The sequence below is a fragment of the Ammospiza nelsoni genome, chromosome 5 (assembly GCF_027579445.1).
Source record: "Ammospiza nelsoni isolate bAmmNel1 chromosome 5, bAmmNel1.pri, whole genome shotgun sequence".
Classification (NCBI taxonomy): Eukaryota; Metazoa; Chordata; class Aves; order Passeriformes; family Passerellidae; genus Ammospiza; species Ammospiza nelsoni.
The window spans coordinates 34,881,863-34,998,060 of record NC_080637.1 but is presented as its reverse complement, the minus strand read 5'-3'; the positions used below and the strand labels follow the sequence as shown (position 1 = coordinate 34,998,060).

The 116,198-nt window shown below is 39.9% G+C and overlaps 5 protein-coding genes across 7 annotated transcripts; 2 read left to right on the top strand and 3 right to left on the bottom strand.

The window, feature by feature from the left end:
• Positions 1–9,732: 9,732 nt before the first annotated feature.
• Positions 9,733–34,301, top strand: BEST3 (bestrophin 3). 2 transcript variants are annotated; one of them, XM_059473213.1, is made up of 10 exons: positions 9,733–9,955; positions 13,632–13,801; positions 15,462–15,556; positions 16,097–16,330; positions 21,497–21,651; positions 22,347–22,424; positions 22,842–22,994; positions 26,284–26,364; positions 27,660–27,811; positions 30,179–34,301. In XM_059473213.1, exons 2-10 carry the CDS (start codon positions 13,650–13,652, stop codon positions 31,083–31,085), a joined length of 2,007 nt encoding a protein of 668 aa, XP_059329196.1. In that variant the 5' UTR covers positions 9,733–9,955; positions 13,632–13,649; the 3' UTR covers positions 31,086–34,301. The 2 variants fall into 2 exon arrangements, with proteins under 2 accessions (XP_059329196.1, XP_059329197.1); XM_059473214.1 differs by lacking the exons at positions 13,632–13,801; positions 15,462–15,556 and having other exon boundaries at positions 9,843–9,955.
• A 982-nt stretch (positions 34,302–35,283) lies between these two features.
• LOC132073398 (cathepsin E-like) lies at positions 35,284–45,683 on the bottom strand. Its single transcript, XM_059472435.1, has 9 exons — positions 45,616–45,683; positions 45,261–45,438; positions 42,540–42,657; positions 41,920–42,038; positions 41,264–41,463; positions 40,485–40,607; positions 39,383–39,527; positions 36,869–36,967; positions 35,284–36,784 (listed from the first exon to the last, which is right to left on the bottom strand). The coding sequence occupies exons 1-9, from the start codon at positions 45,669–45,671 to the stop codon at positions 36,605–36,607; spliced, it is 1,218 nt and encodes a 405-aa protein (XP_059328418.1). The 5' UTR covers positions 45,672–45,683; the 3' UTR covers positions 35,284–36,604.
• A 4,579-nt stretch (positions 45,684–50,262) lies between these two features.
• LRRC10 (leucine rich repeat containing 10) lies at positions 50,263–51,658 on the top strand. Its single transcript, XM_059472796.1, has one exon. The coding sequence runs from the start codon at positions 50,263–50,265 to the stop codon at positions 51,097–51,099; it is 837 nt and encodes a 278-aa protein (XP_059328779.1). The 3' UTR covers positions 51,100–51,658.
• Positions 51,659–53,542: 1,884 nt separating this feature from the next.
• CCT2 (chaperonin containing TCP1 subunit 2) lies at positions 53,543–64,126 on the bottom strand. Its single transcript, XM_059471970.1, has 16 exons — positions 64,016–64,126; positions 63,190–63,264; positions 62,674–62,739; positions 62,469–62,580; positions 61,573–61,649; positions 60,749–60,861; positions 60,004–60,206; positions 59,707–59,807; positions 59,499–59,626; positions 58,979–59,082; positions 57,303–57,422; positions 56,623–56,751; positions 56,435–56,538; positions 55,329–55,428; positions 54,492–54,633; positions 53,543–53,852 (listed from the first exon to the last, which is right to left on the bottom strand). Exons 1-16 carry the CDS (start codon positions 64,016–64,018, stop codon positions 53,822–53,824), a joined length of 1,608 nt encoding a protein of 535 aa, XP_059327953.1. The 5' UTR covers positions 64,019–64,126; the 3' UTR covers positions 53,543–53,821.
• Positions 64,127–65,776: 1,650 nt separating this feature from the next.
• On the bottom strand, positions 65,777–115,945 carry FRS2 (fibroblast growth factor receptor substrate 2). Of its 2 annotated transcripts, XM_059471764.1 has the most exons (7): positions 115,849–115,945; positions 84,370–84,475; positions 81,907–81,998; positions 79,907–80,093; positions 76,718–76,876; positions 75,754–75,917; positions 65,777–73,436 (listed from the first exon to the last, which is right to left on the bottom strand). In XM_059471764.1, the coding sequence occupies exons 3-7, from the start codon at positions 81,970–81,972 to the stop codon at positions 72,486–72,488; spliced, it is 1,527 nt and encodes a 508-aa protein (XP_059327747.1). In that variant the 5' UTR covers positions 81,973–81,998; positions 84,370–84,475; positions 115,849–115,945; the 3' UTR covers positions 65,777–72,485. The 2 variants fall into 2 exon arrangements, with proteins under 2 accessions (XP_059327747.1, XP_059327746.1); XM_059471763.1 differs by lacking the exon at positions 115,849–115,945 and having other exon boundaries at positions 84,370–84,526.
• Positions 115,946–116,198: the final 253 nt, after the last annotated feature.

Here is a 116,198-nt window from a genome sequence, read left to right as displayed (position 1 = left end):
CATAGCCACAGACAAATAATGTTCTCTGTGGCACATTCCTCATGGCATCCACCAAGAAAAAAGTTCATTGAGAACAAAAGATTATGACAAAGGTGATGTCCAAAAGCAAATGTATCAATGCCATTCCTCATAAAGTAAAAATACAGCACCTATAAATACTCATATCTTCTAAATTATTTTCCAGTATGTAAATCTACATGGACTACAATGTGGCTCAGGCAGAAAAATGGCTACAGAAAGTCTTCATCTATACCTTTTCTGGAAGTAATCTGAAAACCAAGAAACCAAAGTGCCAGAAGTGGAATATTCAAACAGCAGTATAACTTAAAGTTTGTTATAAAACCCCAGAAGAGCGGAGCTGTTCAGTATAAGGACCTTGAACTTTAAATTATTTAATTTGCTAATATTGACATGAGATAGAATCCAGGCAGTGCTGTCAGAATACAGGTTTGACAAATTAGAAGATGCCTCAGAAATTTATTAAAAACATGATTGCAAAAGAGAGACAAGTGGAATCATAAGTTGAAAACAACCTATTAAGACATAATAAACCAACAAGAGTCTATAATTAGGATCTGTAATCCTATAGTTCTTAATCCTGTACAATGACTGTGCTTGGCATGACAGTCTGCTGTCTTAACCAGATTAGACAACTTGCATTTCAAGAAATAAAAACAATACAGTTCCAAAGACATTTAACTGCTAAAATTAATCACCAACACATTTATTTTGTCAAAGTACTCCTGAATTTTGCTGTAATACTTTAAAGAGTCAGGCAGCAACAAACCACAGAAAGCATAATTTACATGGTTAAAATTAAAAGCTAAAATAAATTGAATAAATAAATTGAATTAAATCCAGAGTCATAAATAAGAGAAGGAGTCTTTTGTGTGGGGCTGGGGGAAGAGAAAAAGATATTTTAAAAGAGTATTTTTATGCAGGAGCCCTTTGCTCCTTCCTGAGCTGCACATCAGTGTCAGGGCAGAGCTGCTCCTCCAGGCATCATGAACTGAGAGCCAAGGTCACCAATGAGGGCACAGCCAAGGGCAGAGCCAGGTGGCTTTGCCATACACCAGTGACCATCACCCAAGGTGAGATGTCAAATCAAGTCCAGGATGCATTCAGGAAGTCTTGTCAGGAAAAGCAGGAGGCAGTACTGCAGACATGTGTGACCTGTGTGCAGACCTCCACCTGTAATGTAGGTCCGGGGCTCATCCAAGGAAGAATCATCCAAGACAGACTCACACAAGACAGTATGGTTTGGCTGTTTGTTTTGAGCTCCATAGTGTGGTCAAATGCCCCAGATCAGAAATTCCCATTCTCCAGCTAGATAGAACACTGAATAGGTACCTTGGCACAGGCTTGGCTGGAGCAATGTATATACTAAAAACTGAGTCTTGACTGAGTCTTGTGTAGATTCTCTCCAGTCATACTAATGGAAGGTGTGATAAAAATCACTGCAAACCGTTCCTGCACTGCACAGAGTCCTCCTGAGCTGCAGTTCTGTCTGTCAATGTCTTCTGTCACATTGAACCATCTGAGAGACTCTATCTTCAAATGTGGTTGTTTCCTTTCCTAACAGTTACAGTCCACTCATCCTAAGAAATCTGTTTCAGGGAGGAGAAAACAGAAGAGACAGGGCTTTCTGTTGAAGGCAAGGATTGCTGCAGGACTTCAGAAAAAAGTGTGCAGTTTTTCTTTGATCTGAATTTAGTTAAAGTTTCTCATCTCCACACAGAAGCGCAAATGCCAGCTAATGTAAGTTTTCCCCCTACAGGTTGGGAAGTGTTAAAGAGATAGTTGTTCTCTTTGTAGAAGATGTTTAAGTGTCTAGTAGGGGAGGATGTCCCAGCAATGTCATGGATAAATAAAACAAATAAAATTTGAAATTTCACTTTCTACTTACCTATGGTACTTCTTACTTGTTTATTTTATTACTTTTTAAATATTGAATGAACTGTACTTATTAAACTGTACTCCCTTTCTGTCAAGATGTTACAAAACAATAAACTCAAGAAAGCCAAAGGATAAATCTATTAATAGCAGTCACACATGCATTGAAACCCCATAGTACAATGAAAAAAAAAAACCAAAGAATGGTCCACTATATACAAAAAAAGGTACAGAGACTGTAAGCCTTACCTATTTTAGAAATTCTCCCCCCATTTCTACTAGCTCAGCTGAACCAGTGCTACAGTACTGGAAACTGTAGTTCCTCACTCAGGCACATTTCTTCAGTGTTTAGCTAACCATTTTGAAAGCAAATCCAAATGGTACATTAGCATAAATAAGGTTCCAGCTTATTGGAGCTCTAAAACTTCTCTTTATGCTGCCCTTCCTGTCCCGCTAGCAGAATGTTAAAACTGGTGAGATCTGTGTTATTTTTCAAATCTACCCACTTAAAAAAGGCCCAGAATGACAGAAAATAAGGAGGATTGATATTAACTGCTCCTGAAGCTCTTTCTCAAAACTTCCAATGGTGAAAGACAGAACAGCCTCCCTAAGCAGTACATTCCAGTGCAGAACAAACCTTGGAGTTACAAGTATCTTCCAAAGTCTAACCTCGTATCCTGTGCTGCAGTATAGAGGAGGTAACGAGCTTATCTCAGTGAATACAGGAAGCAGAATTCAGGGCATTTGGTAGTATCATTTATACCCTCAGTTTCACCAAAGAATAAACAATTATTTTAATCTTTCCTCGAAGGTGATGTTTTTTAGACCTCCAATTGTTTTTATTGCTCTTGCTGGGTATCTTCCTGTGGGTCTTTATCAGAACAGTGCTCAATTCCAGGCACAGCACTCCAGCTGGGGTCTGATGAGCACTGACTTCAAGATATCACACATCTACTTATACATCCCACCAAAGATCCTTTGTTTTTTCTCTTCTGGCAGGAGAACACTGCTTAACCAGATCTTCTCCAGCTTGTGTATAACCTCACTTGTGAATTTTCTTCCATGTCCATTGATTCTTACTGAATTCTAATCTTGTTCTGAAAAAAGTTTAAGATCTTTCATGTCTTGCAGATTTGATGATAAGTGCACTATCTATTCCATTAGCCAAGTCATTAAATAAAATACTGCATGTTATCAGATCCAGAATGATCCTCTGAGCTGAGATGCTCCTCTTGAAAAATTGACCTTCTAAAAACATGGTTTGAGCAGTGTTTTCATACCCATCTTGTATTTTCTTTACAGTAGTTTATGCTGGACAGCATGCCTCTCCCTTTCTTATGAGATGTCACAGGAGGGAATTTCAAAAGCCTTAGCAAACTCTGTCTGTATCACATATATTGATTCTTTCCTATTTGTCTTCAAATGATGTGCTCAAATCATGCAAGAAATATGTTGCAGCATCAAAACCTCAAACTGCTTTATAGTCTTCACCTCTGTTACCAATGTTATCAACTCTGCTGTCCATGCACTAAATTAATGTAGAAACAAGAACTTAAAATGATGTATAAAAACGAAATAGTCATTAAAGCTCTGTATTCATTAATTGAAAGTCAAGGCTTGAATACTAAAAAATATTAGCTTGGCAAATAAATTCTTTTATACACAGCATATATCTATACACAACTGGCAGAACTCACTGACAAATAATAAAACAATGGCACATTCTTTACTGATTAAAAAAAAAAAATATTAAGGGAATACACAGAAAACAGCCTAACCAAGGAATGTAGAAATTAATAAAAATATACATTCTTCATTAACTATTAAAATGGCAAGGATTAAAAAGAAATTTCTCCTTCAGGCATGTTAGATTACAATTGCCCACTTTGACTGTAAGACTGATTCTGCAAACAAGCTGCCAAACTGGACAGATTCTACCGTTGAATATGAAATAATAATGCCTCTAAATTTTTTTGAAGATGCTTATAAACTTAGCAATACTAAATAGAAGAAACATAACAACTGAAATGGGCTTACCATCTTATGTAAGAACTGACATGTGGCTTCGTTTATCTTTAGAAGCAAGCCAGGGACGGATCCAAAGTGTGATTAAAAATAGTACAACGTGTTCATCCCTGGTTGGAAGACAGCAGACATAGCAAACCTGAACTCAAAAATCAGAAAATAAAAATACAAAATAGATTTTCACATGAAAGTTACCTTTCCAAAAATCCAAACAAACTTTTAGCCCCAACAAACCTGTTGTTAAAACTCAAGAATTCTTTTACTTGATGAGACTCCAGAAACAGCTCCACAAATACTGAAAATAGAAGCAGTGAAAGGCACCAGGGAAGAACTCAGGAATCCTGTGTTTTCTTCACAAGCCTGCTTTGGACCTTGGTACCTTCCCTGTGCTTTATTTTTTCCATCTTCAAATGAAATTCATGAAACTTCTTCCTCCTTCCCCATAACATGTACGTGATAAATTTTAAATACTTTTTCAAAGGTCTTCATTCTTTCATACTGAAGTTACTGTGAAAATGGAATATGTGGCTTTAATGAGCTGGTTTTTCTTTATTTTGCTCAACAGCACAGAGATTCAAAATCAGGCTTCAGTCAAGCCTGACAGTTATTGCTGAGTTGTGCTCTATGAGCCCTATGAGGTGAAGCTGATCTTATGGAGAAGTTTCTACAGGTACCAACCATTTACCTGTGTGATAGAAGTACCATTTTATTCACCTTCTGTTTAGAGTTACCTAGTTGGTACAGGCATCACTCCACTGGGCATAGGAATGCGTCCCAGTTTAGAGTGGCCTTTTCTTCTCCTTGTCTTCTCTCTTCTCAAGCTCAACACACTCATGATGCCAAGGCTCTGCAAGTTCAGTGCAGGAGAGAGGCATTTCTGAAAAGTAATCTGAGTTCTTCACTCAGTAGATGGTAAAAAATGCTTAAGTAGTATTGAAACTAGAGCAGTTTCAGTTGCACAAAATAAAGGGATTACTGTTACACTTCCCAAAGTGACCTTAAAAGTGCTAGGCCTCCCGGGAGTTTAGTCTCCAGTATCATATACATCTCTGTTACCTTGATTGGAAATGTTCTCTCACACTCACTGTGATAGGAAACATTTTCTGTCACCTCATTAAAATAGTCAAAGCATGGATTTACCCAGAGGAGAGTGAAGGATAAATTCCCCAGCTAGCACCATTCAATGCCTGTGCATGTTCTGGGCCAGGCACTGGCTCAGCAGCAGCACAGCAAGCAGAGGGTTTGTTTCATCTGCTCTTGGCAAATTGATTGAACCTCATGTCTGGGGAAACAACAAGGCTTTAGGTGCTGTTCAGGCAGTTTTTCTGAGTGAAAAGGTGCAGAGAGCAGAGAATGAGAGGATTTGTTGAAATTCAGGTGGAAATGAGCAGACTTGCTGTCCATAGAAAAAGGTTAGTTGTTTATCTCTGTTGGTTCACTAAACATGCTATTCTTTTTCCTGCATGCTACGTGATCTTTTTACACTCTTTCTGGTTTACTCCCTCTTAAGCAATATCTTAAAAGTGAACAAATGAAGTTCTGAGGGAAATGTGTGGCATTGAACTATGTGAGGGAGGAAAGCCAGAGTTTGCTTTAATACAGGACTGGCAGGACAGGCTGATGAAGGAAAGTCCTCAGCTTCATCCTTTTCATGTGTGTATTACTGCTGCTTTGAACACCAGAATATATTATTAGGGTTCTATGAAATAAAACTAATTAAATAAGATAAAACTCATGTGAGTTGTTCCCTTTACAGAAAGAAATTGATGATGGTTAGCCATCTCAATGTAATAATTTTTTATCACAAACACCAATAATCCTATTCTCACAAATACAGCAACAACAATTCCAAATTCTTTCCAGGCAATAAGTAACAAAAAAGAACTCACCTTTTCTAGACACATTTCCCTGGAAATGCTTTTCTGTTTTTAGTTGCTTTCTTGTTGTTGGAATCTCTTCTGTCTTATCTTTCCCTTTGTCTCTCATACAAGCAGATACTCTGACAAATCTATCTGCCCAACAGACAACTCAAGAAAATCCTCCATCCTTACAAATACCATTTGCATTTGCCGGTACCATGACTCTAAATTTTGGGTTGAGGTCCTCTTTAATTTGAACAGAGGAAATGAAGGGTGTACTTTCTCCAATCAGCTGCCCCACGGTTTAACCACACCTCTAGCAGTGTTATATAGGGTGAATTGCTCCACAGTTTTGTATCGCTCATCACTGCATGGTGTTGTTATCTTAAATAGTGCACTAATCTGGATCATCATTCTTGTAGGTGGATTTTCATAAACACAAACCGAAATATCATCCTATGAAGAATTTCTCCAAATAAGCAAGGCTGTCCTTGTCAAATGGTAGAAGCAGAATGGCTCAGTTGTACTGTTATGTGTATTGCCCATTTTTACATACTATTTTTATTGTTGTTTTGTTGTTGTTATTATCTTTCTATGCAGGGCACATGGGTCATCATTTGCTATTCTGAGATGTAACATCTCTCACTGAAAACCTAGGCCATTAAGCCATAAAGAGCATGAGTTTTTGTGGCTTCCAGTGATACCTCAAAAATCTTGACTAAGAGCGCAGAAATGCCTATTGAGCAAACAACGATGCATTATAAACTCTAATATTAATATATTAGGTGAATATTTGTTGTGCAAAATAAACATTTAAATGGAAGAAAATATTTGTCTTTCTCTAATTTAACTTCCTTAGAAATGCAAGAGATATAAGTATTAAGTACATATTATGAAGCACAGACTATCAACTATCAGCACTCTTCAATGTCCAGAACAATACAAAATTTTGTTAACATAAATTCTTCATTAAAAAGAAATTACAGTTTTGCAGCATCAGCATGTTAAAAAAAGAATGATTACGCAAATGGCTGTGCAATCAGCTGCATTTTTAGGTAAGTAAAGAAATTGTCTAATATCTAACATTTGATAACGTGCAAGAAGTTTTAAAACCCTGGTTACATTGCAAAGTACACTGACACTTCAGAAAAGCCAGAGCAAGATCAAGCACCTCTCCTTCTGTGATTGCCTTTTAACCATTTAGCTTTCACTTAAACTGTGCTAGCGTGTATTAAATAACCTACCCAGATTGTTTCAGATGAACATCATATGGAGCACTTTGGAGACATAAGTCTTAAGTCATGAGAAAGCTCTCCCAGTCAGTCCAGGCACTGGCTTCTGAATCCAGTTTCTGGACACCTTATTCCTGGGTGCCTTGTTGATCTCATCTTCTGTCTGATGAGTCCCATGGTGACATCGTGTGTCTGTGCCTTTTGCCAATAAAAGGATTGTTGAGGCTGATAAGAGTCACAGTAATAATATTTCTAATAGCAAACTCAGCACTGCTGCATAACAAATGATGTTTATTTCATTACAAGGAAGTTGCAAAGCATAGTATTTTTGATTGCAGTTTTACAGTACTCAGAGAATTAATCTGTCAGGACAGCAGGCTTTATCCTGCAGACAAATTCATTTGTAATCCTCTCAAGTATTCTACCATGTGACTTCAGGAGATAAAAGAGCCTCCTTTAAAGTATATTTCCATAACCCACATTGAGTGATGCTAAGTACGGTGGTATCTCTCCCACTAGATTAACTTCTAATTATTGCAATTTTTCTCATGAAAGAGACTGTTAGATAGCACAGCAAGTCTCTACACAGTCATTCTATGGGCAGAGGACATTTTATGTTAATTTACTGATTTATTTAAGACAGGAATTCCAGCAGCAAGTGACAGTAAGTAGAAAAGTATAGCAAAACTCAATATATTCTCATTTGAGAAAATCTGACGGCGGATTCTTTAATGCTGCTCTCTTCCCAACACTTAAATTATTCACTTCCTTTCAATAAGAAAATTCTTTCATGTTGTTCAGATCATATTTTAGCCTATTTTTTATGGCATTTCTTTGGATATTGGCATTATGTGATGTTACAGATACTGAAGTGCTTGCTTGAAGCTTCACTAGCACATGATATGTATTAATGTCTCTTCCAGAAGTCTTCCAGTATAAATGGGCTGAAAACTCAAGAGAAAAGAGAAGTCAAAATCATAAATATATTAAATAAGTTTTATTTGCTAGATTTCTATCTGTTACACTCAGCTGTCTTGTTAAACATCCATGGATGATACTAGCAGAAACCTGTCTAGTTACACAGTGCTAAAATGTTTTTTTTCTCTTGTGTGTGTTCAAAGTACATCAAGAGAAAATGAATGCAAAATACACCATTATCAGTGATCATTAGTAGAACTGCATGTAGAAAGGGACTTCTGAAAACTTATTTTTGTAGATGAATGTGGATGAAACTACATTTCCCTAGAGGGAAACAGAGGAAGAGAGGTAAAAACATTGCCTATCTTTGGAAATATCCGACAAGGAAATAGGGACACCTTAGATAAAAAAAGAAGTACTTCCTACAGAACCAGTCCCGATGGAGCTACACAGATGGAAACCTGTATTTATTTCTGCCTCTGAAAACACAGGAGCTGTAAATCTCATGTCTTCTGCAAAACAGCTCAGAGCCAGTAGAGCAATCTCAGCCACCTCCAATCTGCAGGAATACTGAAGAGCCGCCAGGAAAACCACCTGATACCCCCTGACACATAGAGGTGCTATTATTTACTGCTCAGTAAGACCAGCAAACTATTATGCTCAGCAAAGAAAAATGTTTTAGGTCTAAGTAATAATTTTCCCAGTGACCTTAAAATATCCCTGTTGTTAAGAATTTTCCTTGCACAGGGCAGTCTCTGTAATAGGATCAGGCAGTATGTTTCTCCATGCCAAGTCACTGAATGCTAAAATGATTTGTCATCTTTCGCCACAGGCCACTGCCTGACACACACATGCCATAGTCTAATATCTCGCCTGCTTTGACATCAAAGTGTCTTTCTTCGGCCATTAACAACAAGAGGAAAGGTAAACAATGGCAGAAACTTCCATTCTTTCTGGGAGAGTTTTAATTAAATAAAAGGCGTCAAATGGATTAATGTGACTAAGGCAGGGGGTAAAACTTTTCATCATAAAATGAATTAAATCCATAAATCTCGCTTATTCTCTTCCCCTGCATTTTTTAAAATTTATTTCACAGTCACATTATTTCATTCTCTGCTGAAGTTTATGACATTATATGATATCTCCTGGGCTTTCACAGTCTATCACCTTTTACAGCTCACGCTTAATGCCATAGGTCATAAAAGACAGAGTTCATCTCATTTTACAAAGGGGAAAAGGGAAAGTCCTATGTAAAACCTCCAGTTGCAGAAGGATTTTCACGTGCTGAAATATACAGTTGTGAATAGGTCCACTGAGGCTTTTCCTAGCAGCAACTCTGCCTGTTTTGAGGGATGAGTGATTTCTACAGCATGCCCCAGAGACCTGATTTCCCAAATCAAATCAGCAAAGCAGAAATGCAGCAAATGCTGTGGTCCAGGGTGGGACCAAGGTGCAGCTGGGGAGCATTTTCAGGTTTGGTGGGGTTGTCTCTGGTCTTCCTATTTAGATGTAGTTAATCAGTGCTATTCATTGATGTGTCTTCACAGGACCGTGTTAGAGACATATCACTTTTCAAGACAAGTCTCAGAGCAAAAAGCTCCCTTCTTGTCCATCCCATTTTGGAGGAAATAAAATGCAAAAAAACTGTATGTGCCAGCCAAAACCATTGCAAGATTCTTCATTCAAATGAAAGAGGTCCTTCCGATGGCAAGTGGCGTTATAATTATAGACTAGAAAAGAGCAAGATCAGCAGCTGCTGCTGCTGCTGCTGCTTGCGTTTGTTCCCTGTGTAACTGACAGGACAGAGTACTTGGCAAAAACAGACTTCCAGAAGTGGAAAGACATTTTAACCCCTGTTCTTGTCAGTCCACTCCTCTCAGGGCTCGGCAGCAGCAACCCCTTGCTTCAGGTTAAGGGAAGAGCAAGGTGATTTTTGCAGATCTGAAGGGGACTTGGTTAAGGACGTCTGAGAAAGAGGAAGGGTCCAGGATTTGCCTTCGGGCTTGGATTGCTGAATCAAAATAGCAGGTCAGTGGATACAGCGTAAGCTTAATATGTTTTTATACTTGGCTTAACTCAAATCTCACTTTCTCTTCTATGCCGTAAACTAAAACATAAGGTGAACAACGACAAGGGGTAAATCTGCATAGAGGTACTATTTATTTATATATTCTGTAAAGAGCCTTTCATGGTCAGTTAGGAAACATTGATGGCTGTTATTTTGTATTGTGGTTTCTCTCTGAATCCTAATGCATCCAGAAATTCTCAGCCAGGCAAAAATCCCATTTACAATTGGGTTCAGTATTGACAGAGAGGACACACTTATATTTTTAGCTGTTTTTCTCAACGTCTTCTAATGATCTTTGCAAAAGTGGAATAATATATAACTCTCATTTCAGTTTGTGCTTGATAAAGTTTCAGAAAGGAAATAAATACTGAGTAAAAAAAAAAAAGCGGCATCATAGATATGAGTCAAGATCTCTACAGGCATCAAATGGGCATAACTTGTGTTATGTCCTCAAAACTCACAAATCCATACCAGCAAAAAGCCTAACCCTATATCTGCTAATGAATTTAAGGGCAGCATGATAATTAGGAATGTTTTTCATTACCCTGGTGCCTGTGGTATCTGATCTAATGTACTCTGTCCTTCTTCAGCCCTGGCCAAAAGAGTGCTTAGGAAGGAATGTGCTGGGGGGCATCGTAATGCTTTGCTCTTCCTGTCCATCTCAGTTTTAGCTTTTTAATTTCCTGTGGCCATAAGTAATGTAGGAAGGACTCTCTGCCAACATGCTGCCCATGAACCAAGGGCTTGGGACCACTCTGCAAGAGCCAGAGTCAGCCCAAGGCTTTACTCCAAAACTTCCTGTTGCAAGGGGAGGCCATACCTAAATGGTTGTTGTTGTTGTCAGAAAAAAAAATAAACCACAAATGCAGATTTAAATTTGTGTTTGCTGTGTTGAGAAATCTAACCAGACAAATGCAGAGCTGTCTTTCATAGCTTTGTATAGTCAAAACTGTTCTGTAATCACCTAATCTGACCTAATGTACATTTTAAGTCATTGAATTATATTATCCTGAATTATCCCTATATGAACCCAATGATAAATGTTTAGGAATGCATTTGCTTAGCAAGAGGATAAAACAGAGCACGCAATAGGCAAGGAAAGGAAACCAAGGCACCAAATTTCTGTAACAGTCTTTGCCCCATTTCAGAGGCAGAAAGAATAAGAAGGGGCATTCAGTGTCTTCCAAGAATTTCTGTTCAGAGTCAAGGGCATTGAGTAAGGTGCTAAGAGATGGCTGGACTGTGATTAAATGAAATATAGTTGCTGCAAGCAGACAAATTGCATTTGGTGGATAAAAATCTTCTCCCAGTCTAATGCATGTGGAAATATTCTTAATCTTGATTCCTGTTATTACTACAGCACTGCATTTGTGGCCAAAACCAATCTACTAGGCCTTGCAAGACAGGATTTGCTTCAGGTCTGTAGAGAAGGTAGACCCACTTTGTCTAGCTTAGCTACTGACCAGTTTTTGGCACTTTCCACTTTCCGATAGCTGGGAGACGGAATCCTTCCTGAACCTCCAATGCAGAAACTGAGAGTCATGTTTTTGACACTAATGGCTGCTTGTCTTCAGAGCTGCAGAAGCTCCAAGGGTGTTGCAAGCAATCTTTTTTCCTCTGTGGCCCACTACAGATGCCCAGACACCAGGAGAGACTAGCAGAACCCCTCAGCCCCTGCCTGTCTCAGTTATGTGAATTCTTCCCAAAAGTCATCTTCTGTACTACAATTTGCCCTCAGCTTAAAGATCCTAAACAAGAGGGTGACTGTCTAGTCCCCTGTTCTGATATTTGGCTGCCCCTACAGTTAGCAGTTCATGTTTTGTTTCATCCTGCATTTGTCTAACTTCATCCTCTGATTGTAGCCCTGTGTTGTGCTGAGGGTCTGGGTTCCTGCCAAGCTACAAGGCCTCCCACTATCAGACATCTTTCCTAGATCCAAGTCCCTGCTGGAGATTTCCCACTGGCGATTTCCATTACAAAGTGGATACTAATGGGGAGATAGAGGCACACTTGTTGGTGGCATGGCTTAGGCACATACTCCACACATCAATGGGCAAGATCTAAAAGCTCCCACAATAGTTCCAGGAAACGCAGTATATTTTTAAGCATATTATTTTACCCCATTCCTCCCAGCCACAGATTTCTTTCATTGTTCATAAAGTCCCACTTTTGCTGGAGAATGGACATCTTTGCCTCCATTTTCTCAAGTATTGCATCCTAACCACAAGATTTTTAGCAGACAGGACTGCATTTCCAGGCATGCCTGTCAGACAAGTTGGCTCTTGCATTGAACTTCTTAGAGTACAACAATGACAACAAAAAATTTAAATGTCTGTGCCAAGGCTCAGGAAAAGAAAAAGTACCATCTGGATTCTAAAGACTAATACCCATGCTTTTTTTTTTTTTTTAAGAAAGAAAAAAACCAACACAAAAAATAATCTTCAGCCCCATGCTGTCAAATATCAAGCAATCATTCTGCAGAGGAAAAGAGGCAGCCTGTCAGCAATACAAGGCTTATAGTGTCTTTTCCCTGCTGAGTCCCTTGGTGACTAAAATAAAAACTGGCACATTTACAGGTGAATTTTAATGGCTTACATTATGCTCTGCATCAGAGACACAGCCAAGATGCACAAAATATTTGTCATCTATTAACTAGGAGTTCAGGTTTTTCTCCCCCATCCCCCCAATAAATTTGCTACAGTGGCATCACAAAAATATAGACAAGAATAATATTTGTGATACACAGTAACTTTCTTGAGATTTTGTGATTGTCTTAATTACTCTCTTTCTTGCATGCTGTATAAAACTGTTTTCATTCGCATTTGGAGCTAGGATTTGTTTTGTAAGCATGTGAAAGTTCCTGCAGCATCTCCCTGCACTGGGTAAGCAAGTACCAAACCCAGCATAAAGTATTTACCTGTGTATTTTCAGTTGTACTTTAATTACACCGTGTCTCACACTACCTACCTGAGCAGCCTTAGGGCTTGTTTTGCATGGCCATGCAATGCTGAAGTATTGAGGAGCAGTCTAGCTGCCAAGGGGAGAAATAACAGCATTCCCCAGCCAATTTCAGCTGCTGTCATAAATGTTAATGAAAGAAGCAGTCCCCAAATCTCATTTGTTTTTTCAATGATTATAATTTCCACAACGAATTAAAAATACTGGCTGGGGATGTACCTGCATTTGTGGAATTTAGCTTCACTGCTGTAACCAAGAAATAGAAAATTTTGAAAAAAATGTCAAGCAAATTTGTTTCCTATTCTTTGCTCACACTAGAGTGGAGCAAACTGAGCATAAGCAGAGACTGCAGAGGTGTAATATGTCCCAGCCACTGCCACCCAGAAAGGTGGCCACATTCAGTGCTAACTGCTGGGTTTGGGTGGTCATAGACATAGAGCCCAAATACAGCCTTGCACCAGTCAATCTGCAGGTCTCAACAGGGCTTGTAACTGCATGATTTTTATTTTTCCCTCTCTATAGATATATGAATACAAACACCACGTATTTATGTACACATATTTTATATGTTTAAATTTACATGTATATCCATGTATCTATCTATACAAGGGTGCATTCAGGTTAGGATACACTGTCTAAAATGCTGTTGGTGTCCTGCTTCTCTTCTACTGTTTCTAGGCCCAGCCTACCACGACGATGACAGTCACTTATTCCAGCAAAGTAGCAAATGCCACTTTCTTTGGATTTCACAGATTACTCCTAAGGTGGAAAGGCAGCATCTACAAATTGCTGTACAGAGAATTTATTGTTTTTGCTACTCTTTACACAGCGATAAGTGTATTATACAGGTACACTCTTTCCAATTCACATCTCATTAAATGTTATGCTGAAGTTTCAGACTTCCTAGAGTTAGGCTGATGAATGATGGGGGGAGGTTACTCTTTACTTATTATCTTTTCCTTGGACATTTTCCAGTGTGTTTACCTTTCCATGTTTGCTTTAAGGTTCCAGAGGAAATATGTAGAGTGTCAATACCGTTTATCATATTCAGCTGATTGTACTTTTAGCCTAGCATTGAGCAACCATCCTACTGAAGCTAGAATAAATAAAAATTAAGAGCAAGCTTAGGTTATACAGCTTTTGTCATTCTGACATTGAGCTGTCAGTTGTGAGAGTGCCTCCCTGCCTTAGATCAAAGGTATAGACCTTTTGTTCTCCCTGCAGAGCTCTGTCTTTGGTTGCTCAGTGGGAATTTAACAACACTCAGAGGTAATCATTTTGGAGTGAAGTTATATAGCCAAGAAAAGCAAATTTTGCTTCAAGCTAGGAAGGCATGCAAACTTGATTTTTAACCTTCCAAAGAACCAAGTAAAACTGCATGGAAGCCAGACACGGTTATTATCTGTGTGTCACCCAGCACCTGGCACGAACATATTACGAGAAGAATTGCTTTTTTCACCAAGGTGTGAATTAAACACCATATGACAGATGCAATGCATCAATTAGTACAGTGAAACTTTTAATTGATGAAGTACATTACACAGAAGTATCAAAATTATGGTTCAGTTCTTACTGTGATCTCTAATTATATCTCTGGTTTTTATTGGAAGCAAGGAGAAAATGAGCTTCAGTTTTTCTCTGATTAATCGCTATTTTTTGTTCAGTAATCTATACCTGTAAACAAAGAAAGAAAATTATAGCATTAATATGTAAAGGAACACCAAAGTCTCACAGTTATTTAAATTAATCTAGTTTAATTGAAATGTCAGGCAATTGAAGACCATGGTAAATACACCACAGAAAGCTTTCTATATGTGCTCCAGTTTATTGCACAATTGTAAGCAAAACCTACCAAATATTTGTTATATTTGTTCCATTTATAAGAAGTCAAAAAATAACTGTAATACTCACCTATACAAATAAAAAAAATTATACTGAAGCTTGTTGTATTTCATTAGACACCTTTTCCTGTGGGCAGAAGCTACTACCGTGGCCCACTTGGTATCATTTGGTGAATATTTTCCTGATTGCAAAATACAGTTGAATTTTAATCTTGTGGAAAAGAAAAATTTCATAGGAGTAAGAATTTAAAAACTGTTGCAACAATGTAACATTTTCAAATCAGAGGAATTTGATTGGTAATCTTTTGCAATTCAAGCAGACCTAAGCATTTCCATTAAGGAGACTAAGGTCTACTTGCAGACTTAGAGCTTGCTGTCATCTTTGGTCTGTATGGGACAGCAAAATTTTCCAGACATATTGATCTAATTAGTAGTACCATTCAGATTAGTCCTGAGAAAAAACTACAAAAACCAGGGAATAATACTGTTCCTCCAGCTTCTTTAATACTTGCCAAAAGTGTTCGGACCTTTCCCTTTAAGAATTTGCTTGAAGGCATTAGCCAAGGTTGCTCCCCAGTGTACATATCTGATTATTTATACATGCTTGCACTTAGTAGCTAGCGCCAGAATATTATGGAAGGACAGATACATTTTATTTTTGCTGCAGATTTTTTCTTACAGGTAGCCAAAAACGGTTCTTTGAAAAATTATCAATTTACTGTGACAAATATGCTGAACAAATCCCAGTAACTTTTGTGCTTGGTAAGTACCAGATAAATGTGAAATTATTCTTCAACTATGTCTCTGTTCAGGCATTTTGCGAATGTTGGTGCATGGAAGCATTTCAGAGCTGAGAGGCATGTGGGAGGTTAGAGGTTCACAATGGTCATCTGCTTCCAACACCAACAGGACTTCTCAAGTTCAAGTTGTTTTTGTCACATCAACGTTTAAGCTCATGTTTTTAATATACTAACAAAAAAGGTTTCCATATATTTAGATCATGCCCACTTACACTGATACCTTGTACGTGATCTCCCAATGAAATAAATTTTCCCTGAGTTTCACTACACAAGAGGAAATTTGGAAATTCATGGGTATGAGATACTCAGCTGGAATGTACTGTTACATTGCAAGGTCCATTAAATAATTAGTATTTATTGCATCCTGGGTTTTGACATGGCTTACTGCATTTATTCTGGGAAATATAGCAGCTTAGTGATATGAACAACACTCTGCAAACTAAAATTAAAGTACCTGAAATCCTGATAGGCACTGGACTTTTTTTTCCCTTCTAACCCTCAGGGTTCTATGTAACTTTGGTGGTGAATCGCTGGTGGAACCAGTTTGTGAACTTGCCTTGGCCGGATCGTCTGATGCTGCTCATCTCCAGCTGCGTGCAGGGCAGAGATGAGTACGGGCGCTTGCTGAGGAGGACTCTCATGCGTTATGTGAATTTAACATCCCTGCTGATCTTTCGCTCTGTCAGCACAGCTGTGTACAAAAGGTTCCCCACCATGGACCATGTGGTTGGAGCAGGTACTGCCCTTTGCCTCCCCAAAATTGCTTTCCTTTCTCTCAGACGTGGGGGCTCAGGGAGGGAAAAAGCCAGTCTCATTTTTTCGTTCCTGTGGCCCCATGTGTGCATCATACTAACCCACCTCAAAGCAGTCATCTTTTTGTTAGTGATTTAGATGGTATAACCCTAAGAGTGCATCTTTAATGTTCTTAAAGTCTTTAGCAACACTATAGAAATCAAACTAGTTTGACAGTCTTATGTGAGTCTGCTTTCAGACCCCATGGAGGGGCCTGCCTCAAACACTCAGGCATATGGAACATCCTCTAAAGTACAAAAAACTCAAAGTTGCAATATAGTATGATGTAGTACAACAAATGGTGACTTGTTATATGGCATTGCCCCAATGTCCGGGATATAACTTGGTCTGGTGTATCAGAGGCTGATCTCTGTAGGCACTTCACAAGTACAGCTTTATCCCAATTTTTATTCAAGTAGACTGCATTTTTAAGAGATTGCACATTTTAAGTGTTGTGATTTACTTAAAAAACTCCTCAGCCCCGAGGGTTTTTTCTTTGTATTGAAAAACTTACTTTAAACTTAGTTTTTTCAGTGATAACTAAACTAAGAATTAAACATGTCTTTGCTTTCTGTTTCTTTCAATAACACAGTGAGTGTAATGATGGTGAAGAGAGCTCAGTCATGTAACACTTTAATTGTCTCTCAAGAACTGACTGCTCAGTATTTAAAGGCAAGGTGTGGCACTGTGCCTTCTGACTGGCATGGTCAGTGGCAGAGGCAGAACAGCAATGCAAAGACGTGGGGATCTGTTCCAAAGGGAAGTCATGTTTTCTACTGAATGTCTTGAATTTCTTAAAATTATTCCTTTGGCAGGGATTAGTAAGCAAAGTTTTAGCAAGTTAAAATATGCAGTGTAATATACATATACACATTTAAAATATGTGAGAGAAGCTATAGATATTAAAAAAAATGCCAGGCAGAATGCACCAATCTTACTTAAAAAAAACCCCAAACCATTTAGTAGAATTCATTGAATTTTAAAGCTCTCTTCCTTGTGTTGTGCAACAAAACTGTTTACCTGAGCCAGTGAGAGGTCAAGGAAGCTTCTGTCACTGTCCCCAGCAATCTGCTTCTATTATGCACTGGAAAATTACAACATTTCCAGGCAGCTAATCCAGCTCTGCCTCCCTATTGCTAAAGACAATCTGTTCCAAAGAGACAGAATGTCACAGCATTGTACCAAAATTGTAGACTGGAAAGCAAGTTTTGATTGTTGTTTTTTTTAACAGTGAAAAATCTTCTACTATAAACTGTGTATATAAGTATAGACAGTGTAGTCAGCTCTGCATTCCGGCACTTTTTTTTGGTAGGTTTTAATTCATATTGTGCTGCAGAGGTTTTATTGATGCAGTATTGAGCTTTTCAGGGTACATTTTGCTCCTGTTAATATCCATGACTTAGACAATACTCTGCAATCATCCCCTCCCTAGTTCCCTGTGGCATGGCATATCAGACTGCATGGGAAGGAGACATTTAATATGAATGTGAGCAGCACAAATCTGATACTTACAGCACAGTCATCATTGAAACAACTTATGATGATTTTGCATTTTGCTGTCAAACTGTGAACTGCTGTGACATAACTATTGCTACACACTTCTCTTTTCAGCAAATGAACTGCTTAAATTCATATATTTTAAATTTGAGAACAGTGCCACAATGATCTAGTCTGACTCATCCATAACACAAAGCACAAAAGCAGCATCCTTTATCAGGCTGCAGTTTCTGACTGAGCTAATACCTTCTAGGAATGTAATCAGCCCAGATTTAAAATTTGGATGGGTGTACTGGAGACTACACTGCATCCTAGGTGACCAGACATTCACAACAGTAAACTTGCTGTTGAAGAGCGACAACTTATTCTCAGCCTGAACTTACACAGTGCTATCTTCTATTCACTGGACTTTGTCAAAGTTTGGGTCCTTCTTTATTTTTAATTAGAAGAAAGCATATTGTTTCCCTCAATAGCTACCTGTTAGCAGACTGCATAAAGGCTTGAATGAAACTGAGGAGCTGCACCAACTGCAGGCTCTTTCTATAGGATACAGTCTTGAGTGCTGGACCTTCCTCCTGACTCTTTTTCATGTTTTAACACTCTTTGTGGAGCTGTAGACGGTAGGTCCATGTGGATTCACTCCTTTATGATGCTGACTGCTGGTGCACACATGCTGTAAGTGTCAAATGCCCAGCAGCTGTCCTGAGCACAGCAATCGTGTTGGCTGCAAGGTGCAAGGGGGAAGCTGGAACTGTTAAAAACAGAGTAATGAGTGAGCAGCTGAGCAGAGAACACCCCAAAAGAGCTGATGGGAAACACTGAAGAGAAACATAAGGTGTGAGCTCAGCAACAGGAGTATCTATGAGTGGCTGAAGAGTGCAGTCCCAAATCCTCTACTGGAAGGAAGCACCTAAATTAATCCTTTCCCACATAACACAGAAGCAGAAAATGAAACTTTTATCTACTTGATCATGATCCTTCTTTTCAAACCACTAGTATTAAAAATATTTAATATGAATTACCTGAACCAGTCTTGTCTCAAGCCATTGAGTTTTGACAGGAGAACTGAATACTCTTTGAATCACTCAAGGGAGAGCATGAGTGATTTTGTCCCAGCCAGGCTTGTGTTCTCATCAATAATTTTCCTGTAATATCTCTTTGGCTGACAACGTGATACTGCTCACATTAGTATCCTTTGATGGTTTATTGATTGCTCTCCATGTCACTCTTCTGAAACTTTCACAAGGATTCAGTGCCCTGTCATTCCTTAGGTCATCCTTTTCATGATCCTGACACAATGTTTGACAAATATTTCCCATTTTCTGGAGCTACTTCAGTCTTCCAATGCTTGTCAAAACCAGTATTCTTGTTTATAGAGTTTCTTGGTTAATTCTTTGAATACTTCTAAATAAAAATAGAATGACCATATTTAGAAACCATGTAATTTTAATAACTGAAATTTTATATCCTCCCTTATATTTAATGGAATATAAAGTGTTTCCTTACCACTGCAATAACAGTGAGCTATTCTTAACTGCATGTTGTCTGTGTTGCCAGCAGTAAGAGCAATCCAGAATTAGTATTTTCTGCAATAATAATAGTAGACATTATTAATATTAATCAAAGAGAATATTTAATCAATATTAACACAAAACTTCAATGCCAATTTGAACTTTATAATTTAAAAAATCAGATTTTGTTGAGCTTTCTGAACAGGAGGTGCCCAATTTCAGTGGAAAGCTGAACTGATCCTTGCTGTTCTTTGTGACCCCTTCAGGCTGAGTCTTTCCAGAGCCTCCAAGTGACTTGCATCCAGTGTTTACTCCAGACTCAATTTTTTGTTTTTCTGTCTGTCTGTTTCAGCCTGATAGACACACATGTTTTCCTGTCCTGTAATAAACAGGCTGGCTGGACAAAAATTAAAGGCAGCCTGAAAGACTGACTTTTAGGAGTCAGGAGCCATGACTAGCAGGTTAATTTGTCTGGTTGCCTGATTATTTCTGTGAAGTTAATTATGAGAAATGCAAAATGCCCAGGGAACTTTTAAAGGCTTTATCTAATTCTGTTCTGAAATTCTATGATACTGCATGAGTACTGTCTCTTGCTGCTGAATATTTCCTCTTCCACAGTGTTTTCTGTCCTGTCCTTGCCTTTCTTCTCAGTAGTTGCAGTATTTCATACCTCCTGTGTAGTCTTGTTCCAACTGTACAATAGTGGCATTTTCCTCAAAAAGAGAATGTTTAAGATCACTGTGTTTAGCAAATCTCCTCTAACTTAATTCACATTTCTATGCATCACAACTGAGTTTATGTATATTTATTTGTTTGCTGTGTCATGTGTCATTAACTATGTTAGCCATAGTGGACATATTCTTAGTTCCTCATTGGAGTCTACTGTCAATTCTCTTACTGAATTTTCAGCACTCAAACTTGTAATTGGTTGGCTGGGCCCCCTGTTTTGGGGCTGTCATGTTACTAACTTTGTCTTGTTTCAGAGCTAATGTCAATACAACAAAAGAAGCTTTATACCCACATGATAGATGTCACATACCTGAGCAAAAACTAAGATCCTTCAAACATGACAATTGCCCCGATGCCAGAAAATACAGGATTTGGAGAAAGGAAAATGTGAATTCTCTGAGGTTGTTTTTGTCAAAGCCTGGGTGGAAGGAGGACAGCAGAGCAGAGCTTTCTTCCCCAGAGGGGTAGAGGTGCTGCTCCAAAAGGCAGCTGCTCCCTTGCCAGTCCTAGGCAGAGATTGGCTCTGGTGCAGGATTTGTCACACACAGCCCTGACTCCCTGGTTATGTGACCTTGGACTTGCTTGCAGCAGGGGGAAGCAGAGCTTCACAAGGCAGGAGAGCTCTTCAGGAAACCTAAAACCTTCCCAGCTCCCCAGCAAGGCAAATTGCCAGGCAGAGAGCATCTTCAGCTTGCAGCCCCACAGCATGTCACCTGGCCCAGTGTCCCCTTAGCGGCGGGATTTCTGTGCTTGATTCCCTCTTCATCACTTTGCATGCCTTCATAACCCCAAAGAAAACATCAAACAATCTGTCAGGGAAGTGTTTCACTGGCAGAAGGCACACACTCTGTTGGGCTTTGTTTCATGCATGCACTTGTATCCTCTGTTGCTTGCTCACTGCTTTGCAGATATAACAAAAAATTATCAGAATCAGAAGGTCATGTAACAGCCCTTACAATATGTCCAAATGCTTCTGAAAGCTATCATTGGTGAAAAATGTTTCTTGAATGATATGTCCAGTTTCTTATTTTTCTGAAAGAAGCATATGAAACTAGAGAGTAATTTGTACAATTCTTAGTATTCTATGTATCTACCATCTGTCAGCAGTTAGATATAAGAACACAATAATAATAAATTATTGCCCATATTGGTAGAGAGGAATTTAGCATAGGTAATTAATGCAAAAAGAAGTTCTTTCAAGCAAGATCTGTCCTGAATTTTTTTTAAGAGGAGGTTACTAGTTAGAATTATAAGTTGTGTTTAACAGAGTTCTTAGCAAATAATACATAAACAGATAAAAACATACTCCAAATGTATAGAATCATAGAATAGCATAGAATAAATGAAGGTTGTTTTGTTTTTTTGGTAAATAGGATTTATGACAAAATATGAAAGAAAACTTTTTGATGATCTTAAGTCTCCCCACCTGAAATACTGGGTCCCATTTGTCTGGTTTGGAAATTTGGCATCAAAGGCACGAAAGGAGGGAAGAATTCGAGACAGTGTGGATCTGCAGACACTGATGAATGTAAGTAAAAAAAGGAAATCTAGAAAAAACTAATCTATTGTTTTTGAAATTGCTATGTTGCTTTTCCCTTACATAATTCGTTTTATTTAGTATGCACAGATCTCCTGTGTCATCTAAATTACCTTACTCAGGATTTATCCCACTTTTCTTTGTGTACCAATGCACACTTAAACACACAGCAGCATTCACTGGGATTCTCTTTAATATGACTAAGAAGGTATTGCAAAAAGCAAAAAATTGATAAGTAAAAAATTATTGTAACATCACTCTAAATTTATACTTTTCCCATTGCTTAAAATATGAGAAATGAGAATAATTTGGCATTTTGAAGATTTTATTATCAGCTTCAGAGAAGATAATCTCCCTGAATATTTCATTATGTGGTAAAATATCATTTTTATGATGTAATATAATCTCTTTCATGTATCACTACACTGTGAATAAAACAGAAGCAGAAGATGAATTGTGAAGAAATACGAAGCATACTAAGCACTTTAACTTCATAAAGTCAATATTCAAATGGGGTGCTGGGTACAGTTATAGTATCAGTTTATATATACCTTCTTTTCTCTCTGTCCTTTTATATGTGCAAAAATAAACTGCAACAAAATATTTACAGTTCAGAATTGTATCCCATGCAATTTTATTTTGTTGTGGTTTCTTGTTGGTTGGGTTTTTTTCTTTTTGCCTTTTAGGAGATGAATAAGTACCGGTCTTGGTGTAGCCTTTTATTTGGTTATGACTGGGTTGGAATTCCACTGGTCTATACCCAGGTACTGAGCTATTATCCTGTAGAAAGTTCAAAACACAATTTCCATAAAAGGGGGGTTGGTACAAAACATTCATTATATAAAACATTCATAGTCCCAACCTGAGTCTCTGAGATACTGAGCACTGGTTCACTTGCACAGGATCATGGAGGCCTGGCTAACTATTTAAGGCATATTTAATGCAGAGATGTTTTGAAGATCTTGTGTAATTTGGAAGAGGGGAGGGAAGCACTGAAATGTTCTTCTGTTTCCTGAGTGTTCTTCCTGGCCGTAATTATTCCTGTGGCCTCTGTACTTGCAATACCTCCTACAGATTCATAAATTATATGGCAAAAGGCAGACAAAGGCCTTTGGGTGTGGGTTGCCCTGTGCATAAGATTGTATTGGTTTATTATTTCAATGAAGTTCTGTTCTTTGCAGGTTGTTACTCTTGCAGTCTATACCTTTTTCTTTGCCTGCCTGATAGGGCGTCAATTTTTGGATACTGACCAAGGGTACCAGGGACATGACTTAGATATTTACATTCCAATCTTCACACTGCTGCAGTTCTTCTTCTATGCAGGATGGCTCAAGGTAAGCTGGTTTCCTGGACAGGTGAGGGGGAAACCCTCCCTGGGGGGCAGGTCAAGGTGTCAGATCTGTGACACGTGTAAAATCCCCAATGAATACTGAAGTTACACCAGAGGTGAATTCAGCCTGAAGTGCTCTGTGGTCATAGAGAAATATCATGCAATGCATTTTTAATTCCGCCTGACAGACCATATGGTAAGAAATGGTGGTGAATCTGAAAGAGCCCATTTTAGTAGCACCAATGCCACCATAACTCCAAGGGAGTATTACTCCCACAGGGTCTCAGGACTTGAATTATAAAGTGACAGAAAAGAGAATTAAAAAACATTTTCTCCCACTCCATTCTGCAGTGGGAAACTGTGGTTGCAGACCTGTCATCAGCTGAAAGGGACTGAATGATAATTTCTTCTTATGATCAAAGCTGGAAGTATCTGATGTTAACCTCATCAGATGCAGGCAATTGAAGGTCCCCAGTTCCAGAAGGCTATAAAAGAGTGACAGACAATATTGGCTAGAAACCCGCTGCATAAAAATGTTCATTAAGAAGAAGAGTTGTAGAGGAATTGGATGCTGCCCATCAGCCTGTTGATGACTGCTAGCTAACATACCACAATCAATCTGATTGTTGAGTAATTAAGCCACATACCTCAAGGTGGTTCTCTCCTCTGAAACAGACTTGCTGGAAAAAAATTTTCATTGGGGTCCATGTCCATTAGATTTCCTTCTGTGTTTATCAGTCATGGATAGAAACATAGAGCTAACTTTTCTGTTAGAATATAACTTTTCTGTTAGAATATAACTTTTCTGTTAGAATTTATATTGAACACAGTTGGTCATATACATGCCTTCCCACAGCCAACTCTGAAGGGTAGAGTAGAGAAAACAGCACACCAAGCTGGCAGATTGTGAGGAAAAGTAAAGTGTGTGCAGGACAAGCTACTCTAGTGTTGTGTCCTAGGAAATGAAGGGGAAAGGGATTTTGCTGCATAGGGACCAGCCTGGATGGGAGCAGGACAAAGAGGAAGGGAGGCTGTACAGTGAAGGCAGCAACTTCTGAAGAAAAGTGAGGCTTTATCTGTAGGCAGTGTCTTCCCATTAACCTAGAGGGTTAAAAACTGTAAGCTGTTCCTCTTGACTGCCCTGCTGGTGCCCCTGAAATGGGTTTTCCTTCTTCAGCACCCAAGGATGTTTATAGCATCTCCTCCTATAGTTAGGCTCAGAGCTTCCAGCCAGCTCCTGACTGTGGCAGGTATGAGATGCCATTGTAACTGAAAAATATTCTGCATAAGGAAATGGAAGAGAGAAGAAGAAGTTTTTGAATGTTAATTTAATATCAGCAGAATTTCCTCAGACTGGGGGTTCATCCAAACCCTCAGTGCCCCGAGTCAGGATATTTTTGTCTTGAAGGTTACAGCCAGTTTCCTGCTGAGAGTGTTGGACTTTAGCTGCCAGGCACCAAAAAGGGCCCTGAGGTATTGACTTCCAGTAACTTGGCAATTCCTCAGAAATAATGGGTAAGCTGAGCTCATTCCTTGGCTTCAAGCCTGGTCTGTTATACCTATAATAAAGGGCCAAAGTTTCCCATTACATGAGACACTTCTAAATCCCCATTTTCTTTACAGGGACAGATGAACTGCCCAAATACAGAGTTTAGTTGTCCATCACTACGTTATTTTCTGGAGAATAAAGTCATGTCTCACATGCCAGGACGAAGTCAGCCAAAAAAAAACCACCACCACTATTTGCTCTGTCCCAGTCCTCACTTTTTTAAGCTCATGTGATAGGTTTTATGGTGGACTTTTGGGTGGTGGTCCACTGGCTTACATGAAGCAGATCCATGTCTTCCCTGGAGAGCCACAACACAGACTGCGTTCTGGTTCCTCCCTTTTGCAGCACTTTCATAGCTGTACCCAGAATGTAATGCCATGTGAATGAGTGTGAGCAGAGGTGACCCCTGTCTCCTTTCATTGCTCCCACCTTACAGGTGTTTTTGTAGTGTTAATCTACTCAGCAGTTCTTTTGTTGTGTGCCCATGCTGGCCTGGGAGGAGGTGGCCTCAGAGAGCCAGCAAGTGCTTTTCCACAGGTACAGCCTAGAGGCACACAGGGGAAATATGCAGGGAGCAGCTGCCTTACAGCTATAAGTTATTTAGACATAGCTGTCCATGGTGAGGTTAATGAACAGCACTGTTTACATCATACAGTTGCTTTACCCATATCCACATTAAACCAAGGACCCTTCTGCTGCTCCTGTGCATGGCCCTGGTCATCACAAGGAAGGCTTGCAAGGGTTATCAAGAATGCCATCACCTTCAAAACCAGGGCTTAAAAAGATAAAAAGAAGGAGAAAAGAATGGAGGGGAGAGGATATTTAATGTCAGTGTACCAAGAAACTAGGAAATAGAGAAGCATTTTGAATTTCCTAAATTTTTCTATTTAACCTTTTTTTCCCCCTCCATCAGCAGTATGTGCTTACTCTCCACACAATGTGCTTTAGTAATCATGGAGTGGGGGGCAGTCTCTGTGGGCTTTTTCACTGGATTTGGGGAGCCAGAGAGAGTACCTATCCAGACTAGCTCCCAGACTAAGGTACCTCACCACAAATGTGTCTGAGCTCACTGATTGTGTCCTCCGTGAGATGAGCTTCTGCCCTGCAGTTTAACCACCTCAGGTACACAAACCCAAGCCAGCAGGCTGAATTAAAGACAGGTTCTGTCTCTGGGATTTGGCTAGCATGATCCAGAGTTAACTTGAGTCAAGTTTTTTGTATGCTGCTTTTCCTCAAAAGCCCTGGAAGGTTGCCATTGGGGTTAATGCTGATAAAGAAGTAGGGGCTGAGGGCTGAGGTGGAGAGATGAGCCCTACTCCCTCCAGCAGACTCCAGCTGCAAGGCTTGGGAATACTGACCCTATGGACTGGTGGACTGTTGCAGACAACAGCTCAATAACAGAGCCTCTAGCTGCTAAACCATTCCTTTAAATGAGCCAAAGCCAACAGTAAGGAAAGGTAATGACTATTGGATGTGACAATTACCTTGGCCCAGACATGTCTCAGTTCCCAGCAGGCCAGCACTGACAATTGTGATTGACAGCACCAGCGAGGCACAGAGATATGAATCTATAGTGAAAGCAAGCTGCTCCTTGGCTAGGCTGGCAGAACAATCACACAGGAGCTCAAGCTGTGATTGCAAGTGACAGGCAGGGAGAGAGAGAAAAATCCAATCCTACTTTCTCTGCAGCAGTAGTCCTGACATGGCATGCCAACCTCTCTTCACTGTCTCGTTTTCTTTCCAGGTCGCTGAACAGCTCATTAATCCGTTTGGAGAAGATGATGATGATTTTGAAACTAACTGGTGCATCGATAGAAATTTACAGGTTGCTGTTGTTATTTCTACTTCTAGCTTTACTCTACCATAGGTTATCATTACATCTAATGCTGTCTTAAACTGAGGAATAAATCAGGGCAACAAGTGCTAGCAAAACATATTCTTTCCCTGAAGGACCACCTGTGGCTGTGATCCACAGAGTTTGTTTTCACAACCAAATTCATTGTGATTTTGGTATTTGGCCTTTACAATGCCTGACTAAACATGCAAACAGCTGACTTTAAATTATAAAACCACTCTATGCCTGGAAAAACATGTAATGTAGGTCAATCCTGCAAAATCCAAAATTCATTCCCACATAGATAAGAACAAATTTTGGTAATCTGAATGTCTCGTGATTAAAATATTGTATATGAACCTTCCTTTAAAGAGAAAGGCAGCAAAAATAGTAAAAACACTAAGCAGGGCCCTGAACTAATGAGCAGGGCCAGTAGCATGACTCATGTTGGAATACTGCTGTCACCCACAGCAGTATCTGTGGTCAGCACAGGAGCCAGTGTCCCCAGTCCCAGGGGCTGTGAGATGACAAGGGCGCAGTTTTACCCCTGATTCCCAAAGAGCCCTGGCTGTTTTGCTGTCAAGGAGCTCAGAGACATGAGGAGGTCCCACAGCACCTTGCTGCTCCCCCTGCAAAGAGCCAAGCACAGGGCTGGCTGAGCTGATGTTGGACTCCAGGAAACCACATCCCAGGAGTTAGGGGGAACAAGGGCCACATAAACCACCAAATTAAGCAAAGTAACCAGAGTAAGCCATGCAGGTATGTACAAGAATGCGAAAGGACTTCACATGGACAAAGATGCTCTCTGGCTTAGCACCATGTCAGGATACTCATGCTACTGTGCCTTAGAGCCTGTTGTGTAAAATTTATTAGAAGAGTGTTCACATACTTCATTTGGAATGTCTTAAAATGGCAACGAAGCCTATCAGAAAGATTCTTGACCTCTGGACACTCCAAGGAGCACATGTCACTCTTTACACAGATTTTCCATAGCACATGAAGGATCACATCTAACTCATTATACGTGTGGGAAGGACTTCAATCTGGCACAAATATCTTTGCAGTCCAGAAGATTCAAGTTATGATAAAATTTATTCTCTCAGGAGTATAGGCAGATATAGGGGGTTTATTTTGTAATACTGAGTCTCTTCTAATGGCCAGGCCATCATACACAGCTTATGTTAAAGGGTTTCTGAAAGAAATGTTGACCCAGGGAGTATAAAGTAGACTATTTCATATACTCCACTATGTTGAAAGTGATATGATTTCTGCGAAAAAAATTTAAGGTTTCACTTCTGGCTGTGGACGAGATGCACATGAACTTGCCAAGGATGGAGAAAGATATTTACTGGAATGATACCTCTGCCCGCCCACCCTACACAAAAGCAGCTGCTGATTACTGTATTCCTTCCTTTCTTGGATCAACTATTGAAATGGGGTGAGTGGCACTAAGGGTCCTTAATGCCATCAGAAAGGGCACCACCCCCACAGTCTGCATTGGCTGGCAGACAGCCAGTGCAGGGATGTGGGCTCTGATGATACTTCCAGCGGAGAAGGTGGAAATGAGAAAAGAAATTAGGAGGGAGTGGACAGGCCGGTGATGGTGGGAGGGTGTCTCCAGTGGTCCATGTGTTCATCCAAGCTGTGCATGCATATCTTAAATTGTATAATCAATACATAGAGCATATTTGCAGGGAGGGTTTGTTGATAGTCTCTGAACAGATATGTTGATAGTCTCTGAGCACAGGATGATACCTGAAGACAGTGACTGACTTATCTTAATGATACTTGCTTTTCTACTGCTTCTTCATGCATCCCCAATTAGCAAAGCAGCTATTCCTTTGCTCATTTAGTTAGTAGATGACACTTGAAATCAGTCCAGATTTTTGTGAAGATCAACAACAAATCATCTTAAATGTTTTATGACTTTTTATTGACTAATAATCCTGGCATGGAAGTTGAAATGGCCAGATTTTGTGAAGGTATTTATTTGCAGAGATCAGCAAAGGACAATGGTTACAAAGAATAGAGGGTATGGGATTGCCCCCTGTTGTCAGGATCTATATGAGGAGTCTGTGACAGGCCAGTTAGCTTAGAAGCTGTTAGTTTAAATACTTGTGCCATGCTGTAATACAGACAGATCAATAAGCATAAATACCATCCTGACTGACAAAATATCAGGCAAGTAGATGCTGTCATGTGAAAACCTTTTTAAAAACTTTACAGTAGACATTTTTTAACTTTAAAAAATATCTCAAGATATTTATAATTTTCTCATCATTTCCCACCTTTATAAAAATAAAATGTCTTTAATTTTTTGTTTAATTTGGCTTTAAAATTGTGGTTTTCTCTTTTTTTTTTTCTTCTTATTTTTTCATTTTTGCATGCATTCTACTACAAAGGACAATGGTTTTATCACACACAGCCTTTTCAGAGGTTATTTCCTTCTGGAAAAAATATAAAATGGCAAAGAGAAAGGTAAAGAAGGAAATAAAAAACTAAAGAAGAAAAATTCATAGAATATAATTTATTTTAAGGTAATTTCTAGGGGGAAAGGTGGCAAAGAAGAAACATCATTAAGTCTGCAAACAATTTTTTAATAAAAAGGTACTTCACACAAAAAACTTAAGGAAGGAGAAAATGAGAAATAGCTCCCTGATAGCTTCTGTGGAATGCAAACAGCTCTGATGTGTTAACTTTTTATTAATTATCTTCTCACGGGAACTGTTTCTTTGTTCATATTTCTAAAAATTATGGATAACTCTTATGCAAACTTCAAAAACAAGCTCTAAAAATTCTTCCAAGTCCAAAGCAAATATATAAAACTTGAGCCCAAACCCAAAGTCTTCTCCAGCCACCACAAGCTAACACCTGGAACAAGTTGCCTAAAGAGGTGGCAGGTGTGCCATTCCTGTAAACACTCAAGGTCAGGCTGGATGGGGCCATGAGTGACCTGATCTAGTTGAAGGTGTCCCTGCTCATCACAGGGAGGCTGGATTAGCTGCCTTTAAAGGTCCCTTCCAACACAAACTATTCTATGACCTTCACAAATGCTGGATGAAGTTCCTCTGTCCCTCCAGGTTAGAGCTGCCTGCCTGTACTCCATGCCTCAGATTTGGCCCAAGCCCCTTTGCCATTCTTGTCCTTAGGCCAGGTAACTGGGCCAGTTTGGCTTGCCCAGACTGCACTGTCAGTGACGTGCACTGAATTCACTGGCATGTGCAGCAATAGTTGTTCTCATGAAGCACCAAGGCTGTGGAGGAGAAGAGTACCAGGTACAAGTGAGACCTTCAGAGACACTGTCATGCCCCAGCAGTAAGTGAGATTTGGCCATCTGAGCAATTTCAACCTTTTTTAAAACTGTTGTCCTCTGCTTCCAGCAGTAGCTTTTTCACTGTTGCTATTTTTCTTGAAGGATTCTCCTGAAAAGGTAACTACAGCACTCAGTAGGGTTCCTTTCTCCCCTTTCCCTCACCCTGAGCACAAGCCTAACCATGTTAGAAGGTTAGGCCTAAGAAGGCTGCAGCTCAAATATGAAATGGTGCCAGATGCCTGGCTGGATGCCCTCCCAGCCTGGTCTGTAGGGGAAGAGACATCTGGATGTGGGGAGTTCTTTGGGTGATCTGGCTGATTCAAAGGCACAGACACTCTTTCCTGGCATCCTCATCTTTTTCTTCCTTCTCTTTAGGGACACACTAGGGCCTTGGTTCCTATGTCTTGGGTCCTATGTCTGAGATAGAGGGATAAATGTGTATTGATGCTTCCTATATTTAAGTGACATGTACTACCTGGCTTTACTTGGCAGGCTGGCTGATACCGAGTTTCTCTATGGGGAAGAGTGGCCTTGGGAAGAGGAGAAACACCAGAGACAGTATTCAGTCTTGAGAAGAGTCAAGAGGTTTCTCAGTGTCCATGAGGGTCCTTCATACCCCACTCACCAGCGCTACAGCCGGCAGACGAGTGAGAATTCGGTGTTTTTCCCAGCTGATGAAAAAGGGCACATCAGACGGCTGCAGGAGATGCACACAAGAGGGAGGCACTCCACCTTAAGCTTCAAGAGGAAACATGAAGGAGTTAGCAGAAGTAACAGACTTCATGGTAGCCGAGAGCTAGGACCCATAACAGAAACCTCCAGGAACGAGGCACAGTTTGGTGACAGTGACACCTCATCTGACACAGCCAGGCCAGTTCCTGAGGTCATCGTTTCTGAAGCCCAGGAGATTAAACCTGATGTGCTAGACAAACCAGAGCTCCCAACAGAGCGTTCTGCAAGCATGCCAGAAGAGAAGCTCCAAAGGATCATAGCTGAGGCAAATGTGGCTCTTCTGAACCAACACTTTTTCCCCCCAGAAATGACTCCATACCTCTCAAGTTCAGAGGTGCATCAGTCACTTCCTAGTGTGATAGGAGAGCCCAAACATGAGTCCCAGGTTAGTAACATAGCTGGTCTCATAACAGACCATGAGAGAAACCTTCAGCGATGGAGTTTACCAAGCTTCCATAGTCCTAGTACAGCTTCAAATGCTGATCATGATCCACCTTCAACAGATTCTGGGACAACTTCACCACAAAGGACATTGAGTGATGGAAAAAATGGTACTTCTGCTTGTGCTCCACAAACATTTGAGATGCAGGACTTATGGGAAAACCTGGACAGTAAAGAAACAGCCATAGTAGAATTTTCTAATGAGGAGAGTGAAAGAAAACTTTGACCATTCTTCCTCTGGGTTTGACTGAACTTTTTGTCTTCTCTTGAACGTGGTTCTCACACAAATTTGCTGAAAGTGCAGAAGGGCAGACTCAGTACTCAGACAAGTTATGAACAAAATGCAACAGAGGATTTGGGCACCTAAATAGGAGGCCTTGTGGTGACATATTTTAAGCCACTTGGTCACTGGCTTGAAATCTGTGACCCTGTGGGAAATACATTTACAGAGAGTACTGGGAGCCTCAGGATGTATATGGCAGTGAGCTGTGCAGACATAACTAGAGGAAACACTAAGGTTTTCAGAAGAGTGGGTATGATTCTGTCTACTTGGGATATACACTGGACTCTGATGCCTTTGTCTGCTCCGTCAGCTTAAAGTTCGTGACATCCCAGTAAGATCCACCAACAGTTTTGGTTTCTACTCAGGTGACTCAAAGGCAAGATGTGGGCTCAGTTCCTTTGTCAGCCTGGAGAGATTCAGCCCATCATCTCTCACTGCCTGGAGGAACACTTGAAAAATCAGGCCTCACATTTGTGTAGGACACTATTCTGCCCCATGCCTGATGAAGCTATGCCACTAAAGAGTAGAAAAAATAAAAGGATTAAATGTTTAATTTCATTTTAAGTAATGGAAGGTGCAAAATAGCTGATGGGCATGGTATGTCTGAGCCCTGGAGCACATATGTGGCATACCCAGTGACAGTTTATTGTAAAATGAGGCTCCCAGGCAGCTTCCCTAGGGATGACAGGGCAGCAGCACTCTCTCAAGAGGTGATGGAGCTGAAGGTGCAACTAAGCCTAAGACTTCACTCTTGTGGAGCTCTTCAGCTGGAAGTGCACAGGCTGTAGTCATCCCAGGCAGGCAACAGTGACCCATGACTCCAACCAAAACTGGTCTCCACTTCCGAAACCTCTCCCTCATTCCCATGCTAACCAGATGTACCACACACTTTCTTATTAACCCAAATCTGAGTCAGCATTAGGTGGCTCCTGCTGCTCCAGAGATGACCAAGCCACCTCCCCAAACCTGCTGGTAGTAACCTGGCCTTTCAGCTATCACTCCTGCAAAAGAAGTCTCAAAGAAGGCCAGGAAAGCAGCCACAGATCCTTGGGTTTAGATCTCAGCCATGTTTACAAAAGTGCAGTCTGGAGCATGTTGCCAACGTTCTCCCATCAGTGAGTAGAGGACAGACAAGGGAGAGACAAGGTAGCTCAGGGACTGAAAGGACAGAGAGGGGGTGACCAAAAGTTGTGAGTCTGCAACAACCAGCAAAAGCAGTATGGACTGCATGGACAGCAAGTCCACCAGCTCTCTTGCTCAGAAGGCTGCGCTTCAAAAAACAAACCAGCCTCTCTGCTATAGTAACTGGTAACACCAGTGGCTCCTGGGAGACTTTAGGACTCTCTGGACCTGGGAAGGGAATGAACAGACCTGCGTGCTCCTGCTCCTACAGCCAACAGCTTAGGTGAGGAACCCTTCTAGCTGGTATCACATACAGCAGGACCCTATCTCATCTGGGTAGGCTTTGAACAAAAATCAACTGCCCTCCCCACTTGTACTTCTTCCAGCTTTATTTCAGCCTGGAAATTGGCTCCTGCTGCTGTTTGTTAGGCACAGTCTGAGCAGAGCCATGCTCTCAAACCCTCCAAAGACACTAGACAACAACACATTTGATTGTCCCGTCAGTTCAGGAAGCAGAGGACACCTGGCCCAAGGAAGCACTGTTTAAACTCATATTATGTGAATTCCAGTTATGCAGGAAAGTCATGCACAGATTTGCCAGGCACCTATGGAAGGACTTCTTCACACCATGAGATGAGGTGACACTGGTGTCTGACAGCAGCTTATTGAAATTTGATCACAGTTTGGAGTCAGGCGTTCCGGTGCAACCTCACACTTGCCACTCCACAAGTCTTCAGGCAATTCAGGTTGCTATGTTTAGGTTTGACCAACAAAATAAGAAACTCTGTGGAGTGAAATTATACAGCAACAAACAGCACCTTACCCTAGCAGTCCAATTTTCTGAATGGCCCTTATGCAGCTTGTGGAGGCATTCCCTTTTTCCTCCTGATTCCTTCTTTCTTGTAGCTGAAGCCACACTTTTCAATTCAATGTTTCTCAATCTAATTGCCTCTGCAACTGTCAAGGAACTTAATTTACCAATGTGCTTAAATAATAATAAATGGCTAATTTTAAGTACAAATAATACATTTTAAGGACAGCCAGACAGCTCCAGTCACACAGCTAGAAAAAAAGTAAAAGTAATTGCTGCTTTCCTCTATAGCACTTTTGTCAGAAGAGCAGTACAAGTTTCTGGGGAGTTTGGCCAGACATGTATAAGAAGGGTTTTCAGCAGCTGTGAAGGAAGCCTGGCCCACAATCTAACTCTCTCCTCACAGTACATCAGCTTGAGAAGCTGTGATTCACGCTGTACGGGAACTTAAGCCAGAAATTAGAGATGACTTTCAAGTGTCCACCACAAATCTGCACTGAGAGTCCTGTCCCACCATACCTGCTCCCTCCAATCCTTCACACAGCTTCCACCAGGGCTTAAGGTATTGGACCAAAATGCTCTTTGTCCCCAACCCAGACATCAGCTTGTTTCATCCCAGCACTGCTAAGCGTGAAAAGCCTTCCCAGCTTCTCATCATCGAGCTCTGCTCATCTTCTTCTCAGCCTGGCTGCTGCCCAGGAGGCACACTGCTGCTTTCCACCAGAACATCATCATACCTCTAATCAGCAATGATTTTGCTATCTCTCCCACTCACTCTGCCAGCACTCCCTGGCCCTGCAACAGTGCTCATTATTTGATGGAGGCTGAGGGTGCCACACAGCAGCCATTAGGTAGGTAAGAGCTTAATTAGGAATTACAGCTCTGAAGTCATGCAATGCAATCCATAACACAACACAGTGGGGCAGCTCCAGGTCGGCTACAGCAGTCTGTTCATTGCTTCTAGAGAAGCTAGCGCTGGGATGAGTTACCAGAAAAACTTCCTCTTGTCATTTAGCTTGTTATCTCACTTTGGCAAACATCAGCATACTCTGACTTGTATTAAACTGTCTTTTGGGATTATGTGCTCTCTTACGCACTTCTCTCAGTAAGCTGTTTGCCTTAGCATGGTAAATAGAGTATTTTGGCAAACCCAACAATCTGCAATCCATGTTCACAGGTATTAGCAATCCTGAATTATTGCATGAATAAAGGCACTTTGAGACACACCATCGTCCTGGTTTTACTGAACTCAAGAAGAGTTTGACCTAACATGCAAATCAACTTGATGTCTACCAGGAACAGCAAGGCACAGAAGCTGGCAAAGTTGGACAAGGATAGCACAGGGCCAGGATAGATGAGTAGGTCAGGGCAACAGTTTGCTCCAATCAGATGGTGTTAATCTTGAGCAAGATCAGATATATCAGAACAAAGAGAGGACTAACCCCTGTGCATGCTGCCTGACTTTCCACCTGTTTCTAGGATGTGTTCCCACTCTGTGCTGGAATTCATAGAGCCAAGATGTCAGTGCTGGGAATGACTGGCTGTGGGGACATGTCCCAACACCCTGAAAATCTTCTGCTGTAAATAACAGATCTCTAACTCTGCAAACTCATATTTATGGAACTGTATGATACATACTGTATGTATAATGGAAATGTACCAGAGTGTTAAGTATGCTGCATAGTAGAGAAAACAAAAATACCCTGCTGCTGTTAAATGGGGGATGGGGCTTTATAGATGTTTGTTTGTCTTGGCTCATGACCAAACAAATGACTTTTTCTAGACAAATAAGTTAGCTCATCGTCAATCCACTGTTTAAGAGTGACATGGACAAAGGGGAATCAAGACAAGATTGGCCTGAAATACAGAGTAACTTCACACAGCTCAGTCTCATCTGCAGAAAGAGGCAGCTGGCAGCAGAGTCTCTTTTGCTAGAGGTTGATAGCCTGGATGCCAAATGTGTAACACAATGTGGCTGCAAATAGAGAGTCATGGAAACAGGCACCAGGGAGAAAGATTATTTCATATTGGAAGGCAAGATCAGTATTTAGAGATACCTGCAGGAAAACCGTCCTGTTTTTGTAATCCTTATTGAGTCTTACAACTGAAAACTTAAAATCTAGGGGCTGTGATTCCACCAAGGCCAACAATGGATATTGCCTTTGGTCTGTGCCAGGCACATCCAGACAGACAGACAGCAGCAGAAAGTGCCTGGGGGCCACCAACCTCTGTTCCAGGGCCCACCATGGGGCCAGTCTCCACCTGCCCATGGCTCTGCCCTGCTGGGAAGGTGCCCATGCCCATGGCTGGGACTGCAGACATTTGCAGGCTTTAGGAAGATACAAGCAGCCCCAACATGCCAACACACTTTTTACCCTCCAGGACAGAGAGCAACCTGAATTTTCAATTCTTGTTCCACCCTCAACTCCCCTTCCTCCCAACACTGGAACCACTGTAAAGAAACATTAAATGTAACTGAAACAGCACTAAGGTAAAGCAGATTTTGTTTGGTAAAGTTTTATTCATATGTATGGGGGCAGTATCAGCTTTAGCAATCCAAACAAATAACCCAATCGGTAGAATTTAGGTGACTCTTTTGCCAAATCAGCACAGCTACCTGTGGCTGTTCCATCTGAAACTCCTGCCACTGCTGACAAGAAGTGGCTGAGCAATGGGCAAGTAGATGTGTAGTGCTGGTGAGCAGGTCCCATAACTCATCTGAGGGGGAGGAACACTGGTATCCCTTTGCACGGGCTGCATTCTGGGTTTCTAATGTGAATGGATGCTGCTCCAGCTGCTCACACTGCCCAGGGGGAGAGGAGTCAGGCACTAAATGCAGCATCTGACCTCAGGCACAGACATCAAATGCTGAGACCAAAAAAAGAATTATCAAGGTATTATGAATCCCAGGGAAAAAGCGGGTCTGAGAGGTGGCATAAGGAGCAGGAAATTGTGCAAGGAACAGTAGCTGAAATTAGTGGTGATGCCACACAGGCATCAGTCAAATTCCCTTTTATATAAGCTGGTTGAAGCAAGCTAATTTAAAGAGAATTTCCATGGCACTCAGGAAATAAAGTTGAACAAAACCCAAACCATGGAAAATACTGATGGAAAGGAAAGCTGTAGGAAATTAGGTGGAAACTAGTGCACCAGAAGAAAAAAAAGATAGCCAGACCAGGCATGATTAGGATTAGTTTTCCCCACACACAGCTACTGTCTTTTCAGCCTGGCACAGTTCAGCATTTCTATTCTTCCTGATCTTTTGCAAACCTGAGTGCTGACTGGCTCTGCTGCTTTATCCTGAGGGCTGTAGTGTCCATGAGTTACTCAGGAAAAATTGTTTCACTGATGTAAACATATATAGATATTTAACCAAACTATATCGTCTGGGACAAGGATCACTGCAAAGTCCTTAAAACTTAGAGAGGAACAACACAATGTGCATTTAGGTCCAGAGTTGCAGTAGAAGCTCTTCTTCACACATGTGTTGAAGATCGTTACATTAAGACAGAATAAATGCTATTACAGCTCAGTAGTAATCCTTTCTGTGAATAGCTTTTGCAAATCCCACTCTGTCATTCCCACGGTCAAAAACACAGTAAAATGCAGACATGAAGACATCTCCTAAAATCCAGAGCGAGCCTGTGCGAGTGGGGATGTCGAGAGACTGAAAGCCACTCATGCAGAAGGTTTGGTCATCAATAGACTCCTGGAAGGGAAAGCACATGTGCCTGCAGCAGCCTGCTCCATGCCCAGCTCAGGGAGTGAGGAGTAGGCTGCTGCTGACACTCACCTTTATGATGTAATGCTCTGCTGCCAGCCTGTACTCGCGGTGTCCGATCGTGAAGCTTATGTGTGGCAAGCTCGACAGTCTTCTGCAGTCTACAAGAAACTGGAAACAATGCACTGACTGAGATGGGATTGCTTTCTTTCTTCAAGTATTGCTCTTGGATTCAAGGCTTTTAGAGTAGGTAATAGTGAATTTACTACAGAGAAACAGCATCAGGCTGGCTGACAGCCTAACAGTGCCCTCCCGCTTTCGTGTACTCAGTCAAACCAGCCCAGCAGCCCAGACCAATGCACCCTAGGGACTCTGGGCCGATGAAAATCCTTGCAAGTCCCAAGAGAAAGGAGGTGAAGGGGCTCTGATATCCTCCCTGTGCAACTCAAAGGCAAAACTAAGCATGTGAGCCCCAGCCAGCCTACATCAGCAAGGTCTGCTGAGCAAAAGTTCTCCAATGCCCTGGCCTTGACAGGACAGAGGGAGCTGCTCAAGCCACAGAGGGAGCACCCTATGGCTGCAGTTCACCCCAGGTCCTCCCACATACCATCACTTTAGGGGGAAAAAAAGCTAGTGAGGAACACAGCACTTTGTGCTTATACTTTGCCCTGGAGTGGATTTAAAGAGTAGAAGGACAAAACACTGGCACAATCATTAATGTACATAAATAACATATTCAGTTACAGTAACAGAGAAGATAATTTCCTGGCCTTTCTAGTTATTTCATGAAAAAACTGGTGTCAGAAACAGAACTATAGAATGCTCCAAGTCCCAGAGGAACCTTTGCTGTAAAATGTAGTGTTTTAAGTCATTTTTTAGAGGCTTCCTAGAAGGAAAAACCTGCTTTTTGCTGTTTTTCAATCTATTTTATGAAAACATAACCCTACATCTTGTGCACACTTACCAACTGTTATACCATTAGAACAAAACAAATCATGGGACAAGGGTACAAAAAGCCAGTAAAATGATTTGTAGGATACAAGAAGCAAGACATAATTCTTTTACATAGCTATTACAGAATAGTACATCCAGAACAAATCAATCCTTGCTGAAAAGAGATAGAAGTTCTGGTAAAACCCAGGATGGATACACTCACTTTTACTGGGATAAATTTGAGTAAATATGTGCAGTCTGTCTGCGATTGCTAAAAATCTGTCACAGAAACTCCTATTTTTAGGATGATTTTTGTGAAATCTGAGATACCAGATGAATGTCCTCAGGTCAGCACTGGTGTATATATGAACCTACACAGCAATGACCCATTCCTTGTTTGTATTAGGCCAGTATAAGTACATTGGAAATACATATTTTATCTGTGTTAGCATGAGCCATTATAAAATCAACTTGTTATCACAGCATACTCTTTGGCATGTATCTAAAAAGTTGAACAAAATCAAGATTAAAGGTTTGATTGAGAAAGAAACAGGAGCCTCAGGAGCTACACAGAGGTCACTGCAAGTCCTCCTCTTAAAAATGAAAGTGAATTAAGAGTCCACTTTAGTCTGCCCTTTGTCCAGTGCACTGGGCACTTGCAATACTCTTAATTTTCTTCCAAGAGTGGCTTTGGGTCAGGATCAAGACAAACTGAGATTAGCTCAGTTGGTTTGAACATAGTGCTAATAACATCAAGGCCATGGGTTGCATTCCTGTACAGGCCATTCCTGAGAGATGGACTTGATGATCCTTGTGGGTCTCTTCCAATTCAGAATATTCTGTGAAATGCAAAGTTAACAAAAGCCACACAGGGTTTGTTAACAAAGTTAACAAAAACTCGGTTTTGCTTGAGCACTGGAGCTGTGGCAATGTGCTGGTGATCTGTGGGAGTCAGCCAAGGGCCAGCAATAGGGATGGTAAAATAAACTGGGTGTAAAATAAACTGCTCTTTCCCTGAAGGCAGGACAGGAAGGAGTGAGGAGGAGTGTCAGCAAGGAAGATGCAGGAGGCAGCAGCAGGGAAGAAAGGAAAACCAGGAAAGGGTCAGTGGGGTAAGGTTCAGGAGGAAGAGTAAGATCCAGCAAGCCTTGTCCTGTACCCTGCAAGGAGCCAGCATTGTGAGTGACACTGATGTGCATCCCTCCCAGGAGCTCTGGCATGACACCAACTGCTGACAGTGAGGGGCCCTGTCAGTGAAGCCACTGTGGGGCTGTCATTAAAGTACCATTCCTGACATGGCTGGCCATCAGCACCAAATCCCTCCTGGCTTGGGAGAGCCAACAGCTAGAGCTGGGACCTCAAAAAGACTCCGAGCTTCCAAAAGAAAATCATCTCTCATGCCGAGTACAGATCCATTCCTCAGTTCCCATTATTTCCTTACACACCAGTATAGAAGATAAAGTCAACATTTAGGAAAAGGACTGGGACAAGGCATACAGGTCAAAAGCAGCTTGGCTCAGAGCTCAGTGCTGTCCTGGAAACAAGGCCTTCACTGGCACCTGTCCAAGCCATCATTTCTGTTATTTTTCAACCCTTTGCATCATGTACCAGTTTCTCTTCCTCTCTAGCTGTTTTCTGCTGCACAGTTTTTACCTCTCCAGTATTTGATGGGCTTGCCCCAATATATGCCTGCAATCGCCTGATTTGTGCAGAGGGGCCGGTGATAAGAGAAGTGCCCGAGTCAACGATGGCCTCGCAGCCGTGGGAGCAAAATGCCACCCGGCCCTGGATCTTTATACTGCAAATGAAAAAAGAAAAAAAAGCAGATTCAAGCAAATGACATATACACTGTGACTGAAACACTGTATTATTGCTAGCTAAAGTATCAGAGTATGACTGAAGTTAATCCCAGACAGCAAGTGACAGGACAAGAGGAAATGGCCTCAAGTTGCACCACGGTAGATTTAGATTTGATATTAGGAAAAATTTCTTCACAGAAAGCATTGTGAAGTGTTGGAACTGGCTGCCCAGGGAAGTGGTAGGGTCACCATCCTTGGAAGCTTTCAAAAGATGTGTGAATGTGACTCTGGAGGACATGGTTTAGTGATGCACTTGGTAGTGGTGCTGGATTGACAGTTGTACTCAATGATCCTAAAGATCTTTTCCAATCCTAATGATTCTGTGTTTCTATGATTAAAACTAGCTGCCAAGCTTTGTAAAGACAAGGATGTCTGTGGACCCACTTTTCTCTCTTGAGACTCCTACAACTCTAACCATGTGCTTCCTGCTGATGAATTTGTCCTCACCCCCAGGTATATGTTCTCATCAATTTAGGCAGAGTGCTAGAGGTGGGACAAAGGAACACTGGCTACTTTGACCAAAGTTAGCAGGACAGATGAAAGCAGGACCCAGAGCTGGATTCTATTCCTGGGTGCCTTAACCTCTTAACTGAACAGTCCACCAAGACTCATCTTGACCACTGGTGTATCATATTAAAACATACTAACATGCTCTCCCAGATACCAGCCACCCAGGTCACAGCAGAACTAACAAACCCCAATCTCATCCTGGGGAACCCCTCTTTGAGGGGCTAGAACACTGCAGCTGAGCCCTCCTGCTCCTGTGCCACCAGGTGTTTCTGTCTCTGGGGGTTTAGCTAGGGAGGTGAATTTCACCAGGTTTTTTATACATACATACATACATACATACATACATACATACATACATACATACACATACATACATACACACATACTTGTTCATGTGTATTTGCCAGTAGCTTTTCTCAGTGACTGGGACCCAGTGGATTGAACCTTTGTAGAGAGAATGGTCTATTCCCCCCAGAATCAACTCACCGCCGTTCTCGGTGTCATCTCCTCTGAAAGCAGAAAACAGGTTAACACAGGCGTGGGAGTGTGCCAGTATGCACAATGAGATCACACTTAAAAAGCAAAAGTCAAATCACAGCCCTTTCTTAATTCAGAGAGGGATGGCTGAAAGGGATTACTACTAAATTATCACTGTATGTTTTCCAACTCATACCCTCCAAATCTCTGAGAAGACTTAATGTGTATACCAAGGTAGGCATGGGGAGCAAGCTGAGCCAGTTGCTGCTCTCAGCTCAGAGGAAACACTAAAGAAATAGGTGGAGTTGCAGCTGGGTCCAGATTAGGGAACAGATTTTTCTGAAATGTGGCTATTTGCATGTAGCACAGCACTTCTCCTCATCTGCATGGGCCAGAGGGAAACCTCTGGCAACTGACATGGTGAGTCTGAGCTGGGAACTTTTATTTATGACCCGCTCCAACAAAAATAAATCTCTGTCCAAAAAGTCATGGTCCTCTCCATAACATTTTTTTTCTTTTCATGCTATAATCTTCAATGTCAAATGGAAAACATAGAAACAACACAAAGAATAAAAAAAATGGGGGGAATGTCTTTCTAGGGTTGAAGCTTTATACAGATGCACAGTTGTTTCTATCAACAGTTAAAATAGATTTACTTCATTTTAGCAGTGTTATTTTAAAGACAGACCTTTTCAGATAGAAAGAGAAGACTGGCTCCTCTACCAGCTGCTGGTTCATGATGCTGTCAAATACAGGCAGAGCGTTGCCCACTGCTAAGGAGGGGTAGCCTAAGCCCAGTACACCATCAAAGTGGGCTAGGACAAAAGTTGTTCCTGGCTCGAACACTGACTCGCCAAAGTCCTGTCCCTTGATGGAGATGTTACTTATCTGTTTGGTAAAAAAAAAGAGAAAACCATCAACCAGGCAAAAAACAACCACAACTGACAGTAATGACACCACCAATAACAAGAAATTAGCCATATTTCTGATCTATATCAATGCACTCATTCAGTTTATAAACCCTGGCTATCTTTGTGTGGCTTGCATCAACATAGCACATGCCCATTTGGCAGGTAGGCAGCAATGATTCCTTAGAATGCCTTAATTATGTGGCTGCTTCTTCATTAGCCCAGAAGAGGATCCAAGAAGACAAGTAGAAATGAAAAATAAAATGTGATGCATTTGTGTTGGTAGCCCAAAGCTGAAGCAGAACTCACGTCTCAGCTCGGTGGGACCTCACCCTGCCCTTTCCTAAACCAGGGAAGGTTTTCCAGGGCAAGGAAACTGAAGTGCCCTGCAAACAGCTGATCTGGAGACTGACAGCCATTTTTGGTGGACACTCACCTGCAGTGTGTCTCTGCCAGCAATGCCCAGAAGCTGTCCTGAGCCGTACTGCAGGGAGAAGGCTTCCCCTCCATGCTCATATGAATCTGACTTGAATGACTTAAATTTCTGGTGTACCCCTACACAAAAAAAAAATGACACCTCTACACTGAGGGGAGGTCCTGGCAACCGACCCACTCCCCAATGCAGAACAAGATGAGATGTAGGAGAACGAGATTTTTGCTTCTCTCAAGAGAAAAGTGCTGAAGAAGTACTGCAGGCACCTCAGTTCCCCTGCAGACATACCAGTTTTTCTGTACCTGAGAGATAATTTTGCATTTTAGAGAAAAATTAAAACAGAAATGGGCATTTCCACCTTTGTTGGCAGGTTTCTCAGGTCTATTTTCACACCTTTTACCTCATGGTAGGTGCAGAGGAACTCTGGGCAGTTGCAGCCAGTGCCTGCCCTGGCTGCCGCGAGGGACAGAGCAGCAAACTGGGAAGAGGAGAGCAGCCCTGAGGGATGCTCCAAACCCTCCCCTTGCAGATCCCTGCTGCAGGCAAGCATTTGGGAAAGGAGAACTGGGCAAGGTCTCTGCAGTCAAGCCAAGAGAGGGGCCAGGGAGAGCACCATTTCTTACGGCAGGCCTCGCTGATGCAGTAGGCGGACGGGACCCAGAAGTTGGAGGAGCCGGTGTCGAAGACGACGGTGAAGCTCTGTGGCGGTGTCCCCACGCTCACCACCCCGTAGTACTGAGCCTGCGGGAGGAATGAGGCCCTCAGCCCCCGCAGCCTCCCGCCGGCTGCTCTGGGGAAGAGCCAGGATCGGGAGCATCCCACAGCGCTCCCTCAGGGCCTTCTGTGCAATTCCATTTAAACGGGAAGGCAGCCACACGGAGCGTGTCTGGAGCGTGATGGAGTCATTCTCCTCTTAGCCCTCACAGCAACCACCTTTATAGGATATGTCCCACCCTGATGCCAAATGTCATTCTGAGGAGCTACAGTAATGACAAACCTATTCTCAGCAATCTCCTACATTGGACAAACACTAGTTAAATGAGCCTGAGGTGGATTCTCTGTTGATAACCCCACACTAACTCAATTCTTTGCCCTTTGCTTCCTCCTCCCATTCGTCATCGTAGGCCTCACACTCGTCTATCTCACCTTCCTCCACGAAACAGGATCAAACAACCACTAGGCATCCCCTCAGACTGCGACAAAATCCTGGCAGATCCTAGGGGGTCAAATCCGCATTCGTATGGGGATAGTTTTTCTGAGTCGGGTGTTATTTGGGTGAGTCAAAAGTTTAGTGCAGTTAAGAGGATGCTTAGGGTTAGTGATAGGGCCAGTATGAATAGGATTATGTTTATTACTCTTCTCTGGGTTTAAAGCAGATTCTAAGGACTGGAAGTCAATCATAATTAGTGTACTAGAAGAGTAAGATCCTCATCAGTAGACAGAAATGTAGAGGAATAATCATACGATGTCTACAAAGTGGCTTTGAGCAGCAGGTTTTACTGCAGCTGAATGAAAAATGTGTGGCATTTGTAAAGCCTTTTAAGCAAATATTCAGCTGGGTTCCCTATGGAGTCAGCAAACCCTCTTGCACTGGCTTCAGAGGTGGCAAGGTCACCCTCAAGATGAAACTCTCACATGACCACACAGACTTTCAGGCTGTTCCTTACTGATGTCAATAAGAAAATAGTGTTGCAAATCAGAACGGCCTGCCTCTGCCAGCTTCAGAGGGTTCTGAACAGGGGCACAAACACTGTCTTATGTGGCTGCCCTTTTTCCTTGTAATTAGCAACTACTGTAGCAAGTCAAAAACTATTGTGCTGCACAAACTGTGCCTGATGTACTGGACAAAGTTCAGCCAGCAGATGAAGAAACCACTGACCATCCCTGGATACCAATTGAGACTGAGATAATCTGTGAACACGTGAATGCTGGAGTAAAGTGCTTATCCACATCCCGAATACAAGTGTCTGAGTGCTCCTATCTGGCCCTGGAAGAGCACTTCAGCATTAAGAGACCTATTTTTAGGAAGAGGTATTTCTGGAATTCAACCACAGATAGAAAAGCAATAGCTAGTGCCAAACATTTTTCAGTAATACAAGTATTTGAATATGTACCTTCAAGTGCACAGTTGTTAATTAATAAACTGATGTTTCTGACCCCAGAATAAGCAGTCTGAATGACACAATCTTGAAAGGGCAAGCAAGCATGCCATTTAAGAGAGTATCCAACTATACAGTAGGATTCTATTTCTTCCTGCATTAAACAAACCTAAGTGATGTTCATCAAAAAAAAAAAAAAAAACAAAAACAAAACACATACAACCAGAAACCCCACATACACACTGCAATAAAACCATTCCTGGTGCTACCTGAATATGCTGGGGAAGTGGGATTTGCTTTGTTGTTTTGAGATTTTCATTTATCCCTCTTTGAAATAAGCTTTAGAGCAGGTTGAAGTGTTTCAGTGTCCTTTGTTGTTCTTCACATACTTATTTCTTTATTCTTTATGGCCTTTAAGTGTCAGTAAGTTCTTGCTGAATGAATTTGGCCTTCCCTTCGATTCCATTCCCTGTTCAGGTGAAGACTTCACAACATTTCTGCAGCTTAGTTTCCCTTCAGATAAGCATAGCAGAAAAACCAAATAAAACAGAAAACAGAGACCATCCAAATGGACAAAATTCTAAAACCAGGAAAGACAGCTTACAAAATGGTAGACCTGCTGACTTGCCTGTCTGATATCCAGAGAAATTAACATTTTTTCCTTTTTCAGTTTAGATGGTAAATCCTCCAAGGTCAGTCTCAAATATTTAATACATATTAAACTCCAGAGATAAAAGCAGAAAAATAAAAAACTCTACTTAAGTCTTTATCATCACTGATTTTTGATTCCACCTGATCAAATAAATGAGATTTGGGGGATTTTTTTATAAGACAGCAGCATCCAAGAGTCTGGTAAATAGAACATGACTAAATGAAGCAATCAGATTCTGCTGGGAAAAACCCTGTAGTTTGCCAAGACTGATACAGGCAAACCTCCCATATTTCTTTGGGGACCCAACCAACTCCACTACAGATCTGTACAAAAGTAAAACTTGTCACAGGACTACCACTGCTACTCTACATCAGCTTTCTACTCAGGTCCCATGCTATCCTCGATCTAGACATGCTTTATTTTACAGACTGCAACCTGGTTTTTTATGACCTCATATTTATAGCATAAAGCAACAAGACACCACAAGCTCTATAATTTCATTGACAGACTAGATTTGAAATGTGCTGGGAAAAGAACCCTGCCTCCAGTAGAATCTTGAATCCTAACGATTGCATTACCAAAACTGTACTTACATTCATGTAATCATACAGCCTTTCTGAAGCAGTTCCTACTGATAAAGCAATATCTGCAGGGAAACAATGCAGATACCTCCGGGCAAAAACATCAGGGTGGTGATTCCTCCAAAATTCCTCTAATTCTCCCTTTTCCTTCAGCTGTTTCTTGATAGATTTGAATCGAATCAAAGGGATTCTATGCAAATAAAATAAACACACAAAAAAAAAACCTGATTGTCCTTTCTAGAACTGTCATATACTCCACCTATTTAAAAAAAATGTTTCTTTTTTGAGACCTCAAGTAGCAACAAGCACAGGTCACTCATGAAGCCAGCTGAGATGTGTGCCAGTGAAGGCAGAGGAGTTTTCTTACCGTTCCACAGCCATGATGAGCGGGATGTAAACCACTGCCAACAGTATTGCCCTCATGGCTCCAAGAGGTTCAGAGTCTAATGACACTCCTTTGCTCACAAGTCCCTTTTTTATGGCCTGCTGTCAGCTAAGGGCTGCTCGCCAGGTCAATCAATCGCAGGAGGTCAGTGCTTTGGCAGAAAACTGATTAATTTACCCTCAGACTAGTTTGTGCAAACAGTGATGTCCAGTGGAGCTACTCAGATAACCAGGGCACAGTCTCGACCAAACAGATATTTAACCAAAAATCCTTAATGTCTTTTACATAAATATCATTCATGGGTTGAATGTGGCTCCTGCTAGAATGAGAAAGAGGAAGCTGTCCAAGCACTTGCTGCTTTTCAAGCTTGCTTTAGTGAGATGTTGCTCAGAAGTGCTCAATGCAGAGAAAGAGGACATAATATACTATACATCCATTCCCTTTTGCAGGAGACATTTCAGCAGGGCTGAGAAGACATTTGGTGGGCTTGTGACAAGGCACCTCCTAACAGCTGAAGTTTAATTCCCTATCTGTGAGAGAGTTCCAGTCTAAACATAAATGTGACTGCCATGCCATAAAATGGATCTTCAAAGTAAAAAAGGCAACAGTACAATACTGCAACATACAGTAAAAACCAGCAATAATTTTGCACACATTTCAGCAAGACATTTGGAAGAGCTCTCTTGGATTTATTTTCAGGCAAGTTTCCTGGGGTTAGTGGCTCCCACCCCTGCAGGTGGGTTCAAGTCTAGCCTGCAGAGAAATAATGGTGTCAAAAAGAGGCTGATTTGGCAGAGCACAACCCCCAGCCTGTCAGCTGCCCAGGAGGAAGCAGAGCACTGAGTCTGCAGTTTACTTGCAAGACTTCTTGAATCTTTCCTCTGCAGAGGAAAGAGCAGTAAGCAACCACATACTGCAGCCTAGCATATACTAAAGCTAACTTTGAATAATCAGCCGTTTTTGTTCAAAAGGCTATGGTAGGATGCTGGGAAAAGAGCAACCACTTTTTTTTCTTCGCAACACACCATGTATTTAAAATAAACTGCTCACTATGCAAAGGTGAACTGGAACTAAGGAATTCTCCCAAAAGAGAGCAGATGTGCAACAGCACAGCAAGGAGTGAATGTCAAAGGACACAGAGGAGGCAGGAGTGGTCATCTTCTGCTCCAGCAGCAATGTCAAGAAAAAATAGCAGAAAAATCCAATCACACAGCATTTGTGAGCCAAGAAGGGGTCTAAATGCCCATCACAGACTTCAAATAAATACAAAGTAAACAAAAATTGCTCCTTTAAGTCAGTTCCCTTGCTATGTCAGACTGAGTATGGGGTATGAGAGCCTTAAAATCAATAAGTTTAGAGCTCTATTTATTAGTTGCCCCAGATTTTGAAATACAGTTTGCTTTTTCCAATGTACATCCAAAATTGTAAGGACTAAAAAAAGACAGCAAAGGCTGAGCCTGGTGTCATCACACAGCAGCAGGCAGAGCTTTGGAACTGAAAAAGCACCAGCATCTCTATTATAATATCTTGCTTCAAAACATAATAGAATCTCAAAAATGCATATTTTCTGTTGATTTCTATTTTATTCTAATTTTTTTCAATTATATATCTCTGAGTAATATTCTCCACTTCTCCTGAACTCAGAGGTTTTACACAAGTTATCAGCAAATGATCACATTTTCCGCCCCACAGTCATCCCAGCCAGTGAGCTGCAAGAGCTGGGTGCTGGAAATGGGAATAGTAAGCAAAGATTTATGAAATCTCGAAAGAAAAGGCATTTCTCAAGGAGCCCCCACCTGTCACTTGATGCACAGCAGAGCAGATGTCATGCCCTTGGGTAGGGCAGTGCTGCTTTGACAAGAGCAAGACAATGTCTGTGCCGAGTGCCTTTATCACTTGAACTTTTCCTCAAATGCTACAAATGCTTCTGGGAAGTCGATAATGTTCCTGTTGGAGGGCACCATGGTGACTTTGAAGACATGAAGCTTTCAAAACACCACCTGGGTCTACTGTGAGGACTGCCTTTGCCTTAGTGCCTCCACTGAGTGGCTGATTCTCAGAAAGAACACGATTGTTCATTTTACTGCAAGTGTAGTCCTTTATTAATCCACACACAGAGGTTATTCTTTCCCAAATTCTCTGATCTCACTCTATGTTCCAAGCAGACATTAATTTAGCTAACAGAGGTACAAAATGCAGCAACAAAAGGTCATTGTGACCTTTTTTGATAAGCTGGAATAATGATTAAACTACAGTGCAGAGGATCCCTAAGAAATAGTTATCTGCAGCTTAAAAGTTCCATTAAGGAAAAATAATTCAAGTAGAAAAAAAAATCCATATCCATATCTGCAGACTTAGTACTTTGCTAAGTTATTTGTCTACATATGGATTATTGAGAAAAAATATGCCTAAACTATACCATTAATATAGTCTTAGCTGTGCTCTTGTGTTTTTATAATTAGTAGGTTATCTGAAAAAATCTGTCTAAAAAGACAAGGCTTTGCTGTGGATGTCTATTCATTATTAATTATGCCAAATGCATTTGGTTTTCCACAGCTTTATTCTATAGTGCCTTAAGGGGAGGGACGCTCGCCTTCAAAAGCTGCCACAGCTGTTTAGAAATGAAAACAAATACAACAATCTGCTGACACATTCCCCACAGTGGTCCTCTGACAGGCCACAGAGCATCAAAGCAGTAAAGAAGTGTCTAAAAGGAGATTCTGATGCAGTGCAAACTGACTTCTTGCTTCTGGGATGCCATGCACAGCACATCCCACCATCAGAGAGGGAACTTTCAGGCCCTCTATTCCACAGCACCACCACAGATGACTGTACCATCATTTTTGTTCTCCAGGCTTGATGCCCTGCCCAACTTCTCCATCTAGAACTGATTTTATGGCACTCAGGTCTCAGCACTGACTGCTCTCTTTCCTGTTGCAGTACTGTTCCCCAGGTGCCCTCTCTATTGTTCTCCTCCATACATTTCATAGCATCACTGCTGCATAGCACAGCCACTCATCTTGTGGGGAAAAGGCTCATAAACATCCTATAGCCTATACCCAACTGACAGCTAAGAGCTGCTTTACATTTGAAAGCAAGTGATAGTAGAGAGCTCTATATAACTAGATTTGACCAGAAATCCAGAGGCCACATTAAGTGGTGCCTACTCCTCAATTTTATGTTTGCTCTGCTTTTCGTTTTTCAAGAGTGTGTGGCTCTCAGCAGTGACAGATTTTGGTAGTATAGCACCTAATACCCCAAAACCAATTACAGATTGTTCAAAGAAAGTATACTCCCTAAATTATGGTAAGTGTGGGAAATTACAGCAATGAGCTGTAGATATCAAAGCAAAGAGCCAAGTGGTGAAAAGGCTATTTTACCTTAAAACACTCTGCCAGCTTTCACATCCAAAGTTCATGCCAGAGCTATGGCCAACACACGGGCAGAACAACCACAGAATGGGTTGGGTTGGAAGGAATATTAAGGATCATATAGTTCTAACCTCCCTGACATGGGTAGAGACAAATGAGTACCCAGGAAAGTCTGAAATAGCAGAAGCTCAACATTTCAAACTATGCAGAGGTTCCTATACATGGGTATGCTCCCAGAAATTAGTACTGAACAGCAAAATGGATGATGATGTGACTAGAACAGTTTACACTGTCACATCTAAATAGCCATAACTTTTCAAAATCAGACTTACTTCACTCATAACAAGTGAGAATCTTGATGGAATCCATGGGAGTTTCTTGACAGGTTTTGGTACAGACACAGGAACTGCAGTAGCACAGTTGGAAAGCAGAGGGAGAACAACCTTGGCAATTTGTGATAGCATATTACATTGAGATTCAGACAAGGAGTAAAACAATGTAATGAACAAGGCCCTACAGACAAGAAGTAAAATGTAATGAAAAAGGCCCTAGACAATCAAGAGTGCCAGAGGCTATAATAAATACCATTAAATTAGGAACATAAACAGTAGAACCGCTCAAGATAGCAGTTTGCCAAGTATTTGTGTTAAAGCTTTAAGATAAATACTGGGGTGGCAAATTACACTCTGAAATCCATGTACTTGGTGCCTTTCAAAATACATCCCTGAAAATGCCACTCATCTTGAAAGTCAGTCAAGTCTTGACAGGTATTTTAAACAATTTTATTATATCCGACATCTCTGCTGAAAGTTTCATGAAAGTTAAATATCTAAGCTTAAAACTTCAATCTGCTGCGGTGTTTGCTTTCCCAAGCCCATCGTTGCTGCCTGCATTGGCTACACAGACAGCACAGCTGCAGCAAGAAGTGAGGGACCGGGTGTGACCCTAATTTTGTCTGGGGCAAAATCAGAGAACATTTACAGTGTGCAAGAGGAGGAAAGAAGGAATACTTTCAGGGGGAGGGCGAGCATGTGGGAGTGTGGGTGAGAGAGGGAGACCTGGGCCCTGAGTCGTCCTGCCTATAATCCCCGTCACCAAACACTCATTCAGTTATCAGAAGCATTTCAGAGCCCTTGAGATTAATGGCTGGCGCCATGTAAACAGAGCCTTATATTGGGAAGAACGAGTTACCAACAAGCCAGTGTGCAGCAGGAGACCGAGGCAGCCTCCTGTCCCTCGCAGTCCCAGCCATCCCGAGATGGGCAACAGTTTGAAAGCCATACTTGCTTTTGTGCCCTCAAACAAGTGCCAGAAGTACCTCCTAGAAGACCTAGAAGAGATGCCAGTGGATAAAATGGTCGAGCTGAGCGGCAGGCAGATGAGGCGGCTGCCTGTGCACATCTGCTCTTTTAGGGAATTGGTTAAGCTGTACCTGAGTGACAACAACCTGAACCATCTGCCCCCCGAGCTGGAGCAGCTGCAAAACCTGCAGATCTTGGCACTGGACTTCAACAACTTCAAAGCACTGCCCCTAGTTGTGTGCACGCTGAAGCAGCTGTGCATCCTCTACCTGGGCAACAACAAGCTGTGCAGCCTGCCCCTGGAGCTCCGACTCCTGCAGAACCTGAAGACGCTGTGGATCGAGTCCAACTGCCTGCAGTACCTGCCCGAGGTGGTGTGCGAGCTCAGCCTGCTCAAGACGCTGCACGCGGGCTCCAACGCCCTGCGCGGGCTCCCTCGGCAGCTGCAGGGCCTGCAGGAGCTGCGCACCATCTGGCTCTCAGGGAACCTGCTCTCCGAGTTCCCGCCCGTGCTCCTGGACATGCCCTTCCTCGAGGTCATCGACGTGGATCGCAATTCCATCCGCTTCTTCCCCAGCCTTGCTCACCTGCCCGGCCTGAAGCTGGTGATCTACGACCACAACCCCTGCAGGAACGCGCCCAAGGTGGCCAAAGGGGTGCGCAGGGTGGGCAGATGGTCAGAGGAGAGCCCCGAGCCCCGCAAGCGATCGGGGGCGGTGATAGATATCACGCTGGACGAGAAGCCATTGCTACCTCCTGCTGCCAAGGCCGAGCCAGACGCCGAGCCCTGCTGACGCTCAGCTGCCCCTTCTGGCCAAGGTGGCAGCGCACTCCCACCGCCGCCCAACCTCTACCTCTCCCTCGCTTGCTGGTGTCCAGGGAGCACCACACCGCATGGCAATCTTAGGAGTACGTGCACCAGCTTGGAGAGAATGTGACAGCACAACTCTTGTACAGACACCTCTCTGTCTTTGTGCAGCACCCAGCACCCTCCATAGAACAGACTCCTTCTGTCTCCCATGCTGAGACCACACAGTTCACAACAGAGATAAGACTCAGTTTAGATGTTTGCCATGGGGGGATTGCATGGAGCACATATGGACTTGCTGCTCCTCACCCATGGGCTCACTCTTCTCCCATCTTCTTGACGTGTCCCAGCTCAGCTGAAACCCACTGCTCAATGTGATCCCCACAGCTCTAAAGCAGCATTGGTCTCAAATTACTTTATCTGAAACAGCAATACCTTGAAGGCTTCCCTGTCTGCTGAGTGGGAAGTGATAGCAGAGTCCTGGCTGCACAATCAAGAAAACAGCACATACATACAGGGGGCTCTCCTCTTTCTTCCTGCAAAATTTGTGACAACTGTTTCATCACTGCTGAGCAGTATTCAAATGATGGTGAGGAAAGCTGTAGGCTTTGGTGCTGGGTTTTGTTACTGACAGCACTGCCTCTAAGGACAGCTGTAAAGGAAAAGTTTTCATGCAGGAGCAAAGAAGAAAATCAAAGCCTGACTAAAAAGGAAAAGCCACAGGAGCTGCAAAGGTAAAGTTGCATGAATAAAATCCAGGCCTGTGAGCTGTCACTATAAGCTTGCACATAATCTGACGAGACAAACTTTATTCAGACGATTTCAGCTGGGTATTTCTCAAGCTTGCAACTTGGAGCAGTTCAGATCCCCTAAAAATGCACTTTTTTCCTAAGCTTTGCTTTAAGTGAGTAACAGAAATCTGGCTCAAAGTGACATTTTAAACTTTATAGACTCCATAGCATGGTTGAATTAGGTGACAGGTTTTTTAACAAGGATGGAAAGCCCTTGGTGGCACACTCTGAGTCTGTCTCACCAGCACAGCCTGCAGAAGCAGCAGTTGACTTCCCAGAAAAGGTTTGATTCCATGCCAGTTCGTGACTGTTTAATGTCATCTACATGGTTGAAAAATTATCTGGAAATACATAGACTCTGCTAGCACTTGTTGTGTTGTAAAATGAAGTCCAAATTTGCATCTGGCTGGCACCCATGTAGTGTGCTCCTGGTGAAATTAAATAAAAGTATACTAGCATCTTGCCAAGTTAAAAAGTCCTTCTTTGTAATTAACAGCAAATTCTTTATCTAATCTTGTTCCAACAATTTCTTCCTACAAAAAGGAAAGCAGGACATGAGTTAGGGGTGCTATTCTAATATCCAAAGTCAATATTTTATACCCCACGGAACTGAGCTGGTACTGTATTTATCTGAGGGGATGGGGAAGAGCATGCTTTCACTGGCTTATCAATGGCCTGTGTTTCACTCAGCCCTCACCACACAGCACTGTCACTTCTGGAGAGCTGAAGTCTCTGTCAAGAGTTAAGGGGAGGATTCTGTAAGCATCTCATTTTAAGAAATCTAAGGCAGAAAAACCTTTGCACACATACTTGCTTACTTCAGCTTAATCTTTCTGCTTTGGCAGACTTGCCCTGCTGTTTGTACACTTGCAAGGGCCAGAAGGTCACAAGGCCTGTGGGCACCATTCTGGGCCCCACACAGACAGGGCCCCTGCTTGTCTGTGCTCACACTCCTCACAGGTCTGCATGCAGACAGCTGCAGGCATCACAGGCTTCCTTCCAGCCTAGGCACAAAGAAACTTGCCCAGTCGAGAAACATGTTGCCTTAGCAGCAACTAATCAAACAGGAAAGTGAATATGAAGACAGCATTCAACAGACATGAAAGGCATGGGCCAGAGAGGGCAGGAAGTGAACATTTAGGCCTATTTTCTGCTAAGAGTCCACAATTTTAAGTGTTTGTAAAGTCAGCCCAATACTTTACAGATCAACACTCAGACTGTTTAGTCCAGAATGTTGCTCTCTCTCCCAAACTGCATGATCCTCTCAACTCTCCTGAGCAAAATGTAAAATTTGTGGTGTAAAAAGCTGTAAGATCACTTAGTTATAGTTCTGGGCATTGACTGAGGTTCCTCATCCACTCACTCTCTTCCATCATGAAAAAAAAGAGTAATACTCCGTATCACTAAAAAAAGATACCATCTAACTTCAGAGCCTGTTTCTAGGACCCCAACTCAAAACCTATGCAGCCAGGACTGGAATACACCACTCATACTAACACAGCAGGTCAACACAAACCAGCAAGCCACAAGGGCTTAGTCACTCCCCAAAGCAGCTGAGGCCTGAGGCTGTGCACCACAGCTCTCCTCATGGATCTGCCCTTCCTGGCTCTACACAAAGAAATACAACTTTGGGGAATCTGAATTTTTGGGTTTTTTTATTACTGTGTATTTTAAGTGGAACCTGGAAGGAACAGAATGAATAGGGTTGTATAAAACCCCTGGTTTATACACCCCTGAAAGTGAATTCTCCCACACAACACACAAAAGCTCCAGTAAGTAAAAACCAACTGAAGACAGTGCCATTGATGGAGATCCGTTTGTCTCAAGCTTCTCTTCCATAACCTCACAAAAACTAGACCATGAAAAAAAATTACTAGGTGAGATCTGGTCCACACATCCTCAGGTACTGAAGAACATTTAACAGGGGCGATGGTCTGGTACACGTTTTCTGGGGAAAAAAAGAAAAATCAGAAAATTCCCACCACACTGATGCCCATCAGCCCCTCCTCACCCACTCTCATTTTTAATCTTTAGTTAGTATTTCGTGTTCAATGACAGCTTTATCTCACAGCACAAAAAACAGTACCACCTCAAAGCTAACACACCACCCATGACCATGCTAAAAAAAAAATCTTTTGATTCAAAAAGCAGTGAAAACTACCTGGTAGCAGGCCCACCTGCCTATGAGTGGCAATTCTTCTCAAACCTTTTAAGAAACACGTTTCTGTTTTAGCTGCAGATTCTACCTCAGAAGCAGCTGGACATTTCACTATAATTCTTGCCAAAAGCAAAAAGAAAGCATGATCCCTTACATTTTGGTCAGCCACTTGTGCAGATGTTTAGTGGTGACCCAGGATTAACTAGGCGTTACTCAGGCACAGCAATTAAAGTTTGCTGATGGCTCTAAAGGCCTGATGATACTGCTAATGCAGTAAAATTATCTAATATGAACACCAGCATGTCACATGTCAGGTTCCCTTTCAAGTACAGCATTTTTAAACCAAGACTTTTCTGCACCCTTACTCTTCCACAGAAGGAGGTTTACTCTACACCACTGTGACTGACCATGCAGATACTCTGATCGTACCTTGGTGCTGCTTTAATGATGTCATCTACACGAAGAATCATTTCTGCTGCTTCAGCTGCACTCAGCAACACTTGTCTCTTGACCTGGAAACTTTCTGTTACTCCCAAAACTGACATGTCCCCAATGACACCCTCTTTCATATCTGGAAGAAAAAACACATTAAGAGGCATTTTTTTGGTTTTTTGAACTCAGCATTTTTTTAAGGAAATTACAAGAAGCTGAGAGCACAGTAACTTATCTGCTCAAATGAAATACACTGATAGTTAGGGAAGTATTAAATAAAGTCTTCTACCTCAAGAGTCCTGATTAAAGCCTAATGTTGCAATTACATATGAGCACTTGATGATAATAACTCTATACACTGTAATGAGGAGACAAGATCCCAATAGGACTCTCAGCACTATGTCCTCAGGTACATTAACTTCAGGGTTCTTCTCTACCACTCTGTGGTGGTTGTTCAGTTGGGTTTTTTGGGGTTTTTTTGGGGGGTGGGGGAAGGGGCAAAAGGAAGGATGTTTGGGTTTTTAACTGGTTGCTGGTTTTAAAACAATGATTTTATTTTTAAGCTTCCTATAACTAGACTCGGTGTAAGGGAAGTGTTTTTTAGAGGTGAAAACCATGCATTTAAGAAATGAAGGTTTTCACTCTACTGTCAAAAGCATGATAGAACAAAAGGAATATCGTGCTGTACACAAAGTTCTATGCAAAGCAAACAAACCAACATACTCAGCTCTCCCTGCTGAATATGTGTGACAGACATACATGAACAACTTTAATGAGCCCAAAGGACCTGGCCAAACAGCAATTCAAACACAGAAGTAAAACTCATCCCCTTACCCAGTCCATAAGTAGTCTTCCCTTCACTATGAGCAGCTCTGAGCTGAGCAACCAAATCAGCACTGTCATAGCCAGCATTATCAGCTATTATTGTTGGGATCTAAGGGGATAAACACAGGTTGTTTTTTATTAACATAGGGATTGATTGTTAGCAAACATGAAACATACTTGGATGTTATCAGTTTACAACTGAATTTCAAGAAGATGCTTCAGAAACATGCCAAATAATCTGTTTACTGTGATAACTAAAAGACCCAAACTACCTCTCTAAGAATTTCAAGACTCTGTTGTAAGAAAGTACCTATGAGGACAGAAGCATGTTAGCAATTTGTTTGCTCATTTTACATGGACAGAAGTAAAAAACCAATCTTGTCATTTTATCATTTCAGACACAACTGGAGAAATGTTTTCATTTCAAAAGCACAAGTCTGCTGGTAAGCATTAACTACCTGACCATTCTGTTCACTGTTTCCATGACAGCAGTGCAAACTCACATGCACTGACTGAAGAGATAATGCCAAGTGTTACTATGCACTTGAATTTAATTTTCTTGGGAGAAAGGTTTTCCCTAATTCAAATTGCAGAAAGCAAATTTTTTCTCAAACTGACAGTCTGTTATCACAATTCTATTCATGTTTCTTGTGGCACACTCATCTCCTACTAAGATGCAATCTCCAATGCAAGACCATAAATTTGTAGCTAGTGCTAGAGTATGAATACACTCAAACAGCCCTAGAGTATCAATGGAACAGAAGGGCTGCTCTTTTCTAAATCAGCTGTCAGCTACCTAAGATGAGATTTTTATGTGTTATTTCTGCAGCACTTCTAACCAGCAGGTAAGGTGAGCAATAACCATTTAGAGGAGGGTTAGCATATGAACATTTACAAGCCTGTAACATGCAGAATTATTAAAACACCAGTACATTTTTCCTAAGATAAAAAAACAATTTCTCCCTTTGTTTATCCAAGATGTGCTGCTAAAACTTCACTTCTTTACTTTGGACAACCAAAATTTTTTTAAAGTGAAGCAAATATCTGATGTCACAAGTTAGTAAACTTCATGAAACTTTGTGTCTTAGCCCAGCAATATGATTAAATAAACCTACCATTCGTAAAGCCTTAGCAAAGGACTCCATTGCAACAGACTCTTTGCCAGGTGTTCTGACAGCAAGTTCTGCAACAGCGTTAGCCATCAGCATCTCTGAACAACCTATTCAGTGAAGACGCACAGATGTTACACATCCAACCTTCAGTAATACCAAAGTATGACAGGTACATAGAGTCTGATATTCACCTCCACCATACACAGTTCTTGTGTCCTTCACAGTCTGGGCCAGGACACAGAGAGCATCATGCAGAGACCTCTCTGCTTCATCCAGAATCTGCTGGGTGGCTCCGCGCAAAACTATGGTGCAAGCTTCACCTAGAAAGCACACATGTAAAAAGATTAAAAAGAGAAACCAGGACACAAAATGGGCTATCACAAAGCATTTACAATGGTTTTGCTATCACTGGAGTCAAGTTCTGTATTACTTAATTTTGGGAACAAAAGCAAACATGATGACATTTCAAAGACAAAATGAAATTATGTGCACAGTGCGATTGCTTTGGTTCCACAACACCTTATTTAATTTAACCGAAAATTAATATTCCTCATAACTCCTTAAAAATTAGAGCATTGGCATTTACTAGAACAAGCTCTTTGACACATTGCTACTTTTCTTGTCAACTGAATTTCCAAAAGCAGAAACCTTGGTTCCCATCCTTAAAAATGATTTTATGTTCATTTATGTAACACGAAACATCCACAGTTTCAACCATGAAACTGTGCAGGATTTTTACTGAAAAGCAAGGCTTTAATAGAAACAGTTACATAAATCATTACAGAATTCCTATGCATTACTGGCAACTGAACAGCACTAGCAGAGGGTTAACACAAATGTTACAATACACTGCTAGTGATAAAACACTTACCCATTGCTACTCCAGAGAAATGAATGAGTTTATCTTCTCCAATCATGACTTCTTCAATAAGCTTGCAGCTTCCTAGTTTTACTAGCTCAGGGTGATCAAAGGTTGAAGCAATTTCACCACCTGAAAGTGTAAGATCATAAAGAAATCAGAGCTCACAATGAAAGCATCCTTTCAGGCAAGGTCTAACCGGGGGGGGGGGGGGGGGGGGGGGTTTGGAAAAAAAACAGTCTTCATAATTGTCCCCAAATAAATTTAAATTAAAATTACTGATAAGCCAAGACTGTCTCATGTCAGCATGTGGTACCAGAAAACATCAACCAATGCTGATAAATCCTTAAAACACCTGTTTTGTTTCACATCACATGGACTAAAATGCTTGTGAGTTGTGTCTGATAACAGAATAAACACTCATTTTTGCTAGCATTAAAATATCAGTATGTTTCAAGTTTTCACAGTATTTACTGATTAAGTATTTATAAAATACTAAATGAAGTCTCTTATGCTTTAAAACTTGAGCTTGTGACAGTATTCCTTTTGCCTGCCTGATGATGGCTGAGAACCACCATTCTCCTGCATGGCAAGTCTCATTCCATGCTGCAGCAGCAATACTGTGCAGGATCTGTAAACTGCTGTATCATAAACAAAACAAGAGCTACAATGACCAAAATGTCTCTGAACACAACATCATTCTAGTTCTTGTTCCAGTTCTTTCCTCTTCCTATTAGAAAACTCTTTACATGTATGCATTCCCCATGTGTGCTCAATAATCCCACAGTAGCTTGCAGCACTGTGTAGTTGCAGCATCACAAGAAAAACCAAGACTTGGAGCAGAGTTTGTGTATATTAAAAACTTGTCCTTTTTTCAGCTATACTATTCAAGCCAGAGTGGTCTGATAAGGCCCATTTGCTCTGCATACAAAGTCTGCTTTCAATTTTTTCCAGAATGCAAGCAGTGTTCCTCTCAATCACATGTTTCCAGGGTCAATGTGCCTACTAACACTTATATGCAGTTGCTACTTCAGTTTTGCTACGATAAACAAGTCAGCGTCTTTTCCTTTCTCAAAGCAAATTCATCCTCCTGATCACTTTCAAAATCAACTATGATGTCCCAGTTAACTATCTATTACTTCAGCAATGAGAATTATCTGTAGCATTCCAGAGGTCTCATTTCCATTAGTTACTAAAATCACACTTATGCTGACCATCACACAAAATATCCAGGTTGTTCAGGTTACACACAAAATATCCAGGTTGTTCAGGTTATTTGAGATCCACCTCAAGTCAAAAACTCAGGCCCACATTTTTAACAAAGGATGATTCCTTAGTCTTCTCTATCATTACAGTCAAACAACAGCCATTTAAACCAATTGTTATCACAGAATAAAGTACTGTTAGTATTAACTTGTGGAGTTATTCTTTCTGTTGCTAAGTTTCATCTTTTCTTTAGAAAACAAACATCAAAATCTTATCAAGCAGGAACTTAACTGAAAATATTTTTAAAATATGAAAGAAGGTTACCAACTGGCATTAACTTGCTAAATTGTTTCCCATGTTTTGCATTATGATTCTTTATTCACAGATGCTGAAGAAGTATGTTTAAGTAAGTTCAATGTTTACTAATGATCAGACAAATAATGTGCCCCTCCAAGTTTCATACAACAAAATACTCTACACACCTGTGACAAGAGCCAGACGTTCTACACCTGCAAAGTCTGCATGTTCAATAGCCATGACACCAGCAGCTCCAAAGAGATGTTCAGGGTAGTTGTAGATCAGCTGCCTAAAATTACAACACATCTCACCATCTCACACAGAACAAACCTTTGAAAATAACACAGTAACAAAAGACACCAGCTTCTCAGTAGCATGGACACAGGACAGATTTCTGAAAGCTACCAAAGCAGTCAATGGATGAGGCATCTGCCCCACATGGAATTTTACACAACACAGAAGCAAATGTAGGGACAGGAAAACACTCAAAGCTAAGGAAAAAAAGAAATCAAACTATGTTTTTTGAAATATCCTTTCTCTGAAGAAACACTATCACACTAAGCACAGGCAGCCATATGCTTTAAGGTCTTAGTCCTTTGATCCTAAGTGCCTGCTGAATAGGCACTTAACTGCCTATTCTAGCAGAATGAACTAGAACAACATGGAAAGTAATGTAACTCTCCCTTTTTTGCAAGAAATACATACCTGTTAATAAAGCAATTTATTCCATGTTTAAGAATACGATCCACTTTCTCCTTCATCTTTTCTTTTTCTGCCTGTTCTATTTCTGCCACTTTTGCTGTGGAGTCCACTCTAACACGAGAGCCAAAAATCTAAATCAAAGAGAAAAGAGCTCAGTCTCAAAATTCCATTTACAAAAACACAGTTTCTCAACAGTAGTTCTGTCACATACCTTAATCTTGTCTGTATCCATACCAGTATTTGCAATAAGAATCTTCGCATTTTCAATTCTTTTTGGCTGATTTACACCAATCTTCTTGTCAAGCAAAAAGCCTGTAGTAACAGAAAGGCCTTGTAAAACTTCAAATTAAAAAAGGAGAGCAATTACTAGTTATTACAAAATCCTCCATCTTTAGTATTCAATTTAATAATAACATAACAGTGTTTCATACAACAAATTTACATAGATATGCAACCTTTAGCAGCTTTGTTTCCCAAGTGCATACACAATCAACTCTCAAAGACTTACCTTCATCTAAGTAGGAATCAGCCAAACTTCCACCAAGTTTCTTAATGACATGGATAGCCTCCAAATTACCAGAACCTTTCAACCTAAGAACAGCTTCTACAGCTAGCTTGACAAAGTGATCCTTGTGGTGAGTAAGTAATTTTGAAGAAAGAGTTGTTCCCGCGATGTTCATCAAGTCTTCACGGAACTTCACTTCATCATTACTACAATAAAGAGAGCTCAGTTAAAGTGGAAAGTCTGAAAGCCTTAACTACCACTAGCTCCCACCATGAGTCCTGGCCCACTTCTTCAAGCCTGTATCTCTAGATGTACCAGATTTTCTTTTGAGGAATGCTGCACAGAATCCCTCCAATGTCCCAGAACACAACCTTCCACTTGAAATACAAGTTTTGTTAGGAGAATTTTTGCATTCAGCTTTAGAAAGTTTGTGCTCTCAAAGTGCTGGGCATGGGAAATAGTTATATTTAAAATGTGAGTACAAAATCTGAAGTAAGAGTTCAGATCTTTGTTCCAGGGAGCAAATTACAGCTTATATTTAATTTCTGCACACAAGTAAATTTGAAGCTTCTTTAACTCATTAGAAAAAATACCCAGTATTTTTTGTCTCAACTGTTAAAATTCAGGAACTCAGCTTTCCCACTGCTTTAATAAGAGTGAAGAATTTACCAATAGACTGTAATTTGCATTGATGTTTTGATCTTCAGTAGTTTTTTATATAAAGTTACAGCAAATGGGCATTACTAACCCATGATCCACAGCTGCTTTCAAAAGTGCCTCTCTTGAAGCCTTTGTGGCTGCTCTCCAGCCTGCAATGATGGTCTGAGGATGAATCTTCCTTGCAATCAGTAATTCTGCCTCCTGTTTAAATGAAATCAATAATTATTTCCCCCAAAAAAAGTATAGTGACACTAACTAGAAAAGACATGTTCATTTATGGATGCAATTTAAAATGTAATTGAGAAAAGCTATCTTTATTTTTCTGTGGAACTTGGCAAGCTGATAGATCATTCCTTAAGATGCTCTTCATCCCAGTTACTGGCCCTGAGATGATCAGACTTTCTCACACAGCTCTGCAAGGAAGAATTATTCATTTCTCAAATCTCTTTCATAGTAATTTCAGGTTTAGAATTTGGCAGTGTAAATTCTCCCACAAGCATTAAATCCATACAGAGTTTAAATTAACAGTATGAATTCAGGCCTTGAGCAAGGAACAGAATTTAGCAAGATTTTTTTCCTATGGAAATGGATTTCAGAGGACTGAGACTCACAACCAAGCAGTGCTGCACATTGCTCAGTGCAATAGCCAGAAAGTAAGCAGTAAGAGTCAACTTAAAATACTTGAGAGTTTATAAAAAATAATATAAGGAGTAATAGTCAAAAATAATACCCAAAAATGATGGTGCAATACCTAAGGGCTGGTTTTTTGCCCCCTATCAATTTCACCATCAACAGAGCAAGCTATTCCTTTCTATGCTATGGGAGGCCTTTACAAAGACAGGATAACACACCTCCTACTGGAGGCACCACAGAAGTACACTGACAAACATCTGAAAAAACAGAATACATCACCCTCAGTAATTCAGCTGCCAACACTGTGACAGATGTAGTTCCATCGCCAACTTCGTCATCTTGAACCTTTGACATATCTGAAGAAGGAAAAGACATTATTAATGCTATTTTTCTCATCCATTAATTTGGACAAAAAACCAGATCTTACTCTTTGTGTAAAGAGGGAACTCTAAAAAAACCCAAGAGAAACAAGAGATGCAAACAAAACTTGGCATCCTCCAAACTCCTGCTCTTTATTTGTAACCAGTTTCAGCCTGGTGATGGTCAGGATGCTCCCCTGTGTTCCCCATCCTAACAATGGTTATCAAAAGGACAGCTGGATAGAAGCTCTAAGGTACAGATACAGGATCAGAGACCATAGTAACCAGGTCTGCTGCATGAACTGGTGATAAACTGGGCCACAGCAAACACAAAATCATTAGGAAACCTGACACCCAATAGATCAGGCTCCTGCTTGTCACCAGTAGGGGACCAGTGGCACAGTAGAACAGTCATTCACAACAGTAAACTGTACAGAAGTACAGTGCCCACTGAGTGCCAGAGATTTAAATCTGGGAGAAACACAGTGAACCTCTGCTGCTGCACAGATTTCTGTTCCAAATTTTCCCACTGCAAAACGAGGGGTATACAGATGTCTTTTGTCCCTTCTGACTTCTGGGACAAAGCAGGGTTAAGGGAAAAGAAGATAAAAAAACAGTTTTGAAGAGCAGCACAGACCATAATTTTACTTTTGCAGAACGCCATAACTCTTGCAGTACCCTGCCCTTCTTACTTCAGGATTTCTGCTCCCCCTCCCTTCAATTTTTCACAGTATTTCAACAACACTTTTCTAAGAACAAATAAAAACACCACAACAGAGTTACAAATTAAGAAATATCGAGCCTTTAAGAACTCACCAACCAAGACCTTGGCAGCTGGATTGTCAACTCCAATAGCTTTCAGGATGGTTGCACCATCGTTGGTAACTGTGACAGAGCTGTCTCTCCCGGTACTTAAAAGAATCTTGTCCTACAAGATGTGAGATTTAGCATACTGCTTGAAAAGGCACTGTGACTATTAAAGCTAAATTAATGGGCATGACTACCCATGCAGGTGTCTTACCATGCCTTTAGGGCCCAGGGTGCTCTTGACTAGGTCACCAATGGCAATGGCACCAACAAAGGATGACTGAAATGAAAATAATATACCTCAGGGAACAATTTATTTCTACTCTAGTACAAGAATTATACACTATCACATAGCTTTCAACATTTTCACCAACCCTTCCACCTCTTCCATGGAGGCTTAACTGAACTTAAGGCAAGTTTCTTAACTGCAAAATTTTGACAACCAGCTCAAATATACCTAAACCTCCCAGAAACCATAAATCTGTCTCAAAGCCAGAAGAAATGCCATCAATCTTCTGAGCTCCAGTAAAAGTACTTAGATTTTGACAATGAAGAGTTTCTCTAATTTTTAGCATTAACGAAACTCCCTTCTGTTCACAGACATGCAACAAGAAAAGTCAGTTACAGACAGAAGTTCCATATCACGATATAGTGAAAGTATTTTTAGTAACAGGAAAGACAAAGTTTAATTACCTCAAGTACTACCAGTTTCTTAGAGAATTAAACTTACCAACCGAGCTGTTTCTGCCTTCTCTTCATCTGCACCTGCCTTGAAAATGTTCACAGGAGCAAGGGAAATGGATGCCTAAAACACAGTTAATGTAAGAATATTGTTTTAGCTTCAATAAAACTATGTGTTCTAAAGCAAATCCCCAACCCTAACAGCTTAAACAATGTTTTTTTTAATAAAATTACTTCCATACCCCATTTTGTTGTGAGAACAGACATATTTAAGAAATAGCCAAAGTTCTTAACAATCTGTCCCGCAATCTCGCAGCGCAGTGCAGGACTCCGAGGCCGAGCGCAGCCGCGGGCACACTGCAGCGCACACCAGGCCGGACCAGCCCATCCTTTCATGGCCGTGCGAGCGCTGCTGCTCTGCCCGCCCGCCAGCCGGCCCTTCCCCACAGCCCGACGGCAGCCACAGCCAGCAGAGCCGAAACAAGTCTATTCACTGCCCAATGCCTTCAGCGTTGTGATACCTGAGCCGAACCCGCCCTTTTTTTTTCCTTTTTTTTTTCATATCAATGCAAATTAATCATAGCGGTAACCAATACACGCCTTTAAGGACCAATATCTGCAGAGCCCCCAAGGCCTTAAATGAAGAAGGATCAAATACTCGCACACAGGTACCACAGCTCACAGAGTCGCCCCGCCCCGGCTCCAGAACCTTCGGGGCCGCCCCAGTCCCCGGCACAGCGCGGGGAAACGCAGGGCGCGGCCTCCAGGCCTCGCCATCCATCCCGCCCGCCCGCCCGCGTGGAGCGCAGCCCCGCCGGCCCCGCCGCACCCCGGCCCGGCCTGGCCCGGCCTGGCCGCCGCCGCCCGCCGCTCACCATGGTGCCGGTGCCGCCGGGAGCCGCCCGCCCTCCTTCAGCACAGAGCCAGCGCCGCGCCGCAGCCCCACGAGCTCCCCCGGAATGGCGTCACTGCGGCCGCCGCTTCCGGCGCGCGCGGCCTGCTGGGAGCCGCAGTCCGGCCCCGCGCCCGCCGCCCGCAGCGGCTGCGCCTCCGCCCCTCGGGCCGGGCTGGGCTCTGTGCCCCGGAGCCCTGCGGGAAGGAAATTCCGTACGCTGGAACGGGCTGCCCGCAGAAAGCGTGCGTGCCCCATCCCTGGCATGGGACCCTGAGCACCCTGGCCGAGAGGAAGGTCCCCGCCCATGGCAGGGGGTTTGGAGCTAGGGGATTGTTCAGGACCCTTCCAACCCAAAGCCATTCTATGATGCTGCGGTTCTGTGATACTCCTGGAGGTCAGTTCTCAGACAGGTCAAAAGCATTTTTAGTTACTGCGTGTGGCCTCCAGCGCGCTTGCCAGCCCATCCCCGATGGCGGCTGTTAGGCCTCGGCTCCAGTTACAAGTCATGAACAGGAGATGCCCAGCACAATCCCACTCCATACGCTGCAATTCATACAGAAAAATTGGTGACTGTTCCCCTGGCAGCTTTGCCAGTGTGAGACTACACTTAAACTTTGCTTTGTCGCTGCTTTTCCTCTACACAAAGCCTGTTACCAGGTCATACAAGGAAAAAAACCCAAACCCAACCTGTATTATTTTGTATGACTCATCTTCAAGAACTGATTCCAGCTCGTATCTCTCTTCTTGCTGCTAGGTACTAAACTCTTGGGATACATGGAACGATGTTTATTCTAGATTCAAACTGGACAGAGACAGAATCCATCCCAATGGAGACAGCAAAAAAAGAACATGACTAAAACTCTGCCAACTCTCACCTGTATTGCTAATTTTGTCAATACCTGGTTAGTATTAGTTCTTGAGTATGTTAGGCCTTTCGTCCTGTTTTCTTCACAGAGTTAGATACACTTCCCTCCACAACCCTGTTCTAAAACTAGACTACTAATTTAATTTAAATACCTAGTTTTCATCATAGTTACACCAAAAACTATTTAAGTTTTGGCTAGGGCAAATAATACAACTAAAACAATGGAAACAGCTTCTCTCGGAATCACAGCTTTCATAAAGATGTGCACTGAAGTAATAATTCATGTTAATTCACATTTGCTGCTACTGTGGTGAGTTGGGAGAAAAAATATTATAAAATGCTTCAGACTTATCCAAGTTATGGCCTTTGAAAGATCCAATGCTCACAGAAAAACTACAGCAAATCAGTGAATTGGGTTTAAGGGGCTTTTGACCATTGCTAAGCTATGCTTTACAAAGCGTAAAGGCAGTGACACCAGACAAGGAAGAACACAGCAGCAGTGCTGGTTCTCCTCTCCCAGCTGTGCCGTGCCCTCACCCCTCTTGTGCTAAGCGCAATTTTCCAAGTTGCACCGTATGTGAAGAAAAAAATGCTTCATTTAAAAAAAAAAATCACAATCTGCACGCATGACAAAGGTGTGACAGAAAACCAGCAGAAATGAAACAAAGTCTTGGAGATGAATTTACAGACTTCAGAGCACCATGATCTGTTTTGGGTTTTTTTTTACTACTGAGTAATGAGTGGAATAGGGAGGCAGGGAGGAGGGCAGAGAGAGGTATATGAAGCAACGATTTAAAGAAAAGCAAAAAAGATTATACAAACAAAACAATACAGTGACACTAACACTGCAAACTACTGAAGTAACCCACAGACAACTTTTAATGTAAAATCAATAGTTTATTGCCATGCTACAATTTTTTTTTCCAAATGAAGTTGGCACTGGTAAGGGGAAAAATGTACATAACACATTTTTTTTAAAAATGCACATTTGGTAAGCTTTCTCTATAACAACAGTTTAAAAGAAGTGAAATTATTATTTTTTTTAAGATTAATGTGGAATGGCATAAAAATACACTCTTTCTGCATAGTATAAGAAATACGGAATGTCTGTAAAAACAAATTCACTGAACAGGGAAAATTACTTGAAATTTTATAAACAATTTGGCAATGGTACTCCCACTGTTTAGACTTTTTTATATAAAAGAAATAAAAATCTAGAAAGCTACCTTTATACAAAGTTGCTATATTTATGCCTTTAAGTAGGAAAAAACATTTTATAATGCAAATTAGGACATACAATAATCTTACAATATGATACAATGTAATGACAAGAAAGGAACATACAACATAAGATTTTGGCCTTTGTAGAAATGTCTATTTCTGCATTTAATAAATGCATTTGTGGCACACTGGTGACTACTGTATCACTCCTACCAGTCAGCTTGGACGCTAGTGCGGTGCGTTTGGCCGGGACACAGACGCTTGCAGGAGACCAAAGGTGATGCTGCAGGGAAGCCAGACGTGAGAAAGGCAACGTGCCTGCTGGTCCAGCCATCTGGACTGTGGGACACCATACAACACTCTTTCCTCTCATACCAGAGCATTTCTTATACATTCAGGTCTTACGTACCAAAGTCTTACAAGTGAGAACATCCGTGTTTGCGATTTGGCAAAATTTCAAAATACAAAGTTAGTACCAAATATATAATATATTATATATAAAATGTGGGTGTATGATATACACACATATTCCAATGCAAAAAAACCCCTGCATTATTATGGAGTTAAATTCGCTGACATCCATTCCTAAATAACATTACCATTAAAAAACAGGTGTAATCCTCATCTTTCACACGTTTTAGAATCACTTCCTCTTTCATACACAACAGTTAAAGCAATATATATGCAATGATGACTAAGAAATCAAAATTCCCATAATTATCTGAACTCTGACCACAACAAATAGGATTTGGTTTTCAGTACATGTAATTAAATATATTTATACTTTTACATCCTTTTAGACCATTCCTGAAGAACTTGACCAAGCAGGTCCTCAGGTATAACAGAGCTGTTACAGCAGCAGTACTTGATCTTGCAGGAGCACATCCAGTGGCCCTTGAAGTCAACAGGAATCATTTCTTTGTCTTCAAAGGACACTGCATGCAGACCGAACAAGCTCTGGAAGGGTCACCCCACTAACAAGGAAGATTTTCTGATGACATCAAAGCTCCTTGTCAGACTTCCTTTCCAAGTGCCAAGGAGCAAGAGCGGAGCAAAGGATGCTCTGGGCTCCCTGGGTCACTTGGCAGGCAGTGCTGGGGACAGCCATGCACTGCACAGCCCCAGGGACTGGCAGGGGGAGCTTCACCGCACCTTTCACACTAAGGCTTCTCACGGAAAGCAGGGAGCTGCTTCCCACGCTCCTCACTGGGCAATTCGGTCACTACAGGTCTCAGACAGGAGATCTGGCTGGGACCCCAAGGCATTTAGTACTTTGTAGACACAGAGGAAGATGGTCCCTGTTCTGAAGGGCTTGAGCCTATTTTTTATTGATAATTTTTACATAATCTCCTTTCTATATACACATATTTGCTACATAAAATAGAATTACACCAAAGTAATGGATATAGCGGAAAACATTGTCACAATATATGTATATTACCACACTAAATAATTACTAAAACTGCAAGAAAAATTTTAAAAATGCCCTTCATAATGTATAAAAATATAGAAATGTCCAACACTTGTTTCATCGACCTTATTTCTCATATTCTATTTCTACCTGTACACCTACATACTTCCAAACAAAATACTGCGTTAATCTGGAGTAAACACCGTGTTAGGAAAATATCCTCATAAGACATCTGACAGACTTACTCACATACCTTACAGCACAGCACAAGAAATAATGTATACATGGTCAGAGTTGCAGATGCTAAGTTGCTCTTTTTTTTTCTTCTGATTCACTCATCTTGTCCAAAAGAGGAAGTAATTCCTAAAGATTGTGAAAGAACCTCAACATGACTTCCTTTTTCATAATCTTCTGTAAGAAGGACATCAGCAAACCTGACTCCAACTTAACACAGTTTTTTGTGGTGGAATTTCTTCCGGATTTTTTTATTCCTGGAGTGTATATGAATTAAAAATAAAGATATAATAAATGAACTTAAGTTTATATTAAGTAAATACTGTCAAATATAAATGCCTGAATTGCTACCTCAAGGAAGAGATGGGAAAGATCATATCATTAAATTCCAAAAACACCTAACTCTATCTATCACAATGAAGGACCAGACTCCTCTAGGGAAATAGGAGAATTTCAGATTTAAGTCCACTACTAGTTTCTACTCCATTAGTTTCATCTTATTTGCAGCCATTAAATAAATTAGTACAGTGCAGAAATGGAATTTCACCATGGATCTCACCTTACATGAAGCGAGGAATACTGCTTAAAAACAGACGTCCAAATCAGATACATCATTGTATGCTCAAACTACTGACATTTCCACTCTTACTTCACCCACAGTGAATAAGAACAATCTGTTCTCTCTTGAATCTCTCTCATTGAGAAGCGGGTAAATATAAAACAAAAACAAGAACAACCAGATTTTGAGCCAATGCACAGTGTTATAAAACCAGCAAAATCAACTGCTGATCCGTCACTTACAAAAAGCAGCCCTGTTTTGACACTGGTTTGGAATTTGTACACTTTACACATTTCCATGATCCTTTTTACACCCAAGCCCTAGTCAGAGGTGCAAACACACACAAATATCCAGACATCAAGTTGGGGGGAGCGGTGGGGAGAAGGACATTTTATCAATTTATTATATGAAATTTCTACTTCAAGACTTATATTTTCTATAAAAGCTCTGAAGACATTAATAGGAACAGTGCTTCAATGCACATCATCAGATTCAACCCCTGTTAAATGCAGAACATGCTTATTGGGGGGAAACAAAAGATGTTCTAATGAGTGTCATGGTTTTCAGAATGGTCTTTTTCAATATTGTTTTAGGAAGTTAGCAAAAAACACCACAAAAATTAAAACAATTGGTCCTCCTTCTGACATGATTTTGAGGGAAAGTTTATTTTCCTGACATAACAATGGAATAAATTCTCATTCCCTGTATTTCTAGCACAATATTATGTACTTCTGGTCACTTTTCTGTTTTCTTTAACAACTCAGTTTCCTTGTTTAAAAGATACAGTAACATATGTCTTTCTCAAATCATTGTACTAAAGGAATACCTACAGTTAAAGGTTTCCCCTTGTTAAATGTGTTTGAAGGGCAGCAATGGACTGCACATTATGGATGAAAAGTAGAATTGGATGGAAATGCTACCATTTTTACAGGACCTAGTTTATGTAAACTTAACATGCCACATTTACTAAAGAAAATGGTTACATATTTCTAGTTTCTCAGTCTATATACCTGTGGGCCCAAAATAAATATGATCTAAATACCATGGAGAGATTTCAGCTGAAAACTGAATCCTAGATTACAGACACTAAATCTAACATCACAGCCTTTAAAAGAGACTGAATTGAAAAATATTTACCAAGTCTCAAAGGGTAAAGTGCATTGCAACTGCATCTACTTCAAGGGGCAGAAAATAAGGAATGCTAAAGATGAGTAGTGTGGGTGACAGGGACTACCCAGCATGTTTGGAGTGTACACAAAACAAGAAAGCATTATCCCACCTGTGAAACCTAGCAGGTTAAAAAGTAGTTCTGGAAAATATGTCATCAGACTTCTTAATATAATTAAGGCTACAGACAGTTGAAATTTCAGTTTGTTCTCCATTCTGGGAACCAGAGCTAAGAAAACATTGTGAAACTTGCAACAGTGTAAAAAATTTACTCAGACCATTCTTTTTAGCTGAGACTACTCAGAATAATGCATAGGACAGTGCACTGGAACTAAGGAGGGATATGGCTGGTTGTTGAAATTTCAGCAGGTCACTTATGATCTACCCAAAGCCTCTGCTTCCCTATTTAGTAGTTAAGAATATTATTACTTCCCTGCCTCACAGGTGTGTTTTAAGGGTCCAGTTAATTAGTCCAAACTATACAGATGAGGACCATATATTGCTAAGCAGCTGGCTAGATCAAACAGGTTTGCCTCAAAACAAATGCAGCTCACAAATTTAGTGAGCTATATGCTAAGAACAATAATCACAGCAATATTATTAACCCAGCAAGTGTTTTGCAATACATGGTAAATTCTCTTTGCTACAGACCAGGAGGTCCATAAGGTGAGGCAATGGCAAAGATGTGAGGGAGCAGTTACAGAATCACAGAATCAGCAGGCTTGGAAAAGACCTCTGAGATCACTGAAGCCAACCTATGACCAAACACCACCTTGTCAACAAGACCACAGCACCAACTGCCATGTCCAGTCTTTCCTTAAACACCTCCAGGGACAGTGACTCCACCACCTCCCAGGGCAGCATATTCCAATGCCTAATAGGCCTTTCTGTGAAGAAGTTCTTGCTAACATCTACCTGGCACAGCTTAAGCCTATGTCCTCTTGTCCTGTTGCTGGCTGACTGGGAGAAGAGACCAATGCCCTACCAGGCTACCACCTTTAAAATGCCTAGCTCCAGGTAGTCTTTACCTTCTTGAGTACCAAGGTCTCCTCACAAGTCAGTGAGTCTATCACAAGAGTATGCAGAAGCTGACCATTAAATAATTAATAAGGTTTTTTATAAAAAAATCTCTTTTAAGTTCCTCACAATGGTCTCAATGACTCTCATCTTTTACTTCAGCAAATTATATTTTTTGTCCATCTGGTATTTCAGTACCATACAGTTTATAAAGAATAATGAAAGACAGAGTGAAAAGGTGGCCTGATGCCACCTATTGGTATGGCAAGAGACATATTTCAGGTGCTGCTACTACTGCTGCCACTACTAAATGAGAGAAGACCAAAGAAAAAGGTTGTAGGAACAGAAATACACACCAATTTAAAAGACAGAAAATAATTGTAGTTCGGTTTTTATAAAACTTCAATTCAAATATGGCGTGGAGACCCTTAATGCTTTTTCAGATCTCCAAATGGCTTTTCTTGCACGTTTTTCCTCACAGTTCAAGGGTTATTTTACATCATACCAGCTCACACAAGTGTCAGTTCCTTTGCAATCACAGGCTCAAGAGCAATCTCTTCTGCTGCTAGTACCAAGGTGCACCTGCAATACTGCCAGAATTCTAAGATTATTCAGACTATTAATAAACAAAACAGAAAAAAAAAAGGGTGCCTCTGGCATATTCAACAAACAACATTCTACCTGGATGTACCTGTAACACTGAGCAGCCATCATTGTAACCAAATTCACCAACTGCAAAAGGAAAACAAGTATGCTCATAGATAATACTACCTTCAGATAATTTACTACGTATCTTTTTAAATTAAAGTACATTATCACCTATGGATGCACATTGCTAGAACATACAACTTCCTATAAAGAACTATCAAGTCCAGTACCCTGCCTCCCATGTAACCTGTGTTTGATGCTTTAGAGGAAGACAATAACTGCACAATAAACCTTTCCAGTTGTGCAATAATGCATGCTGCTGGAGAGCTGGGATATTTCTGTCAGGCATAAAAAAGTAGAACATTGGACGAAGACAACCATTTGACCTTCAAGAGTCTTGCTTTGTCAAAGGCAGAGAGTAAGACAAACACATAGATGATCGTGGACAATTAAAGCTATGTACAAAATTTTGACTTTTAAAACAAGACATTATGGAACAAATAAAAAGGAAACACACAAATGCAAAGAAAAGAAGGCACACTGAACTAAGAAATTACAAGAGAGCCTTAATTCATACAGCCCACCTGTGAATTCCTTCACAAAAAACCCCAAAACTCTAATGAGATAAAATTTTCAGATTTCAGAGGGAATTTGATATGTCACTTGTAATTCTATTCCAATGGAAGGAGCTTAAGGTTGGTTTTTGATGTGTTTATAGCTCTGATCAACAACCATCAATGGGACCTCTCAAATATCACACAAGTTAAGAAAACTGTCAGGAATTAGAGGCCTTCTTGCCCACAGACAAAAAAGGTGTAGTGTTTATATTCCTTGAGATGAACCAATATATCTTGTGTATGTCAAACTGAGTGAATTAACATATTACACACAATTCATTCTGGAGGAACCACTTCAATGAGGAATGAACATCAGATATGTATATTGAAAGATTAGGTTTACCTGCTAATAATGCACATATCAAGAGGCTTTAAAAAGTGTTATAAATGCCATTAATGAGTATAGGCACCAGACCAGAATATTTATAAATTCAAAACTGGCATGTCACTCAGACTCTAATCAATTAAAGAGGCACTGTGAAAGGTGGTGATGCTGCTATGCAGTAATTACTTCTACTGTAGAATGAAATAGTGTTACCTAAAATGAATACTTGCTCTACATTAATTCCCTTTAGTAAGACAAGTACATGAAGTATGCAGAAAAAGTTCTATTAGTCTATAAAAGGCGTTAGTGTTAAGAAATGCAAAGTACTCGCATCTTCAATTTTATAAACTTCACAAAAGGTGCAAATGATTCAATGCTCCCCAGGCTCACATGGGCAGGTCAGTACTGTTATGTCTAGTTTTCCTAGAAGTACCGTCATCTCGGGGCAGTGCTTTTTGCAAGCTCGACATAGCAGCAGTTCTTTCAATGTCTATTACAGCATACAGCTCTGTGCGCCTGGTTGGAGTCTGCGGAAGTGGAGTGGTGGGGGTTTTTGGAGTCTGAGGGTTGTCAGAGTCACTACCACCTTCCAAGTCAACCTGTATATAGTTGAGCTGCCTGTGTTCTAAACTTGGACGCCTAATGTCAAAGTTAAAGACTGTTGGGGTGCAGTCCCGACGTCGTGTAAATTCTACTTTATGAGCACTTGCTGGTACTGTTACATTCTCTGTATTGACATAGTTATGCATTAGATCTAGGTTATTGTGGTAGCCATTCAGAGACGGGGTCTTTGGTCCTAAACTGTCATCTTCATCTCTGCTCAGCTTCCGGGCTTCCCAAACAGGAGGCAAGGACGGCAAGTTCTCGTAGTTCAGCAGCGCAGTTCTCCTCTGAGCAGAGTTGTTAATGTTCTGGGTGTCTGAGGTACTGGTTGATGTCAAGCGACCTCTCCTGACCCCTGAGGCACTAGGGATTGATAACCTATTTATATTTTCATACACCAATTTATTACCAGATGGCGTCTCTCTACGTTCATCACTGTCGTACCCAGTGTCCCATTCAGTGTTGTTTGTGCTGCTGCCACTGACTTGATCTCTCCCAAGTTGTTCCAGTTTCTCTCTTTCCATTAATTGCCTTTGAACAGGTGTTGGTCCTAAAACAAACTTCACTCCTTCGGGCTCCAGGAGAACCTGAGCATCTCTGTCATCAGTACACATCTGATCTTCTTTCGCTTTAGTTGTTTCAGTGTTTGAAAGCTTTGATTCCAGTGGCACATGCACACTTGATCGATTTTTTCTTTCCTCCTGTACTCCAGTAGTGTTTACGTAAGTGTGCACCTAAAAGGCAAAGAAAAAAGAAGAAATTCAAACACTATTGTGCCTTCCCCTCCGCCTCCAAATTTATTAGCTTCTTAACTCCCCACTCTTCTAATCTAAATACCTGAAAAGAAAAACTTGTGTTGGCAGGTGTTTAAGAGCAAAAGTCACCTCTCCTGCATTTTGCTGAACTGTAGTCAGTTTTAGGTTTTTTCCCTGAAATTTTGTTATTATTTATGTTAATGTTCCTCTACTGAAAAAAAAACAGAATTTATATCTTATACTGATAATTATTTTTATTTCATGTTTTATCTCAATTGTGCTCTAGTTCTAGAGTTTGGCTCTAATCAAGGCCACCTTGGCTGCTCCAGCCTAGCTCATAACTATACCTGGGCAGATCACTGAGACGTCTACTTTGTTGTCCCTTACCAGTGAACAGCAATTACTTTAGCTAAGTTTATGTTCATAACTTCCACACTGCAAGGAAATCTACTGTCCATAGAAGGAAAAAAAAACCAAACAAAAAGAAAACCACAGAGAGACCTAAGAAAACCCTCGGTCTCCTGCCTTGTGTACTACTCCAGGAACAAAAAGAGAGGTCAAGGTCTACAGAAAGAACTATCCATTTTTTCTTCAAGAGCCAACAGCCTCCTAAGAACAGGAACTCGTAGAAAAATATACAATTCCATATGAAGTGTGGCACTCAAAACTAAAAAGAAGGAGGAGTTGGCACCGTATGTCACTAAGAAAGGCAGAGATACCCTCCTAGGTTATATCCCTCCAATTTCCACAGTGGATCAATACAAGGCTGAATGGGAAAGATTGGATTCCTTCTCTAAATTTTAATTCTGTCTGGATATCCAAACAGCAAAAGTAGTACTTTACAGCAGCAGTCTTGTAGCTTGCCAACCTCTCTGTCAAGCTCTGCCAGCTGAAGTGTCATTTACCAGATCACCTGACTCCTCCACTGTTTTTTTAAACTCACTGACTATTCACTAACTCCAATGATAACACCTGAGCTCTTCTGTGAGGACTCCTAACAAATCCTTTCCCACAAGACAGTTCACAGCCCTCTGCTCTGGCTACCTTCTCTGGTTTCCAAAACTGTTTCTTGTCACACATAAATCTTCCTAAACCACATGACATTTATAAATTTGACTGTCATTTTCATCAGCAACCTGAATGATGAGAGAAGTTTTCAGTTGCCAGTTTTCAGTCTTTCCACTGAGAGGGATCTCTAGAGCCTAGAGAACCAACCTCATAGAAACCTTATGAAGTTCAGCAACAGCAAATAGAAGATCCAGTGCTTGGTATGAAACAATACCAACAGTACAGGCCAGATACCAACTGATTGAAAACAGCCTTGCAGCAAAACTTCAGGGATCCAGGTGGATGGTAAGCTGAATATGAGTCATCAGTCTGCTCTTGGAGCAATGAAAACCAAACATGCACTGGTTTGTGCTAGCAATAGCACAGCCAGTAAGTTAAGGAGAGTCACTATTACCATCAGTTCAGCTCTCACAAGACTGAACCTGAGCTCCAGAGTAAACAACAGACAGCACCAATCTGAGGCTGGTGCATTGGAGGACCATGACTAGAGCTGGAGCACATGACATACAAGGAGAAGCTGAGGACACCATCTTAGTTCCATTTTAAGAGAATGCAGGGAACCACCTAATAGCTATTTTCAACTACCTAAAAGAGAAAGCAAAAACATAGCCAGACCTTTTTTGGGGATGTTTAGCAAAAGGCCAACATTAGATGTAACAGGCAAAAATCTGATAACATTAGAGAAACATTAGAGAGAAATGATTTCACAACAGCAGTGGTGAAACACTGGAACACATGGCTCAGATTCTGTGGAATCCCCTTGCCCATAGTACTCAAAACATGGCCAGGACAATGGTCTGTGCAGCTTTCTCTAACTTAAAACTTTGATATAGAGACTGGAGGTCCCTTCTAACGCAAATTATTCCATGACTTCTATTTGGCAAATAGAAGACTTACATATAAAGAAGCTTTTTGACCAGGATCTCTCATTATAATGTACAATTACTCATGTTTAAAAATAGTTACTGAAATTTTTGGAAAGAGTATATATAATGCAAATACATACCTTCTCTATCTTTTTTTTATATAAAATATAAATTCCTCAGCAAGCCATTCTACAAATTATCATTTTAAAGAGGCAAGGCAAACACTTTTCTGAGGCAGTTAAAATTCTGTAGGAATACTTTACACCTGATACTGAGACACAAGTGAAAGCCAACAGAACAATCATTAGGAAAATCTGAAGCAATGTAGAAGCTCAGTTGTACAAAGGGAAAAGAACACCCACTTGCTCCTCTGCTACAAGTAAAGGATGTGTTGATTCTTCACCAACAGAGGGGAGGCGTGCGCTGCCGACAGAAGGGTGTCTGCTGGAAGGGTGTGATGAAGCATCTCCAAAAGATGGGTATCTGGGATAGCCGTTGGGTAAACTTTGTGCATTGAATCCAGGAGCTGGTTCAATTAGAAAACAGCCAAAACCACCATATTAAAATAGAACATTTTACTGTATATGAATAAGATACTTTACATCTTAAGTTTAATTTTCAAAAGAGAAAGTAAAATATGTAAAACAAAATTAAGCATTCACAAAGCTCAATTTTGCTTGGAGGAAGGAAATGGAAAACAGAACAGCATCCCAGTATTTACCAGAACACATTTATGAAGCAGCCACTGAAAACTAGGTGTATTACACACCCAGTAAACTCCCTCCAACTTCTCTTTCCCCCACTAACATCTCCCCCTGACAAACAGAGACTCCTTTATCTAAGCTTCCATTTCTCTGAAATCATCAATAAACTGGAATTCCTAGTTTCAAATATCAAGCCATCTGCCTGAGATTTCAAAAATACCAGAAAATTTTAGATAAATACTTCACTCATCCTGCTCAGAGCAGAAGAAAGATTCCAAACCAACTGCACATGTGATTTAAACAGTATTTTTTCCCCTAATCAAAAATTTGAAATCTTGCCCAGCATTAACATTTCTCTGAAATGCTACAGGTAAAGCCTGTTGACATATCATAAAGCAATTCAATAGGTGTATTCATAAGTGTTCTTATGCAACAATTAAGTTCCCAAAACTTACTTCTTGAAGATAATCCTCAGCAAGTACCTCGAGAGAATGCATTACTACCTCTTAGCTTTAAATTAGCCTTCTTTTTAATTACTTAAAGATTAAATTCAAATCAAATGCTATTTTCAGCTAACTAAATTACATTCAGGTATGTCATCTGACAGTAGAACCATACTTACTGGTAGGTGTTCGAGGGGTTCTTGGTACTTCCAACTCAGTTTGATGATTATTCCTTTCTACTACTGGTTCTTCTACCACATTTATGCTGTTATTCTGCATTATCTCTTGTAACATGTTAAATAACTCTTCTGCCCGGGCGCACTTAAAGGCAAAGATTCCTATAAATACATCCAAAAGAAAAATCAAAACCCTGTAACTCAGAAACAGGCCTTACAATATATATAACTTGCAAGGAATAGAACTGGAATCCTCATAATGAAAACCTGTTAAAGAAGCAAAAGCGTTACAAAATTTTTATTGCACCAAAACACACAAAATTACTGTGACAACCTTTAAAGTGGTTATCTAATAGAAGAATAAGGTTCCCATGCACCAAAAGTTAAATAAGAACAGAAAACCAATTCAGTTAGGAGCAAAAATAAGTTTTGAGTGCTAAATGAGGGGAAAAAACCAAGTTGGTTTTTGTTTTTTTTTTTTTTTTAAAGCTAATAAAAAGGATACCTGTTAAATAAATATGCATTTAAATACATTAAATTAAACTACAGAGGTGCTACAAAGTTGTATTTCCTAAATCAGATTTCTATTAAACTACCACAAAAATAAGATACCTGCACAACAGAAAAGGATTTAAACACTGGATATAAATTCAGTTTCTTTAAGAAGACTAAAATGAAAAGCTAGTAAGACAAACTGTGTGAAACAGACAGTAACAAACTAATTGCTTTAGGCTAAAGGATAGACACAGAACACAAAGTTAGCAGCAATACCGTGTATTTTGCGTGTGTATTGTGCCACTTTGCCTTTGAACAGCAGGGAGTGTCCCAACTTACCCTCACCAGCAAAGGCGCAGCTTTGGATTATTCTTCCATTGAAAGCATGAAGTTAAAGTTGACACGCTTGTTAAACGTGGGTGCAGGTGCTCATTTTTTAAAGTGAGTATTACAATCTTAAAACACTCTTTACTGAAAAGTACCTACCTATATAGCCACTTCTGCAAGTGCAGTTATGTGAATATGCTGGCAATTACTACCATCATATATTTATTTAGGGATGCAGAGCTGTGACAGATCAGAACCACCAGAAATGCTTCACATGGCAGAAGTTCACACAACCCCAGCTGGAAATACACCAAATGGGCTACGAGGAACAATGCTCAGCAATTAATATGCAGCTGCTGCACTGAATAAGCTTCATGTTTGCAACACTGCAGCTATAGAACTTCTACTACGCTATGTCCTGACCCCTAATCCAGCCATGTACAATAGACCATGTGTAATATTTTGTATATTTCTGAACATTCACACTGGATATTTAAATCTTAATGAACAAAACCCAGAATTTTTTAAAACTCTAGGTTCACAAACTTTAAAAAGATTCTGAGAAATTCAGCTGCCTTTAAATACATTCATATTAAATGCAATGTGAACTGTCACACAACATGGTGACATACCAACTTCTCCAGCTTTTAAATTCCTGAATTATCTGTTAGATGTGGTGCAAAGACGTGTCTGCAAGGTTTTTAATACCTAGCACAAACTCAATGTTTCACCATCATTGCTGCTCACAGCTTAACAACAGAAATAACTTGATATTAAAGGAAGAACAGAAACAAGAATACTGACTAATGTAAGAAGTTGCTGGACAGTATTCAGGGAATTCTCAAATGAAAAACTTGGTCATCCCATGAAGTGAAGATGAAGTTTCACAACTGTGCCCACAAAACCCACTGTAGGTCTCAGGAACAATGTTCCATTGCAAAAGGGCAGCAGAGAACATTTTCTGCCAGATTTCTTTTTTCCCAATATTCACAGGATTTTAGTATTACATAAGGAAGGCAAGAAACAAAAGAGGGAGAAAAGGGTTGCTGCTTACACAGCCTGCTTAATCTCGTTATTAAAAAAAGAGGAAAAAATTATAAGGAAAGTGGAGAAGTCAATTAGACTTGGTGTAAGATTTTGCAGACTTGCTAATAGACTGTAGAGAACAACCTTCAAATTAGTATTTCAATTAAGTATTTTTAGTATGTGTTTTCAATGTTCAGAAGAAACAGTAAATTCAACTGCAAAACACATTAAATTTATTATCTTCAAAACAAAGTTTATTACTTTAAGAATTATGAAAATTTAGTTTAGTATGGAGTATATTTCAATGTTTGAAAATATCTCCATTTCTCATTAGGAGATGAACTGAGAGTGCCTTTTAAACTCCCATTTAAAAAAAAAAAACTTTTCTTCCTTTACCTTTGCTTGGACAATGAATATTGACTAGGTTTATATGTGACCCAATTCTTTAATCTTACTGACCTTTTAACAGTAAAATTAAAAAACAAAACCTGTGATTTCTTAATATTTAAAATTATTGATAAGAACACTGGTAAATGCCAAAAATCCAGAAGAACATTGGAACTTAACTTCACAACATATGAATGCATAAGAATTCCAAGCACACACAGCTACTTCACAGTAGGAAGATGCAAAACAAGGCTGAGAGCTCAACAGAAACAACTCAGTCCCTCAGGGACTGCTGCAGGGAAGACAGAAACACCTAAATATTCTCAGAGGGAGCCAACCTTGGCCAAGGCAGGCATGGTCTGGCTACTGGAAAGGTAACCATCTTTTTCTGACGAAAGCCACTCAAAAAATAATTGAGCATAGCTGAAGTATACACACCTCATACAAAACCATCAAAATTTGAGAATTATGTCATTGATATTAATGAAAGTGGTATTTGCTTTAGGAAGAGGACGAAATACCAGTGCATTACTGAAGACAATAATAAGCTGGGGCCATCCTGTTCATATCAATGCTCCAGGCTCTTAAAACCTTAAAAATAGAGAATTTGTTGAATTCTGAAGGCATTCCTTCAGAGTTTCAGATTCTACTGCCTCTCCTGGAGGTCAAGTCAACCTCTGAGGCAGGAGAATTTCCCTGTCAAAACCACCTCCTAAGTTGACCAAAAGAATACTCACATAGAACCTTGAAGTCCTCCAGACCTACAAATGCCAAAAACCACGTGCAACTCAAATCCTCATTTTACCAGAAGACCATTCCTCATAAGGTAATTTTTGTTCCATAAACCACATTCACATACAGAACTATAGCCTTTATAACTCTTGCCAAAGGACTGGCAAATATCTTCCAACATCAAATAAACTTGCAAGAAGCTTTATATACAAAATTTCCACATACCTTGTCCAGTTTGACACCTTCGACCACTTTCAAAAGAGAAAAGATTTGAGTCATAGCCATAGCGACGGAGACAGAGGTAGTGCCATTTGACAGAGTCCCTTTTGCGGGTGTACAAAACTAGTTCTGTATCTGTAAGTTCCATTATGCCAGAACCCAGTTCATTACCATCATCATCCACATTAATAACCTATAAAAAAGAAGTTAAAAAGCATTAGGTAATTACTCTTTTGAGAAACAACACCATTTTTAATACTCTTAATGCCTGGCTGGTAGACTTCATCTGTGCTATTGTATTAGTTACAATCCTTGAAGTGAATGTTTAAAAAAAACCAAAAAAACAACTTCATAAACTAGTTTCTGTGCTATCCTAACCCAGAATTTAGAAAATTAAAATAATACTTATTTAAAAACAATACAAATGAGGCTGCCTAACATTACTGTAAAATCTGATGAGAAATTTAAAGTAGAAGAGATTTGTAAGTTAAATTTTTTTTAAACTGGCTTTATGTACATATTCTAGTATTCCCACATGGATAAGGCATACCTCAGATAATGGAATCTTTCAGAGCCCCATTTCTGAAAAAAAATATTTGCTTTGTCATATAACTCTGCTTACAGTTGGGAAAAGGAATGAGAAAGGGTAAGTGGCTCCAAGATAAAGCTTCCTTCACATACATGTATAGCCTTGCACTGTGCTGAATCAGCCAACAGTTTTAGACATTTTGTTGCCTTTTTAAAGTCAACAAATAATTCAAATACCTTATAGTTATCTTGTGTGAAAAAATGTATATAAAGCTAAACTCCTGCTCTTTCTGCTTTTAGGCCAGTTTTGAGGTCATCTGCATCCTTTATAGAATTTGGACAATACATATTTCCCCCCTATTTTACCTTACAATGCTGCTTTTAGTAGGATTCTTTCTTAATCAATAAAAAAGTTACTGAAAAAAATCCCTACGGAATTAATGTGACTCCTTAAAAAATACATTTTCAAATTGAAATCTAGTTAGTTGAAAAGAATTAGGAATCATTTCATCTGCCTGTGAGGCTTATGCCCATTTTCCTCATTTTGCAGATTACATTCCTTCATCTCTCCCTCCCCTACCCCCCCGCTAAACAAACAATAGAGAAATTCTACAAGGAGAAAAATAGGAACTAGTTACATAAAGTGATGCATAAAGAGCAAGAAAACAGAAATCTATTTTATCCTTCAGCTTTCTTAACTGATAATATTAAATATTTCCAGAAATTCCCATGGCTTTAAAGCTCATTTTATGGTTGCCCTAAGGCAACACATGAATCAGTTTTCACTATGGAAGCATTACATTCCTTTGTCAACTCACAGAGACAGTTTGGAGCACAGAAGCAAATCTGACTTGTGTGACCTATGCAAAGACATGTTGACTTACAGTCACTGACTTCAGCTGCTTCATGCTCAACATGTCAAGCACATGAACAAGTGTTCACAGGCTTATAAATTCCAGAGATTTTTGAGACAAAAGGGCACGTAGAAATAACATTTCTCCACATAAAGGACAAAAGTTTTCAAAATGTATAATCAGTAGCGACCTTCAAGTCAAATCAGTAGTCCTAAAATTTTCTATTGATGATTCCACATTCAGGTTCATAATCACACTTCCCCAAAAGCTACTGATTCCCTTATGCTAAGGACTCCTTTCCTAATGTAACCTTCCATAGGCAACACTCCTTAGCTGGGCTCTACCAACTGAAATGGAGACGGATGAAAATCACACGCTTCTTCTCTTTCCTGAAGATCCAAACTGTCCTAACAAGCCTACCCTGTCTAGGGAATTCCTGTCACTGCTGAGAAGAGAGGGTTTCTCAAAGGCTCAAGAGAAACCTGTAGCCACAGGCACCTGCAACTGCAGTGTTTCAGCTGTTCAGAAATTTGCACTCTATTCTCATTACTTTTTTTTTAATCACAGACGTGGTCTGTAAGAAAACAACAAAGTAGTTCACAGCACATCACACCAGCTGCATACCTTAAACTTGTTTCGGTGGTTATCTGGGACAGTTTCTTTATCTGGACAGCTACAACAGCTACCCATGACTTCTTCAGAAGACCATCTGATCTCTAAAGGGGAAAAAAAAAAAACAAGAACAAAATTATCATCTAGTTGAAGTAAAAATGAAGTATCATCAACAAACAAGCCAATGCAAATTACTCTGACAATTCTTCATGATGAATCTTCCAGTCACATTTAATAAAAAAGTCAATGTAGATACTAGAGATATGATAGTTTATTTGGATTTGACAGTAAGGAGTGGCAACACAAAGCTGTTAAAGTCCTACCAGTAACTCACCTTGAGGTTACTACCAGACTCATTTGATTTGTCACCTTAATTCCCATGGCAGCAGCTTGGGGGAAAAACAAAAACCCAACCACTTACTGTGCAAGATTTTAATTTCCTAAACCAGACTCTTACACCAGGCAGCTACCTAGATTCCAGTTCCACCTAAATGAGCACTCCCTGGCTCAGGAGCACAGCACTAGAGACACCCCTAGAAGCCCTGGGCGGTAGCGGGTTACCAAGCACCAGCAAAGCCCATAAGGCTGCCCAGGCTTTGGCAGCCCTGGGGCTCCAGGCCTGCAGGCAGCCCTCTGCTGGCAGCCATGCAGTAAGGCTCTGTGCTTCCAATTCAGAATATTTCCCATATGGCAGTGTATACCAAACTATGTAATCAAAGACACGGGAAGGAAAAAAACCCACATTCAACACAAATATTTTAAAACTCGGGATTTCCTTATTTCTGTTAAGTTCTATTTGGATTAAATTGTGTTACACATTCGTTTTAAAACAGTAAAAGGTGGTAACACTGAACAGCATGGCTAAAGTAATGAAACAAAAAAAAACACCTTGGTATTTTTGGTATTTTCATTTAAAGACTTCTGTGTGTATGACAAAACTTTCACAAAACAGTTTAATAAAATGTTCACGGAACAAAGTCTCGCAACTGGCTGTTTCATCCTCTACCACCATGAAAAAGGGGTTAAGTCTCACATTTCTTAAATACAAGAAAGTCTGACAAAAGAAAACTTAATCCATATACATAATCTTTATATTGGATAAGAATTAAAATTTCCACTACACACATGAAAAATCCTGGAAGAGAACTATATTATGTCAACAAGAGATACAACACTAGAAATCGAGAAGAATGAAGACAGTATGGACTGATAAGTTTTCCTGACTAGAGGGGAAAAAATCCTATGTTATCATCTTAAGAAAATCATGACTTGGTTTCTAGATAGACATTTGTATTAGCATGCAGCAGTAGTATTCATGTAGCTCCTTACTCTGCTAAGGGGTAAGATGCAAAGTATACAATGAAGAGCAGTTAACTTTTCCACTTTTTTTCATCAGAAAAGCCACTCAAGAGAGACTCCTACTCTAGAGACTGTATAAATCAGCCACCAAGAATCCCCTGCAGAGGTAACAATATTGCTCCAATTAATCCAGTGATAAAGAGGCAAAGTACCAGACACCTATTCAAAATCATGATTCTTTAATGTCATTTCTGTCCATAACATGAAAACATGCATTATATTGACAAAGATTTTTTCCCCAACTCAAAATAAAACCAGGCATTGCTCATTTGCTTCTACTGCTGCAGAGAGAAGCTATGCTACACACAAACTTTTTTTTTTCTTTTTCCATTGTGAAGTTTTGAAAATTTTATAGTGGTAGTAGGAGCAGTAATAGTTGTTCTTTCTCTTCTGTTGAGAAAGGGAGCTACAGGTAGTAACACCTGATCCTGGTTCCTACCCTGGCACCCACCCCTCAGTGCCTCACTACAGCAATGTTCAGATGTCCTTGTCAGCCTCCTGCCACGGTGCTGTTTACCCTGGGAATCCCCTGCTATGAGGAGCAACAAGTGACAATAGCCTCAGGGCAGATTAACAGAGAATACTCTGCTCCATACAATGTAGTGGCATATGCCTCAAGCAGCCTTAGTAAATATGTATGCACTTAATAAAGCCCAGACTTAGACCTCCTCAAATGTTTTTTGTAGTGAAAACAGAACTACATAGCTGCATGCTGTTAGTATCAGACTTTCTATGCATTCAGCATGAAATAACTGACCAAGTCTGTTGAATACAGGTGCTGCTGCTTTAAAAAAAACTTAAAAAAAAAAAAAAAAAGAACTTAAAATGCAAAGCACTTTGGAGAAAAAAAAATCACTAGAGTTGCAAGAAGAAAGCTGTAGTATATTGTGTATATCAAGATTTTTGAAGCACAGCCTCTGTACCTCAGGAACAACAAAGAAAGGGTATATAATCAATAATCATACTACAAGCTTGTTATTTTGTCTCAAGTATGCTCTAATATTAATATTTCAGAAAACCAAGAACTGAAATGCTGCTTCAAAGGAGAGATGTGAACAAAGGCTATGAGGAAGAAATTAAACAGCTAGGGAACTGGCAGAATTAAAAATCACTCACCTAGATTTGGCCATTAATATTCCCAGCCTCTGCTGCAGCATCAGGGCTTCTGTCATACTCAAAGTGTCATGCTGTCTTGTCACAGAACTAATCATTGGACCTAGAACTAGAAGGGTAAATAAAAATAACATTTTTTCTCTTGTTTTTGAGATGACAGTTAGTAAACTAAGAAAAAGACATGCTTTTGTTTATAATTATTTTGCAAGTATTATGTCAAGCAAGGTCTTCACGATGTTTTAGATAAGACTGAGCTCAGAGTTGCCCTGACATTTCAATGCTATGGAAGAAATTAATCCGGCACTCCTTTCTGCAATGCAGCCTGTCACACTGGGGACTCCATTCATTCTCCACTCACTGCACAGCCAGTTCAGTGTGGAAATGACAGATGTGAAGCTCCCGTTATCCTCAGTGCATACCAACCCAACCCAACCCACAGCAGACAAACAGAAGAACATGTACAACTCACTCTATTTAACTCCCTCTTGCTTATCCTGCTGAACATACACAAATGCTGACTTGTATGGCTAACACATCACCCTTTCTCTGCTTCCCTCATGATTCTTGCTCCATGACACTAACCATAAATTGCTTGCTTTTACTTCCCCACCCCCTGGATTATTCTCACACTAGCTATCCACTCACATCTAAGACTTAAAGCTAACTGCTGCTTCCATCATGCTAACAGCTGGCAGTCTCTGTTCTCAGTTTGTAAAATTGCCAAACAAGCACTTGATGTTTCCTTTGATGCTGCTTATTAAACTCAATAAAAGGGCTAATTTCTCACAATAATACTTTATTATTATGTCTATGCAAACTTCTTTGAGACCACTGCAGCTTTGCTTACACATTTTTTACTGCAATTCTTTGTATTCATCAGCTGTCCCCAGTCTTACCCCTGGATTAAAAGCATCTTGGCAAACCAAAGCTCTCTGCGTTTTTGCATAACATCACATGTAATGTAGTCCTAATTTGCTTCCAGGTCCTAGGCATGATTCCATCAGTTGCAGAACCCTCTTACTTGTGAAGGGATTGTGCAAGAGATTACCAGAAATTCAACACTGGCAAATGCAAAAATAACACTCCTAGCAAAGGAGCTCTGTCTGTTAGGAAAGATCAGTCACATAATCATGCTGTCCAATGGAAACTCTAGCTGGACAGCTATCATAAAGCAAATGAAACATAACTGTTTGGAAAGTCTTAAAAGTGCCAAACCAAAAATACAATTCTACTGTGTGAATCCATAGCGTAGCCCCAGATGTAGTAATGTATGCCATCAGGGCTCCCCTGTCAAAAAACACAGAGTAAAAGCAGAAATATGCTACTTAGACAACTCAGCCTGAAAAAAGGAGCACACAGAGCATGAGTACAGAATTATAGGTGACAAAGAGAAGATAAATAAAGCACAACTATTTTCCAAATGCAACTATTAGGGAACAGCAGTTGACATTATTAAGGGGGGGTTCAAACACATAAAAGTTCTTTCTTGCACATGATCTGTAGCTAAGCAGATCTGCAATGTCTTGTGGGAATGAGTTCCAAAATGTTAAAGATTCAGAAAGTAAATTGGACAGATGCAAGCTCCAAGAAGAACTTTTAAACTCAAGGATGTCATATCTTGCTCAAAAAGTCTCTAAGGTGCAGATGCTTAGAAGGGTCTTAACGAACAATCAAAAATGTTCCTTCTTACTACTCCCTTCCCTATATATTTACTATTGGCTCTCAGAATTTACTATATACTGTCAGAAACAGGATACTGGACAAACTGATACTTCAAGTGTAACCCAATAAAGCCATTCTGATTAACATATAAGGATGATCAACTCAAATTTGTGAGTGCTCTGCAATAAGATATTAAAAAAAGGAAATAATTAACAACTTATACTTAACTTGAAACTAAACCCTAGATTTCACAAAGATACCAAAAGGTAAACTTATTGAACTGCTTGCCAGAGATGTATTTTTGCATACAGTTGTGTACCTATCCCTCTGCAAGGTGAAGTTTTGGTTATGGAATGACCCCACCCAATCTAGCTGGTATTATTAAACTGTGGTTTCAGTCAGGTTAGATTTCTGCTGGCTTAGCATACCAAATCAGCTAGCAGAGAGCACAGCAAGTGCCAGAGCCAGCTGGGGACAGAATCACAGCCTTAGTCACATCCACCCAGTTTTCAGAAAAATTAGCCACTTTACTAACTACTGGGATTGAAGTTTACCAAATCCCCTACTAAAATTTTCAGAAGAAGCAAATGGAAAGAGGGAGCAGAAAACCTGACCCACCCACTCCAGTGAAATCTTAGGAGGTAGTCATTAGAAAAATAATTAAAATAAAAATGTTCATAGGCAAGCTATCCTAATGCAGGTATGTTTGCACTGGTCTTTACCTTGGTATTTTTCTAGCACAGTTTTAAACCTTTTACATGGTTTGGCTACCTAAAGCAGAGTAGCCTATTTCAGTTACCTAAGAATGATTCTTAAACAATCTAAGCTGAGTTTTATAATTGATTAAATAAAGCACACAAATTTGCAGTACCTAACTTCTTTTAAATGTAAAGCAATAACAAAATTCTCCAAACAGTTGCTTCCAAACACAAGTTGGCTGTTTATTCAGTTCGGGACTTTTTAAAATTTTCCCAGATTGCAAAATATTTACCCAAACTTAAATATACAAGAAGTAGACATTTCCACAGTCACAACAGTCACAACCCTAAGTTATGTCTACAATGTCAAATTTAGTAGCTGTAATTTCCCACTCACAAAGCATGAGTGATGGCTGGATGCAGTTCTGCAAGGAGGGGGAAAGGCATGGAGGGTATCTTCTGCTTATCCCTAACACATTCATTACTGCATTGCCAGGTAAAAATCCCAGGCAAGAGAAACCAGGACCAAACTCATCTAAACCTTGTTAATGGGAGTGAAAGGAAGGAACTGCTGTAACTTCACTAAGATTTATTACTTGGCTTTGTGAAGTAAAATGTGGCTCTTTCCCTCACAGATTAAGCAAGGCCAACAAGTTATGCTAATCTCTCACAAGTCGAGGAAGACAAGGCATCAGTGTAAACAAGAGTAGATACTTTAAAAAGAACAACACAGTCAAAAGCTTGCAGATATTCTAACACTTGCAATTCTGCAGTCTCTCCAGGCTGGCAATGATGAGAACAAGGCACGTATTCCCCTCACACAAGAAAGGCCACACGGACATGCTGCTATCCTACTCCTCATTTGCTCAAAGTCACCCCATTCAAGTCAGCTCGTGGTTGCAAAGCTGATCTAAAAGCTGATTTTAGCTTAGTCCTGAGTGCTCTGGTTGCAGAATCGAACATTAACTTCAGCAGATATTTTCTGTACACATAAATTCCTCTCACAAACCTCCTAAAAATCAGGCAGAGAAAGAACCCCAAACCATAGCACACCTCAGAAGAGGCAGGGAGAAGCAAGGGTGCCTTGTCTGTTAACCCATCTTTTGCACAGTCTTTTCAAATGAAAAAGTGACCTTCCAAAGCACTAGCTTGCCACAGTGCTAGGCCCTCTGCTATGTCTTTCCATTTAGTCATATGTCATATGTCATTCCATTTAGAGTCCAAACATTGGCTGTCTAAACTACATCTAAACTAGACAATAGAGTAAATATCACAAATAATGTGCTAGACAATTGAACACATTGAAAGAGGCAAAACTAACTTGGAGAACTTCCTCCCAAAGTTCCAAATTCCTGACCCTCAAGAATTTGGATGTTGACATTTCTAGAGGGATTCAGAAAAGTATCCCAAATTTAGTATTACAGCAAGCATCAGCACACCTGCCCATCCTGCAATCTCACATTCAAATGGCAAATACTTGAAGAAATCACAGCCAAATCCCTACAGATACATTCTAACTCATTTTCTCATCTCCTTTTCTGAGCAATTCTTGATGTCAATGGTTTTTCTACAGCAGGTGACAATTTCACCTGGAAAGTGTTGCCTCAGAGATTAAATTGAAACTGAGAGTATAAATCTGAACATTTCAGGTTATTCATAGAAAATTTCTAAGTAACTCATTACATGCTCTCCTCATGAACCAGAGTAGTCACTACAGCAAAGCGCCTTTCAGCTTTCCACACAAAAGAAACTTTGCATGAAAGTGTAAGACAGCAGACAAATGAGATAAACCAATTTCACATATAAGAAAAATGTTATTTAGCAAGACAATTACTGTTTTATTGGCATGCTATTCTTTTCAGAATACAGATGAAGGATGCTGAATGATAGTGCAGTCAGTCTTTTGAATTTTGCTGGTAGCTGAAAACTGCCCATTTCACAACTGGCTAATGCAACCAATTAAATGGATAACCTCTGTACCAAATGTGATATACCCTAGGTCTTTAGAGTTGTGATGTAATCCATGCTGGCAAATTCTACATGATTTAAGAAACCTGGTGTCCTACTCAGACTTAAGATAACCTATACTTTGACCTTCTGTTTATTTTGGCTAGCACATCTTCACTGCCACGAAGCCAAGCTTTTCAATTGGAAACAAAATGTTTCTGGTACATGGGACTCCCACGTACCAGACCTCACATGTACATAAGAGATGAAGCACCAAAATAAAGCTAGTAATTATTGAGTGTGGCCTTAAAATCCAAGAGCTTTATTTCCCCAATGGTCAAAATAAGAACTTCTTGGCTTTATAATTACCAAAAAGAAAAAAAGCAACATCTGTACATCAGCAAAGATTGACTTGAATGTTTGGAGTCACAACAGACAAAAGATGTGCCAAAGCTGGAACGCTGGCCCATGGAAACACAGGGGTTTAATGGCATATGAATGTTCAGAAGAGCAGGGAGAAACCCCATGAGAAATACAGCAAAATAAGCACAAAATGCCATCATTCAAATCTACTCATCTTCTTTCAGGTGTTCTGGAAGGCTCTTGCCTTGCACAGTCTGACAAACAGCAATGTGACAACAATTCACACCCAAGAAGCAAATGTGTTTTGGGGAGAAGGAGGTTCAATAGCAAAGCAAAATGAACCAGGGTCAGACATAGTCCTTGCCCTTCATCCACCTGGCAACAATTACTAAGAAAATTAATATTGAAAGTGCCTCAGTACCTTAGAAGGATGAAAAAAGCAGTACTAACAAACCATAGCAGAGTTAAAAACTACAATGAAGGAGATCCAAGAAGAAACTAAACATGCTGAGAAATAGTTTGGTGCTGCTGGCTGCAATTAGGGAAAACAAAGTACTAAGGGTTGAGGTGAAGCAGCAAAATCTAGTTTGTAACTTTGCTTACGCTAACAGGTGGAGTTTTCACTCAATATTTTCATTAAATGAGCATGTTGTCAGACTTATGATCAAAACACAGCAATAAATGTACACCCCTTTTATCTCTTTAGCTCTTTCCAAAGGAAAAAAAAAACCAAAAACAAAACAACAAAACTGACATAACCCAAGCTAAACTGTAAAAGCTTTCTGGCTCCAATGAAAACAAAATTATTGCAACCACACACCAGCTTGAGCAGACCAGCTTGCCATTTCAGTGCAGTGCCCTCAGAGCCTCTTTGAACACGCCCTGAGGAGGCTGATGCAGGATCACACCAGAACTCGCCCTCTCAGCAGCATTCCTTTGCAGCACCTTCTGCTGCTGCCAACTGCCTGCTCCTCAAACTCACAGGAGACTTTTTTTTCCTTACTCCTGCTTTTTAACACTCAGATCACCTCACAACTTGACCTATTTTGCTGTATATGTTTCCATATATTTGGATTCAAAATGAACAACTTTTTATTTCATATTTATTAGAGCCATATAAAAATAGCCAATATCATTTAATAAAACTAAAATTGAATAAAATGAAGCACTGGAGCCTTGTTGTTTGTTTAAATACAGAACTAGCAACTGATCTTGAAGAGTCATTATGCAAAAATTTGAAATGGTATGCTACTATTAAATTAATTCTTTACAGTTCTCTTTAAAAGTGATCATTTCAGCAAAATGCTCAAATTTAGGTGAGATAGTTAAACATTTGCAGGAACACTGTTCAACAGTAATTCCTTAAAAAAACCCACATGTTCATTCTGACAGAAAAGCTTTTATATTCACCACAATTACCACAGAAGTGAAGATTAAAGACCAGGTCAAGTAGCTGAGCTAAGATGAGCAGAGAGAACTGCAGCAGGCAGCAATGTTGTGCCAACCCTAAATACTTCATGGCGCTTAAGACCAATTTACATAACGCCAATCCTACACCTCTCCACTTTGCTCTAGCATGACATTCTAAGAACTGCATTCCCTTATCCTGAGATGTGGTACCCCCATACTTAGGCCTGTCCCAATGCAATATAAAGGGTAATCACACATTTCATTCAGGTACTAGGTTGGTACAACTGCTCTATTCAACTAGTGCACATAGACACACATACACATACAGCTTTAAAAAGTAGTTTCAAATTTTCACCTCAGTGCATTTTGAGAACTCTAGGTTTTTAATGAACATGAACAACCTCAGTGCATTTTGAAAACTCTAGTTCTTTAATGAACATCAATCTTGAACAGGAACACAAATGCTGTTTGCTTTACCATCCCCATTTGTCCCTCTGAGGATGTGGGACATTATTGCTTGTTCTACTCTTTAATCACTCTCCAAAAAATGATCCTCTTACACCAAACTTCCAGAGAAACAAGACTTATGTTTTACTTGGTATCATTTTTAAAACAACTTACACACATGCAAATATTTTCCCATTTCTTAGTAAAACAATTTCTCTAGATCCACACCACCAAACTGTTTCCTGTGAATGTCTGCCAGATTAACTGCATCCTTTTACAAGAAATAGCAGAACACCAAACTCCAAACCATGACACTATGTTAAACAGGCAAGCATTATAAATTATTTTATTCTTGGAAAATCTGAATCTCTTTTAAAACATCCTCTAAGAAATAGCATATACTGAAAGCGTCATTTTTACACAACAATAAACCAGCAGAAATGGGACTGAAGTTTTAAGAGCTGTGCTATGGAAATGCTTTTTGGATACAGGATCAAGGAGTAAGGCGATGAGATGGGAAAATATAGTGGAAGGCTACAATAATTAAGTAATGGGGCCAAGGAAGAAGAATCTAGCTTAATTCTTGAAAAGGAAGCCTGACTTGAAATTGTTTAAATAGTGAGTCAGTTCTCCAATATTTAACCACAAATGCCTTGTACAACTTGAGGCCTGCTACTCTTGCCAAGTCTTCAAAAGCCAGTGAAGTGCCAAATCTTGTCATTAAGTAAATGGCATCGAGTTTATATTTTGCAATATTTTAATCCTTGAAATATTGTTTGTTCAAACATTTCAGGAAGGGTTAAGTTCTGCTTTCATGTTTTTGACATGTTTTACACACAATTTTCTAATACATTAATAGAAACTACTCTGGAAAGCCTACGAGGTCTTTGTTACTGAAATCTTAAGCAGATTCAGCAATAAGTTATCAAAGCTGAGACCATGCCACTGTGTTTTATTAAAATAAATAAATAAACAAACACAATTTGTATATCATTTTAGTATGTATTCTCCATACATGCCCTTCTTCATCTGTCCATTGCTTCCACTATCAGCAAGTTCTTAGCACTTGGATACAGGGAATCTGGCCTTACCTGAACATCAAGCTTTTATATATGGTTTTTATTTCTTGGAAAACTTACAACCGAATCCTCCCAAGATCTCATTAAAGCTATTAAAAAATAGCTTGGCTTCTTTAATGACCACTTTTCCATTTTCCACACAGAACTCTTCCCATCACTTCTGAAAGGCTCACAATTTTCTTAGTTCTGTTTACATATCTCCTCATGTGCTTCTCATACATTTTTTTCTTTCCACTTTAAGGAGACACTCTAATAATCATTTACACTTACCTACCCTGTGGCCCCATATCACTACATAAAAGGGAAAGATTAACAACAGTTAGTTAAACCTCTAAATCAAAACTATGCAGGTTGGTCACTGAAACAAAATCCACAGTCTTAAGGGTATCTTTTGTCACCACTGAAATGCATCTGCCAAAAAGCAAGTTTAAATTAAATTTATTTCTTTGTATTCACAGTGAAGAAGAGCATAAAAACATTTAGTTAATGTAGCTGATTTGCTACATCATGGTAACTTGATTGAGTAGAAGTCTGTCTGTGCTTTGGGCTACACCAACTCATTAAAATTCTGATTATTAGGATGTGCATGGCAGATTTAAGTAAAACCCAATTATAATCACATTTTTGAATCCAAGCAATTATTTTCTCCTTTTGATTGCTGAATCTCTTACAGTCAATTTTATGTCAGTAAACAACTACCTCTTTGAGTACTTATTTGTTAGTGATTTAACGTCCTCCCCACTAGTCAAGTTGATCCATGCCCTAAAAATTATTCTTCTGTTTGAGATGGGAGCTACTATATACTAGTTTGATCTACCTGTACAATGGAGAGCAAAGCTTCATGAAGCAAAACAACCTTTATTCATAGTTCTCCATAATTACCACAACTAAAAGGTCCACTTCCTTATATTATACTTCCATGTGTTTAAAAAGCTCCTTTTAGGGTCTTATAAAATGTGTCCTTGATCACTGCTGAAACACTACAGAAACATCTGTATTAGCCTACTTCTCTCAATACAGAGCCCTACAAAGATAGATTCTGTTGTGGATGATTTACATCACATTTGACAACTGCTGTTCAATGTTAAGATCAGGCACCATTTTGTTCTAACAAAGAATAAACATACCTTTTTATAAATCCACATTGTCTGCTTTGCATAACTGTCCTTTTAGTATTTTTTAAAGCTATAAAAGTACTATTAGGAGAATATGTATCAATAGAAATGTGGATGTTAGCACATGCATGTCAATATCCACACACCAGAACAAGGAGCAGGACAAGGATTAAAGCTTAGCTTGCCCAGATAAGGAAGAGCACCATTCCCACAGGAGTGCTCCCAGCAGCAAGGCCTGATCAAAACAGCCACCAGTGGAAGAGCCTGCAGCTAATACAAGTTTGCATCTTACTGTGTATATTGTTCCTTTTCCTGTTACCATATCCCCAAAACAGATTACTGACACATATTTAAGACATATGAAATAAATAAAACAGAAAATTAACAGATGCCCCTCCTGTGACTCATGGAAGCTGAAGATTGAGAAAAGCATATCACAACATCTCATGACGATTAAAACATATAAAAGATCATGCAAAAGTCATTCTGACATTGCCAGTCAATAAAGATGCCAGAAATGCCATTAAGATTTTACAGCTTTTTTCTTGTCCTGTGTCACAACAGATGCTGGCTAAACCACCTTGGCACAAGTCTGGCTGCATAGTGAGCAAGTGGACACAAGAGTGCAAGCAAATTAAATCTGTCAGAGAATGCATCTCAGGTAACTTGAAGTTCAGAGAAACAAATACCACCTTGCCCTCCCATAGGATCTTGCACTGAATTATGTTAAGCCATTCTTCCTAAAAAGATAAAACTCAGAATCTGATTTCTATGATAAAATAATTGTCATAGAACCATTGGTTTCATTACAAAGTTAGCCTGAGTAACCACTTGCTCTCTTTTACTTTTCAACATAAGGAATTGTAATATGAGAATGAACATATGGCTTGCAAACACAGCCACTATTTAGAATGCCTCAATACCATCAACTGTGGACCTCATTATTTGCTACTATTTACATAATTTTTTTTTCCCTGGATCACCTTTTTGAATTTCTATTACCAAACTCTATTTCCTAGAAGAGTATGGCCTGGGATGACAGGATTTGAGATGGTGGGAAAAAGGAAGGAAAAAACCAATCTGATTTTCTTCTTCTTTATGAAAAATTTAACTCCTCCCAAGACATTACTGTAGCTTAATCTTCATGCACTTTACTGTCCCATCTATTTAGACTGAAAGACTGTACAGTGAAGGTGCCCATTTTGAAGTTCTTAGTCAACTCTGTGTGTCACATGACATTTAGAAGCACTGGGACATTTGACTACACAGAAAAATCACATTCTCTTTCCTGCACTGAAATGATTTCCTACTGTCATAAGTGGCAGATATTTAAGGATAAAAAAACAACCTTTATGGTTTTTCATTTTCGTAACACATGCATATTTTCTAATCAACAACTATGATGCCAGAATGTGTGCACTACATGCTCTCACAAAGCAATCATATCCAAGATTTGGATTCCTAAGTACCTATGAAGACTGAATAAGCAAGAATGACACAACTAGGCTTAAAAAAAACAAAAAACAACCTCCTAAGTGAAAGGCCTAAAGAAGTGCTCTGAACTTTCCCAGCACAGGCACAGTAGCCTTAAGTTTCAGCTTCAGACTAACTTCACACACCTTCTCTTCTTGGCCATGGGGAATTCCAAGCACTGCAGTGTGTCAAATATCACCTGAAACACTGTAGCCTCAAAGCCAGCATACAGATGTTTTGTTTCTCTACAACTGCATTCAGTGGGGATCTCTAAATACGAGTTCACGCTGGCTATATGTTTCTCTATTATTTTTGTGCCTCAGTCTTCTGTGCTGCAAATTTCTGTAACTTCTAGATAGTAAGAAAGAGGTTGATGTAGTTTAAATACCACACTAAAACTCCAAATACTTTTGCATATGGAAAATAAACTGATTTATAGCTAGCATGAACAAGCTTGCCCTTGCCCATCCATTTTGTTAGTATCTGATGGCTATATTGAATGCCCATTTTTTCTCATAAAGAATTAATTCTAGAAACTGCTGAAGATGCCAAAACTTTACTACCATTACTAACCATGACAACATCAAAGCAGAACCCACAGCACTCTTTGAAAATGCTATCTATAAATTACACAACAGGGTCTTGTCTTTACTTGGGACTGAAGTCTCCAAAATTTACCCTCCACAGCTATACAGTTTGTGGTTTTTTCTGATGAACTTCCACAGTGGAAAACATATACATTTGAAGCTAGGGGGGCCAGCATGTGTACAGTATTCTACATTAATTCTTCATATTTATATGATTCTCTCACAAATCACTACTGAAACTGATCACACTCTGTGACAGCATATGCCAGCCGTGCAATTTAATGGACAGTGAAGTAGTACCACTTGGCAGAGATCATTAGCTTATAAGGTCCAAACAGTAGCTCTGCTGGTAATTTTTTATTATTAAACTTCAAAAAGGCCTTGCAAGCAAGAAACCAAAACAAATGGAATTCTGAAGCTCTGAAAACCCTGCAGACCTCCATGTGAGTTGTTGATTCTGAGGTAGTATTGGCTAAAGCAGACAAGCTGTCTCCTTTATGAAGAGTCCCTATTCATAAGTCAGCCACCATCTCCTAAACTAGCAACCCTCAAAATGAAGCTCACAATCTCAAGGTTCATTTCATCTTCCCATCCCTCTTTTTCTCTCCTGCAGTTCAAGCAGCTCTTTGCAGGAGGCAATGGAGAATTGCAATGGGATAAACTGACTTATGTTCTTCCTCCAGCTAATACATCTCTACCTATATGTACGTAACATACCATTTATTTCTACTGAGAAATAAAATACAAAATAATAATAAAATCCCATAACCACCTGAATTCCAGCTGTCTCAGGTTTTCCTTTCCAGAAATATTTTTTTCAGTTACCCATCACTTCCAAACATCAGCAGGTCACTCATAACTGCTCATTGTTTTCCTTGCTCGGCTATTTTTTTTAACCTGGACCAGCTTGCTGATCAGGTTCACCACATGAACAGTCAAACACAAGTCAGGGGCTGGCACTGTTTACACCCACAGCACCACAAAGAGAAATGCTCTTTGAAACCCTGCCTACAGATACATCTTTATAGCTACTTATTCCATGTTCCAGTTAAGTTATCAGCCAAATCTTACTGTCCATGAAAAGTCACAGAAAACCTGAAACAAAGGACAGAAAAAAGAAGAATTCAGATTTAGGCAGGTTCTGTTAAACAGAATAATTAAAAGTTATGGTTCTGACCAATCCACGGGACATGGAACTTAATTCTAAAGCAGTTCCAGCAAGCAAAATGGATACCACTCCAATACGACAATTTTCCAGAAGAGGACAGGTAAGTTTAGTTAGATAGTTCATTCAGCCAACTTGCTGTTTCAGAGTATTAGAAGTCTGCCCAAAGAGGACACAAAACCCAGTTATCTGTAGATGCTGAAAGTACAGCCCTTTGTGGGTAAAAACTCTGCAGTCTCTAGCAAACCAGAACCACTTGTTTAAAAACATGAAATGTAATATGACTTGGCACAAATCCCATTTAAATAACAAACCCATAAAGCTTGCTGGCACTTACTTAGAAAGGAGTGGAAAGAAAACAAAATCTATTCTAATTCCCTCAATTCTAAGAACTAGATTTGTATTTTAAATGTAGTATTTATACATGACTCAACATCTTAAACTAGACTTCAAGTACAGAGGAATGCAAGCTGAAAACCAAATCCAACAGATAACTGACTCACTAAGCCCCTTCTAGATTGACTCTCTAGGTGAAAACTCAAAGCAGTAACATATATAAGTACTGATTTCCTTTGTTATATTTCTCTACTCCAGCTTATTAGCACTTCTGCAGTGAATATATATTTTACCAGCTTTTTTGAAATAAGGGAAATTGCTTCTTCCCATTGTTAATATTCAAAATCCTGTAAAGTAGTTACAGCATCTCATTCCCTATAGCACATTTCAACTGCTCAGAGAAGTCCAAGGAATGATACACAAAAAGCCTAAACCAGCTAAACTGAACTACCACTGTCCACAGAAGAGACTGGCTTTTACTAGTTACCATTACAAAATACAGTTTTATTGTGTGAAGAAATGCAGTTATTTTTGAGGTGCTCTCTTGTGTGTAAGAGACATCGGATATTTCCAGATTCCTGAGCTGTTTTATCTTAAACAAGTTCTATGATTAGAAGTTACAGTTAATAAATATTTACACAAAAATTTATTGGCTACATGGAAAAAAAAAGTTTACACTTTAGTAAACTTAGTTTACACTCAAGATGAGATAACTTGATAGAATGTTTGAAAATGAAAAAACCTTTTAAACCATTAATTAGAGAAACTACCAAATAATTAAACACAGAATAAACACATGATAATTAATGTCTGCCATAAAAAGGCATAGCTATATTGCTTTTTCTGTTCCCATGCAATGAAAATATTCTGCATCCAAGAACTGGCAATGAGCAGATTCATTTCAACTATGTTTAAACTGGTATGCTTATAACACAGTGTAAGTACCTTGTGCTTCATCCTTAATTTGTGTACAAGTTATGAGGGGGTTTTGTGTGCAATTCCACACTTACAGAGGTATTACCTGATATTGTACTGCTTATAACCTTTCTAACCCTAAACTGTGAAGACACCAAACACACATTTGATTGCTACAGGCTTTTAAAAGGGAAAGAGTACAGTTTGTCAGTAAACTTAGCTTAAACAATGCTTCCTAAGAAACTACAGCTACATCTTATTTATGGTCAGCACAGTGATGACAAATTCACTTTTTAATTTTTATCTTTAAAAACTTTCTCTGCAATAGTTCAAGAGACAAGGGAAGAAAACATAATGGTGGAAGACCTTGAAATAAAGAAACTTTCAAGACATGCTGTACCAATTAGCTTACGTTTCTTACAAAACCTGTGTTCTTGGAGATAAGACAGCTAGCAAGTCCAAAGGTCCATATTTAGGAAACACAAACATGTCCTAAACATTTTTAATGTTACATATTAATAGTATTTAAAATATTTTCTGTAACTGTTTTTAGAGTCTTGCTTATACATACTAAGGTGACAGAGGCACCCTGTCACAGTCTCATCTTTCCCTTAAACACTGAAAGCTGTATAACAGAAAGCCTATGAGGCAAAGAGAAAAGGTGAGTGAATAGAACATGTACCCATCAAACATTTAAAATAACTTACTGCCTGGCAAAAAAAGTTGAGCCCTTATCAGTATGGATTACACTGTAAATGACCAGTGAAAACTTTAATGAATAGTCTTTAGGAAGACTTATTTCTACCAAATGCACAAAAATTATCTCATCAATCTGCCCAAGTGGTCCAACAAACTTACAATTTTGGATATAGGCATGTTTGGAAACACACTGGCAAGTATACTTGACTAGCTAAAAAAACTTTGATCATTACTTGTATTGAAATATCCAATAATTACCTACTCCCAAAATACACAGAATTACTCCATTTAACAGCCTCTAAAGCAAGAAGTTCAATCTTTACCCAAACTACACAATAAACTAGCAGAAAGATGTGATCATTTGTACTCATCAGCATGGTGATACAGATGCAGAGTCCCTGAGCATATCGTTTCCCTTTCCCAAAGCTTTACCACACAGCAGAATCCCCAGTTTCCCAGTGTCACTGGTTTTAATCAGGGCCGATTTTACATGAGGTCTCACCATACATAAATCCAGTATTTGCTCTCCTAACTCTGAAACAGCTTGTTGGTCTTCACTTCATAAAAAGGAATAGCCTCTTTGAGTTTTCTACAAACTTCAAGGCACCAACTGCCCGCCTGTGCCTCCATCTCACCACTGCTACTGCTGCCTGTGCTAGCTAGATAAATCCTCCCACCTCTAAATATCAACATAGATCTCCAAAAAGTTGTACCAGATATTTGAGAACTAAGAGAAAGATTTTGCACTAAGATACAGTCCCCTCAAACCACCACTTAAAAACAACCAGACAAATTAACAACAGCTCAGCCATTTTTATCACACTCTGCATTTTCCCATAAAAAATTACATATATACACAACAAAATACTGAAGTGGTCTTGCTTATTTAGTCTATCCAGAAAAAGACAGGAGTACAAATAGCAAAGCCAGATGTTGTTAATAACATCTAATTAACACCACAAGGTTCCTACTGATTCACTGCAACCCCAGAAACCTGGAGTTTCTGGTGTGTTCATACAACCAGGATAGATAGGATGTTTCTGGGAAGAAAACAGAAAATAAGTGAACAGCTGTGTCTAATAACATCACCCACAGTCAGTAAAGCTACAAGTTAACATTAAAAAATTAAGTTTCTTGTAGTAATGTTTCAATCATTCTGAATTTAAAAGTCAGGAGAAATCCCAAACAATTGTGCATTTTAATATATTCTGCACATCCAATGACAATACTAATCTAGGCAAAATATACCCAGAAGTCCAATTATTTTGCAGGCAGCAACAAGTACTTAACATGAAAAGGAAATACAAAGGTTAAAAGAAAAGTGTGTGTTTTCTACTCCTATAAGCTCATGTTAATAAGGGCCATCTTTTATGCCAAAGGTTTGAACATTACAACTTTCAAACAGTTGAAACTGTGAAAGCTCTTTTGACCTTATACTCAAATTAAAGCTAAACTTCTACAAGTTTTGAGTTTCTTTCATTCTCTTTCATAATCAAAAAAAGAAGATCCCACACATGACATTAAATGTGTCCAAGAAGCCATATTTAAGTACATGTGATACAGGAATGAATACGAGGTAGGAAGAAGGACATAAAAAATTCTATAAACAGAAAAAATCAGCTGTATTCTACTGAATATAATTTTCATTATAAGAAGTACTTTAACCACAGTGCTTGATTTTAGTAACATAAAGAGAGTAACTTAAGGTGACAGTACAACTTTAAAAGGAGAAAAAAAAGGCCAAAATAGTAAATATTGGTAATCAAAAACTTGTGTAACACTCACGAGAGATTAAGCTGGGCTGTTCTATAAATTTTTACACTGCCAACCTCTGCTTGCTTGCCTGAAAAAAACCCCCTAGTTTCTTACTACTGTTGTGAAATCACAGGGAAGTCCAAATGACTCAATACTAATATTTACATACCTCTGTCCTACTCCACTTCTTCTTCTTTATATGTTGACACTGAAGCCCAAAAATGCCAAAAATAATTATTTTTAAAATTTGTAATTTTCTCTACTGCAGTTATGTCTACTAGAACTGATATAAGAACAAGTAAGAGGTAATAGCAAAACCCATCTCTTTCAAAACCAGTTCTATGTTTCTAACAAGGGTGTATCATTTCCTCACATGTATAGAAAATAGCTGTATTTTTATGAAGTAGTGTGAAGCTTTCCTTTAAATTAAAAAATCATTGTGAGGTGGAATTTATTAAATTAACTGCTTTTCTTTCTAGAATGCTATTTTGTGCTCCCCTCAGCTAATCTAAAGGTGACAGCAGCTGGAAGACATGATCTTTCCTGCTCTGGCCATATTCTAATTGGCCAGACAAGCTTCAATCCCAACTCCTGCACTGGTCTTGCAGACCAAATGACCACACTGTGACCAGAGCCAACAAAAGGACGGCTGGACCATGATGCCTAAGGAGAAATCAGATCCTTATTTTTTCACAGCAGGTCACACTTCAACCATCTTAAAGCCCTCATGAAAATAAAGCTTCTTTATAATCTAAGATGATACTATTGGAATTTGCTAAAATAAATTAACCTGTGTATCACTTCTACAGAGCCCTACAGAAAATCTAAGGGAAAAGGAACCCATCTGTAGCCTCTGAAACTGCTCTCTTTTAACATAGGTTATGCAAAGCTAAGTTCATATAAAGGCAAAGTTATGCGCAAAGTGTAAATCTGTTTAAAAGTTGGGAAGAGTTTTATACATACAAAGTACAGTATTTCAGTTGCAACACCATAAATTGTACTGATAAGGCTTATTAAATCTAGACTTATACACACAGCTTCTTCGTATTCTACAACTTCTAACAGTGCTATTTCTAACTTCCATTTACATTGTAAGTGTCAAAAATTCTGCACAAATACAGCTTCAAAAATTCCTAAATATTCAAGAAAAGGATTAGTAACAATTTAGCCAGTACAGATTTTGTTTTCTTGCAGAAGTGCACTTAATTTTGCATTTTGTTTAACATAATAACACAAAACCTCATTTAAGTGTACAAGTTAAGATTAAGCTCCTGACAGTTAAGCTGTTTCAGCTGACTGATGGAAGTCATTCCCATCGTTTCTCAAGAAGTCAAATACGGATATCAAGTTTTAAATTATACTTTACATAAACACTCAGCATGAAACCTCTGGAAATTTGTCATTTTCTAAACCTGATCACTAGAGTATTCAGCAAGCATAGCTACAAACTGAAAGATTTTTGTTCTCTCATCTGCAAAAGATAAATAGGAGAAAAATTGATTCAGAGCAAGAAAAAACTTTAAGCCTTCACATTTCACATCTGATTTCTAATGACAGTGCAAGATAAATTATTTGCTTTCACCTTACACTTACTGCTGCCCTAGTTTACTGAATATCAGTTTAAAAACTTATTCTACTTGGCTTTTAATTTTCAAGTTAAAAGGATATCTTTGAAATTATAACTATGTATTGTCTGAAAATATTTTGGCACTGGCACAGAATCTGCAAAGAGCAGCCCAAGCTTTAACTTAATTATCCTTTTACAAGAACTGTGGCTTGAGAAAATACAACAACTTCATAAACATAATAATCACTAAGAGTAATTGCCTTTGGCAGTAATGTCCCAAAGCAAGTTTGGATGTCCAAGATAAACCATGATTCCTATTCTTTCTCTCTGTACTTTTCAGTTAATATAAAAATTCAAAAGCAAATGAAAATGGTGTGTCTAACACTGTATAAGCAAACAAAATGCAAGTTTCTGTCAGAGCAACACATTACCATCAATAAATAATGAAATCAGTCAAAAAGAGTATGTGACAGAAACTGCAACCCAACAATAAAATCTGCAAAAGTTACATTATTTTCTAGAACAGAAATAGAAAGGAACTGATGGAAGTTTAGATGCAGTTACAGAAGCAGTGTGAAATAATCATTATGCTACTTACAGTGTACTTTAATCCCAGACACACTATCCACTTACTGCAACCCCTTCATATATACTGGAAGACTCCCAAAAGCACAGAAACCACTTATCCCTGCCTAAAAATATTGCAGGTATTTTGAAAGTAATTTAGAACTAAGAAACATGATAATTAGCTAATGTTAAGACAGTAAAACACCATAATTCAAATTCATTATGTAACAGGCAAGATTAGGATAAATTAAAGCAAGCACACAAAATTCCTGAAAATCAAGCTTCTTCCAACTGATTTCCAGTCTCTTTTCTTTATCAGTTCCCATACAATTCCCTGTGCTGATTCACTGCCTTACCTTATCTTGCCCAGCTCCTGCAACTTCTGTTTTAACCCACCAACCTTTAGGCTGCTCACCTGTGCAAAACACTGCAAGTTTTCACAAGTCCAGTTCTACATCTGAATTGGATGTATTCCCTCTAATAGCTGATCATTAAAAGAAGTTAATTATTACTGTGTTTGTAAACATATGGGCTTTGATACCACTGTACAACAGCAAGTAAATTACTTGACTCTGAACATTTTCAATATTAGTAAACTAACATCCCTACACTCCTTTGTAAATTCCAACCCATTTATATTGACTATCTGAATATGCAGCTCAATTTCTGTACATTACCCCCTAAACTACAGCAGGAGAAAACAGTTCAGTTCAGTTGGAAGTCAATACTGTTTAACAAGGGAGTTTTAATCTATATTATTTCAGTCATCCTATATACACCTGTAATGTCTCAAGTGAGAGGGATGCAAAATATAGTGCAGCAGGGAAAAGAAGCAGTTAGAAAACCACAACAAGATTATATTCATACCTTGCTTCTGCTGTGCCAGCAAGTAAAAGCCTGTAGTATGATGCAAGGAGGGCTGCTGTCAAACTCTGAAACCTGCCTAGTGCTGCAGGCTGATATAAATTCTCCTACTGCAGCAGTGACTTTTGCAGGCAGCCCTATTACACCTTCAAACAGGACCATGAGCCTGTTAACTTTGCCCTTTCTAGCAACCCCACACAACAGCAGCATGAATCAATTAACCCCAGTGGTGGAATTTTTCTGTTATTCAACCTAAATTGCATTAATGCTTGACTGCTGAGGCAATACATTCTGTCTATTACATTCACCGAACTACGACCAAACTGGATAGGACAAATTTGTATGGGTGTGTTAATGCCATTTTTGTAACTTACTATGTATTGAAGCAAGAGCTGAGTTGTTTAACCTCTAGCAAACCTAGGCTTCCTTCGTGGTCATCAGATAGCCTAGGGAACCAGAAGCAATCGCAGGATTCTAAGAACTCAGTCTGCTACTTGTGTGGTACTGTACATGACTCATTTGAGAGTTTCCCTAGGGAATCTTTTAAAGTGGACACTTATCAGAAGTCTCATTATATTTTTAAGTGTTTAAAATCTCTGCCAAGTCACTACTATAGACTTATGCCATCAATTGTGACATATGACCTTGGCTGAAGCACATCTAGTAGCTTGTTAGTTAAAAAAAGTACTAAAATAGATTTATAAATAATGCTTAAAATCCATATGAAAAGCTGCAATGCACCACAAAACCCACTAGAACAACTCATTACATTAGGCACAGGTCTAATGTGTCCCTGTGAATGCATACACTTCATAGAGAAGCATTTACAGTTTTCTTAGATATAAAATGAAGTTCTGGGAAGTAGCAACCACCATCACCAAAAAGCCAGCAGATAAATTCACTGTACTCACTAGGTGCCAGCCCCCCAACAAAATCCCCACCTTATTCAGGAGACAAACACTGAGCCACTCACAAATCAGCTGCTAAACTGCTGCAGCTTACACACAGCCTCTTAAAGCAAACAAACAAAAAATACCATAAGGCCGTACTGTAAACTCATTTACAAATAGTTTAACCATGTGTGTGCAAGAGGATTGCAAAACAAACTACAGACAAAAGTGCACTACCTGCCCCCAGATATGCCACCAATATATCTGACTTAAAAATCCAAACCTACTGAGATCCAGTTTAACTGTTACCACTTCACCCCAGGGTACAGCTGCTGGGCACAACTGTGCTATTCAAAAAAATTAAAAATATAGTTATATAAAGGGGAATGATCTACTCACTGTGCATCCGCACCAGTACAAAACTTTCAAGTCTTGGAAATAAAGTGTTTCTATTAAATATTAAAAAAAAAGGCAAAGTACCTCGTCCCAAATTATACAATATTTAGCAATGATCAAAGGAAATCCAGCTTCTAGATTTCTGTGATGTTTGCCAAATTTCCATTTAACAATGGTTTTACTTTCACCACTAACATAAGAGTAATATATTCACAAATACAGTTTTGAAACCCAAAAAAAGTTTATTTAAACTCTGTTATTAGGATTAGTCTACCAGCAGCTCGGCAAATAGCTTTTAACATACAAAATTTAACATCAAACATTTTTGCTTACAATTTTTGGTAACAATTTTAATTGCATTTTATTCTTAACTCCAGACTTGTATTTCATAGACAACACTCCCTTATTCTTTCTAGTTTTATGTTCTTTTTACCTGTCACTATGTAGTCGCAATTTCCCAGAACTACCCGCTTCAAAACCGTTCATTCACACTGGAAGGTAATCAGAGACGTGACTCCACTGAAATAGTCTGGTATTGGAATTAATTCATAGAAAGCCCTTGCAATGAATGTCAACCAAGATCTCTCAGAAATCACTGTCAGACCACAATATTTACTGTTAGACATACTACGTAAATAATCCACACAGTGTTCACCACTGCTGGACTTTATTATTCCATCATCAGAAGTTTTCTGTGATACTTCCTTGTTTGAAGTCATCATCATGGAAGGTACATTTCCCTGGTACAGCACACTCAATAAATGATATTTCATACAGAATAAACCTAAAGTGTAACTACTTTAAAAGCTCACTAATACAGTATGATAGGACGCTGCTCACTTTAGAAGTCAGCACCAATGAAATAGTACCACTGCATCCAGTCACCAGTGCAAGAGCTGTCTGACATGTCACATAACAACTGATTCCATCTCTACTTATCAGCGTAAAGTATCTCCTGGTAGTCACCATTTAATCACTTATTTAGAGCTTTCCCCAGAGTACACCACTGATCATTAACTACCTTAGCCTGTCCTCAAGGCCTCAGCTGAACATGTTTCTTCTCTTCAGACATCATCCTACAACTTTAAAAAAAAAATGCTTCCTATGGAGAGCTTATAACCAGTAAAGCTAAACTGATATGGTAATGGCACAATGAAACCTTCAGAGAGGTAGTTTTAATTTGATACTACTGACAATGTTTAACTGCTTTTCACCTTGATATGAAACTATTTTAAAACCATACCATTTACAATTAGTAAGTTACATCCATGTAACAAATCAAATTCTATACTACAGCTGAAAGAAGAAATACAAACTCTTCAAGAGGAGTAAATTTATATTTAGCAGACATACATGAAGTTGTGCTATATGGGACTAGTGAATAGGGACTTAACAGAATAACAAACTCTAAAGCAGAAAGAAATAAATATTTATTAAGCAAATGTACTGACACTTAGGGACGAAAATCATTGTAAAAGAAAACACATTTGTGAAGGTCAGATGATAAACATAACACTGTAGGCAGAGAAAATCCAAGACAAATAACTTGAACTTTAGATTTTGAAGAGCACTTTGCTGCACTTTACTAGTAGAAATATTTCAAGACCCTAAGTGGCCATAAGTATCTAAAAATAAGAGTCATAATGTACACTTAAACCCAAAGAGTCCTACAGAAACTAGAAGCTTATCTAAGTTTCTGGTATATGTTGTACCTCTGAGACAACACACACATTGCTCTAGAACTAAAGAGCCACAGGACAAGCTGGAAATACTCTCCAAAGCTCTGTTATCAGAAAAAGTTCTGGAACTTAGGGAGGGAGAATCTAAGGGCTGCACAAGAAAGGTTCACCTCTCCACTAAAAAAAAAAAAAAAAAAAAAAAAAAAAGGAGGTGAGAAGAAAATACAAAGAAACAAAATAACTTAAATAACTTGTCTGAGGTCTATGTAGCACCTTCCCTTTTTCATTTCCTCTATACATTCTTTTCTAGTCCAACAATCTTTAGGAATGGAGTAGCAGGACGGACCAATTGGCATGTATTACTCAGAATTTCTCTAACTATAGGGACAACAATATTGTTAATATAATACTAAAGAAATACCACAAAGTTCAAACTTAGGGAACACTTTATTGGACTGGATTTAATATTAGCTTGTTTGCTCTTTTTAAGAGCTAAAAAGTCTTAACTAAATACCTTTTAACAACAAAAATTAACATAATGGCATCCTTCCTAGCAAAACTGCAAGCACAGAAGAAGCTCTTTCAGGAACTGAATACCATCACCTAAAACCTGTACAGCAAATGAAGAAAGAGATAGCTATCAGAGAGATAAGAAGGCAAGCATTCACATTCATATTGAGATCTGAATATCTGCCAATTAAATGCTTTTTGTAGCCTAAAGCAGTGGACAATTATTTTGTCCAGTCTGGTTGCACAAATACTGTATAGTCTGACAAGAAACATCCAGCTTACTTTAGTATTAACCTGAGAGAATTAACACTAACTCTCGCTGTCCTAGTCCTTTTACATTTATGGCAAAACAAATTGATCATCAGCACTACATTCTCAATTTCAAGCTACAAAAGTCTACTCAGCAGATTTTAAGAGAAGAAAACATAAGGCAGCTGCCATGACACAGAAGAAATTCACAACAATTTAACTATACTATACTAAAACATCTCTAAAACACATACAGCAAGCTATACATTAAAATTTATTATTTTATCTATTATAACTTGTTTACTTTTTCATGATATTACCAGCCAAAAAGCCTCAAATTACAAGTAGCCACAGCAGTTTACCTTTCTCCAAAATAAATCCCCAAAAAACATCACAAGCAAAATGCAAAACACAAGCCACAGAAACCTTGGGACCAAAGTTTCATGACACATGAAAAAATATTTAAGAGTGACTTGGCTTTCCTTAATAACAAAAAAAAGTATTACATCTGTTAATACTAGCATTAGTTCTACAATAAGTCAAGTATATGACATAGCACTTAATACTACTCTGATTGCCAGATTAATTCAATTCTTATATTATTTCAATAAAAGCTGCAGATATATCTGCCTCACCAAAAAAATCTGCAAAAGTGCAGAAAACAATATTTACTAACTGAAATCACATTTGATACTAAATGTCCACAAAATATGACACTATATATTCACACAACAGATTTTAAAGCATGCCACTGGTGCACTTTACTCCAAAGTACAATCACTGGACAAATGAATCAGATTTAAAAGATGTACAGCAATATACATTTCCCAAGTACCTATAAGGAAAGATCTACAGGTAACATGTATCCCTGTCTGCTTACATAGTATAAAATGTTATTTATCTGTATAAGCAAAGAGACAAGAAACTCTAATATCCAAGAAGAAAAGTCAGAGGTGGAGTCATTTTCTCTTGTAATAGTATTAACATATATAACATCTCAGAAGTTTTGTAAATCAAAGTATATGACATGAAACATGCATAAAGACATGGGGGGTGGGGGGAAGAAAAATACAGACTCAAGTGCCAAAAGTAGCAAGGAAAAGGACTATGATGCAGAAATATGAGACACGGGTCTTCGAATTCAAAGACAATAAGCGAGCTTTAGTTAGATGAGGAAAGTAACAGACTACTGAAAAATTGTAGCAGCAGTATTTTGAACAGATTGCACAGATAGGAATATCAGCAGATGGAGAAGGTACTTGAAGTACTCCAGATGGCAGATACAGAAACTTCATTTGCAAGGACAGAAGAAGAAAATGTGGTCTTGAAAATGTTATTTGGACAAGGAAGGAGTGTATTAATAAACATGACTCTGGACTCAAGGAGAAGGAAAAGAAGAAAGGGCTCCTCCCAAACAAGTGCCTCCCTGGGTGAGGGAGGATTAGTACACTGTCAGCAGCATTGCAAATGGCAGGCAAATGAGTTAAGTTTGAGAGAGAAGATAAAGAGCTCTGAAACATTCAAAATATTTATGATGATTAAAAACACTTAAATGAAATGCAGGACTGAATGAAGACACATAAAGAGCCACAAAACTCTACAAAGCTTACAGCAACTGAAATATAGGAGATGCAGAGATTTCTATCAATGTTGCACGCTTTGGGGTCAGTGGGAAGAGGGTACAGATGTGGGAAGATGCTTGCAGCAAGCAGCACCACAAAGGCAGGAGAGGGTCAAGGCTGTGACAGCCAGGCAAGTTTCCCTACATCACACATCCTCTCATTCCCACAAACCTAAAACAGCTTAGTTATGCATTTTATAAAAAGCCCAACTACACTTTGAAAATTTAAATAATTTTTAATTGTATTAATGGACCACCTGACAGATGCACAACAGCAACTACCTTCAATTACAATTTTTGTGGTGATTTAAAAGCAAGACTTCATTTTATTTAAACTAAAATTTGTGTTTTAACTACATGCTTCAATCAGTGTGGAGTTACTGAAAAATACAGACAGCTACAAAGTAGTCTAATACCCTCTACTTGTAATGGTTGCCTGAAAAGGCTAAACTTGTAGAGTGACATCAAGGGGAAAAAAGGTTCCCTTATGTTTCATTAAGATTTTCTTAAAAGAAAAACAACAACTGTGCTTTAAAGGAGTAATTCAAATAGATTTTTAAAAAAGAAATAAATAACAACCCCTACAACAAATGCTAAGATGTCAGAAGAATCTTAACATACTTCCCTGAAGAAGTAGCCCTCCCTGTGTTTGCTTGGTATCTTAATTTGCCTTGGGTTTCAAAACCCTGGGCTTGCCAAGAGCTATTCCATTCAAAACCTCAGGAATTCCATTACTAGTTTTCAGCTAAATTAAAGGAAAATAGAAGCATTCAATGCATGGCAAAAGTATGCACAAAGTGTTTGTTGATACTCATAAATAGACTGAAAAATTTAGCCATGTCTGAAGGATAACTGCTGCACAGTGAATTCAGTTGGGCTCTGCCATGCTGCTAAGCAAAAAGCTACTGCTGTCAGCTCAGATAAGCTCAGCATAAGACTGATACATTGCTACCAAGATTGAACACAGCACCAGATCATTCATTTCTCACTTCAAGTTTAAACAGAAACCAAATTTGCATTTCTGCAGGAGAAAAAAAGGAAATAGTGAGAGTTCCCTCTTTAAAGCAACTGCTTCAACATCTCCATTAGGGAAAAAATGTCTCCCTATCCTAAAGCATGGCAAAATCAGTCAACTCTCCACCCTGTCAAACATCTTGCAAGTAATGAAATAGAGACATTTCATCTCAGAAATTCGTCTAATATTGTGCTGATTAATATCTTTCCAATGTCCACACAATTGGGTCTCTTTCAAATCATATTTTATGATTCTCAGCAAGCAGTATTGCTACAATCACATTTGCCCAATAAATAATGGTAAGAATGAAATGTCCCCACCTGCATATTGTGCCAGCTGTCAGTCATACTATCACACAAGAAGGTAATATCCCTGTGCAAAGCATTGAAGAAAACCTTCATGAAAGACAAATGCTTCACCTGTGTCAAGGAGTGCAATCCCAGCAGATACAAACCAGCATGCAGTTTAACTTCTCTGGCAGTAGTTACAGGAGAACAGTGAAAGTATCAACACCCTATTTTAAACTGCAGCTCTCATGAGAGATCAAAGATCTGAATCTTGCATTAAAAACACAGGAATCCGGGTATATGGGATAGAGAGTTTATTTTACCCTTCCAAAGGCAGGAAATTAAAGCAACTTTTGACCATTGAGTGAGCAGCACCCAGTTCAGATGAGGGTTTGCAGTAACCATCATCACTGTGAGAGTGACAAGCAGCAGCACCTCAACCCTGCCAGGAACAAAATCACTACAAAGAAAAGCCAAGGAAAAGAGTCAGTTCTTCAGACTGACAACATGGGGCTGTAGTCTATCCTGACTTGGGCATACAAACAGGAAAACTATCACTGTCTCAGATATGCCAACTGCCCATAGTATTTCACATTTGCTACAAGCACACACAACACGGTATTTGTGAATGAGATTTTTCACAACAGAAAAATAACAAACACACATACAAGAAATAGGTGAATAACAAGAGATGCTTGAGCATTTTTTCTATAAGATACACATTTATCATAAATAAAGGAAATAAAAAGATAAGCTTAAAACCTACATTTGGGGTATTTTTTTAAATCCTGGTCCAAAAATGTACCAACACAGAGGTGTTTCTATCTACAGCCGAAACAGGACTTAAACATCTATTAAAAAAAAAAAAAAAAACAAAAAACAAAAAAAAAAAAAAAAACAAAAAACACAAAACCAAACAATAAGAAAATAAAAATTAAAAAATCCCCAGTTCTGTGAGAAGAAACAGCAGGTCTAGTAATTGGCTGATTCTAGAAGCTGAAGTAAATAAAGGCCATCTAGCATGGTCAGATATGATTGCAATAACATGCAACACAATGATTTTAAATTTGCAGAGCCTGAGAGGAACACACTGCCTAACGCAGATACTAGTACTACTTTGTTGACTGAGATTCAAGCAAAAAGTTCAGGGATTACCCCAGACTGCCTGAGAAGTCAGTGACAGATTGCATATCACTTCTGTGACAAGGAGCTTCTCATCTCACTACCCCACATATGCACATAAAAGCATTTTAGGAAAAGAACAAAATAAAACATGAAATTAAAGTACTCTAAGACATGAGAGGGAATCACAATGCCATTTCCACTAATTAGAAAAGAATGCATATAGTCAGTCCCAAGCATGCAATAATCATGAATTTTTACTGTATAAACATCAGAAATAAGTTATTAGTTCTTTTTATTTAAGCCAAGAGGTAATTATTTCTGTTGTCATTTGAAGCTTGAGGGGAAAAACCAAACTGTGGAGAATCCCATAGTTGCAGGAAGAGGGAACTCAATAAAGAGTGAACTAAATTTGCCATCATGATTGTTGCCACCCTGCCAGATACAGTGAAGATGAAGCTTTGAAAAGTACCCTGTAGCTGGAGAATACATGACATACATAGTCAGACATTTGTATGCACACATATTTATATGAGAAAGCACCACACACCTGTTTATCACCAGTTCAAGTTTAAAAAAAATCATCACATCTAGCACTGATTACACAGAAGGGCCACCAACAAAAGATGATGTTTAAGAAGAGAAAACTGAAAGTCTATTACAACTGCTGTTCTACAGCTCATACACAACCAAAATACCATTTGCATGCTCTACATGAAATTACACATCTCTGAACAGCAGCTTTCAGCCAACAGTTCCTCAAATCCTTTTGATAAAAAACAGTAGCAGACAAAAATAAAACCTGTTACATTTTTACAGAAAACGTTACTTAGGAGCTGCAGATAGGTCATCTCTTCCAGCAGCAGCTACTGCTCAGTTAGTCATCACCAGTGAGCAAAGGGAGACTTCCACCCATACAGACTTGCAAGAGTGAATCATGTAAGAGCACACTTATCCACTTTGGGAAAAATTAATCAAGGTAACTGACCAGCAAAGGTAGGCCGAGCTAATACTGTCCATTTAATGGCTGGTTATGCCTAAAGCATGTAACACTGCATATGGCTTCTCTGGTGGAAAGGATTATCACACCTGGTAAACTACAGCACACAAGAGGAGACAAATGGATGGGGGACACTCTATCTACAATTTTCAAAGATATCGGGGAGAAGAAAAAAGATAAAAATCAATGCCTATCCATATCCTGAAACATTAACTACAAGCTCTATGATAGGCTGAACAAGACAGATTTTGTAAACCACTAACCATTACAGTTACTTAGGAAGAGAAGTCACAGACTGCCTCCCCAGAAACTGTGTGAGTTATAATTTCTATCTTACATCAGCCTCATAATTTTCATAGATTTATTCTGTCTCTTTAGCTACTTTTTATTGCAAACTACACTGCCATTTTCTTAGTGGACACTGATCACTAGCTCTCCTTATGTAACTCTTTTAAATTTAAAAATTCAATATACATGCCAAAGAAATTCATTTGTGCAGTAATTTGATGAGCACCAGTTGTATGAAACAATAGGTACCAAACAATTTTTTTTAATTGGTTACTATACAAAAGGCCAGATTCCTTCAAAGCACAGAATGAAATCAGACACACACTACCCTGATTTAAGGGGTCTTAGATGTAAATATTCCCATGAACCATATCCAAATGATGTCTTGAAACCCTTAGTGCTGTACCATCTTAACTCCACAGAATTAGGCCAGTATCAAATATACTTTAGACCAGCATCATGTGTCACTGTCACCAAAAGAAACAGACACACCCTGCTCCCCTTACTGCTTGCTTCCATCCCCATCTCTGCACCAGCACAAATGTTTGTGCAGCAAACTGATCCAGCTCCAAGCGAACCCTTCCCTGCCTGCCCCTCCCCCAGGTTAGCTCAATCCTCAGCCCAGCTCACCACACAACCATACAAGTATTTCCTGCACGAAGGAGGAAGCAGCAGAGCAGGGTGGAAGCAAACAGGACCGTGTTTTTCAATGGTGGAGCTGGTCTGTGCCAGCTGTGTGCCAGTGCAAAGCAGCAGCAGCAGGTCGAAGGCTGGAGTCCTGCAACACCAACAGACCTGTCTGCACCAGCCTCCCAGCTCCTGCCCTTCCTCTCTGGGATCCCACTCCTCTGCTCACACAGCCACTGACAGCTGTGCAACTGCTGGGTGAGCTGGTTCAGGGAGCCAAGTCAACTGAAAAATAATTCTACCAAGAAAAAAAAAAGTTGCTAATTTTTAGCCAGTACAGGTTCATGAACCAGTTCCCAGTGCAATCCTTACCAGCACAAGGAAGGAAGAGAAGGAAGGAGCTGGGAAGGTGGGAGGTCCAATTTTTATCAGCTTGGGATGCTGTGGAAACACTCAGACACCACCACATTTTAAATTTCAACTTGCCTGCGCAGCTGAATGTGACTATTTTAATCAATTTTTTCCGAAGATTAAACCTTATTCCAACCATTGCAGGAGCCTAAGCAGCCATAGTCTCCTTGGGCACAAGAAGCAAGAAGTGAGACCAGTTCACTACATCAACCACTTTTACCCTTCATATTCAATACAACAAAGAGGGAGCATTCGTTTCTCTAACTTAATGATAGTTTTACCAGATAATTGTTTTAAACATCACTGATTAAGTGACCTCAGCTATTTGCATAAGAAGAACATACATGGAATAAAACAACTGCAGTCATGCTAAGTATTATCTTAACCACAGTTTAGTACTTACAAGGAATTTAAATGGTTCTGGTGATTTAAGTCATCTAACAAACCTCTCCACTCAGGAGTGAATTTCATCCATTGTTCAGAAAGTTGTTTTGGTTAAACTACAAGTCCCAGTGATCACAGAAATGAACAAAATCAATTTCAATGAGGGCATAATCAGACACCTAATAAACATGGATGTAGTTACTTTCAGGCTAACTTTTGAACCTAAGTAGGAATACAGACTGTTAGCAACAATCTTTTTAATTTATAAACAATGGGATTTATAACTGAATTGTTAAATTTAGCAGAGAACTATTTCCATGCAAAGTGAATGTACGTTTATGCTCATCCAGTTAACAAAGAAAAGAAATATAATCATATCAATTCAAGAGATAAGACCTAGCAACATTACAGCTCAAGAACTGAAGTGCAGAATCAGATGCTTTTTCCTGAAAACCAGTTTTCCCAGCTGCCATACATTATATTTTCCCAGTTAATGAAACTCTCTTACAAAGCTAGATTCTTCCACAGACTACAGTAGCATTTTATAAAGTAACTGATCTTCTCCTTAACAGAAATTTCTTGTATGACAAAAAAGTGTTCCAAAGTATTCTGCCTATAAAAATTTTAGAGAAGTAAGAACAGTTCATTTTTACTACAATTCACCACCAACACTTGAGAGAAGACACTGAACAGGAAAGTCAGCAAAAGCTTGAAAAGCTATTTAACCATATATTCATACAACTGCTGGGACACTGTTTCAACATGCATTTTCAAAGCATTCTTGACATGGAAGTAAATAAACTCAGGGACTCTCTGTCAAGGAATAAGGTTCTTAATTTTGTTCCCTTCAGTGGAGCTAGAAGTTGGACCTGAACTGGTGACTTATACAGGTTTCCTTTCAAGCAGGCGTGGACAGGTGTGCTGTTCAAATGCACTTGCTAACGAAGGAAAACAGACAATGGACTTCCCTGGCAGTTCTGCTGATTTCAACCAAAAACCAGAATGCTTATTGGATGTGAACCCATATATCTTAATACCAAGCCACTTTTAACAGAGTAATAAATTTTTAAAAATTAATTTTTCATTTTTCTAAATACAAATACACTGTAGAATTACCAGAACAGATTAAATGACAGGTTCATGATACAGAATTACTGCTAATGTTAACACCATCTAAGATTTACTCAGAAAACTCGTTTTGCTCATTACGCTGAACATCACTTTGTCACTAGGCCTTAAAGTTAAAAAAAATCCAGGATTATTTAAAAGTCACAAATAAAATGCTTGTTAAAAATATTAGTATCAAACCACAGCTGTCAATTTTTTCAAAAAACTTACTAAAATCTATCTTGATTTCTACACTATTTCTTCATTGCAATAATAGCAATGAACACAACACAATCCAACAACATCCCTAGTGATTTCTAATTATGATTATCACATTTTATGCAATGACTTTGAGCAAGATGCAGTGACCAGGAAGACGAAAAATATGTATTTTTCTTCCAAAATTCCAAGTTTAGATGAGCACTCAAGCCAAATCAGCGCTGAGACGCCTTTTGACGTCAGTGTGTCTTCAGATCCATCCTTGCTACATTTACAGGTAACGATATGTCAGAGGAAGGGCAGTTTAAAACGCCGAGGAAGTGAGCTCGGCATGGCTTTCATTCATACGCACAGCACCCCTTCCAGAGCCGGCAGGATCCCCTCCCCTGGCAGGCTCTGTCTGCGATCCCAACGCCTGACCCGACAGAGCTCTCTGTTAGTCCCGGGGCTCGCACCTCGAACACCCCCGGCTTTGCTCAGACGGGGAATAGCAAACGTCCTTATCTTGGCAGGCATGTGACGGACACAGCTGACCTAGAGGAAGGTGCGAGGGCTTGACAGGTGACACCAGATGAGACACCAGCATCAGACACGCCGAGCACCGAGGAGGCGGTCAGGCAGCCGGGACCGCTCCCCGCGCCAGACCTGCCTCCAGACAGCCCCAGCAGGGACAAATTTATCGCCTCGTCTTTTGTTTCTAAACTCGCACTCGGCTCGTCCACCCCCGCTCCCGCCCCAGCCCCAGAGCAAGGCAGCGATCCCCCTCCGTGTCCGGCCTTCCCCGCCCAGACACAGCCCCGGGCCGGAGCCCCCCGTGCCCGTGGGGGCCCAGCCGCCACCGAGCTCCCGCGCCCGGACCCGCGGGGGAGGAGAAGCGGGTCCTACCGCGGGGCACGTCCCAGCCCGGCTCCCGCGGGAGGAGCCCACACAAGGGGCTGCTCCGGGGCCCCACTGGGAGGGGGCGGCAGCGGAGCCGGCCGGGCACCCCGCTGGAAGGAGCCGGGGAAGGCGCGAGGAGCAGCACCCACCTGGGCCATGAGCCCCGCGCTGGCCGCCGCGCCGGGCCGCCTGTGACGGGCGAGACGGCGGCCCCGCGTCGGGCCGGGGCACGGCTGCGCCTCCGACCGCGGCAGCGACAGGGCCGCGCTCTGGGCCGGACCCTGCCCGGCTCCGCTTCCGGAGCGCGGCACGATCGCCTTCCGGGGCAGCGCCGGGGGAGCCGCGGGGCGGGCGGGGCGGCGCTCCTGGCACCAGCACCGGCACCGGCACCGCCTGGGCGGCGGGGCGGCCGCGGGGCTGCGCCGGGAGCGGCGCGGGGGCCGGCGGAGGGAGGCGGCTGCGAAGCGTGTCTTACTGGTTCCTCAGGTTTAAAAAAAAT

Bases quoted from the DNA above. Each gene is read 5' to 3' on its own strand.
- CCT2 (XM_059471970.1), bottom strand. The intron at 62,581-62,673 runs GTAAGACACCTG...CACATCTTGTAG, and splicing joins CCCTGGGCCCTAAAGGCATG to GACAAGATTCTTTTAAGTAC. The intron at 60,207-60,748 runs GTTAGTAATGCC...TCTTTATTGTAG, and splicing joins AAAGCAGCTGTGGATCATGG to TAATGATGAAGTGAAGTTCC.
- LOC132073398 (XM_059472435.1), bottom strand. From the start codon at position 45,671: ATGAGGGCAATACTGTTGGCAGTGGTTTACATCCCGCTCATCATGGCT. The intron at 42,039-42,539 runs GTAAGAAATGGT...TTTTTTGTGTAG, and splicing joins CTGCATCAGCGAGGCCTGCC to GGGTACACCAGAAATTTAAG. The intron at 39,528-40,484 runs GTATGTGTGTAT...TTTCATTTGCAG, and splicing joins TGGCAAATACACATGAACAA to TATAAAGATCCAGGGCCGGG.
- FRS2 (XM_059471764.1), bottom strand. From the start codon at position 81,972: ATGGGTAGCTGTTGTAGCTGTCCAGATAAAGAAACTGTCCCAGATAAC. The intron at 80,094-81,906 runs GTATGCAGCTGG...TCTTTTTTATAG, and splicing joins ACCACCGAAACAAGTTTAAG to GTTATTAATGTGGATGATGA. The intron at 73,437-75,753 runs GTGGGTGTTCTT...TTTGCCTTTTAG, and splicing joins TACTTGTAGCAGAGGAGCAA to GTGCACACTTACGTAAACAC.
- LRRC10 (XM_059472796.1), top strand. From the start codon at position 50,263: ATGGGCAACAGTTTGAAAGCCATACTTGCTTTTGTGCCCTCAAACAAG.
- BEST3 (XM_059473213.1), top strand. From the start codon at position 13,650: ATGACAGTCACTTATTCCAGCAAAGTAGCAAATGCCACTTTCTTTGGA. The intron at 22,995-26,283 runs GTAAGCTGGTTT...TTTTCTTTCCAG, and splicing joins TCTATGCAGGATGGCTCAAG to GTCGCTGAACAGCTCATTAA. The intron at 27,812-30,178 runs GTGAGTGGCACT...TTTACTTGGCAG, and splicing joins GGATCAACTATTGAAATGGG to GCTGGCTGATACCGAGTTTC.